Genomic DNA, 144,179 nt, shown 5'->3' with positions numbered 1-144,179 from the left:
ACCCCAACCAAACCAAATCATTTATACATTGATCACTCTGTTTTTGAACCTGAGTTCACATCGTACTGTAGACACTAGCTACATGACCTGGACAAATCGCTTCATCTCTGTTTACCTCAGTTTCCTTAGCTATAAAATGAGTATAACAATAGCATCTACTTCCTGACCATTGTGAGGAACAAGTGAGATAATAATTGTACAGCACTTTCCAGGGCTTGGCACATAAGTAAGCAATATAAAAGTTAATATTATTTACCAAGTTCTATCAGTTCCAAATCCATTATAGTTCTTGTAAACCTCCTTTTCACCCCACTCATACAGGATTCAACCCTCCATAATAGGCAGCTAAGTGATATGATGGAATCAGGAGGACCCAAGCTTGAATCTGCCTCAGATACTGACTGGATGTGTGACCTAGGGCATGACACTTCACCTGTCTGTGCCTTACCTATAAAAAAAAAGGATAATAAAGACACCCACCTCATAGAGTTGGAAGGATAAAATGAGAAAACAAACTTTAAGTGCTTAATATTGCTGCTACTATTATTATCTAGCAACAACTTACTTTTCTAATTTATTAAATTTCCATTTCTTGACTATTTCAGCCTCAGTCCCAGCTCTATTCCTTTGCTCATACTGTTCCTCATCCCTAGCCTGTCTTCCTTCTTTCCTCCTGTCTGTCTACCCAACTCCTCACTATCCATCACCTGACTCCTAGGTCAAGTTCTGTCCCTTGTTCACTTTGTGACCTTGGCAAACTTGCTTCTTCCTATGAGAGAGAAGTTGAATATAGGTTCTAAGGTTTTTTCCAACACTCGAATAATCTATGTTCTAGTTCCAAGTGCCTGTTAAGTTCTAACATTTTATATTCTTTATTTAACTCAGGTATTCTATATTCCATGCTCAAAGACCCTTTCAACTTTAATGACTTCTCTGAATGGAGGAAACTTGCTTCTTTTGTGTCAGAGTTCTGAGAATTTGATATCTGAATGTCTCACACACACACACACACACACACAAACACATCCCTCAGGAAAAATCAGGGAAGATGAGCCAGGATAGGGAAATGGCCCATTAAAAAAAAAGCTATTTCCCGAAAACCGTTCAAGTTTCTTGGCTTATTTTACATTTTTTGACAGAGATCATGGGGATCATAATTACAGGGTTTCTATTACATGGCAACACGGAAATGGAATTAAAATGCCAAATGAGTTGCTGGGAATTAAATGTCAAATGAGTTGCTGGAAATTAAATATGTAAACAGAAACAAATGGACATTTCTATGGTCTTTTGCCTGCTACTGATGAGGTTTCACAAACATCACCACCCCCTTGACCCCCAGAGTCTAAAGGGACTTCACCCAGCTTCAATTCATTTATGTCTTTCCAGGTTTTTCATTTTTTTTCCTTTCCTTTTTAGCAAAGAAAAGAGCAATATTAATTTCTAAAGAGAAATGAATGGAACCCAGTCAAGAGATATATAAATCTTTCAGTCTTCAGAAAATATTAACCTGCTAAACTCTGGGTCATGTGTCCATGGGTGGATGGATGAACTTTTCTATAGGCAAAGTCATAGAATCTCAGGAGCCATAGGAAGTATCTAGCCCAATATCCTCCTTTTATAGATGGGGACATGCCTACCCAAAGAAGAGAAAGAACTTCTATAATATCACATCCTGAATTAATGACAAAATCAGAACTAGTCCCCAGACTTTTTGTAGGATTTATAGGACCATTGTACAATGCAATTAGAATAAAATAAACCTGACTCATGTAAACTTAAAAATCAAAACATCAACTTCATGTCTCTAGCTTCTAACCCAATGTCCAATCTACTACACCATGTTATCTTTCTCATCCTAGAAGTAGTCACATATATAATAACCTATGAGGGGTGCCAGAAAGTCTATTCATTGCCTTAAAAGACCCAACTGTCACCAATGCTAACAGAATTCCTTTGGGTAAGATATGCCTCTCTCAAGATTGTGGTGGGTCTACCCCTCCCAAATTGATTTTATTTTTACTAGTTTAAAGCGGCCGTTCTGGGCCTCATTTCTTTCTTACCTAGCCTTAAACACTGAATGAGCACAGCCTTGGTCAGAAAAAGAGTGTTCAAGACCCAAGCTTAAAAAAGCTAAGGTCTCCCACTACATCCAGGATGTCTAATCCAAATTGTACCTGAAAATAATCAACAGTATTAATAATAACAGTTCTAATAAAGATTACATGTGATCTCATTTGAGCCTCATACAACCTTGTGAGTAAGTGCTATTATTCTTGTTTTACAGATGAAAAACTGAGAAACAGAGAAGTTAAAGAGACTTGCTCAGGGTCAGTGCTTGGGGCAAAATTTGAGTACAGTTATTCCTAACTCCAAATCTAGGACTCGACTTACTGAGCCACCAAGCTAAGAAGAGTCAGGAATAACCAGAAGGTTCACTGTTGGGGTGAACTGGAGGATAGTACAACCATCTAAAAATTCCATGAAGTTAGCAGGAAGATTGTGAGGCTTTGGGGGAGCTCAATGATAACGCAATTTGACTCATAAGAAAACCTTAGTAGGAATGAATTTATTGGAAGTTTTACTCTTTGACAGTAGGAACCTCAGGCAAGATAGGGGTAGGTACTAAGAGCCCAAAGTCATCAAAATCAAACTTGGCCAACTTTCCTAGATGCCTGATAGATAATATAATCTAGTAGTTCTTAAACTTTACTCTTAATACCCCTTCTACTGTTTGGTTTTTTTTTTTAGCTTTTTGCAAGGCAAATGGGGTTAAGTGGCTTGCCCAAGGCCACACAGCTAAGTAATTATTAAGTGTCTGAGACCGGATTTGAACCCAGGTACTCCTGACTCCAAGGCCGGTGCTCTATCCACTATGCCACCTAGCAGCCCCATACCTCTTATACTCTTAAAAATTATTGTGAACACCAAAGAACTTTTGTTTATAAGGGTTACAGAAATTATGTTCATCATGCTTAAAATGAAAACATCTTAATTATGAAAATAGTTTTGACTTTGTGAATGGGAAGTAAAGCAAGAACTTCCAACTTCCATAAGCTTCCTTTTTTTAAAAAAAAATCTTTCTTCTCAGTCTCATGCCAGTTCAAGCACCTGTGTAGCTTTGATCCTTGTATAAAAATATTTATAGCAACTCTTTATGTGTTGGCAAAGAATTGGAAATTGAGGAGTTACCCATCAGTTGAGAAATAGCTGGAAAAAATTATGGTATATGAATATAATGGAATACATTTCTATAAGAAATGATGAGCAGGTAACTTTCAGAAAAGCCTGGAAAAACATAAATGAATTTGAAGCTGGGTGAAGTTGACAGAACCAGGAAAATTGTGCACAGTAACAGCAATATTGTCTGAGGATCAATTATGACAGACTTAGCTATTCTCAGCAATACAGTGATCAAAGACAATTGTGATAGACTTATGATTAAACGATGTCATCTACATCCAGAGAAAGAACTATGGAGTCTAAATGCAGATCAAAACATACTATTTTCACTTTTTTTAAAAAAAATTTTTTTCTTTCTCATAGTTGTACTTTTGTTCTGATTCTTCTTTCACAGCATGACCAACACGGAAATTTGTTTAACATGATTGTACATATATAACCTATATTTGATTATTTGATGTCTTGGGGAGGGGGGGTGGGAAGGAAAAAGATGAAAAGGAAAGGAAAAAAATTGAAACTCAAAATTTTACAAAACTAAATGTTGGAAATTATCTTTACATGTAGTTGGAAAAAATAAAATACTATTAAGATCACATAAATAGACTTCTAAGGATGATTTTATAAGATCCTAGGTGAATGACACAGAGTTGTGATAGGATTTAAAAGAATTTTCAGTCTTACATATCTGATGCTTAGTGACATGAGTAGAAAAAGTAGAATATTGTATACATTAACAGCAATATTATAAGATGATCAACTATGATGAATGTAGCTCCTTTCAGCAGTTCCGTGATCAAGAACAATTCTAAGAGACTTAGAAAATGCCATCAATATCCAGAGAAAAAGCTATAAAGTCTGAATGCAGACCAAAACATATTATTTTCATTTTTTAAAATTTATTTTATGTTTTTCTTTCTTTCTCATGATTTTTTCCCCTTTTAGTTCTGATTCTTCTTTCACAACATGAGTAATATGAAAATATGTTAAACATGATTATACAAGTATAACCTATCAGATTACTCACTGTCATGGGGGGGAGGAGGGAAGGGAAGGTGGTAGAAAAACATGGAACTCAAAAGCTTACACAAGGATAAATATTAAAAACTATCTTTGCATGTAATTAGAAAAAATAAAATATTATTCAAAAAAATTTTAAAGAACTTTCAGATCATAACTCAGATAAAACTTTAAACTGAAAGGGTTTGAGTAGCATATGAAGAAAAAGCAGTTCAAAAGACATATTTTTAAATGCTTTTGAATTCTTTTGAATAGCTGCCTAACAATGGTTGACAGGTCAGTGGCATGAAAGAGCAAAAGTTGGCCCATGGGGCTATAAGCTAAAGAGCTGGCAGACCACTTTCCCTATGGGGATAAAACAGTAATGCAGCTGATGACCAGCAGGTGTCAGAAGAGAGCAAAGGTAGCTCAATGGAGAAACCCAGTCACATCTTCAGAGGACTTTTTTGGGTAGTTCAGTAGAATCAGACATCATTGTCCTGAACACATGTATTCCTTAGCAGTAGATGTTCCAAGCTATGACATATTTAACTAAGATTTCTTCCAGCTCTGACAGCTTACATTCTATGTTTTAAGGGTCCTCCCACTCCCTGGAAATTTAAGTTCTTTTAAAAATTACTAGCCTATAATTGATATCATATTGCTTGACTTCTAAGTGGGTGGGAGAGGGGAAGGAGAGTATGTGTAATTTAAAATTTTAAAAGCAAAGAATGTTTAAAATAAATAAATAAATAAGTTGAATTTTATTTGCATTTTAAAATGTCTTATTGATATTTTTGTTTTAACATCACTTGCAATTACAAATATTTCAACTTATGCCTTGTTGCTCCCTTCCCCCCCAGTTCCTTCAAACAAAAACAAAAATATAGAAAAGAAAGAAAAAAAGTCAAAATGTATATGGCTTTCCTGGTTCTACTCTCTGTTTTGCATCTGTTCATATATCTCTCTCCATACTTCTCTATATTCTCTAGATTAATCTTTTTTTATAATATAGTAATATTCCATTTCATTCCCATACCACAATTTGTTTATCTTCTCCAAATAAATGGGCATATATTTTGGGGGCAGTTCTTTGCTCTTATCCACAAAAAAAAAATCTGTTGTAAATGTCTTAATAGACATGTGATCTTTCTCTTCTGTCTGATTTTCTGTTAAAAGCTCTATTCTCTAAAGTCTCTTCCTGCTTAGACCAGCTGTAATATTCAGAGCAACCATATGACTGCTTTGTATACATTAATTAGAATAATGGTCTGTTTTGGGGAATCTTGGGAGACAGACAGGGGTGAGGAAGGCAGGAAGTCCACTACAGAAGGCAGGCAGACTGATGCCGATGGTCAATGTCTTTCTGGCTCTCAGGTCTTTCCCAGCAGCTGGGCCACCACATCGCTCTAGGAGCCAAAGTGAGCTCATTCCCACTCCCAGCAGTGGTTCTTCTGGCTGAAGCATGGAAAAGGCCATTGCAGGATTAGAAGAGAAAGAAAGAAAGACAAACAGACAGACATATAGAAAGGAAGCATCCTGATTAGGCCAGAGCCTCCTACTTTTCATACAGCTGCACCAAGGGCTGAATAAACAATTAAAATGGTCCCTGACCCCTTAGTACTTTTCACAAACTCTCCCAGAGGTTGAGAATATAAAGTTTCCTATCCTCCACCTTTATCCTAAAAAACCAGGAAACATGCCCAAGCCTGAATTTGTTTTCCCTAAGGAGACACACCCACTCTCAACAAACGCCCTGCAGTCCCCTTTACTGGGTCTATTCTTTCATTTGTCCTCACTGCATGTCTGTGGACTGGGGAGGGAGCAGCTGTCATCATCCCCACTTTACAGATAAAAAAAAGAAATCTAGACCCAGAGACCACAGAATCAGAAACTGATTCTCTAATGCTTAAGGTCAGTGAGAAGGTGGGTCAGGATGAACTAAGATTAGCCTGGATCCAACTCTACCTCTGATGCTTACTAGTTGAAGGATCCTGGGTCCAAGTCACTTAACCCCTCTGGACCTTAGTTCCCTCATCTCTAAAATGGGGCCAATGAGGTTGTATCAGAGAGCCTCTGTAGTGGCAGGAGCCTATGAAATATGGAGATTGGGGGGGGGGCACAGCTTCTTGTCTAATACACCAATTGTCTCTGGCAACACAGACTTGAGACCTATATTTCAGGCCTGTGAGATTCTTGGGGGCCAGAATGGACCCTCAGCTTTCTGCATATTCCATGGATGTCTACAAACAGTTTTGCCCAATGTAGGAGTGCAATGCATCATAGTCAAAATTCAGCAGCTTCTAGTTCTTCCCTGAACTCAGCCTTCCATCTCTTGCTCTGACACTTTTCACAAGCTATTTCCCATCCCTATTACACCCTTTGTCTTCCCCTCCCTCATCTCCACCTCTCAGAAATCAAAATTAAGCCAAGGGTGAGGCAAGTTTTGGCTTCACCTCCAGGGACAGGCTGCCTGGATTCCTGGGATGACCCTTTCCCCCCACCCTCTACCCCTGCAAAGAACTGTGATCCATACTCCACACAAGACCCAAGGAGTGGTATAGAATATGTCTTTTAATGCAATGTGCAATGCATTAAAGGGTGGTGTTGTTCAGTCACAGAGTCTGATTTTTCATGATCCTATGGACCATAATACCACCAGACCTTCTGACCTGAGAGGTTCATTTTCTGACATCATCTCCTTTAGCATTTTAATACTGTTCATGGGGTTTTCTTGGCAAACATCCTGGAGTGGTTCGCCCTTTCCTTCTCCATTGTATCAGCTTTTTTTCAGAACTCTCTACTGTTCCTCTTAAGGAACCCTGAATGGCATAGCTCATAATTTCATTGAGCTACGCAAGCCCTTCTGCCATGACAAGGCAGTGGTCCATTAAACAACATTCTTATTCTATTATTCTAGTTCATTATTTGTTGCACAATTCACCTTCCAACAGCACTTCAATTTAATTCAGCATTACTTCATCAGTTAATATTACTTAGCATGGCCTAGATGCTGGGGATGCAAAGAGAAAGACAAGATCATTCTGGTTTCCAAGGAACTTCCATCTCCTGACTTGATATAACATGTAAACAAATAAGAAAACACAAGGTAATTTCAGGAGGGAGACAAACACCAATATTTGGGGCAGAGGCAGGGGAGTGAGGGGTGAGAATGGGAGGTTTCCCATAGGAGGTGGCCTAAATTGAGGATTAAAGGAAGTGAGGTACCCCAAGAGGTGTCTGATAAAGAGGAGGTATATTCCAAGCAATGGAGAGAGCCTGCATAAATACATGGGGGGAGAGAGAGAGAGAGAGAGAGAGAGAGAGAGAGAGAGAATGATGCCAGGACATAGGGTACAAGACTGGTAAAGTAATGTCTACAAGGGTAAGTGTGACATATATAACCTATATCAAATTGCTTACTGTTTCAGGAAGGGGGGGAGGGGAGGAGGGAGAAAATTTGCAAGCTTTTTTAACGAATATTTAAAATTATTTTTACATGTAATTGGGAAAAAATATTATTTAAAAAATTATTTAAAAAATAAAATTAAAAAGGTAAGTGAGACCCAGAAGCCAAAGGGACATACATTTGAGACTAAGGAGTTCAAATTTTATCCTAGAAGTAATAGGGAACCATTGATGATTTTTTTGACCAGGGGAATAGCAAGGTGAGATCTTTATCTTTTTTTTTTTTTTGCAAGGCAAATGGGGTTAAGTGGCTTGCCCAAGGCCACACAGCTAGTTAATTATTAAGTGTCTGAGACCGGATTTGAACCTAGGTACTCCTGACTCCAAGGCCGGTGCTTTATCCACTATGCCACCTAGCCACCCCGAGATCTTTATCTTAAGGAATATAGATAATATTGTAGATAATGGATTGGAGAGAGAAAAAGTTTGGAAGCAAAGTGACCAGCTAGGAAATTACTATAATACTCTAGAAATAGAGGGTTAAAAGGAGAGCAATAGTGGAAAATGAAAAAGAACAAACAAATGCAAGAGATGATAGAGATAGAATGTTTAGGATTTGGTCACTGATTGGAGTAAGACAGGGATTGGAAATGGAAGAGAAAAATTAAGGTTGTCAATCTGGACCTAAAGTATGATGGTGCCCCCAATAGAAATCAGAACATTTGGAGAAGGAGTGGAGATTTAAAGCAGTTAATTGGTGATGTGGAATTGGAGTTCAGGAGAATATTGGGTCAAATGTACAAATTTGGAAGCAATCTGTATAAAGGTGATAAATAAACCCAAGGAAGTTAATGAAACTATGAGGAGGGGAGAGGAGAGGAGAAGAGAGAATATAGAACAGAAGCTTGGAGAATACTCAAGCATAATTTATAGGAGGCTTTGTTAATTCAATAAAGGAGAGCCAAGAGAAAGTTGAGTCATAGACACCAAGAATACTGAGAATCTAGGAACTGGTGGTCAATCAATTAATTAGTGTCTCTTAAGTACCTATCCCAGATTAAGAATTAGGACTCTAAAGACCAAGAAAAACAGTTCCTAATCTCAAAGAGTTTATTCTCTATACACAATAAGACTTCTAAGCAATTCACCCCGCCCCTACTCCCCATCTGTATTAACATACCTGGAATCCATTGTCATGGGCCAGCTGCTATTCCCACAATCTCTAGAGGCATTTTGCAGTTATTCATTACTGATAGTTTAGCCTACAAGCCCCCACAGGTGTGCTTTCCCTAAAGAGTCAGACAGTAGACATATTCTTAGCAAAAGTATTACAAAGATGACAAAGAAAAACAGTAGCTACAAAACATTTCCACCTAGAAACCTGGGACGCTTTCTCCTATAAATGCATATAGCACCCAGAGGAAGAGTGATCATAAATGCAGAGTGAAGTGTTAAGGAGGTATACCTGGAGGGAAAATATGTGCCAAGGCAACTCACAGCCCTGGAACTTCCAAGTCCTGGAAGTTCTTTAATCCCCATCGTGTAATCCTCTCTTGATTGCCAGGGCTAGCTTTCTTGAACCTGTAGCTAGCTAGCTCTCTTTTTTTGCTGCCAGAGGTTCTGCTTCTTGAAGCTGCTTTCTCTCTCTCTCTCTCTCTCTCTCTCCAGTGACTACCTCTCTGCATTAGGAACTATTTAGAGTGAGTATATACTGCCCAAAGAAGAAAAAGAGAATAAGCATTAATATAGTTCCTACTATGTTCCAGACATTGCAAGTTCTTTTTAGAAATATTTCCTCATTTAATATTCACAACAACTCCACAAGGTAGATGCTATTGTTATTCTCATTTTTCAGCTGAAGAAACTAAGACAGAGATTATTTTTAAAGTGACCACCCAAGATCACAGAACTACCATGTGTCTGAGGGTGGATTTGAATTTCTTGATTCCATCCTAGAGCTTTAAATACTTTGCCACTAGTTATCCCACTAGATATAAAGTCGAGTAGCTCTCTTCCAAAACCATATGGCTGAGGGAGGGAGAAAAAGAAATCCCTTTCTAGTCCCTCTCCCTCTCTGCTAGAGGGGAAAGGACCTTTCAATCTTTGAATTACTGGATGATTTAACCTTTTAAAATTATAGACCCAAGAGGCATATTTGATTCTCAACCAATTACTACAAGTTTCCTGTGTGTTGTTAGTTACCTCCTTCCAATGGTCTAGGACCTATTATCTGTTTCCTCCCCCCGCCCAGTGAATAAAGGAAACTTTTCATAACTTGCTGTGGTGTCAAAGGAAAAATACTTAATAGTTCCTTTACATATGTATCTAGCTATATATTAAATATATTATGCACTTATATAGTAATATAGTATACTAAATTATATATGATATAAGTATATATAATATCTACTATGTGTTATAATATATCAATATATTGTGTGTATATTAAATATAATATATTTATACATACTCTGTATGTATATACATAGACAGAAAAGACAAAGAAATCTTAAAGGAGAAAGCACTAGCATGTGGCAGGGGGACGAGGACGGAGGAAAAAGGGACCTGAAAAGACCTATGTAAAAGGCAGCACTTGAGCTAAGTTTTAAAATAAAGCTAGGATCCCAAGAATCCCAATCTGCAGAGGTCAGCAAAAGCATCAAAGAGAAATTTAGTTGTTAGTGAGAAATGAGGAAACTGAGATGATAAGTGTAGAGGAGGAGAATTTTCCAAGATTTTTCCTATAAAAGAGGAAGACTTATAAGATGATAGTTTGGAGAAATGAGAAGATAAAATGAAGGTTTTTCAAGGATGGGAGAAATCTAAAGGTTTTTATAGCTGTTAAAGGAATCAGTAAGGAAGATATGAAGAAATGACTAGGGAGCAAGCTCCCAGCAGGGCCAGAAAGGGATGGGATCAAGTACTCCAGCAGAGAAGGTGGCCTGGCAAAGAGAAAAGCCCCATGATCCTCAGAAAGTGTTGTAAAAAGAAGAAAGAATGATGCACAATAGTTAAGAGATTTAAGGTCTACAATAGAGGATAAGAGGGAAATCATAGATGTCAACCTAATTTTCTCAGTAAAATAAGGGACAGAGTCTTCTGCTGAGAGAAACTGAAATGGCCTCTGTGCAGAGTATGACAAAGTCAACCAAGAACTTCTTTGCATCAGGGAGATTAGATAATATTTTCCACCTTAGGAAAATGTGGAAAAGGAGGTGAAAAAAAGGAGTGAAAAAGGAAAATGATAGATTTAGCCATAGATGGGATTTAGTAAGGTTTAAGTAGCAAAAGAACAAAGGAGCAATGGGGCATCAATAAGTAACCATGAGTTCAGGGTTGGGGCTGAGTGGAAAAGGTAGAGGATAAGAGTCTTGATGTCATAGACAGAGTGTGTTGGAAAAGGAGAAGTTATCATGTGATGGAATCAGAAAGACAATCAAGAGACAGCTAGGAGATGCAGTGGATAGAGCACCAGTCCTGAAGTCAGGTGGACCTGAGTTCAAATCCAGACTCAGATACTTTAAATTACCTAGGTGTGTGACTGTGGGCAAGTCACTTAACCCCACAGCCTTCCAAAAACCAAAAAAAAAAAAAGACAAGACAAAAGGAAGGAAGGAAGGAAGGAAGGAAGGAAGGAAGGAAGGAAGGAAGGAAGGAAGGCAGAAGCAACGAAGGAAAGAGGAAAGGAAGAATGGAAGGGAAAAAGGAAGGAAGAGAATATCTATTAAATGCTCCCTATGTGCTAGTTCCTGTGCTAAGAATTTGACAAATATTTCATTTGATCCTCACAGCAACCCTAAGAGGTGGATGCCAGAATTAAGACAAAAAGGTTAAATGACTTGCCCAAGTTCACAATGTTAGATTTGAATTCTGGTCTTCTTGACTTCAGTCCCAGCCCTCCATCCTGGCTGGAAATGGCAATGATGAATGGGTGGAGAGGGAAGAACTAAAAAAAAATAAGAACACACAGTACCAAAGAGGGTGGGTCAAGATACAGTGTCTCCCAGAGGAATCCCAGTTTCCATTAGCACCAGAAAATAGAGTGTGGGATAACAGTTCTAGGAAGAAAGAGAGTTTATTCACCATTGAGCATTGAGCCGGGTTCTTGAGGACACAGCAGAAGGGGAGGGGGGGTAAGGGAGAGACAAAACCAGAAAGAGTAGCAAGGTAGGGCTGCGAGTGATGGAGACAAGAACAGAGGGAGAGGTAGCAGGAGGGAGACAACATTCTTGTCTCAGCAGATGTCAGCCCTGAATCACAAGGCAAAGAAAAGCAGGAGGGGAATTTGTCTGCTGAGGCATAGGGGAAGAGTCAGCCTGTCTACCCCACAGATTCCTGACCACATCATCAGTGTGAGGATGGGGTTGCCAACTTCCACATCTGGTTGCTTCAGAGGCAAGGGGATCTACAGGCAGAGGCAGCAGGTGGAAGTAACCCCGGACTTCTGACTGAGGGTTTCAATAGAGTGATGGTCTTCTGTGAGTCCTTCCTCTGGAATGAACTCACTCTTAGAGACTTGTTTCATCATTCTGCAATGATGGGAACTAAGACTCATCTGGGAGATAGCCAGCATGTGGGACAAGCCCTCAGTTCTCAGTCTCTGAGCCCCCAGAAGTGCAGACCTTCGGCTATCACTGAGTCACTGAAGACTGTGGTTTCATTTCCAGAGTGGCTCTCTAGACAGACAGAGACTCCCTGAGTGAAGCTCACACTAAGAGGATCGGAGATCTAAGGAGCTGGATGGGAACCTCAAAAACAACCCCCTCATCTTATAGGTGAGGAAATTGAAGCCCAGGGAAATCAAGGCAGACAGGGGGTGCAGCAGATGGAGAACTGGACCTGAAGTCCAAATCCAACTTCAGTCTCTCAGTAGCTAGGAGACCCTGGACAAATCACTAAACCTCTGTCTGCTTCAGTTTATTTTTTAATAAAATGGCAATAATATCACAGAACCTACCTCCCAAAGGAGCTGTGAAGATTAAAGAAGATAATATTTATAAATAGCACACCTTAAAAGAATTATATACATGCTGCTTATTAGGAGTAGTAAAGGACTGCCCAAGAGTATCTGGGAATCAAGCAACAGGTATGGGATATGAACTGAGGTCATGGGATATGAACTGAAGTTGTCTGATTGGCACACCAGTGAGCTTTCTCTACAGCCCCATTTGTGGTCGGTCTTTGGTTGTTCTGAGACCATGACAGTGACAGATAGTGATTGGGCCCTGGGGGATGGGCAGAATTCACTCTGCATCTCAAGGGTCCACTCTGCATCTCAAGGGTCCTTGGATGCTCTTAGGCTCAGGATGTCCTAGGGATGCTAGTTCCTATCACTGAAGGCTCTCTAGGGATTAAGGGTCTCCAAGGTTTCTGTTCTGTAAAGGGTGAGTTCCTGTTTGAGCAGACTCTCTACCAGACTCTCTACCAAGTTTCCCTGAATAGTAGCAGGGCAGGAGTATTTACACACACACACACACACACACACACACACACACACACATATATAGAGTTGTATCAGGAAATAAAAAGTACAGTTGGATCAGTACATATGAATATATAATGCTCATGAGTAAATATATCAGAATATATAATGTACAGTTGTATCAAAATATATGAATATATAATGTTCATTAGCATATAAATATGTATTACTCATAGTGTATATACAGACATATGAGAATATACATATATACACATAGAAGAATACATAGCTGTATTGCTATTTGTAAAGCATTTTTATGACTGTATAATACTCCTGAGCATATAAATAAATATACAATTCTCTGGGGTATATATCTATATGAGAATATACATACAAATATATTCATGAATTAATTTGTTGTTGTTTTATTGTTGATTTGGCTTCAGATGTGTCTGACTCTTTCAGACCCCATTTGGGGTTTTCTTGGCAAAGATACTGGAATAACTTGTCATTTTCTTCTCCAGCTCATTTTGGAGGCCTTACAGAAACTAAGGCAAACAGGATTAAAGTGACTTCCTTGGCCAGAGTCACACAGCTAGTAAGTACCTGAGGCCAGATTTGAACTCAGGAAGTTGAATCTTTGTGACTCCAAGTCCACTATCCATCATGCCCCCTAGCTGCCTATATCCAGCCTCCCATACACATCTATGTGCATATGTATGCAATCATACACATATGCCTACACATGTTCATCTCATGCCTATACATGGATGTATTTATAGATATGCCTACATATACATCTGCATCTATATTAAACACATGCATGCAGGCATGTATACATAGTATCTATAACTTTTCTGGTCTCTAATAAATGCTTTTGGAATTTTAAATTAAGTCAAGTCATTCAATATTAGAAATAAAAAGGGTTCATGGGTTCATGGGCAGAAGTTTATTTGATAAAGAGATACATGAACTTGAAAAATAAAATGAATTGCTATTGAGTTAACTAACAGAAACAAGTTATGATCTCCTGAATAACAAGAGTTGCCTGTCCATTGGACTGAACCAAGAACCTCATCTATCTTCATGACCAAATATGGTTTCAGGGGAAGGGTCCTAAATTACTTAGTGATTGACCTGTTTTTAACAACAGAAAGGTCTGCTGTCTTCCTGGACCTTGTATCTGAGGTATGACTGAGAACCTTCCCAAATTCATCAAATCTGATGACAACTACCCACTTCTGGTGGAAAAATGATATTTCCAGAAGGAAATGAGAAAAAAAATGTACTAGGGATTATGTAGTCCTGGATAAGAAACTTAAGAGTGTTGAGGACACAGGTGGTGTTTTCATCATTGCTACTGATTGAAGAAAAGTCAGAAAAGAAAGTCAAAGGCAGATGTGGGGATGTGTAGGAGATGCTGGCACAGAAGATGGTGGCTGAAAACAGGATTTGGATTTCTGGACCACAGTGCAAAATCTAGGAATGATGATTTCTTGGCTGGGGATGGCAGGCACCTAATCAGGGACTGGTAAAAATATATTTGTTGGAAGTCTTGTGAATCTAATCAAAAGGTCTTTAAATTTAAGAGGGAAAGAGAAGGAAGAAAATTGCTTACATATGTCTGCCAAGTTTAGATACCATAGAGACCAGAAATGACAATATAAGAAAGAGAATAGCAGCAAAGAAGCCTAAAAATTCATCATAGACAAAATCCGAGGAGAAAATCAATGACAAAACCCATGACTTCAAATGTTTACAAACAAAAACACAAAAGCATGAGAAGTAAAAAAGATAAACTAGAAGCTGTAACATAAGAAGATAAATCAATAAATCATAGGCGTTATCTGTAGAGCTGAAAAGTACACTGGAATTCACCTAGTCCAAAACCCTTTCATTTTAGAGATGAGGAAACTGAGACTCAAATTAGTGACTTCCCCAAGGTCATATAGATAATAAATATCTACTCCTTCTTCCTCTCACTGAGACACAGTGAGATAAGACTCAAGACTGGAAAATGGTTGATGAAAGACGACCTTATTCAAACGAAAACAATCTAGAGGAAAGGGAGAAGATTGAAAAGAGATATGAGGATGCATTTCCTTCCCTTCAATTGCAGAAGTGAAGGACTATGGGAATATTGCATATACTGTCAAATGTACATATTCTGATTAATTTTGTTGAACTAATTTTTATCTCTTTCTTTTTTAAGTCTTTGTTACAAGGGATGACTCACTGGGTAGGAAAGGGGGTATAGAAACAATTAGAAATGAACATTATGCAAAAAGCAAACAAAATAGAGCTCCTCTCAATAAATTCAGGTCATTAGGCCTAGAGGAACTATAGCCAAGAGTTCTGAAAGCACTCATTATTGGGATACTGAGGCACTGCCAGAGATCTTTGAAAATTCATGGAAGAGAGACCAAAAAAGTTTGGAGAAAGGGTAAATATACTGATTAAAAAAGGGGGGGCAGCTAGGTGGCACAGTGGATAGAGCATCGGCCCTGGAGTCAGGAGTCCCTGAGTTCAAATCTGGTCTCAGACATTTAATAATTACCTAGCTGTGTGGCCTTGGGCAAGGCTCTTACATATATACATATATATATATATAAAGGAAAGTGATGAAATTTGTTCATTATAGATCAGTTCTCTTGACTTCAAAACCTGACCAAATTCTAAGCTATATTATCAAAGGGATGGTTTGTTAACACTCCAAAATAGAAGTAGTGCTGACTAAGAGCCAACATGGCTTCATCAATAACACATCAGCTTAGACATAGGATAACTAGATTTCAGTGCAGTATTTAACAGGCTCTCATTCTATTCTCGTGGCTAGAATGGAGGTATATGGGCTAAATGATGATTCTAGACAGTGGATTTTGAAATGGTTAAATGAAGTAAGAACATGGCCCATTATACCTAACCAATCCAAGTTTCACATTTCCATTCCAGCCATCTTCTCAAATTCTGCCAGTTCACCCACTGACAGTTGGGTCAGTGTATGTAAACTCTTCTACTTCTTGCTCTGAGAACAGAAATCAAATCTTAACTGCCATTGCTCTTTGAAAGGATCAACATTCACTCACCATACTAGTGACCCCAAACCAAAATATACCTCCTTGGTCATCACTCCTCCTATTACAAGGGTTCTTAAACTAGGATCCAATTGTCAGCAAATTAATAAGGGTCAGTTAATTTTGTTAACATTAGTTCCTTAGTTTCCTTTATAATTTTATTTGTTATGCCCTTAGAAACATTATTCTGGGAGAAGGTCCATAGGTTTCATCAGACAAAGCCAGAAGACACAAAAAGGTAAAGAACTCCCTTCTTACTAGAATGTAAGTTCCTTGATGCTGATGAAGAAAGCAAAACCAAGAGAACATTGTACACATTAACAACATTGTGAGTTGATCATCTTTGATGGATGAAACTCTTCTCAGCAGTACAGAGAAGTAGGACAACCCTGGGACAATGCCATCCAGATAAAGAAAACAAACAAAAAAACCCTACAGAATCTGAATAAACAATATATTCATTTTTAAAACATCTCTCTTATGCTTTTCCTTCCTATCCCATAGTTTTATTTCTTTTTCCTTAGTCTTAATTCCTCATACAAAAACTACTAATATGTAAACATGTTAAGCACAAATGTGTATGTACAATGTTCACTAGATTATTCACTGCTGATGGGGGGGTAAGAAGATAGTGTGGATGGAAATTATGTAACTTATAAATATGCATGTGGATGAATGTTGAAAAACTTTCATAACATGTAACTGGAAAAATAAAATAAAATATCAATTAGAAAAAAGAAAGAATGTAAGCTCCTTGAAACCAGGGACTGTCTCACTTCTGTATTTGTAGCCTTAGTATGTAGCAAGTACTTTAAAAATGCATTCAGTCATTCATAGATGAAGAGCTGGAAGGGACTTCTCATTTTAAACATCATCATTGACAGAGCAAGGACCAGAACTTCAGCTCTCCTCACATCAAGATCAGGTCAAACTGTCATTCTTGAGTGTTTTATTCAGCTCTTCCCTGATACCCCATAGAAGGGTTTTGGAAAAGACATTTCACCAGAGGAGAAATATATGGAGAACTCTTCCCCCAAAGGAAGCCATGGTTTCTGTGTTAGGCCCTCTCTTTGGGGGAAGTTGCTCCATAGGTGCTACTAAACTTGGGAACTTTGTTCCCAGTCCAGGGTCCCCCACCCCAGGCTACACAATGAGCCTTCAAAGGGACCAGGATGGATGGGGAAGAGGTAGTGGGGGGTGGGGGGGGCAGACTGAGAGCAATGAAGGCTGGAAGGGAGAGCAATGCCAGGAGAGGGGGAGAGGGCTGGGGAGGCCGGAGACCAGGCAACCTCAGAGAAATCCTCTTTTGTTTGCCTGCTGTCCCGCTGCTGCTGCCCCAGCAGCTGAGGGGTCTGGGCTCAATGAATGAAGGAGCTAGGGAATGATTGGAGACGGGCAGCTTAGGAGCCCACTGAGTCTCAGGAGCTGACAGACGGCTGTCAGCCTTCCCATGAGCTGCTTGCCATTCCCAGAGGAATTGCAGGCATCAATCAAAGCCCTGGGCTTCTGCCTCTTTACCATGCCATTTAAGACACAGAATACACTTGCTCTTCTCTCTTCCCCTGTCTCTCCGTCTTTCTGTCTCTCTGTCTTTATCAGTCAATCAAAGAGCTCAGAATAGCTCCAGCCCTGATGAACTTGGGATAAGAATAGAGAAGTTTTCACATTGTGCATGTTTTCCCCCCACGCTGTGAATCTTCTTGTGAAAGGAGGGGTGCAGGGGGGGCATAAAGGTGGAGCCTTTTTGGAGGCTTCTCCAAGCTGGAGCTCTGAAAGGCCCCGCCACCCCCTGCAGGCACTCTCACCATCCCTGGGGGAGCCAGGGCCTCAGAAGCAAGAGGGGATGTTCACGCCCCATGCTCCCCCTGCCTGTCCAGTGCCTTCAAGGTCCTGATCCCCTCCTCTGCATCTTCATCTTCCTTCCCTGTCTCTGTCTCTTCTCCTTCTTCATCCTCTTCTTTGCTCTCTTCCTTATCACTCTTTCTTCTCTTTCTTCAGCCTCCCATGGTCTCTTCCTCTTTCTTCTCTCTCCTTTTCCTCTTTTGAAGGAAATTGCCTCTCCTCCTGCTTCTCTTCTTCTCTCTTCCCTCCTTCTGATTCTTTTTTCCTTCTTTCTTCCTTGTTTTCTCCCTCCCACCCTTCCTGCCTGCCTGCCTTCCTGACTTTCTTCTTCTTGCTTTCCTTTCTCCTTCTTTCCTACCCAAGCAGGGATTTCCCAAAACAATAGGAATAGCAGGGCCAGGACTAGGCTAGCAGGAAAATAGGGGCAATCCTTTCAACCTCTCCTCAAATACCAGTTAATGATGATGATGATGATGATGATGATGATGATGATGATGATGATGATGATGATGATAACCCCTGTAACAAATATACATAGACAAGCAAAACAGATTCCTGAAGACTTCCATCCATCCTTCCTTCTTTCCTTCCTTCCTTCCTTCCTTCCTTCCTTCCTTCCTTCCTTCCTTCCTTCCTTCCTTCATCCCTCTTAGCCTGAGAGCTTTGGTTAGGATCAGGGCCCTGATCCTGGTCCTTTGATCAGACCTATAAACCAGATGGTATCCATGTCCCCAACCCTGTCCCAAAAGCAAGATTAACAAAACTGTTTTCTGTTTCTACCATGGCCTCTTTGATTTACTGCATTGGGGCACAGGTATACCTCTGCCTGCCTAGACAGGGTCAGCTGAAGTTTGGGGGAATCAGTCTAGGAACTCAGGGAAAGGTGGAAGAGCAAAGCATTGCTTGGGTCATGCTGCTCCCTTCAGAAGGGTTTCACAGAAGGAGAGGGACCCAAAGATCCTTCAAAAGCAAAACAGAGAGACATAAAGGGCAAGTACCTTGGGGACTGGAATGGCAGTGTCCCATCCCTCCTACACAAGCAGGGATTTTCCACAACAATAGGAACAGCAGGGCTGGGACTAGGCCAAAAGGAAACTAGGAGCAATTCCATCTGCCTCTCTTCAGTTGATGATGATGATGATGATGATGATGATGATGATGATGATGATGATGATGATAACCTTTGTAGCCCTATGCATAGTCAAGCAAAACAGATTCCTGCATTGGTCATATCCAAAAAAGATTTCATCTTCTGCCTCCCCCAAAGTCTGTCATCTCTTTATCAGAGGGGTCTCTCCTATTCTTGACCAAGATCCCAACCCTATGCTTTATCAGGCACTGCATTCACTGTTATGATCTGGCATTTGATTCTTTTTTTTTTAAACTGCATTCTTTCCTCCTTGAATATGAATCTTGTCTCCCTGACCAGACTGAGCTCCCAGAGAGTGAGGTACAGTTCTGTTCCTCCTCAGGGGTCTCCTCCAAACCACAATCACCCTGAGGGCAGAGTCAGGTTCCTGTCTTGGACCCCATGATAATGAATGTTTCTAAGCTTGCTCTGCCTTCCAGGATATCATCCTGGTAGGTCTTTTAGACCCTTAAATCTGAAAATCTGAATCTTATTTCCATAAAATGACAACGCCTTCCCCCATGTCACCCTCAGCCAATAGAAAAGCAGATTTATCACCTAGAACCAGTAGCTCCCTTTTTCTCAGAATCCTAACTGCCTCTCTATGAGACTTTCCAGTTAGGACAGCTCCCAGCTGGACTGATCTTTGGAGGCTGCCCAATACCTTTCCCCTCCTTGTCACAGTCCCAGGAAAATAGTGTGGATTTGCTTAATTCTTTCCGGTTTAGGGTCAATAGGTTTCTCCAGAATAATCCTAAATCCAAGAACTCCCACAGGCCATGGAAGGTGATCATTCTTCCTTCAAAAAAGTAAAATAAAATAAAATAAAATCTGTCACTCTTACTTCCCCACTCTAACTGAGCAACTAAAAAATAAAACTCACATAATAAATATTCTTATAGACCAACATTAGCCATGTCCAAAAACATGTCCCTTCCTTCATTTTAAGTTCATCATCTCCCAGGGAGGAAGTGAGTGATATGTTTCATCTTTAGTCTTTTGGGATTTGTGATATATAATTTACTTTATCCAAGTTTAAATATCTTTCAAAATTGTTACTTTTGCTTGTTTGTTTTATTTTCTATATTTTGTTTATATTTGTCTATATTTATATTTTGTATATAGATTCCAGGTCTTGCATGCCTCACTCTGCATCAGTTTGTACTGGGCTTCCTGGTTTCATCTGAAACAATTTGTTTCAATCATTTCTTAACTGTGCACAGATATATATGGAAGGTAAATCACTTCCACTAGAGAGTGCAAATGGGGTCATGAAAAGGCAGACATGATTGAACCAGAACAACAAATCAGAAGTTTGTTTTGGACTTAGCATCTTGAGGATTGAGAACTCCCAATGAGGACTTCTTGTCCTGAACCCTGAGGATTTTCTGGAGGCACTGTGGGACCTTTTCTGAGGCTCTGCTATTCCATTTCATCTGTTGGTTGAACGTAAGCCCCCAACTGATCTGATCTCCCCAGATCTGGATGCTCCCAACATCACCTCTTAGTCACAAAATGGCAGCACTGAAGGGTTACATTGAGAAATTATGAAGCCCTTCTCACTGGTCCTACTACCTGCTCTCTATAGTTGGTCTCCCTACTTCCAGTCTTCCCCCATTCTAATCCATCATTCAGAGTGAGGGCAGGGTCATTTTCCTTTCCTTTGGTCTCCTCCATGATATTGAGGTATTTTATTCAGTTTACTCAAAGGGACTCAGGCTAGTAGGTCCTTTAGACCTTAAAATCAGAGCACCTTTGCACAGTTAACAATATTATGTAGAGGGAGCGGCTAGGTAGTGCAGTGTAGCACCAGCCCTGGAGTCGGGAGGACCTGAGTTCAAATCTGACCTCAGACACTTAATAATTACCTAGCTGTGTGATCTTGGGCAAGCCACTTAACCCCATTTGCCTTGCAAAAATCTTAAAAAAAAAAAGAAGAAAGAAAAATACTCTATAGGACCTTCAATTTAGAACTTGTAGAAACCTTCAGGCTCATAGAGTCCAGCCTAGTCATTTTCTATATCAGGAAACTGAGACCTAAAGAGACATGACTTGCCCAAGGTTATACAAGGAATAAGGATCAAACAAGGATTCCAACTCAGATCTAAAGACTTGATAACAAATCTGTGGCTCTTTCTACTATCCCACTTTTTGACCATGTCACTCTCTGCTCAAAAGATATCAAGAGCTCCCCACGTTCACCAAGCAAGTCTAAATATGAGGGCTAGTGTCAGATGAGGTATCAAATGAGTTAATAATTATAAAGCATTCCATACTTAGTAAGTGAGGTTCTCTCTTTGAAGCATTCCCTCTCTCTGTTATGTAACTTTGCTACCTGGAGAAACTGAGACTGAGACTGGGGGATCAACTGAGCTATAGAAGTGCTTAAGTCAATTGGGCGTCATTGCTAAGACCAGTGTCATGGAGTGAACCTCCAAGGTCACCAGGTGGCCTGGGTCAGAAAAATGAAGGTTAAAGCTCCCATCCCTACTAGTGTTGGAATAAGCCTGTGAGAATGAATGATATACTTCCCCAGCAAGAAAGGGAGACAATCTCAAAAGAGTAAGTATAAAAATAAAAATAAAAAAATTCATTTAATTTCTCAATGTTTCCAGGAAATGATTGCAAAACTTTTTAAAATCTATATTTTGATGATTATATTTCAATATAATTGATTCTTTGAAAATTCCATGTATTTGGGGTGGCTGGGTGGCACAGTGGAGATAAAGTACCCGCCCTGGAGTCAGGAGTACCTGAGTTCAAATCTGGCCTCAGACATTTAATAATTACCTAGCTGTGTGGCCTTGGGCAAGCCACTTCACCCCATTGCCTTGCAAAAACCTAAACAAAAAAGAAATTCCATGTATTTTTGTTAATGAATTTAAGAGAGGAGAGGAAAATCTAAAGATTTTACCAGATCATCAAAGAGATCCATGATACAGTAAAAGGGTAAGAATTCCTGTCTAGGAGTTACTGAGGAGTTGGCCAGGCTGCACTGGGGTAGGGAGTTTCCTATAGCAATGAAATCAAAGGTTTGAATTTTTTTTAAAATGTGTAAAGCAGGGGCGGCTAGGTGGTGCAGAGGATAGAGCACCGGCCTTGGAGTCAGGAGTACCTGGGTTCAAATCCGACCTCAGACACTTAATAATTACCTAGTCCTGTGGCCTTGGGCAAGCCGCTTAACCCCATTGTCTTGAAAAAATCTAAAAAGAAAAATGTGTAAAGCAGTAGGTCAAACTCAAATAGAACCAGATCTCTACAGACCATAGATTGACGTAGAAACCCACAAATCAACCTCATCTATGTTATATTGTATTTTTATTTATCTTACTACACATTTCCCAACTACATTTGAATCTGGTTGAGATGCACTGGGGCATTTTTTGCAAGCTGCATCTTGTGGTCTGTAGGGAAGGTGTTTAAAGTTTCTGGTATAAAACCGAAAACAGCATAGCCTCTGCCCTCCTAGAAGTAACCAGCTTCTAAGGGAGCCAAGACAAGATGTACTGGATACCAATGTGCATGTACAAGGGCAAGGGGGAGAGAGAGAGAGAAAGAGAGAGAGAGAGAGAGAGAGAGAGAGAGAGAGAGAGAGAGATTTGGTCAGGGAAGGGCTTATGGAGGTTCCCACAGAAGAACTTAAGTTGAACCTTAAAGGAAGATGAATTTGATAAGAAGATGATGGCATCAGAGGACATCAGGGGACATGTAAAGTTCAGGCAATGGGACTACTATGATAACCTTCAGGCAATAGAGAACCAAAGATTGTTCTTGACCAGGAGAGTGAGATGGTCAGATATCTATAGCTGAGGGAGATTATCCTGACAGCTATATGGAATATGGGTAGAAGAGGAAAAATGGGAGACAAGACAACTACTTCAGGTTTAGACAAAGAGAGTGATAGCATGAATGGAAAGAAGGGGATGGATGTCAGAGATACATTACCAATGAAGAATAAACAATTTGACTGAATGTTTTGGCAGGAGAGGAGAAACAAAAGCCACTTGAAGAACTTTGCAAACTGGCAATGTCAACTGATAGAAATAATCAATATTGGAGGGACTATGGGGAAAAAAGGTTCACATAAGCTAAGAAAGTGGCTAAAATATGCCCATACTCTTTGACTCAGAGAGGTCAATGATAGACTTATACCCTTAAACGAGTTGAAAATGAAGGAGTGACTCCATATATATCAAATATTCTTAGTAGCACATTTTGTAGTGAGAAAATAGATGTCCACTGACTAAGGAATGGCTAAACAAATTGTATTATATGAATGTAATGGATTATAACTGAATCATAACAATAAACATGAAAAATTTTATAAAGCTTAGAGGACTTATATGATCTGATACAGAGTAAACTGAACCAGAATGATGTATATAATGTCCATGAAAAGAACAATAACAACAAAAAATCAAAGCTAAGCAGGATGAAGCTTAGCTCTGAAGAAAAGTCAAAAAATTTGACCCTTATCCCACCCCACTTTTTTTTTTTGGTATAGGTGAGGGTCTAAGGGTGTGGAACACAATATACACTGTCACACTTGGTTGAGGTGCTGGCTAGAGTTACTGAACTGCTTTTTTCATTCTTTTTTTTCTTTATTACAAATGATGGCTTGTTGGGAGGGAGAGCTATATTCGAAGGTAATATATATATATATATTTATATATAATATATATATGTAAAACAAAAATATCCATTAAAATGTTTAAAAGAAAACAAAAATGACTAAAGTTTTGCATGTGGGGTGATGAAGATGGTGGCAATCAACAGAATGAAAGGTATTAAGGGTAGAGGAAATAGAGTGTTCAGTTTTGTACATGTTGGATTTGAGATGTTAATTAGTCAGGAAGAGATATCTTGAAGAAATTAGTGATACAGGACTAAAAAAAAAACAAGGAAATAACTGGGGGGGGGGTGAGGATAAAGACTGAAGGATCATCTCCACGAGGATAATTTGTCCCATGGAAGTAGGTAAAACGACCAAGAAAGAGAGTATGACTCACACTGCTCGCCTTCACATACACACACTAGCCATATGAAGTAGACAAGGCAGATGTGTTTTTTGACAGATGAAGAAACTGAGGCTCATCAATGTTGTGACCTGTCCAAGGCTTAGTCTAACTACAGGCTCAAAGCTCTATTACCGACAGATAGTGACTTTTAACAGAGAGGAACAATAGGTTGTCCAAGGTAATGCACTAAACCAATAGTATGGCCAGGATACCTCCCTCAGGTCTTATGACTCTTAATGGGGGGGGGGGGGGCTCTTGACATTGCTGTCCTTAGACCAAGGTTGAGGAGTAGCAATCCCAGGGAATACTAGAACTTTTTTCCCGTTAGGAAACATGGGGCCCCAGGGGTTCAGGACCCTAGTAGAGGTCAGAGGCCAAGAAGACCCATTGTGTCCTTATTGTTCAGAAGTGCCCTTCAGTAGGCCCTCTCAACCACAGCTGGCATGCTGAGCCAGCGTGAGAAACAGGAGAATCCTAGAGGACGTTGTGATCTCGAAACCCACACGCCTAGAAACTGAGATGATCATGTCAGCATCTCCTAGAAGAGGGGCGGATCTGGATGCTGCAGCATGAGGACATGAGCGGAAGGCAGGGCTTGCTCAAGATAAAAACCCCAAACCTCACTTGATGAAACTGAGAACAGCTCTGCTAGAAGGAGGGTTCCCACCAGGTGGCTAGTAACCGAAAAGCCGGGGCCTCGGGGCCCCCAGAACCAGATCAACAACAATAAAAAAGAACAACACTTCCCTTTGACAAAGCATATTAAAGGTTCACAGAATACTTTTTTTTCTCACAGTAACACTACAAGGAAGATGATGAGGAAATGGAAGATCCGAGAGCTGTGAAGTGACTTACCCATGGTGTCACATCAATCAGAAAAGACTGAACCACGATTCAGCCCCAAGTGACCCAAGCCCAAGGTTTACCAAGGAGGTGTTTTTCCACAAGATCCTCAATGAATTAATTCACTACAATTTTCACTCCTCAGAATTCCCTAAGTATTTTTCATATTTCTTGTAGCCCCTATTATGTCCCACCTAATATTTTATAGTGATGTGGCCATTTCCACCCCAAACACCCACTCCCCTCTGATGTACCATGAGACCCTTCCTCTCTAAGGAAGAAGCAGTCTCTCTCCTTGTCAAGGCAAAACCCTCCACTGGCACCCCTGAGTTCCCTCCCTCCTTCTCCTTTAGAAGTGTCCTCCTCAATTTGTCTCCCTCTTCTGTTACATTTGTCTCTATCTTCTGGTTCCTTCCCCATGACAATTAAATGGGGAGAATGAAGTAAGAATGTACATAGCTCCTCCTGTACATCAGGGACTCTTATCACTATATAATCAACATCATCATCATCACCAATGATAATAGTTACCAATGACAACAGTAATACTAGCAGGCATTTATATAACTCCTACTATGTTCTGGATACCGTACTAAACATTTTAGAGCTATTACCAAATATGATTCTCATAACAAGCCTGAGAGGTAGGTACTATTAACTGTTCAATGATAATAAAAATTGGCATTTACACAGTTGCTACTATGCAACTGATAGTGTGCTAGGGTTTTACAACTATTGACTCATTTGATCCTCACACCAATGCTAGGAGATGGATGCTTTTTTAAAAATCTTCTTTAAAGAGTTGAGGAAACTGAGGCAAAAAGAAGTGAAGTGGGCTTGCCCAGGGTTACACAACTAGTAAGTGAGGCTGGATTTGAACTGAGGTCATCCTGCCTCAGGAAAGTTCAATGCTTCATGCACTACTATTCCTTCTATTTATATAAGTACATTTATAAGAGCAAAAATGAGAGGATTTGGAACTAATCAGTTGTGAGGACAAGCTTCCTTAAAAAATAAACAAAATCAAACAAAAACTTACCTCTTCAAGCAACTGTCTAAACTTTAATCTGTCAATTCCTAGAAAAAGTTGCCTACACTCATTGCTTCTCCTTCCTCTTCTTCCCATCACTTTTCAGCCCTTAGCTGTGTGGCTTCCCATCCATTCCACCACCAGAATGAAGCTCTTCTCTCAAAGTCTGCCATTGAGCTCTTAGCTTCTAAATTTTAAATTCCCATCCTCTTTGACCTCTCAGCTCCTTTTTTGAGGCACTGGTTGTCTTCTTGAATACTCTCTCTTTGTCCCTTTGTTTTTTATGATCCTGCTCCTCTGACTTCTCCATTTTTTTTGATGTGCTAGCATCCATCTCCCTCTTTTGGGTGTCTTCCAAGAAGTCTTGACCTTTCACTTTTCTCTCTTCTCTTAATCCAAACTCTCTATTTCTTGATTCCACTACTCCTGTTGGTTCAATGACCATCTCATATAGAGCAGATTTATATATTCAACCCTAACTTCTTTCATGAGCTTGGTCTTCTACCTACCAAATGGGTCTTTTTTGGATGCCCCCCCCCCCGAACTTCAAATGCAACATATTCAGAAGTGTAACTTTCCATCTTACCCTTATACTTGTCTCTTTTCCAAACTCAATCAATCAGTCAATAAACATTTATTAAGCACTATGTTCTACTCACTATGCCAAGCAATGAGAATACAAAGGAAGGCAAATTCATGGTAGCTGCCCTTACAGAACTTACATTCTATGAGAGAGGAGAGACAACATATACAATTATAAACCATGGAAAATAACTTCTGAGGGAAAGCACTTATCCTCAAGAGGGGCCAGGGATGAACTGCTTTTTTCATTCTTTTTTCTTTATTACAAATGATGGCTTGTTGGGAGGGAGAGCTATATTCGAAGGTAATATATATATATATAATATATATATGTAAAACAAAAATATCCATTAAAATGTTTAAAAGAAAACAAAATGACTAAAGTTTTGCATGTGGGTGATGAAGATGGTGGCAATCAACAGAATGAAAGGTATTAAGGGTAGAGGAAATAGAGTGTTCAGTTTTGTACATGTTGGATTTGAGATGTTAATTAGTCAGGAAGAGATATCTTGAAGAAATTAGTGATACAGGACTAAAAAAAAAACAAGGAAATAACTGGGGGGGGGGTGAGGATAAAGACTGAAGGATCATCTCCACGAGGATAATTTGTCCCATGGAAGTAGGTAAAACGACCAAGAAAGAGAGTATGACTCACACTGCTCGCCTTCACATACACACACTAGCCATATGAAGTAGACAAGGCAGATGTGTTTTTGACAGATGAAGAAACTGAGGCTCATCAATGTTGTGACCTGTCCAAGGCTTAGTCTAACTACAGGCTCAAAGCTCTATTACCACAGATAGTGACTTTTAACAGAGAGGAACAATAGGTTGTCCAAGGTAATGCACTAAACCAATAGTATGGCCAGGACACCCCCTCAGGTCTTATGACTCTTAACGGGGGGGGGGGGGGGGGGGGGGGGGGGGGCTCTTGACATTGCTGTCCTTAGACCGAGGTTGAGGAGTAGCAATCCCAGGGAATACTAGAACTTTTTCCCGTTAGGAAACATGGGGCCCAGGGGTTCAGGACCCTAGTAGAGGTCAGAGGCCAAGAAGACCCATTGTGTCCTTATTGTTCAGAGTGCCCTTCAGTAGCCCTCTCAACCACAGCTGGCATGCTGAGCCAGCGTGAGAAACAGGAGAATCCTAGAGGACGTTGTGATCTCGAAACCACACGCCTAGAAACTGAGATGATCATGTCAGCATCTCCTAGAAGAGGGGCGGATCTGGATGCTGCAGCATGAGGACATGAGCGGAAGGCAGGGCTTGCTCAAGATAAAAACCCCAAACCTCACTTGATGAAACTGAGAACAGCTCTGCTAGAAGGAGGGTTCCCACCAGGTGGCTAGTAACCGAAAAGCCGGGGCCTCGGGGCCCCCAGAACCAGATCAACAACAATAAAAAAGAACAACACTTCCCTTTGACAAAGCATATTAAAGGTTCACAGAATACTTTTTTTTCTCACAGTAACACTACAAGGAAGATGATGAGGAAATGGAAGATCCGAGAGCTGTGAAGTGACTTACCCATGGTGTCACATCAATCAGAAAAGACTGAACCACGATTCAGCCCCAAGTGACCCAAGCCCAAGGTTTACCAAGGAGGTGTTTTTCCACAAGACCCTCAATGAATTAATTCACTACAATTTTCACTCCTCAGAATTCCCTAAGTATTTTTCATATTTCTTGTAGCCCCTATTATGTCCCACCTAATATTTTATAGTGATGTGGCCATTTCCACCCCAAACACCCACCCCTCTGATGTACCATGAGACCCTTCCTCTCTAAGGAAGAAGCAGTCTCTCTCCTTGTCAAGGCAAAACCCTCCACTGGCACCCCTGAGTTCCCTCCCTCCTTCTCCTTTAGAAGTGTCCTCCTCAATTTGTCTCCCTCTTCTGTTACATTTGTCTCTATCTTCTGGTTCCTTCCCCATGACAATTAAATGGGGAGAATGAAGTAAGAATGTACATAGCTCCTCCTGTACATCAGGGACTCTTATCACTATATAATCAACATCATCATCATCACCAATGATAATAGTTACCAATGACAACAGTAATACTAGCAGGCATTTATATAACTCCTACTATGTTCTGGATACCGTACTAAACATTTTAGAGCTATTACCAAATATGATTCTCATAACAAGCCTGAGAGGTAGGTACTATTAACTGTTCAATGATAATAAAAATTGGCATTTACACAAGTTGCTACTATGCAACTGATAGTGTGCTAGGGTTTTACAACTATTGACTCATTTGATCCTCACACCAATGCTAGGAGATGGATGCTTTTTTAAAAATCTTCTTTAAAGAGTTGAGGAAACTGAGGCAAAAAGAAGTGAAGTGGCTTGCCCAGGGTTACACAACTAGTAAGTGAGGCTGGATTTGAACTGAGGTCATCCTGCCTCAGGAAAGTTCAATGCTTCATGCACTACTATTCCTTCTATTTATATAAGTACATTTATAAGAGCAAAAATGAGAGGATTTGGAACTAATCAGTTGTGAGGACAAGCTTCCTTAAAAATAAACAAAATCAAACAAAAACTACCTCTTCAAGCAACTGTCTAAACTTTAATCTGTCAATTCCTAGAAAAAGTTGCCTACACTCATTGCTTCTCCTTCCTCTTCTTTCCATCACTTTTCAGCCCTTAGCTGTGTGGCTTCCCATCCATTCCACCACCAGAATGAAGCTCTTCTCTCAAAGTCTGCCATTGAGCTCTTAGCTTCTAAATTTTAAATTCCCATCCTCTTTGACCTCTCAGCTCCTTTTTTGAGGCACTGGTTGTCTTCTTGAATACTCTCTCTTTGTCCCTTTGTTTTTTATGATCCTGCTCCTCTGACTTCTCCATTTTTTTTGATGTGCTAGCATCCATCTCCCTCTTTTGGGTGTCTTCCAAGAAGTCTTGACCTTTCACTTTCTCTCTTCTCTTAATCCAAACTCTCTATTTCTTGATTCCACTACTCCTGTTGGTTCAATGACCATCTCATATAGAGCAGATTTATATATTCAACCCTAACTTCTTTCATGAGCTTGGTCTTCTACCTACCAAATGGGTCTTTTTTGGATGCCCCCCCCCCGAACTTCAAATGCAACATATTCAGAAGTGTAATTTTCCATCTTACCCTTATACTTGTCTCTTTTCCAAACTCAATCAATCAGTCAATAAACATTTATTAAGCACTATGTTCTACTCACTATGCCAAGCAATGAGAATACAAAGGAAGGCAAATTCATGGTAGCTGCCCTTACAGAACTTACATTCTATGAGAGAGGAGAGACAACATATACAATTATAAACCATGGAAAATAACTTCTGAGGGAAAGCACTTATCCTCAAGAGGGGCCAGGGAAAAGGTGCAGAACATGAAATTTGAGATGCATCTCAAAGAACACAAGGAAAACCAGAAGGTAGACCTGAGGAGGGTGAACATTTCAAGACCTAAGGTTTGGTCAGCTAGTGAAAAGGCATGTATATGGGAGACTCACATGTACAAGGAAAGTCAGTGTTGCTGGATCATGAAATAGGTGGTGGTGCAATGGATAGGTCACTGCATCTGGAATGAAGAAGACCTGAATTCAAATTCAGCCTCAGAGATTTACTAACTACGCAAGTTATTTAAGCTCAGTTTCTTTAATTGCAAAATGAGATCTAACCATTTTAAACCTGTCTTTCAGAATTGCTGTGAGGATAAAATGAAATCCCATTTGTAAAAAATCCCTTAGCATAGCTCTCAACACACAGTAGACACTGTGCTTATCACCTTCCTTTCAAAGAATACTAGAAGGAGAGTAAAACTGGAAATAGAGGAAGATTTGTGGCAGAGAGGTAGAAGGAATTATGAGTTCTATTTTGGATATATTGAGTTTGAGATGCCTAAGATCTCCAGAAGTCTACATATGAATAGAGATGATCATAGAAACAACAGGAGTAGATGGATCAACCAATGGAGAGTTTGGATTAAGAGAAGAGAGAAAGTGAAAGATCAAGCCTTCTCAGATGATACTCAGTATAAAGAGGGAGATGGATGCTAAGACATCAAAATGGGAGCAGAGGTGCTAATGGAATTCTGGAGAGAGCTTAGGGCTGGCTCTTCAAATCATCTACATTGTGATAACTGAACTCATAGGACCTAAGATAACCAATTGAGTGAGACACTAGAGAGGGAGATAATAATTAGTCCTAGAATAATCTCAGAGGATAATCATGGGAAACGTGAGCTGGGTGAAGATCCAGCTGAAAAGTAGACAAACCAAAATAGGATTTATGAGTAATATAATATAAAAAAGGATTAGAGAGAGCAGTGTCATGAAAATCTAGAGAAAATACCCAAGGGAAGAGGGCAATCTAGCATCAGAGGCTGCCAAGAATTCAAGATTTGACAAAAGACCATTAGATTTGGCAATGAAGAGTTCATTGGTGATTCTAGGAGAGGGAAGTTTCTGTGGAATGATGAGAGGTCAACAATAGGGCTTGGAGAAGGCAAAAATGAGAGGATCTGGAACTAATCAGTTGTGAGGGCAAGAGAGGAATCAAGGATTATACTAAGAGGAACCTGAGATATTAGATATGTGCCTTTAACAGAAATAGGAAAGTTTGGAAGAGAAGTGGACTTAGGAGAGAAAGATGATGTCATTAGAACTCATCCACTCCTATTCTTCTTGAACTACTCACTCTTTCATAGTAAAAAAAAAAAAAAATGAAAAGGGAAGAACAGATGGGGGAGGAAGGAAAGTTTACTCCCAGACACAGGGATGGCAGTTGATGGGTGTCTGCTGCAGGCTCAAGGCGAAGGGGAAAGATACGGGGAGATGGAAGGATGTTGGGGAGAAAGGTTGCAAGGTAACTTGTCTCCCATAGTTGGCGCAGGTGTAAATTATAACTGCCACTAAGAGCCATCATCCATAACCTTCAGAGTCAGAAGTGGAAGGGGAATGGAGTTGGGGAATCTTTCAAGAATAGACTAAGATTCAATGCATTTTCCCACCTTCCTGATCACACTGCTCAGCGGTCAAGTCATGGCCCCCAACTTTGGAGACCACTATCCTAGAATACATTCTCTGTATCTATTTGCCTCTATCATATTTTTACATTTTATGTATGGGGGTTGGGGAAGAGTATCCAGTCATGCCCTCTTTAGACAATATAAACTCCCTGAGGGAGTCATTTAAAAAATATTCCAGCAATATATCTTAAAGATGGAGTCAAGGCAACAAGCATTGATTCAATGGTTTCTATATGCTAAGCTATAGACCATGAATGTCTATTTAACTGAATTGTCTGGTCACCTTCCCACCTCCCAGCTGCTCTTGGGGCTCTGTGACTGTGGAGGACCTCCAAAGGCTTTTTTTTGTAGGCAGGTGGCATCCTCAGGTGCAAAAATGACCTAGATGGGGCTTCTGTGAAGTCACCCAAAGTTGCCGAGCTCTGGGCTGGGGAACCCAGCTGGCTTCCGGTTTCAGGGATGATTTTTACAGAAATATCGTGAGGTTTCCAGTAACAGGCGATAGAGAAGCAAGGTGATAGTTGTTTTCATTTCTAATTATAATGTGTGATCCTTCCGAGTTAGAGAACTAGTAAAAGAGAACCAGGTTTCTTAATGAACTAGTCTTGGAACAAACAAATGGATTTTGGGCAGCATTTTAAATCAGGGCTCCTGCTTTTGAATACCAAACAAAACTCCTTCTTAGCTCATATAAGCTCATTTATATTTTCTTGTGCTGGTACTAATGGTGATCTACATCTAAAGCTTCATTCAGTGTCATTTATACTAAGCTTTGATTGTAAGCAAAGATCCATGTTAGGGTCAGCCTTATGATTATTTCAATTGACATTTTTTAAATGTGGGCTAAGGGGATACAAGAACCAAAAAAAAAAAAAAAAAGTCACTCTGCCCTCAAACAGCCTACATTCTACTATGACCAATGAGTCAAATACTGTGTTAGTCCTTAAGCCATGTGTTAGGGATATATCAGTAATACCTGCCATCCAGAAGCTTACATCCTATTGACATTCTATGAATAAAGGATTGCTGACTGTGCCTAATTAATTTGTGCCAAAGGATTGACAATTTTTCCAAAGTGCCATCCCCTGGAGAGCTGTCATTTTGAACTGCCTACTTCTCCATCCAGATAAAATTAAAAAAAAAAAATTTAAATGACAAGTCAGCCAAGTGCTCTCTTTGGATTTCTCTCATGCATTTGGATTATGGTTGTATACTTTGTTTCCTCTGCTCCAGATTGTAAATATCTGGTGTGCAGAGACTGTGACAATTTTTTTTTTTTGCCTTTGTATTTTTGGTATGTGCATTCCTTACAGGAGGGGGCTTAATAATTGTTCATTTGGATTGTTGAGAGAGGAGGACTAAAGTTCTTCAACAAAAGATTTTCCAGGGAAAGTTCTCAGAGCTATTCAAAAACCTTCCCAGCAACCTTCCCAAGGGAGAGCTGTCATGGATGGCCTGGAAACAAAGGTGTGGGATTGTCATGGATGGGATTTTCATGACTTGGATGAAGGCTGGGTTCCTTGTAGTTCTAAGTCAATGAATAAGAGTTTTGTCTCTTTTTTTAGCACCATTTTTCGGCGAGTTAACATGTAAATTGCTTTTCAAACTTGAAAATTATATATATATATATATATATATATATATATATATGTATGTATATTTATAAATGCTAGCTATTGTCATTTATCAATGAGAGGAGGGAAAGGAAGGAAAAATTAAAACTTGTTAATTGAAAAAATTAAAAATAAAAATTATAATCTATTATCATTTTTGCAAAGTTAGCCAGAGAGTTGAGGTTAGTAGCATAATTACATAGATATATAGACAGTATGAAGCTCTATGTTCATCCATATCTCTTTCAAACCTCTATGACTACACCTCCCCTATGCACTTACCAAATTGTTTATTTATTAACCAAGCCAACACTGCATTAAGCAAAAAACAACTACAAACAATATTTTCAGGATAAATTGAAGATATTCAGTAAAGAGAAGGCACTAGGGTATAAGGGAGATTGGGAAAGACTTCTCATAGAAAATGGGATTTTGGTTGGACCTTAAAAGAAGCTAACAGGAGGCAGAAATGAGGGAGAGAATTTCAGGCATGGGAGAGAACTAGGGAAATGTCCCAAATAATTAAAGACAATTCTAAAAGACCTGTGAAGGTAAAGGTCATCCACAACTAGGTAAAGAACTATGGAATCTGAATGCAGATCAAAGAAAACTATTTTCAACTTTTAAAAGTGTTGGGGTTTTTTTTTTATGCTTTATCCTTCTGTTTCTCCCCCCCCCCCTTTATTCTGATTCCTTCACAACATGACTAATATAGAAATATGTATAATACAATTTTACATAGATCAGATGATTTGCTATCTTAGGGTAAAGGAGAGAGAAGGGTGAGAGGGGAAAAAAACTTTACAAAAATGAATGCTGAGGGGTGGCTAGGTGGCGCAGTGGATGGAACACCAGCCCTAGAGTCAGGACTAGGGTACTCAGGTACCTGAGTTCAAATCCAGCCTTAGACACTTAATAATTACCTAGCTGTGTAACCTTTGGCAAGCCACTTAACCCCATTTGCCTTGCAAAATCCTAAAAAAAATTAATGTTGAAATCTATATTAAATATAATTGAAAAAATAAATTTAATTTTTTTAAAGTGTTCAAAATAGGGAGATTGGGTATCTTGTGTGATTAACACCAAAGGTGACAATGTCACCAGATAGGGAGATATAAATAAGATTAAGAAGACTGGAAAGGTTGGGAGTGGTAGGAAGAGGTACAGGTTATATAGAGGGCTTTGAATTGAGAGGATTTTATATTTGATCCTGGAGGAGCCACTGGAGTTTTACTGAGCTGGCAGTTGATATGGTCAGGACTTTGCTTTAGGAAAATCATTTTGGCATCAGTTTTTTGTTTCTTTTTCTCCTCCATTCAAGGGAAAAGAGATGAAATGAGTGCCATTTTGTCCATAAAGTTCCATTTCCATTGGAACTCTTCTTGGATGGAATTGGAGTAGGGAAAGATTTGGGCAGGTCAGCCCATTAGCAGGCTATTACAAATAGCTGAGGTGTGGTTTGAGGCCTGCACTCTGGAAGTGGCAGAGGAGAAAAGGGGGAATCTTCAAGAGATTTTCAAGACTGGATAGGGAGTAGTGGTGTTGAGAGTAAGGAATTGAGGATGACACCGAGGTTGAAAGCATGAGTCACTGGATTTTAAATATTCCATGCAAATAGAAGGTATAGAAAAGTACTCTTGGAATCCCTAGCCTTGAGGTTGCTAGCAAATTGAAGCAAATAACTAGATACTGTCTGGAATACATTGGAATGAAAAACATGAAAATGTGTCACTCTCAAAAATGTATACAAGCTGATCATTAAGCTTTACCATAGTACTTTAAAGTTTACAGTTAGAATCTCATTTAGGTCTCCCCATAACCCAGTGAAAATAGGGATTACAATTGTTCTCCTCATAGTTCACCTAAGGAAACAAAGTTCAAAGAAATTAGTCAGACAGCTAGTGTTAAAGAGGATGGATTAGAACCCAAACAGATTCAACAATGCACTCCCAGTTCCTTGTGGGTATCATCTGTAAAGTTTACATAGTGCTTCCACTATATCCTTATAATGGCACCAGGTGGAACTGAGACCAATAAACAGAAACTATTGGGAGGTTGAGTCAATTTATAATGAATGAATGATAGATATCTAACAATTGGAGATGGTCAACAATAGGCTTTCATTCAGGTGCTATGGCAGAATACAAAAAATGCTAGACTTGGAGTTGGCTTAGATTTAGGGGGGTTCAGATCTGATACCTACATAACTCTGAGATTAGTTTCTCTCTCTAGGCTTCAGTTTCTTCTCTTGTAAAATGAAGAGGGCTGAATTAAACTGCCCCCAAGAACCAGCAAGAATCTTCCTTCTGTTAACCTTTGACCAGGTCCCTTACCAGCTGTAAAGCTATGATCCTATAACCTATTAAGTTTGTAAAGTGGGATCATGCACTGAGGGGGTGGATGAGGAGATCACTGAGGTCTCTTTCCAACTCTAGAATGAGGTGGGGATAAAGTAAGCACAAGAAGGATTCTAAAAGAAATGGAACTTTATGGATAAAATGGTACTCATTTCATCTCTTTTCCCTTGAATGGAATGAATTCCCTTGAACATAGAATAAACAAACTGAAACTGTAGGTTGAGGTTCTTATGGATCCTTTTCCAGAATATTTTAAGTTCATAATTGAAAAGAAATGCTAAATTTCAGTTTGAGAATAGTGAAATTAACTTTTTTAACCATTCAAGTTCACAGACCCTCTGAAATATATCAACAGACCCCTGCTTAAGGACCCAGTTATATTTACTGCTGGTTTCCTATAACTTCCAGGGGAGATTATACTCCTAAAAGTGCTAAAATCAAGTGTTTTATCTGCAAGCAAGATTAAATAAACTAAAATATTCATTGATTTAATCAAATCAAGTCCAAAAATCAATTAACCAGGAAAAGCCAGGAGAATTAATGAAGTGAGCTCAGGGCAATATTCACCCATCAGGTAGATGAATGAAAGGTGGGTTAGAAACCAGGCCTTTATGCATAGTAGGATGAAGTGCCATGAGAGGTGAAACAGCTTAACTGAGGGGTGGGAGTAGGTGAGGTGAGCTCCTAGAGTCAAACTTTTATCTGACATCATCTTCCCTTAAAAAGCTGAGTTCTTCAATTGGTGAAGCTTCTGCCCAATAGGTAAGCTTTCTGATTTTCATCCATTAGCAGATACAAAGTATCTGGTTCTAGTCTATCTTGCTAAAATCCTGGCGCATGAATAAGTGCTTTTCTTCTTCAAAACAGGAAGTCTTACGTGGTAAAACTGAATCAAAAATTAAGTCACAAATACTTCTGACCTTCTCACCCATTAACACCACCAAGGCCTCTCAATCAGGTTAAAAACCACTTTTAAAGAGAAAGGATACTTATCACCTTTACAATATTTTCATCCTTGGCCAAGTTAATATAAGTGTGTCAATGATGCCACTTCGTATTTTCTTTTGATAACCAAGAAAAAATTTCTAGAGATTAATGGTTCGTATTCCCCCACGAACTGTCACCACCCTCACAAACCCTGTTCCCCTCCTTCCATCAGTACACCCAATTTCATAGTCTGAGGAGACTTTTTGGCTTGAGGGCTGCCCCTGTAATAAATGTGAAAATAAAAATACATTCTTTGTTCTTGGGCAGAACAAAGCCCAGGCAGGGTCAAGGAATCATCCGGGACTTTTAAAAGAAGTAACATTTAAACCAAATTAATAAGCAGAAAGCCACATATGCAAAGCAAAATGTCTTTTATTGAATTCAAGGACTAGGTTCTGTCTAGTACTGCTCGAGGGATCACCTCCTGGGGAACTGATCGTTGCATTACAAAGCCCCTGTCTAAAAGTTCAAGTGCTCTTTGTCATACATTCTTCTGAAGCACAGAAAACATAATATTGACCACCAAGCTGGGAAGCTCCTTGAATTTTTAACCCGCCTGAATGAGCATGGCTTCAGGCTAGAAAAGATTCAAGTAGTGAAAGAAAGCCGGGGAAATATTAAATCTGTAAGGTCACAGCTACATTTTGACCAAAAAGTCTGAAAAGTAGGGGGAAAAATATTTGTCTTGTTTCAAAAGGTTTTGTAACCACTTGCGTAACGATGGACAAGTACTTCTGACCAAGTGTCAGAACCAGAGACTTGAAGAGTTCTGATCACCAGATACCAGATGTTGTTACCAATGACATTACACAACTCAGTTTTTCCCAGTAAGCATTTGCACAAAAGGAACGATACCCGCACTGGAATTACTGTAGGCAGAATGACTTTAATAAAATGCCCTTCAGAAAATTCATTTCAAAATAGAGAAGCTTTCTCCACAACTGTAAAAGCCATAAAAATGCAAAATATTTTTGTTAGGAAAATTTTAATCAAAATTACTCCTTAATGTTCAAAATAACATTTAACCTATTTTTTTCTGTCCATATACTGATTAACAGACTATAAACAGATGATATCACTTCGTTTCCCATTCCCCCCACCTGAATTTTTTTTTTGGCTTTTTTGTTTTTGTTTTTTTTAAACACAGCCCCCTGAATGGCCACTATAGACGTTTGGGATACGGATTACACATGGCAAAGGCAATCCACTATCACTGGAAATTTAGGAGAACTCACTGATTCTAACCCCCCAACTCTAGCACTGACTCAGTTGTTTTCGATTTGCTCTAAATCGAGGTCCCCACAGTCCAGAGGAAATATGCCCTCCTCCGTGCTCTCACAATCACTGGGGTCTTCATCACTTTCACATCCTGCAGCTGCTTTCGTACAATCCCTTGTGCTGAAGCCAATTTGGCATGGTCTGTGATGTCGAACTTCATCCAGCTGCTCTTTCACTGGACTGGAACCAGGGGTGATGATGCTCATGAGGTCATTTGAGTCACATGGGGAGGACACAATTGTCTTCATTTGGGTATCATCTTCATCATCATCTTCATAATCAAGGGAGCAAAGACTTTTTGAATTTTTTAGAGTCTGCAACAAAACAAAATACAAAAATTGAAATGTTTTGCTGCACATATAGAACAACAGGTGGCTAGTTAGTTTCTTGACATGTCATATTTTTTCCACTGAAACAGTGCTCAGTAATGTACAATGGGGGCTGGTTTAAGTGAGTTTTCAGTTTTCTTATTCATGTTTCCACAAGTTCACATCTTAAAAGTGCTCTGAATAGCCAATCTTGTTATTTACCCTTTTTTTACATTTCTTAAGATTTTAGATTTAGAAATAAAAGGAAAGATTTTCCAATCCAATTAAGCTTTTTTTTTCAGATGAGGAAAACAAACTCACACAATTGACACTATAAGCCTGATATCACATATATGCTAAGTAGCAGAGACAGATTTGAACCTAAGTCCTCTGATTCAAAATACATCAAGCTGCTGCTGTAAGAATAAAGAGACTAAGGGTGGCTAGGCGGCATAGTGGATAAAACACCAGCCCTGGAGTCAGGAGTACCTGGGTTCAAATCCGGTCTCAGACACTTAATAATTACCTAGCTGTGTGGCCTTGGGCAAGCCACTTAACCCCATTTGCCTTGCAAAAAAAAAAAAAAACCTAAAAAAATGAATAAAGAGACTACAAGAAGGCTCTACTTGGAAACCAGGGAAACAAAATGAGAAAAATGTGTTTATTTTAGAAGTATATTCCCTCCAAACCACAATTCCTCAACAAAGGGCTTGGTTCCTAGAATATAAAGATTCCCCTCTGGATATAAAATATCTCATCCTGATAGAAAATATGTAATCAGGGTGAGTTACTATAAGAACATCAAGTGCCCTAATGTATAATGACATTTCCCCACATCAAAGATCAAGTCACTGTTATTGTCAGATAAAATTCTATTTCTCAAAATGTAGATCAAATCCAATTTAAGTCAATAGGATGGAGTCCATAAAATGTCCTCTGCTTTTTTCATCCACATTTTCTTGTCACAAAATTGGGACATCTCCAAAGGGAATGCATCCCTCATTCAAATATGGCAAACAAGACTGGAAATTTTACATTTTCTCTTTAAGTTCATGAAGTTACATATTAAGGACCCAACTTTTACCCTTTCCTTTTCCAACTCTAAAATAATCAGATAATAAGCTTGTTTTACATTTAAGCTTGCATCTTGACCAGTAGTTAAGACATTCCTGTAAGGTGCACAAACAATATACATAGGATTTAAAATGAATATGTATAGGTGAGACCCAAATATTGTTTAGCTTATATATATACATGTATACATATATATATATAAATTGTCTTAAGAGAGGAAAAAATTATTTTCTGTAGGTTTTAATTTATCATTTCTCTTAATTAAATAATTATGTCTTTTACTATAACTCTGTAGATTCACAAGATGTTGTTGGGCTCAACCTTTTCTGCATGCATGTATCTAGCTGACAGATGGTACCAATGACAACTGCTGAGATGGCATTGTAACCTGCACCAGATCAACAGATTGCAATTGGGCAGTTTAAGCACCACAAACAGCAGGCTTCTTAATGACTTCCAGTTTATGTAATTGATAGAAGGTGTTCTTGTAATAGTTACCATGTCATTAATGCTTGTAAAGCAAAAATTAAACACAGCTAAAAATTCACTAAAAACTCTAATATAGAACTAAGGATCCAAAGCTTCCAGAAAGACCTGAAAAATAAATTACTTCCTCTTCATGTTGGTTTTATTTATTGAATTTAAACATTTAAGATCTTGTCTGATAGAAGCTGATAGGTTTTTCTTCTCCCTGCAATATGCTTATATGGATCAACAAAGAACATACATTTCTTTCCTTTGAACCACAGAATCACAATTCAACTAACATTATTCAGGACCCACTAAGCTAGGCCCTGAGTATACAAAAAGAAAATGAGATACTCTCACACCTCAAGGAGCTTACATTCTCCAATATTAGAGCTGGAGTTTCTTAGTATAATCTTTCTCTTATTAAGGAACAGAGAAATAAATGTGGAACCTAGAGAGATAATAAATGGCAAGCCCACATAGCAAAGAAGGGCAGCTCCCTATGTGCACATAAATAGACAAGTTTAAAACTAAAATTTATTATAGGTAAATTTATGAGTCTCTAAATTACTAAGTCAATTTGAATAACTTTACTCCCTGGAGATTACTTATAAACATCCTTTAGAAATGTGCTTAATGTGGAAAATGGTGGGTTAGCTACCCTGCACTCTGGCTGCACAACTAGTTCTCTGACCACCCACTTTCCCAAGCTACTCAAGACTAAATATGGATGGACTCTCTGAAGTTCAATCACACTCACCCAAACAGGGAAGGCAAGAGTAGCATGTTCAAGACTAGACTAGACCCTATGAGAATCCAAGAAGAGCTGTGGTTACAATAATGCAGTCAACATATGTCTTTGTGTACTAAGATAAGGAGAAAAACCCCAACAAGATTCCAAAAAGAATGGGGTGGTAAAATGGCTGAATATTTGATTTTCTACTGGAAATAAGAATAGTGAGAGAAAAAGAAAATATCCCTAAAGCCTCATTTTCCAATCAAACAAGTCAGGCTCACATTTAATTGAAAACAAAATAATGTTCAAGTGTTCTACCAAACTTGTGGCTCAGAAATTCACAATGAAATCACTGTATGACCCCCGGTGGCCAGAGAAACCCCCACAACCCTCCATCCCTACCCCACAAAAATTCCATGGGTACATTTGCCACACCACAGAAATTCTTAATCACATACTGTACACTATAAAACATAGATTATCTGCTGGTCTCCAACATCATCAAGAAGCTTTTGTTATGTTTTATTTCTTTTGAGAGAAACCCATCAAGGATAAAGTCACAGAAGCTCAACAAAGAGGACATTAACCTTACAAAGATCTATATATGAAAAATGAAAAGTGGCATTTTGTTGAAGTCAATTTTCACTATTATACTTATTTTCATTTAAAAAAAGTTAAAATCTAGAAGTCCCACATAGCCATTAAACAAATGTCGGGGCAGAACATTTCAAGGAAAAATGAAAACTGGTCAAGGACTATCAGATTTATCACCAAATAGATGAAGAATCTGGTACTATGCCTGGGAAAGGCAAATGAGATTTTTTTTTGCATTTAAGGACAAGTGTGGTTCCAGTTCTCAAGAGGAAGTGAGAAAGGTGTAAGAATTCTGACAGTGACTCTTGCTCAATCTACACAAAAGAAAGTCAGTCTGGCTTCCTTTCAGAACATTTTCATGGTTGTTAAATGGAAAAGTAAACTTTAGTAATCAGTATACTAAAGAGAGAAATGCTGATATAAATAGCTCCAATTAAAATTTTCTTTGGACTAAATACATTTCTCCTCCCAGAAAACAAAACTCACACTTTAGAATCTAACCTTATGTTTCCCCATCTCATGACACTCAATGAAAAAATATTCATAGTTAAGTTTCCTGAAAATTCTGGTTAGTGAATAAAAGTCAGAGGTTAATAGCTGCAAATATGTAACTATATCGACTTCTTGTATAGATATTCATCTATGTAAGATACATATTTCTATATCTATAGATAACTATAGCTATAAATTATACTTTTTGATTAACAAAATTTTGAACATTTTTTCTCAGGGAGGGTACTTTTTAGAGCACCTCATGATGCTAGAAGAAAGGAAAATTAAACCTATGGCTAACAATTACTCAAACTCTAATGTAATTCTTGGTATCTTGAAGGTTTTTTTCTTTCCTTTTTTTTGTGGGGGGACAGGGTAAGGTGGTGGTGGTGGTGACAGAAAAAAACATATCCCAAATGCCAAAATAAAACAAACACAGGGAAAAATCTGAATTGTATTCCAGCTGACTCTTTTGGTGGGAGGACAGCATTGTCTTTCTTGAATAAATAAAGGCTCCTAATAAATCTTCATATTATGTCAAGACACAATGAACCTGAAGATCTAAGTGCAGTTTAATTATACTCACTTCCTGCTTTAATTTGGCACAGATTCCTTCTGGTGCTCCAATCACTACTAACAAAGAAATTAATTACCATCTTAAAGAACGATTCTTTTTTTTTTTGCTGGCCCTGTTACAATATCCTAATTAATTCATAGTATCATTCTTTATTTAAGCCTATGAATGCTTTATTCATATCCTCAAATACCCTGAAACAGACTACTTCAATGTAGTTATATTTCTATAATTAAATGTCAAGTTCAAAGCAAAGGAATAAATAGGTACCTGGACATTTAAAATAGTTTGGGGAAATTAGCTATTCCCCCCCTTCCCCCCAAGGATTCAAACTTCAAATAAGGAAAATAAAAAATAAGTCCTCACACTACTATTGCACTTCAAGATCACACAAATCAATGCCTCCCACTAAATTCCCCATTTCCCAACATCAAATGACAGAGACTCTGCCTGTAAAATGGGAAACCATTCCATCTACCTTTTTCTGACACTTTCCAGAATGGAAAAACTGTTAGTTAATGAAACTTGGAATAAAACCCAGAGGCTTGCCTAGTAGGTGGATCACAATTGATCTGAGGGTTGAATTTCTTGTATCCAGGAAATCCTAAGGCAGACAAATCATGATGGTGCTCATGTATGGGGCAGAATGTGAAAGATAAAAAGTAGAGATGAAATGTCTGAAAGGGAAAGAGGGCGCAAGCAAGCTGTCTGCAGAAGCTGCCTAATTCTTCTCTCTACTTCCACCACACATTTTATTCCAACTGCTCCAGAGATGTAACAGTAGATCCCATCAGGAACAGTGAGAGAACCTTTTCTTTGTCTCAAGGGCCCAGACCCATTCACCAAATCAAACCAAAAACACCTTTCTCAGGAGTATAAGAAAAAAAGCATTTTCCCTTACATAAAGGGGAAAACTTTTTAATACTAGGGAACATAAAGTCTCATTTAATATTAAAACACGTCTCCCACTCCCAAACATTCAGTTTTTTAGTTCCCTATTAAGAACAATGAAAGGAGGAAGACTGGTAGGGAAATGGGATGGGCAAAAGTGAGAAGAAAAAAATGAAAAATTAAAGATAGGAAAGAGGATGGGGGGGGGGGCACAAGAAAGGGAGGAGGAGGAGGCAGAGGCACAGGGAAGAGCTAGGCCAAATCAGACACAGGAGTGTGTCATGGTTTTGAAATGGAAATGAGAAGATAAACTATCTTTTGTCACACAGTTAATCTAGGGTCATTTCACTACTCTTTCAAATAGGAATATGAGCCACTTAAATGAAAAACAAATTCACAGTCCCCAGTCTAACTAAAATCTTAGAAATCACTAGAAATATCAGTTATATTCTCTTTTGGTAACTGTATAGTTTCCTTGCTTAACCTAAATCCGTCATTAGGGGCAGCTAGGTGGATAAAGCACTGGCCCTGGGGTCAGCAGTACCTGGGTTCAAATCCGGTCTCAGACACTTAATAATTACCTAGCTGTGTGGCCTTGGGCAAGCCACTTAACCCCATTGCCTTGTAAAAGAAAAAAAAATCTGTCATTAAATTCATCCAAACTTCCTATGTTTCCCTGTGCAGAATACTAAACATCAATAGGATCAGTTCCTAATCTCTACTCACTAGGTATTTAAGTTTCAAGGAAGAGATGAGATGAATAGTTCCTGCTAATATCAATTATTTTGAAAATATATTATAAAATATATCATTTCTGAATATATGCCTTTCCCTTTCCCCTATTCAAAAGCCATCCCTTGTAGAGAAAAATCAGTTTGAAAGAAACTAAGCAGGACATCACACCAAAATGAACATGTATGTGATGTGGCATTCTCATAGCCACTCCATCTCTGCAAAGAAGGTATCTCCATCTCAACTTAGGAGTTCAAGCTTCAACATCTCAATTTTATGGTGTGATCTGTTTGCTTTTGAAGTCTCTTTATTACCACAAAAAGTATTGCTCTTAATAATAACCTCTGCTTGCCCTAGACCTCAGAGGATGTCGAATCTGCCCATCCCTGTCAAAGAAGCGTTCTCTCATCTCTATCCATAGAAACTTAGGAAAGCTCTCCAACCTTTCTGCTGGATCATACTGTCTATGCTGGCTGGGCTTTGGTTGAGCTCTTTCAATCCTTTTCTCCCCTCCCACAAACTCTTCTTCCTTCCCCATTGTTTGCTTTTTTCTTTTTTAGTTGTTTTTTTTTTCCCATGGTCACACAGCTAGGTAATTATTAAGTGTCTGAGTCTGAATTTGAACTCAGGTCCTCCAGGGTCAGTGCTCTATCCACTGCACTACCTAGTGCTCACTCCCTCCATTGTTTTCTAAATTCAGCCCAGACCATGTCCCACTTCCAAGCTTTCCCAGACCAGTCTAGTCTTCTCTTGGGGTACATGGAACATAAAGTAGTAGCATTTGAGCACTGGATCTTTCAAGTGGGCTCATCTTACCTCTCCAGGGAGACTAAGCTTGAAACCAGGTCCTAAGTGGTACAGACTCTTGGTGTGTGGAGGGAAAGTCAGGACCTGAATTCCAATCACATCTTTGCCATTTACTAGCAATGTGACCTTGGCCAAGCCATTTAACTTTGTTAGGTCTCAATTTCTCTCAAGATAGCTTTATTTTTAATTGAATGTTTTACTAAAAACTGCCCATCAATACAAACATCTGAACTTGCTTAATAACAATTACATTTCACAGTATTAATTTGCAAGCACAGAGATGTATCATAATGAGACAGTATGGCATTTGTATTGGAGTTGGCTTTGACCCCAGGAAGACAAGGGTTCATGTCCCATTTCTGATATAAACTAGCTGTGGGACCCTAACTCAATCTCTCCATCAACCCAAGACTCTTAAGAGTCAAGAAGAGGTGGCAATCTACATCAATGAAAGGAGTTTCTTTCTCTTGAAAATTTCCTTTATCAAAAAATCACAGGCCCAGTCCCCATCCCTAATTGTTATTATAATGTTTTTCCATTTAATCCCTCTAGGATCTTACTGGATTCCAAGTCCATTCATTTTCATTCACTGATCCTTATTTGTCCCAATTAATGTAGCTTCTTTGCAGAGTTTCATAAAAGTCCTTCCAAATTTATTGACATTTTTCATATGGGCTCACTTAATTATAAAATCCTCTTAACAACTGATGTACCTCAATCTACTTCAACTATTCCCCCCATTTGTTAAATGTTTATTATCATTAACATTTTTTTTTGAAATTATGTTGCTATGAAAATCTCTGAACAGCTCTTTTTTTGTGTTTTTGGGAACACTTGAGGCTATATTTCCCAACAACAGAAATATTGGCTCAAAGACAATGATTTTATTTTATAACTTACAATATTGTTTTTTATTTGGATGACATGAGCTCTAAGATCCCTTCCAACTCTAAATCCTATGATCCCTACAAATTAAATACCCCAGAGGATCATTCTATGTCTCCTTATGTCTTCATTTTAAATAGTGACAATAAAAACCCTTCAATGGATTTAATGATGAATTACTGAACTAAAGTATTTAGGTCCTTGAGAGTGGGAAGAGGAATGGCCTTGAAGTCAGAGAATCTGGGTTCAAGTCCCACCTCTCACACTTATTCCTTCACTTAAAATCTCTGGGACTTGGTTTCCAATATCTGCAAGAGAGGAAGGATAGCCTCCAATTTCTCTTCTAGATCTATGTTCCACTCATGCTATCATGTCTTAGCTCAGGTGTTATCTTTCTCCAAGGAGACTTGCTACTTCTACATGTAGACATGAGAGATTTGTCAACAATAACAACAATAAAAATTAGCCATGATCACCATTCACTAAGTGCCAAATATTTCACATAATAAATGGTTTTGATTTAATGATTCTTTCAAGTTCTGCTCATAGGCAAAAAGATTAACAAAGCAAGTAGAAAGTCACTGAAGCCCAAGGGATATTATAATTTTCATGAAGTCATTACAATTTAATTATAATTTCGAAACAGAGAAGTGGTGATGGTAGCTATAATTAAGAAAGTTCATTCCTATACATCAAAACTGCTCTGACTTGGAGGCCCAGAACTTGAGAGCAGGAAGGGGCCCCCAAGATCTTGTGATAGTAACCATCTCATTGTAATGGTAAAGAAAATTAGTGTGTAGAGTTCATAGCAGAACTGGGGCTAAAGCCCTACCTTTTGATTCTCAGGCCAGACTTTTTCTATCACACCATCATGGCTGAGTCCTATTTTAGAGAAGAGGCAGCAGAAGTGATGATGAATGAGTCTGGGGAAATAAATTCAACAGATCTAACAAATGGTTACTTAAATTACCAAGTAGCCTCAGAAATGGATGAAATGAGAGACTACAAATTATTATTTAAAATTTTAACATGTATTTTAATAGGGTTTCATAAATGTTTTCTAAAACTATGGTGTTAATTAAACTCTGATTACTTTTTTAAGTTAATCTCTAGTTCTACACAGTAATTCTTTAAATAAGTCTATAAATGTGAGCAATTATTAACAATATTAACCCACTTTCAATAATCTGGAAAGTAATAGCTTGTTTTTTGCCACCTAAATTCAAAAATAATTACACAGAACATGCTTATTGATATAAGCAAGACAAGGAAAGTCAGAATAAATCCACTCTGCATTTTCATACCTGAAGTGAAATATTAAAAAAAAATCCTAATATCATTAAGGTGGATTAGAGAATATAACTTGATAAATTTCTTTGCATTCTTACATATGAAGTATTTTTTAAAAGTTAACAAAAAGTTGTTGATAGAAAGTGTATTTGAAAAACAAAAAAAATTCAGATTTCAAAATTTGATTTTTTTCAGTTTAGTACTAAAAATATATTTAAGTCCATAGATACTTTATCCCAACCATAAGATCATAACACTATGTACTATTCAGTTACGGTAATCTGTTCATTTTAAGACTATTTGCCTTATGAATTTATGCATTTTCTCCATAACTTATATTTTTTTCCTTTTTTTTTTGCTAAACACAACTCTCAAATAATCAGTAAACAAATCAACAGGTTTTTTTTTTGGTTTAATAGAAAATGACTGCTTTAATACTTTATAATGTCTTAAAACAACTTTAAACTGTTTTAATGTGGCCTTTCTTTCCCCACCCCCACCCTGACTCAAGGCCACTGCACACCCTTCCCCCTCATCATAAGGACACATCTGGTCTTATACCCATGACAGCTGGTTATATTCTGTCATCTACAGACTGAATCCTCAAAAATAGGACAGAATGAAAGGAACAGGAGAAGTGTCTTTCAAAATTAAAACTTCAACTTTTCCATCTGTTTTGAAACCTATGCTTGGGTGAATTTGTAGAGAAATAAATCTTTCATTATGTGAACATATTGAACCACACCACAGTCAGTGAAGTAGCCAGGTCACCAGATAATGGAAAGGCTTATTTCAGAAAGAAATGTTTGCATTTATTAAGCTTTGATACAGTGAGTTCTATCAACCAAGAATATCATCTAAAGACCAGCTGTTATCCTGAAGTGTCTGTAATGATTAACATACTGATTATAAGGCCAATTCCCTTGAAGAGGAGCAAGATAAAATGCTTGAGAAAGGGGGGATTAAAGAGGGAAGGAGAACATATATAGGAGAAAAATGTATTTATTGGTATTTTGCTCAACTTCAAATTTACATGATAAGATGGTGCTACAAAGTTTTAAAAAATATAACAGAAACACCTGTCTTGATTATTACAAAACTGACTCAACTTGTTTATTAAAAATTACTTAAAAGTCAGAGATATGCTCTTCCCTACCATTTCTAACTCAAGAACAAAGGGTTATTTCTCTAATCATTACGATGGTATTAGCTATGGGTTTCAATGAGGTGAAATCTTACTTAAGTTTATTTTTTTGTTCTTTTTAACATAAGGAGACCAATGACTATCTTCATCTACAAGTATCCCATAAGAAATAACATAATCTATAGCTTTTTGAACTAACAGAAATCACTAAGTCTCCACTGGTCAGAATAAGCTTTACACTTACAGAAGGATGAGGAAGCTGATATATCTTTCATCCCAGTTGTGGGGGCCCTGTCAGATAACATGTGCATGAGGAGTTGGAAATGAAAAAGTACCTTCAGGAGGGAGCCCTACCCACTATACTAAACTGTACCATATGCCAATGGTTTGTATGCAGTACACATTCAATATTTATTTAATTAAATAAAAGATGTCCTACTATTTCCTCATTTATTTTGGGCTTCATGGACCCTTCAAGGAGTCAGAATTCCCTGTCTTGGGCTTGAATGTCAGTTTAGATAATTACTACCTACAGAAACTTGGGCAAGTCACTCTTCGCCTTGAGGTATCAGTCTCCTGGGTAAAATAAGGGCATCAGAGGAGATCCCTTTCAGCTCTGAATCCTCTGATTCTGTCAAAGATCCTCACATGCAAAGGATGGGTTGCCCTTCTGAAGTAGGGAGACTTTCTCTGATACCTGTCTCAAGCAGAGTCTTTCATTTTTATTTCAACAAATACAGCTAACATTGACCTCACTATTTTTCTAAGTCTCTGCATATTCTGGATTTTAGACTTGCTGACACAATTCTTACAGATTGGTATCCTCTTCTTTGAGTCGAATACCTTTCCTTACACCTTTTGTATGTGACCTTTTTAAGGTCTGAGCTGATCTGTTTAATCATTTAATCAGATTTTATTTCTTCTTAGATCAGCTGTAAAATAAGAACAGCAATGGGGGAAGGGACAGAGGGAAGAAGGTAATTTGGGGGCATAAAACATTTCAAGGAGAATAGAGAACCAATTTGGGTGACAGGCAATACCAGGGACTAAGAGCTGGGGATGGGGTGGAGTGAAGTTTAGAGGAGCCTCAGACCTGTCCTACACCCAGGAAAGGTGAAGAAACTCTTCCTTTATCCACTGTCTTCTATTCCTAGAATTAAGACACTTGCTACTGGAACTAATAAGTCAGTTACATTATGGACAAAACTTGGGCAAACTTGGGAATCTTACCACCTATCTTTTCTGTAGGGGAATGTGTTCTGAGGCCTAAACAACTAAGCAGAAATTTGTTTTTTTCTTAACATGTATATTTCTCTTTATAGTAACCTTTTTTTTTGGGGGGGGGGTTGCAAGGCAAATGGGGTTAAGTGGCTTGCCCAAGGCCACACAGCTAGGTAATTATTAAGTGTCTGAGACCGGATTTGAACCCAGGTACTCCTGACTCCAAGGCCGGTGCTTTATCCACTACGCCACCTAGCCGCCCCGAGTAACCTTTACTTTAGAACAGTGTTAAATATTAACTTCCCTCTTCAACAAGCCCCTAAAAGTTTATTAAAACAGCTGTCAGTTTTCAGAGAACATAACTGACTTAAAAAACACATGCAATTTATGTTTCTAGGCAGATTAACTTGTGGTAACAAAAATTTATCTTATAATATAAAGTTTCATAATCTTGCAAGAGTAAATCTTCAAACTTAACATTCCTTCAAAGCCAGGCAATGGTCAGCACAAGTAAGGTTACCCTTCCCAATACCATTCTAATATTGGCACCACTGATTGAATGGGGACTAACCAAATTTTAACAAAACACACTCTGAAGCTGGAAAAGACTGTGGGATGGAGCTTTTAGCACAAATTTCTCATTTTACAGACCAAGCAACATAAAAAAAACCACACACACAAATTCATTCTGATAAATTTGCATTATACTGATCTTGAATGTTTCTTATTGGAATGTCTTATAATCAAAGAATGGAAGGGATACAAAGCTGGGGAACTCCCGAGAAAAACATAAGCTTCAGCAGGTTCTATTCAGACAGAAAGACTACAAGCGTAAGTAGTGTTAGCTCCAGGTGGGGCTTGGCTAAATATGAGGAGTGTCATCACCAGAAGGTTGGCATCCATCCATCCTTCCTTCCATCTAATCCATCCATCCATCCATCCATCCATCCATCCATCCATCCATCCATCCATCCACCCATCCATCCTTCCTTCCAACCCTCCATCCATATAGTTATTTATCTGCCATAGTGATTCATGAAGACTATTTCTGTTAACAACTTTCATTGATTTAAATACAATAGAACAAAATACAGACTGAATTCTAAGTCAACAAACTACACTTCCTTTGAGGATTCCATATTGCAAGCCCCCCCCCCCCCCCCATTCAATCCTGGCAAGAGTTTCCAGGCAGATATGTTCAAAGTGGAAAATCACCAGGAGGTGACCCAGCTAAGGTCAAACAAACTCTTGGCCTTCTGGTTTCAGTTCTCACACTATAAAAAAGTGTCCTTCCCCCCCCCCACCCCAACCCCCATCATTGCCATGCTTTTCATTTTTCACAATTTTTGTGTTTTCTGTTGATGATTTTCTTATTTAAAATCCAATCAATCAAATGAAATGGTCCCCAAGCATTCCTCAGCACAAGAATACTGTAGGGGACCCAGGTAGGCTTACTTCAGGCACATCTAGAAAGAGAAATAAGAAATTCAGCCATCTGTAGGTAAAGTTGTTCAGGAAAATGCTTAAGTAGATGCTGTGAATAAAAGTTCAAAGAAACCTAACCCTGGATTTTCCTGAAGAAGCACTCACTGGTTCAGTATTCACTAGTTCGGGTTAATGGTGACTTTGCTGAACAAAACTACCATAAATAGTAAGAATCAAGGTACTAATATGTACAAGATTCTATGATATTTAATACAGTAACTATAAGGTAGAGATTTGATCTACCAAAAAAGTATAATGAAATTATTAAATTGTCTAAAAAACAAACTATTTTATTATCACTCAAGAATTCTAGAAATACCCACTGGTAAACAATACAAATGATAAACCATGTTCTAAATCACAACTTAAATTCCCTTAGAACACGCTAAGACTTTTTTTTTAAACCCAGTTCATGTTACACTAGGAAAACAATGACTGCTTTTCTTTTTAAAGGTTCTAAAATTCTTTAAGACTCAATGTCTCAGGGAGGATAGGTGGCGCAGTGGATAAAGCACCAGCCTTGGAGTCAGGAGTACCTGGGTACAAATGCGGGTCTCAGACACTTAGTAATTACCTAGCTGTGTGGCTTTGGGCAAACCACTTAAGCCCATTTGCCTTACAAAAACCTAAACAAAAAAAAAAGGTCTTGGAGAAGATGGAGAAGATGAAGATAGCCTTCACAGGGAAGACCTCCTATTGAAGGAGGGTGGCATCTGATGTGAGTTTCGAAGAAAACCAAAGATTCTAAATAGGTCTGGAGAGATAGCATGCAAGAAGATTCAGAGCAGACTGGTTGAAGAAGTGGGAGGGCCAAGGATAAGGGACAGGGGTCTGCCACATCTGCTTCCTGCCTATAGAAGTCGTTAGCATCTTTGAACCTCAGCTTTCATATGGCAAAAAATATTATAGGAATCTGTGTGAGTCTCAAACAGGATTATTACAGAGTGATAAATAAATATGAAGTATATTCTAACAAACTGGGAATCTTCACTGGGCCTTGGAGGTGACCATTGAATCCAAGGAAGAGAAGAGCAGCTACAGAGTCCCATTGGATGACCTGGGGACAGAAAACATGCCTGTCTCTCAAGGGCCAATCTATTGAAGGGTGACCAGACTCACAATTATTAAGCACCTAATATATTCAAGGTTCTGAGTTGGGTACTGACTAGCAAAGACAAAAACAAAAGGAAACAAAAATAAACCACTTAGCATTGTTGTTAAGTGAATGGAGGAAGTCATGCTCACACATGAATCATGACTCAATGGAAGACCAAAAGAGAGCAAGGGCTCCTGGAAGGCTTAATCTGGAACCCCGGCGGCACCCAGTTATCTGGTCTTTAGGAGATGCAGCTTCCCTGTCTCTAAGACAGGAAAAGCTACTGTTTGATTAAGTGATACTTAAACGTCAGCAATTTGAGGGGGAAAAAAATGGGCTTTTGCTGGTTAGTATGCATTAAATTTCTTCTTAAAATGCTAATTAAATATTTATTGATTACCCAGACAACAACTTTCCCTTCTGTCTTCACACCTCTTAAGGCCCATCATCCCCACCCCCAAGCCAGAAATGCACTCCCCTTCCTTACTCTAGCTTCCTTCCCAAGGTTTAGTTCCCCACTGAGGCTTATCTTAATCTCTCTCTCCTGCTATTAATATTTGCTCTCTCCAGAAACTACTTTGGATTTATGGATTTATTTACCTAGGTAACTGCTGAATGCTCCTAGCAGAAAATAAAGACCCGGAGAGGGAAGAATTGTTTTATTTACTTACATACTTCTTTATTTATTTGTCTGTCTGGGGAAAATAGGGAAGAAAGGAGATCTTTGTGTCCTATGTATCTTAGCACAGATGTGGACTTTGTCAACCAATAAGACCACAAGTGCTTATTCTTAAGTAGGAATAAATAAGGACAGAACCATCTTTTAAGTATTCACTTCCCTTGATATGTTAGAATTTTAGTCATGTCAACTGAAATGCTTTTTTAATATCTAAAAATATAGTTTTGTGTCACTCAGCACAAATATGTCAAATTACTTTTCTGAACAAATCAACATTGAATATCTCACACACATATTTAGTAAGTTTTCTCTGTTTTGGTGACAATATAAAACATTCATGCCATAAGCGAACATTTGGAACAACCCTTAGTCATGTTCATGGGAACTGTCATTCTTCACTATCCATTTTAGCTCATCAGTTCCACTTCAGGTAGGATTTACTGACTCCAAATCCAAAGTCTCTTCTTTCCCTCCACTTCTCTCAGAAGCAAATGTACTTTAGGTTTTTTTTTTTTTATCAATGATTACTTGTTCTAGTTTGATATAGTCTCTCTGACCCAAATCCCTCCCCCTTCAATCGATGCTTTCCACTAATTGAAACCTTAGGGACAAGACTCACTTTGTTTGACAAAAAATTGCAAGTTTCTCTGCAACTCCTACCTCAAATATTTTGAAAACTGAGTCCAATTTATAAAAATGAATCATTCCCCAATTGAGAAATGATCAAATGATATGATCAGGAAGTTCTCAGAAGAAATAAAAGTTATCTATAATCATGAAAAAATGCTCTAAGTCACTATTGATTAGAGAAATGCACATTAAAACAACTTTGATGTACCACCTCATATCTATAAGACTGGACAATGACAGAAAAGGAAAATGGTCCATGTTGGTGAGGAAGTGGGAAAATTGGGACACTAATGAACTAACCATTGGTGGAGCTATTGGACCACAATGGTCCAACCATTCTGGAAAACAATATGAAACTATGCTCAGAGGGCTAAAAAGCTGTGCAAAACCCTTTGACTCAGCAATATCAGTATCTCAAAATAATAAACAGAAAAGGAAAAAGAGCAATATGTACAAAATATTTATAGCAGCTCTTTTTGTGATGGCAAAGAACTGGAAATTAAGAGAATGCCCATCAATTAGGGAATGGCTGAACAAGTTCTTGCATATGATTGTGATTGAGTATTATTATTATAAGTAAAGAGTATGGTGGTTGCAGAAAATCTGCACAGATTTATAAGAAGTGATGCAAAGTGACTAGAAGCAAGAAAACATTGCACTTGGTAACACTAATATTATATGCTGATCAACTATGAATGACTTGGCAATTCTGTTTAATACAAAACAATTTCAAAAGACCCATGAGGAAAAAAAATGCTATTTCCCTCCAGAATCAGAAATGATGGGAGTCTGAGTGCAGATCCAAGCATAATTTCTTTCACTTTGTCTTTCTTTGGGGGGGGGGGGGCTGTTGCCCACTAGCTAATATGGAAACGTACTTTGCATGATTTCACATGTATAACTGACACGACTTATCACTTGCCTTCTCAATCAGTGCAGGGAGGAGTAGAAGTAGTTGTAGAATTCAGAGCTGAATTTTTTTAAAGTGAATTTTTAAAATAAACACTAAATTAACAATAACCAAAAGACAGAATCATTGTCCTGAAGAAAAGGTCTGATCCTGTCACTTCCCTGCTCAATAAGCTTCAAAGGTTCCCTATTGACTTTATAATAAAATGCAAAGTTCTCAGCATTTCAAGTCCTACCTTTTAAGACTTATTCTATATTATCCCCCCCATTCATGCATTCTGTCCCCGAGCCAAGAGGACTTACTTTTTTTCAACACACACTCCCTTATCTGATCCCAATCTTCTGAATTCACTATTTTCTCTGGCTGTCTTTGCCTCTTCCACCTCTAAAATTAGCTTGTACAAACTGTCTCTTATTAGCTGTGTATAACTTTTATAGGCACGCTGATTATTTCCTCTGACAAACTAAAGGCTCTCTGAGGCAGGGGCCCTGTTTCCTCAGCATCTTGTAGTCAATAGGTGCTTAATAGATGCTTGCTGACTTATTGCCCAGAACCATCCAAATGTGATATCTTTAGTAATGGCAAAGAAGCACAATTATCTCTTTTTTGCTTTGTTTTAAAGAATGGGTAAAAAGGGTCATGCTCAAAAGAGAGATTTGATCACCAGAGAAAAGCACAATTTGGACAAATTGAAGTTCCTGTGCATGTGGGAAGAGGTGGTAATAAATGACTAGCTAACATTTTCCAAAATGGGAAAGTCCAACTTTGTAAATGAGACGGGCATCACCAGCTAACTTGTTCCACTTTGCTAAATGTCAGACATCTGTTTTGCTTTTATCACACCTATGTACCAGTATCTGTTTAACAGAAACTGGTCTGTACAACGCGAATCTAGTAGAAAGACAAGTGACAATTAAATTGATTCAGCTGCGCAGTAAAAAAAAAGTTAAACATCAGATTCTTATAACCTCAGGTTTTTAAAACCACAATCATAGAACTAAATGAATGGAGACATCAAAATCAAGCAGCACAAACTAAGCTTGCTTTTAACTTTGACAGAATTCTCTGCCAATAAGGCTTTAATTTCAGGGTGTAAAAGCCTTGGGTGCACCCCTTCCTTCTCTGGGGTCTTCCTGAACCATAGCACTTTTAACACCACCACCCTTTGGGAAACCTCCTTCCTTGGTGGTCATTCTAAGAGGGCTATAGAAGCACTACTAGATCTAATAGAAACACTGCCTCTACTAATCTGGGGGGGGGGGGAGGAAGTGTCCAAGTCTGTCCAGCGGCCGCAAGTACCCTTGGGGGTTATTAGACAACCCATTTCCACAAAGTCAAAAATCTGATCTGGTCATCCTTAATTATTCCAACAGTGAGTGTCACCACAGCTAGACAACCCACCAAAAAGTTGAAATAAACCTGGAATTTGATAGGAAGCTTTCCAGTCTCATCAGCATGTAGCAGAGAGGAAAAGACATACATGGATCTTAAGGGGGTAGGGAGGAAGAGGAGGGAAGCCAGAGAAATGGCCTCAAAGAGAATTTTTTTTTCCTCTTCTTACTTGTCCTAGGGGCCTGAACTCTTCAGAGCCCTCCAGCATCAGAGCACAGGGGAGCCTGCCACCCCGAGGCTCACTTCATTAAATGACATTTTGAGCCTAATTTCACATTGTGATCCCCTCTGCTGAAGCAGGGAAGCAAAGCACCAGATGCTGTCGGGGCACCACCTTCAAGCCCCCATTCAGAACTAAGTAGCCCCAGCCTGTTCTCTCCTGTCAAAGGACAAAGTACGGGCTTGTCTTCAGCCCACTTCGGATGCTTGATTATCATCTCCTAGCCCAGCCTACAGCTATCGCCTTTCCTTCTTCCCAAGCCTGCTGGAATTTGAACTTTAAATGGATGTCCTCCTTGGTAACAATAGATAAAAAGGAGGCCTTTGATTGTTCATGCGTTGCTGAAAAGAAAAGGCCCAAGATTCATCCTGGCTGAGACCTAGCAGGATCTCATCAAGCACTGCTCTCATTCCATTCCAATGGGACGCTTTAGCCTGTAGCTACTCATTCAAGCTCACTGTGTCTATGTTTCCATTTCAAAAGGGATGAATTCCTCAGGTTTCCCGTTAAGAAATGAAATGTTGATCCTGTGAATGAAGGGCAACACCAAACTTGGAATGAGGCCAAGAGACTCTATAACACACTGCAGTTTGGAGTTAATTCAATACTTATTGATTGCTGGCAGGATTTATAACCGCATTATTCATAAGGGGAGGGGGGGAGAAGCTGGGCAATAGGGCTCAATAAAAAAGGAGTTTGGGACATCTTTTGGTATTTCCTGCCTTTCCAAGGTACCAGATCTTTGTTCAACTTCTCAAGTATCAGCCTAAAACTTTTAGAGGAAACAGTTTTAGTTCTTTGTTCATGCAGTGGATGAGGTCAAACACAGCCCAATCAAGGTGAGTGGATATCCTAGTATTCTTTTTCCAAATCCCATCATCTTTTGATGCTAAAATAAATCTACCTGATAGAAAAGTGTCCATCTGAAGAGATTGCAAATATGCAAAGTCTTCCGTTACAAACTTGAACAGAATTTAATAACCTTTTCACAAAGGGCAATACATTTCATACAAAGAATGTTACTCTGTGGAAAGTAACAAATGCTCATTAACAAGGCTAAGCCATCTGAAAAATGCTCACACTCCCTGGCAATGTTTTTCTGGGAGATAGTTGCCAAGTTTCAACCTCATTAAACCCATAGATATTTTGTAACCAGTCCATTCTGCCAGGCCCTCCCGCCACCGTGAGGGAGAAGAGGATGAAAGGGAGGAGCAGCTGCTCTGAGCACCTCGGCTCCCCAGAGGAGCCTTCAAGGAGCAGCTGCCACCCAGGCCAAGGGCTCCCAAAGCCCACCAAATTAACTCTTCAAACTCACATTGATATTCTGCTCTTAGCGTGGGACCCACCACTGGTGGCCTCCTCGGCATGACAAGAGGGATAAGCCTGAAGGGCTGGCCAGTTTCTTGAATTCTGATTCAAGTCATGCTTCGGATACCTGCATACTGATTAAGTTCTCAGAAACGCCCCGGTGGCAGAAGGACATTCATCTCGCCTCCTAGGCCAGATCCAGGTTCCCTTTATAATCACAAATGCAGCCAGACATAATCTGGAGGGGCTTATTCTCTGGTAAGAAGCCTTTTTTTTAACTTTTTTTTTTACAACTGTGTGCAAAAATTCATATATTCTGGTAGTTTTTACTAAAAATTTTTAATTAGATTTGCTTAGGTAATTGAAAATACCAAGAATGTAAACGTCTATAGACACACACATACACACACACACACACACACACACAAAATGTTCCTAAATGTATAGAACTCAGTACTTGACACCTGCAGAAGGTCTTTCTCAGAGTTATCAAAGCTCAATCTCTGATACATCCACTTAAGGAAGTTCAGCTCTATTACCCCCCCCCCAAATTCTTTGAAGGTTTAAGAGTACATTTTGAAACATTCAATCCTCCTCAGAAATTATTCTATAGATACTGGCCAGAGAGGTATGAATGAAAAGTGTCTGCCCTTTTACCACTAGTTCCGGTCACTTGAGTGGTCTCATGTCAAATGAAAAGATGGTCCTACTTTTCTCACCTCAAAAAGATGGGGAGTTCAGCATTGTAACACAGGCAAAACCAATACAATATTGGTCTTCTTTTGCTGTTGCTCTTGTCAACCTCAAAATGCAAATTGGAGCATCATCATTTGAAGGTGTTATGTGTTTATTAAAAAAATTATAATAGAATTCTTTAAAATAGCAAATTCCTCATGTATTTGTATATTCACAAATCTTGAGATAAAGGTGCCTAAAGGATAAAGGCAGATGTTTTCACCTTTATCAAAATTTAAAAATCACTATGTTAAACAGTTAAAATAGGGTGAATTCCTGCTAAGATTTAAATTACATGTTCACATAAAGTAAGCAGTCACACAAGTTATTTAAAGAAACTCAAAAAGGCAGGAGACATTTCTAAGATACTGACTCCTGAGCCAGTATTATATAGCGCCATTTCAGGTCCAAAGTTCCCTAGGTTCTATGAAATACTATTTGATTTCCCATTTCAAATAAGATTCTCTTTCTGCCCTACTAGACCCTAGACTAGAATGTAGTGGGACAGGTATGGCCATAAGGAATTAAAATCAAGAGTTCAGTCTGACAGGCTGATATCATTCAGCTCCTAGTGCCTTAGAAGGCATTTAATACATGTCTGTTAAAAGGAATTGCAAGATAATAGAAGTCAAGTGGGTCAGGTCCATGTTCTAAGAAGGCAAGGTTGATTGTGGCAGGGAGAAGAAAGCAGATAGCCCAGAGGCCCTGGAAGGCAAGGGTCAAGTCTAGGAAGATTAGCTAAGGCAGGGATCAGAAACTTAGACTGAAGATATGGAAAGCTAGGGGCCAGGGAACAAAGCCAGAGAAGCGTCTGGGCAACCAACAATGGGGAGATAGGTGAGGAGTTGAATAACAGGCACAGGATCCCCAGCATTAGAATAGAACTTGAAACTGAGCCAACAACTTTGAAAGGCAGGGGATACTCCTCGATAACCTGTTCAGGGCCAACACTGGTCTCAGAGTGTAGATGGAGGTCAAGAGACCAGGCTCCAGCAGAGAAAAAGAAGGGGGTAGGGGACAGCAGACACCACTACTGACAAATCCACTCTCAGCTATTCCCTCTATCTCCAATAGGCACCTCCAGTCCTGCCCCTCTGAATGTTTATTAAACAAATTCTTTTTGGGGTCCCAGATGACCACAAAAAATCTGTACCCCCTACCCAACTCTTTCACTTTAAATGATAAATCTCTCAAGTCACCCAGGCTTTACAGTACCCAGAGGGCAGAATGCTGATTTGTAAGTCTACATTCTGGCTCAACAACTTGCTACCCCATGGGACTGGTGGGTCCCCATCTATTTTCCTCTACTAAAAATTGAAAAAATTGTACTATCTCTTCTGTCTCAAATTCCAAGGTCCTTCTCTATCTCAAGTCCTGTGCACTAGATCTCCTTATTGTGGCTTCTATGTGTGCTCCTTTTGCCTTCTAATAGCTAACAACATCCTTTGGCTCCTACCCATTCATCAAGTCCCAGTTCAAAGCACCATCCTATCACAAGCCAAATCTCCTGCCTTCTTCAGTTCTGATAACATTAATTCTATGAAATCACTCACTTGGCACTTAATAAAATAAAGTTCTATATTCTTGTAGAATTTTTCATACACAATTATCTTCCCAACCAAAATGTAAAAAGTTACATGTAAGGATGGCATATCTTCTTTTATATAGTTGATGTATATGTGTATTTGTATATACATATACATGTATAGATGTAATATCCCTATAGTATAATAATGTTTACAGAAGTAAAAGGAAAAAATGAGGTTTAATAGCTATGTGGTTCAAACATTCATTCAAATAGTCATTTCAAACAGATATCCAAATTACTATTTTCTAATAAACCAACTAGTCTAATGGACATTTAAGAAAAGTGACATTTAGGCAGTATTTAGAAGAGCTCCCAGGTACAGTTAGCTATCTATTAAATAGAAACTACTTACATTTGTTTTTGACCTTTAACCAAATTACTTATTACAAACAGGAAATAAGTGCTCAATCCACCTCTCCCCCTGTGAAGGGCTAACTTTTCAGCTCTAAGTTTGCATTCCTAAATTTGCAGGACTGTGGTTTTGAAAAACAAATGGAGAGTTGGGAGGGAAAGCAGGAGGGACCCAGCAGGAGGCTGTGAAGGCTGAGAAGCAGGCGCATCTGAGAACATCTGCATCAACCACTTGCAAAGATGGCTAATTATGAGGCTGGGCACACAGCACTTCAATCCAGGCTGAGCCCTGTATCACAAGCTGGAGTTTAAAGTGAGGTCACCTATTTTGATTCATTCAGTGTTTAGCTACTCCTAATTAAGTTGTGTGCCAGCATTCATTAATGCAGCAACTGATATTAGACACTGGCTAGCTGACAACTTATGAATGGCCTTGCAGACATTCAATGTGTACATCAGGGCATCGTATACCATTATTTTGCACCTGCCGTGGTCTAGAAATTTTAAAGCATTCCCATTTAAGGCCAACACTTGCATGAGCCTGCAACTGATTTGGAAATACAAACAAAGCTTTAGGAAGGAACAGGGAATCTAGTGTTCCTATCATCAGAAGACAAGCATTGCAGTTCTTCAAAGCAATGCAAGAACTGTTAGACCACAAGACACCTGTGATAAATGGGTGGTTATAAAACATTTTCTAATACTCTGGCAATGTGGCTAGAAGACTCATTCTTTTAATATAGCACACACAGTAATGTCAAATAGAGGCCTACTACATTTTTAAAGCCTATTTACTGACTTCCTTTACTGTCACCCATCCTCTCTACCCCAATCAATTTTCTCTCTCTCAAGAAAAAAAAAAATGTGTAAATACATACACACCTATTTATGTAAAAACACTGCAAATGTGTGTCTTCCCCTCTGCAGGGGTGGGTCATGCTATTACTCTGCGGGGGGGGGGGGGGTGTTACTGATAGAAAATTTAAAAAGATATTCAGGCAGTCAAAGTCATTTCCTTCATGGTACCAACAAAGTATAAGCTCCTTAAAAAATAAGGTCTTCAATAGCATCAAAATGGAGAACAGTTATATCAAGCCAATTACAGCCTAAATCTTATGAATTCATACACACACACACACACACACACACACACAGATAAAATACAAATCATTTTTGATACAAATTGATGCAAAGTAATCTGAAACTTTTTCCTCAACATCTTAACTGGAGGATTTTTAAAAAGTTCCCATAAAAGTACGTTTTTCTTACTCCTCTCAACTTTTAAGCCCATTTATAGTTTTCTTCAACTATCTTTGTCCCCACTACACTTTATAGGCAGATTATACATTATAGAATGGATGCTGGCAAAGCATACTTTATTTTCCCAATGGTTACCATTCTAAAGTCAGAACTACACTTCCACTAAGGAAGTTCCAGATAGCTGGGCTAAAAACATTTAATGGAAAAGAAATCAAGTGGCTATTTAGTACCATGAGATACACAACAAGATTTGCCTCTAGAATATCATACACAATTCAATATTCTTTTTTTTTTGAAGTTTTTGCAAGGCAATGGGGTTAAGTGGCTTGCCCAAGGCCACACAAACTAGGAAATTATTAAGTGCTGGAGGCCAAATTTGAACCCAGGTCCTCCTGACTCCAAGGCCACTGCTCTATCCACTGTACCACCTAGCCGCCCCCACAAATCAATATTCTGACCATTAACTACTTTATCCTTCTTTCCCCTTCTCCACTAAAAGAATTCTATTTTCAGGAGGCATTCTGTATATTGTACAGGAATACAAGTGCAAAAATACCCTCAAGAAAATTCTATTCCAGCAGAGAGACCACCTGTGCACAGATCCAAGAACAATATATGTGAGGTAAATAGAAAGCAATTTGAGAAGAAGAGAACACTAGTAACTAAGGGGAATCAAAAAAGGCCTTATGAGCAAGACTGCACTTGAGCTAACACTAAAGGGAGCTAAGGATTCCAAGAGGTGGAGCCTGGGGGGGGGGGGGGGGGGAGTCTAAGCATCCAGAGATGGGAAAGAAGATGTTTTGTATGAGAAAAAGCAAGGTCAGTTTGGGTGGAATGGGGACCTTGCAAGATATAGTAAAATTTAATTTCCCAGGAAAAAAAAACAGACAGGGAAGCGAATTTAAATGACAAAAAGAAGAGAGTGTATTTCACCCCCCAGGCAATGGAGAGCCACAGGATGTTACAGGTGGAAAACGATAATTTTAGGAATATCACTGTGGCAGTTCTGTGGAGAATGAATTGGAGAAAGGGAAACACTGGATACATGGAGATCAATTAGGAAGCTATTGCCATAGTTCAGATAAGAGGTAATGAGATTGTGGTTGTGGAGGGAGAGGGGAAGAAAGGGAACAAATGTTATAATGTGGAAACAAATCCACAAGAATTAATTTTAAGTTTTAAAAGAGCAAGAGATTACACTTCAACTAAAAACTCTTTGAAGTCTAAATTGAAAATTATATAAATTGTATTAGTTTCCTACTTATATAATTATAAAGAACTTTTACACTGAAATTTTTGAGCAAGTCAATGACTTTATTTCTCCTTCGACTTCTGTCTGCTAAGTGAAGAAACTGTAAAAATCTTCGGACTCTACATATAATAAATCAAAAATATTGATTCTTCCCCCCCCCACCCCCTGCAATACAAAAGTAAGATAATTTTCAACCTAGGGGTAGTCTTATAAAAAGAAAAGGTTATCTTCTATCCTTTCTGGCACATGACCAACACATCATCATCATCATCATCATCATCATCATCATCATCATCATCATCATCATCAACAACAACCTTTTTCAAAGTTAACGAAATTACTAAAGCTAACGGAAGCTAATAGCTGCAGTGCCAATGACATGACCTTCCACTTTATGAGGGACACAAAATTCATTATTTAACTCATCAGCTAGTGAATAAAATTAAGGAATATTCAGTCTATGTGGCAATTATTTCCTCCAATACAAAGTATGCCAAGTTTCACTGGAATCTAGAAAACTTCTCTTTTGTTTTCCTTTAATACTTAAATAAAACATATAGAAGGGCTACAATGGCAGTTTTGGGAAGAGTTATCAATCAGAATCTCCAGACAGCCACATAGTGAATAAAGAAATATTATCATTATTATAACAATGTAAGCAGTTATTCATTTTATTTATATTGTTCTCTTTCAAAACTTATCTTTGCAGGCTAAAAACCTTTTCAAATTTCAGTGTGGATCTATAAAATCACATATTAGTTTTCTTCTGATGGCCCTCTGACCTTTTCAGTCTTTTATCAAGTTCATTTCCTACACAAGAGAGTATAAACTGACCCTCTCCTTCCCTAATGATGAGTTTGAAAGACTGAATAAATGCGGTATTGTACAAACCACATTTTATTTTACATGGAGGTCCATTAAAAATGTCATACTGAAATAAAACTTTCTCCTTTAATTGTGCATAACTGAAATAAACACAACTCACAGGGGCTTTTCCAAGGATCCGTCTTTCTTCAACAAGAAAAAGAATTAGGATTATCCTCCTGGGAACCAGCAAGAAAGATTAAATTTGTTCTTTAAAAATAATTACTGTTCCAAAAGAATAATTTGCAAAAATTAAAAGTCATAGAAATTTCCAGAAGAATACTATTTTTAACTTTTGCAAATAAAGTGTGACTATTAAATGAGGTGCAATAAAAGCTTATTCAAAAAATCTGGTCCAGGTTCATTCTTGAATTCCATAGTGTGAGCTAGCAGGCAACAGGGTGTAAGAGAGAACAATGGACTCAGAGACAGAAGACAAAAATCTCCCCTTCTTAGGCAAAGCTTATCCTCCAGGAAAAAAAAGGAAGGCTCTGTATGTACAAGATGATCTCTATGGTCCCTTCTAATTTTAAATCCTACAATTAATTATACAAAGTTAGTATTCTTTTCCACTGTAAATAAGTGATTGAACTTGATCTCTTCAGGTACAAGCCTGGCTTTTAAAATCAAGGTAGAAAGGATAATTAAATAAGTTGGCCCTCAAATAAAGAACTTCCAATTTATTTCTCAAAATACAGGAGAAATCTCTCAGAGAAATGGACTGCAAATTTTTATGAAAGTATTATTTAAAATTCTGAAAATGGGGGCAAAAGGATTTAAATGGAAAGAATGATTTCACTGTATATAGTGTCACTACAATGATCCACACAGAGTGACTGTAAAAACTAGAAATTAAGCAGAAGCTTTTTTTCAGTGCCAAGTGGTAATGAAAAAAAAGTTCAGTGAAAACAGGGTAAAAATAAATTAATCAAATTTTAAAAACTTTTACTTAAGTACAAAATTAACTGACAAATAGGATCCATTACATTTGTCATTCAATTTAAATTTAGAAAAAGCTTTTAAAACTGTCCCTAAAACAAACAGATTACCACCTCACAGACCCCACCCCCTTCAAATTTTGTTGGAGGAACTGTTTTGGTTCTTAAATATAATTGTCATGGCAACCAATTTAATTTCCATGATCCTGATGTATGGTTTTAGTTATAGTAACAGATATCTTATTTCACCTGTTAGTTAATGGAAATATTCATACTGGTCACTGACTGGCGAACCAAAGCTAAGACATACTCTGTTGGTCTATGAAGTGAGGCAAGGCCCCAACACTCCTCCTGGAGTTCTACCTATGTATGTACTGTGCAGACAGACAGCAACCCCTCTGGCTGGCAGAGCTCAGTGTTCAACTTCCAAAGACTAGGGCAACAACACGAAGACCTCTGGAATACAACCACATCCTTAACAACCACCAGCCACTCAGTTGTTACCCAAACCTTAGGCTAGCCAAAAGCACTTTGTGGGAAATGTATAATTTAAAACAAAAGTCCTACTAAAAAGACAAAACTAATTACCTAAATTGATCATTTTATTCAGCATGTCAAAACAACTGCCTACTCTACGATTTTCCTTTCATAAACCAAATCAGTTTGCCAAAGCAAAATACCTCATTCTACAATTCCTGCTCTAAATTGCAGTCCCCTGCTAATCATCATTTCTGTGCTTCTCTGCTAAACAAATTTCAAATTTAACTTCTATATTCCAGATAATGTGTAATAGCGCTATGGTGTTTTTTCTGTTTTGCTTTGTTTTTAGTTTGCTTAGAAGACTGAAGCACCAGCTGAGCCCATGTGGGATCTGGCAGGCAGGCATTCTGGGAAACCAAGTCTTAGTTCAGTGTCACATTTAAAGACCTGGTTCTGTTGATGGCAATGAACAACAGGCTCATTTGTTCTTTATATACTGAGAGACATAAATGGCACACTAAGGGGAGCCAAGCAGATCTGGCAAGGGAATATACTCAATCTAAAAGACACCCAAAATACAAGTTTTGCCTAGAAATTTACTTTTAAATTCAGAGAGAATACTAACAGTGACAGAAACTAGATTACTTTGACATACTAGTTATTTTGAGGCAATGCCATCTGTCTTCATTATTTTAAGTTTCAAATAATGAAATTATAAACATCAATAATAATCACTTTCCAGAAATAGCTCCTGAAATGAAAACTTGGGCATTATAGATTCATGACAATGATAACATTAAATAAATCAAACAGAGATCAAGAATGAGGAATAATTAGGTTCTTTTTTAAAAAATCCACTTCCATTCTAAATTACTTTCATTGCCTCATTCTTAAATAGTCATTTCAGATGAAATATCTAATACCTATTGCTTGCAACGAACTATATTAACACTGACTGGAATTGCTAAAGGAGTCTACAGGATTGTAATGAGCAAAGGACCCTAAAGACAAGATGGGCACAGTTTATGTAAATGAATAATAAAATTTACTTTAAAAAACCCACTAGATAATAGATTCAACCACTTACCTAGTTATGGGGAAGTCAAATCCATGATATTAATTTCTAATATCTTTTTCAACTCTAAAATTTTAACATTTTACCAAAAATAAGTTACATTAGAAGCACAATTTTTGGTCTTTAGAAATCAAGAGCTGGTTAAAAATCAACAAGCATTTATTGCCCTTCAATCATGTGCCAGATACTAAAATAGGCACTAGAAAGAAAAAAAACAGATGAATGATCCTTGCCCTCAAGGAAAGATCAGGAAATTCAGGAAATATACAAAATAAATACAAAGTGATAGGAGAATAATTGCATGAGCAGAGATGTGCAGGTAAATTTGTCTGAAGGTAGGGAGGGAAGAGAAGGGAGAGAAGCTAAAAAATGGTAGCTTGAAGGGGAAGGTAGGGTCTAGTAAAGTATTTTTAAGGATGGGGAAGACTTAGCCATGTCTGAAGGTTCTTTGTGGTGAATAATAGAGGTATTGATTTGTGTTTATTAAATGTGTGTAGTGGTTTATGACTTCAAAGTCTTTAACTTATATTATCTTATTTGACCTGATATAAATTCTGTTTTAGAGATGGTGAAACTGAGGCTTGGAAAGGTCATATTGAGGCTAAGGTCATATGGTTTATTAGGGTCTAAGCCAAGATTCAAATCATAGCAGGATGAGGATGACTCCATATCCAGTATTTTCCCAATTTCATTAGACTGATTCTCTAAATAAATAAAAATTATCTTTTGTTAGAAGGACTAACTTTGGGAATTTAAACTGAGAAAGATAAAAATGGGTTGTCATTAGTATTCATTAGGCTCACAATAGAAAGTATCAATGATTTTGTCAAAATCTAATGATGTCTTTGAAAAAGAAATTTGAAAAACTAGAATAAATAACTTTAATAAAATTCAGAGCTCTCCATTTGAATGACAATTTTTTTCAGCTTCCTAATGAAGACATCTGTCCACATACTGCCCTATTCAAAAACCTTCCAGGATCTTTCTCTTCTACCTATGGGCTAAAATAAACTCTAGCCTAGGTCTTCTGCAATGAAATTCCAAATTGCCTTAGCAGTCTTATTTCACCACACTCCATCCCCATTACAAATTCTAGCTTCAGGCCAAATGGGTCCATGAGTTGTCCCTCCATCTTATCCTGTCCTCTTCATGCACTTGTATGGACCATCTCAACCTCTTAAATCCTCTCTATAACTTTTTCCTATCAACTAACTGAAATCCTTCTGTTTCATTTAAGGACCACTTAACTCCTTCTAACCACTCCAATGTCCACTTTAGATCTCTCTTTTTGTCCTCATTAGTCTATATATTTTATGGTAATAATTCATGTCTGTCACGATGCTGGAACAGGGTTGTAAGTCAGAGATGAATTAAGCTCCAACATGGGACTTGGTCATCCATCCTGGTCAAGTTTACTCAAGGCTAAGAAAAATACCTCAGAGAACAGATTCAAGAACAGCAAAGGTAGCAAATTAAAGGATCTAAACAACAACAAAGTCTACAGAATACTAGATTGGGATGACAAAAAGTTACTCAGCACATAACTACTCTTTTTTTCTGTTTTTTTGTTTTTGTTTTTCTTTGCTGGGGCAAAATCATACCCAAAGCATAATACCTGCTCTGGAGAATGCTGGATTAGAGGCATTAGGTCATGAGTAAAGCACTGGACTAGGATTCAGAAAGACATGATTTCAAATCCAACCTCTGATATTTACTACCTGTGTGACTCTGAGTAAATCACTTAACATCTGTTTGCCTCATGTTTCTCAGCTGTAAAGTGGCATCTATCTCCCAAGATTGAGGCAAGGACCAAATGAAATACAGAATTTTTAAAGTGCTTTGTACAGCAATAGGCACATAGTAGGCCCTACATAAATGTTACCTTACTATTATTATTATTATTGTTTTGTTTATTTTGTTTTTGTGAGGCAATGGGGTTAAGTAACTTGCTCAAGGTCACATAGCTAGTAAGTATCAAATGTCTGAGGCCAGATTTGAACTCAGTTCCTCCTGACTGTAGGGCTAGTGCTCTATCTATTGTGCTACCTAACTGCTCCCATACACACATACTCTTAGAGGAACACTTTGGAATCTCTGCTCCATCACAATCTAAGAAGCTCATAATTGGGAAAACCTCATCTTCCCAACAAGATCCCATCAGCTTTGGTTACTCTCCCTCTCTCTCATCCCCATCCCCATCCCCCTCTGTTCTTCTGATTGGAGGGTGAAGCCATGATTGTCAAAGCTCTGTATAAGGAGGCTCAGCTCAGAACATCTCAAGTCTCTCCTGGCTGCACTACTCTAGGGCTTCTTCAGTATTTTCCCCCATGTCCCACTATCAGGTACTTTTCCCCAGACTCCTTCTCTTTGTCTCCCTCCAGTGTTCTTAGTGACCCTTTGAGACTCATTAAAAAGTCAAGGTAATTTGCAACAATTGTATGAAGTAAGTCACTAGAAAGGAAGAAGAGAGTTGTGTGTTTTCTCAGCTTTAAAAGTCTAAGCAATAAATAGGTCCTGACAGTATATAAAAGGTAAGAATGAAAATGAGAGGGAGAGGGAGAGAAGGGGAAAAAAAGGAAAAGGAGATGGGGGGGGAGACAAAAAGAATAAAGAGGAGGAAAAAGAGAAGGAAGAGAAGGAAAGGGGAAGGTGGAAGAGAAGAATTAACCTGCATTCTGGTGCACTGAGAAAAAGTATCCTGAATTTATTTATTCTAATTTATGAAGAAGTAAAAATTGGAGAACTAATATTGAGAAAGGCAAATCTTAAGAGACACCTGAGTACTTCTGCATCAATCTATAGAATTGAAACACTAACAATATAGTGGGAAAGGTGTTGATTGCATAATACATGTTGGTCTGGGTACTCTCATTTTAAGCAGAAGCAACAACATCATTAACAAGCAATAGATAAAAGTTGCAATACAAGCAATAGAAAAATGTACAATAGAAGAGTGGAACCAAGAGTAAACATTGGCAGAATGGCAATTTCAAATGGAAAAAAGTTTGAAAAAAACAGAGTGGGACCTAAAACTAAAACCAAGGAATGGAGTCAAGTAATAAAAACCCATGCTTCAGCCTTCACTGGTACTAAGTCATTTAGATGTCCTAAAAATGCTATGACCTACATGGGGGAATTCTATAGTAACCCCAAGTTATTTCCCCTCTACTTTGAGAATTCAAACCCAGTGAAGGGTTTTTAGTCTGTACCTTCTTTATTGATCCCTGGGGGAGATGTGAGGGGGAAAAAAAGGAAAATTTTCCTAATTATCTATTGACTTAGGCATGAGTCTTTCTCCATTATCTGTTGTGTGATAAATTTGTTCTCTGTTCCATGACTACTCAGCTTATGTGACAAGAAAATTAAAGACAACTAAATGAAAGCAAAATGGGCTAATTCTAGGATTTCCATAAAAAATCTTAGATGGAAGCAAACCTGCCCCCCCCTTTACCACCAACCCCATTACCCAAATACATAAAAAGTCCAAGGATTAATGATCCTAGTCAGCATCAACACATCACTTCAGTTCTCAATTAGAGGGCGTATATAATTATAAGTAAAACATTTTCTTCAACCTAAACAAAAATAAAAAAATTTAACTTTTTCTGGAAAAAGCTCTTATGAATAACATTTTATGGACTAATCATAGAAACATTAAGGAAAAAGTTTTCTCCAAATGCTAAAAATGTTTAACATTAAGAAGCTGACTAAAACAATATATATGCTACATATGCTAAGACTTTAAGAGTGACAGGAAGCCATCTAAGAAAGCCATTTATAGTTACAAATGAAATTTCATATACCGTAAAATAGCACTACTTTCTCCACAGCTCTTAGATTCCTCTAAAACTAATTCTATGAAAGGTCTAAGATGAGATACTATTGCTGAGGGAACTCAAAATATTGGGAAATGTGGATTTTTCTCCTGAAATGACCGATATTACCTAAGACTTAAAAAAAAACCCACAACTCTTTAGGATCTTAGAAACAGCCAGTAACGACAATCTACAGAAAGAATGGAATATATACCTAATAACCTAATTTGAGAAGCCCTATGAGAGGCATAATAATTAAGAAAATTAGGATCAAATCCAGGAAGAGACTGGCCCCAGGTCACTGAAGTCCATATTCAGATGTCATGTGACCACAGAATCTCCATTTTGTTAGGGACCCCTTCCCACAAATATTAGGAGAAATAATGTGCTTTCTTCCCAAGGAGGGTCAGAGCAGTCTGTACTTCTAAAAATATAATAAATATGACTTGTATCATGAAATTTATAGAGTATCTTTCAACTTGAAGGATCCTAGGACTTCCCTGAAATGTTATGACACAGCATGCTTAAAGATGTAAATGAATAATAATACAACTTAGAACCTCAGGAATGTTAATTAACTGATGTGGCATGTGAACATAAAGACTTGACCTAGGGGCAGCTAGGTGGCACAGTGGATAGAGCACCAGCCCTGGAGTCAGGAGGACCTGAGTTCAAATCTGAACTCAGCCACTTAATAATGACCTAGCTGTGTGGCCTTGGGCAAGCCACTTAATCCCATTTGCCTTGCAAAAAGACTTGACCTAAATGGTACCTGAACTCAATATTACGAAGTGCCAATTAAAAAGTAAAATTAACACTACTAGGGAGATTCTTCTCTAAGAAAGATATCATGGAATAGTGGAAAGAACAATGAACTAAACTCCTAAAGGCCTGGATTTTAATGCCAGTTCCCACAAAATATTAACCATGTGATTTTAAACAAATTGATTAACTTTTTAAGCTTTTGTCATTTTTTAATCATTTACAAATAAGAAAAGAAAAAGACCATTCCTAGTAATCATACAATGTTATTTTTCAGGCTCCAATGAGAGAAAAATATGGGTTAAATACCCTCAAACAATGACTGTTAATTAGATATCCACCTACCCCAACCCACAGTAGCTATACATATTTTCTTTTATCTTTTCTCATTGTGCAGACCCTGACCAGCTGTGTGACCCTGGGTAAATCACTTAACTCTGTCTTAGTTTCCTCACTGTAAAATGAGCTGGAGAAGGAAATGGCAATTCAGTACAGTATTTTTACCAAGAAAACTCCAAATGGAGTCACAGCAAGTTAGATACAACTGGGAAAAAAAAGACTCAACAACAAAGTGAATAGAGAGCTGGCTTCTCAGTCAAAAAAAATTCGGATTTAATTGCTCTGTCATGTAATGATTGCATGACATAATCACTGGGCAACTAAATTAATTCTCAGTGCCCCAGGAAACCCTCTTAAGATTAGAAATTGGAGAAATAAAGCTAATTATAAAACAAGCAGTTCCCTATACAAATGAGATGATAAATCTGGTTCTCCCCTTCACCCTCATTCCTTATTTTTTTTAAAAAAAGTGATGACATCAAATTAGCTAAAAAGAAAGAGAAATGAAAATGACAAATCCTGGAGAAGGCTGTGGCAAAACAGTCTTTCTAATGCACTGTTGCTGAAGCTAAACTGGCCCAGCTACCATGAAAAGCAATTTGTAACCATGTTCAAAAGGCTATTAAACTATGCAAACATTTTGACCTAACAATATTGCTACTACATCTTTATTCCAAAAAAAATCAAAGAAAGAGAAAAAGGACCTGTATAAAAATATTTATAGCAAAAAAAGGGACAGTTTCAGAGAAACCTGGGAAGACTTGTATGAATTGATGCAAAATGAAGTGAGTAGAACCATGAGGATAATTTTCATAACAACAATATTATAAAGACTAACAACTTCTGAAAGAATCAGGAACTCTGATCAACATGACTAACCACAATTCCAAAGGATTAAAGATGAAACAAAGTACCCACCCAAGATAAGGAGGCATAGACTTACAGATAGATAGATAGACAGACAGACAGACACACACACACACACACACACAAAGACAGAAGTTAGAAGGGGTTTGTTTTCCTTGCTTTTTCAATTGGAGGTGAGTTGGGGAGGAAAGGCAGAGGAGTAGGTTAAGAGAGACTGCAGGCAAAATAAAAACAAAATAAAACTGAATTTTTTGAAAACTTATTACCTATATCTATATGGATCACTTCACCTTCCTAGCTCCAGTTTCTCATCTGTAAAGTGAGGAAAAAGAAAGAGCTCTTTCTGTCTTATCACTTGTATTTCCCATGGGATCTAGCACAATGCATAGCATAGAAGACACTTAATAAAATTTTTGATGAATGGCCAGATACTGGTGAAATTTTAGAGGTTATGAAACTATAAAATACTGTAAATATTGAAAATGTATAAAAATTGGAAAAAATATTGTAATTATTAAATTATACATTACCTCATGGCTAAATGTTGAACAGAATTGAATTAGTGCAATAATTTCTCTCATCTTTTTTGTGTCAAGGAGTTAGAAAGCACACTGAACACATCTTCAGCTGCTGAAGGCTTGGCACTTTGATTTTAACCTGGCTTTAATTTGTTTAAATACTTCTGTGATTTCACAAAGACCTGAATTCCCATTTAACATTGAGGAATCCAGCTCAGCAAACATACTTTGATGAATGAACATTAATATTCTTATGTCCTTTAGGCTAAAACATAAATTTTTTTTCCTTCACTTCCAAAATCAGTTAGTATTTATTTTTAGCCATTAAGACCTACCTTTACTATAGATTTAATGACTCAATAAATTCTAAATAAACATACAAATAACTATAGCAATAAAGAATTTCTCTGAAATCAGTTAAGAGAATATACTAATCAGATGTCTTACAACAACATTTGAATGTCTACTCCGATAAGTATAAGGCAAGGAGTCTTTTTTACTTTCCTTTTGAGATAGGGATGGAGGGGAGAGGAGTGATAATATAAGAATTTTCTGTACAATCCTGACATTTTCTCTTCTAAAATTCTACTATAAAACAGTATTAAGGAACAGAAAAATAAAATGGATGGAAAAATAAAAACTAAGCAGAATTCCCTATAAAAAGTATAACCTTACCCTCAATCTTGACTCCCAACATACCAGTCAGTCTAAAGTCCTAGAATAGAAATAGGTATGCTCCTTGCCAAAGAAGCAGAAAATCACCAAAAAGTCATAGATTCCCGAAGAGTCTTCCTGTTCTATATATATTTACTGCCCCTCAACAGAGCTGACCTTAGGAATTCTTAGTTTAACAATAGTGAAAAAAAGTAATTTATGTGACTTGCTTAACATTTACATGTAGTTGCCATCAGCATAACATTAACATATATGATTAAATGTGTCAAATTAACATTGTTTTAAGTTATATTTAATCACAAAACCAAACTGTTCATAGATCTGATCTCACTAAGATTTTATCCATTAAAACATTTTTTTTAAATGAAAGGGAATACAGCAGCAAAACACAAATACAGCAAAGCAAACATACAAGAAAAAGCTAGCAATGCTTTGTAAATTTATTTTCAAAGTGAAAATCCCAACAAATTCCAATAAAATTTTCTATTACTTTTAACCTCAAATATTCTATAGTTGTTTGAAGATACTTTCAGGGAAGCCTAAAGCTTTTCTCCTAATTGGGTCAAAATGTCTACTTCTCTCACATCAATTCCTATGGTATCCCAATCATTTTGGTGAAGAAAAGTTCCTTTCATCTTCAGTCCAGCTGGATACTGAATGTCCCCACAGAAAGCGGGAGAGCTGAGGACCCTGGCAGCTGTTCTCCTGACTGCTGAAAAGAAAGGCTCCAACACTCCCACCTTCCCACTCATAAGGGGCGATTGCTTTTCTTGCACTTTTATAGTAAATCATCCAAGAAATATTTACTAGGCACCCACTATGTGCAAAGACCCTGTACTCAATACTGTGAGAAATGCAAAGACCAACAAAATGTTACAGTGAAGCTGAGTTTTTCAACTGATGGAAAAATATGAATAAACAGTTCTCCAAAGAATTGCAAACTACTAAAGGTTAAATGAAAGAATGCTACAAATCAATAATACTAAAAGGACTGCAAACAAAAATGAGTGAGTTTTTAATCTCACACCCAACAAAACTGGCAAAGTTGACAAAAGATGGACATCAGTATTGGTGGTTACAGAATGGGGGCCTGACCATTCTGGAAAGAAATTCAGATGTATGTGAAGAAAAAGTGACTAGAGTGTCTATCTCCTCTGATCTAGAGTCTCTCTTGCTAGACAAACAATTCAAGGAGGTCATTAATAAAAAGAAGGGTGTCATAAGCAGTCAAATTTTATAACACAAAACTAGAGACAAAATAGATTCCCACTGACCAAGGACTAGATAATCAAATTGTGATATGTGAATGAAATTCTTACTAGGTCACAAGAATGATAAATATAAAGTAACATGGATAGGTTTATATGAACTGATGCAGAACAAAATAAACAGAATCAGGAAAACGACAATGACAACAATATAAAAGAACAATAGCAGCACAGCCAAAATTGAACACTATGAAAACATAATTACTAAACTTGCTCCTTAAAGAAGGATAAAAGAAGACATACTTGCTTCTTTGCATAATGGGGAGACCAATGCAAGTGGTTTACATTGCATACAACATTCAATTTTGGATTTATTATATTTGCTGAACTTTTTGCTCCTTCCTTTTATAAAAAATAATTTATTAATTTTGAGAAGAGATGGGGAGGTAATAATGGGAAAGATAGGTAATATTAAAGCAAAAAAACTCGTTAAAGTAAATAACTACAAAAAACTGAAATGTTTTACTTTAAGAGATATTTAATAAAACAAAAAACCCAACAAGTGAAAAGTCATATGATTCCATTCCTCTAAATAATAAACTAATAATTGTATTTATTATCACACATAGTGTTCAGCAGACAGTGGCTACTGAAGTTAAGTCATTAACTAAACGAAGTATTTTAAATAAATACATTTCTACGAGTATGTATAGAGATAAAAAGACAGGAAAAAATATCACTGGCATTTAACCCACATCTAATGTATAGTCTAATCCAAAATAATCATAATTACTCTCATCCCCAAATGGACACAGAACTACAAGAACTACACATATGACTCAAAAACGTCCTGAAGAAAACAGCTGGACAAGCAAACTGCCTAAAATCCTTAAATGTACCTAAGTGGTACAAAGATAACTATAATTCAGGAATCCATATTCATGAATATATGGGTCAAAGTGAAGGAAGGAAGGAAGGGAGGAAGGGAGGAAGGGAGGGAGGGAAGGAGGACGGGCGGGAGGGAAGAAAGGAGAGAGGGAGAGGGAGAGGGAGAGGGAGAGGGAGAGGGAGAGGGAGAGGGAGAGGGAGGGAGGGAGAGAGAGAGAGAGAGAGAGAGAGAGAGAACAGCTTCCTTTGAACTTCCAAACCACCATAATTAACATCATTACCCTTGTAAAGAATATCTAAGATTGTGTAGAAACTGGAAATTTCAGCAACTGGCAGAGAAAATTTGACTATTTCTTCTTTTAAATGAGCCCCAAACAGGAACCTATGAACCATTAGTATTAATCACAAACGAATCATATTGGAGAATCATAGAAGTAGGAGTCATTCCTATTCTGGCTTCACAGAATCAGTAACAAAAACAAGTTCTCTTCAATGATCCCCAGACCCATTATATTCACATTCTGAAATGTTGCAATTTCAGATAGGGTATGGATAAGAATGAAAGAAAAAAATTAGCTATTCTTGGTTCAATAAAATAAAATCAATTAATCCAAAAGATACTACAGGATAAAATAGGAAGTGTGATACAAATCACTACCCTGATGGTTGGTTAATGAAGCTTCTAATTCAAATTTCTTTGTTTAATGTCCTTTAGTTCCTGTCTCCTTCAGAAAAAAAAAATTAACATCCATAATGGGTTTTTTCCTTTTCCTTTTTTAGGTTTTTGCAAGGCAATGGGGTTAAGTGACTTGCCCAAGGTTACACAACTACATAATTATTAAGTGTCTGAGGACTGATTTGAACTCAGATCCTCCTCAATCCAAGGCCAGTGCTCTATTTACTGTGCCACCTAGCTGCCCCCATAAGGTATTTATTAAGAAAGAAAATACAGGCAAGTTTTATTTAATTGTATAATTTCTTCACTCAAATGTCTAAATAGGTACCTGGTAGTTGAATCAAAAGGAAGAATATATAAAATTTGGCTATCTTCTTTTGCTGAGGTATGGAAGTTTTGCATGTTTTCAGAATGAGTGACTGGTCTTGACAAAACCAGTAACTACTACGTTATCAGTTCAGTAATTAGAATGTATTTAATATTACTTAAAAGATCTATTCTTGAGTACTCTAGTTTAGCTCCATGAGCAATCTTTCAGAAAACAATCTAAGAATATCTGTATTACAAATGACTAAGGAAATTGACTCAAAATTTTTCTAAATAATTAAAATATTTTGTTGTACAATTCAGGTTAATGGTTTTAAAGCATAGGAATGACAAAATTTACCTGGAAAAGACAACTAGGTTAATACTTTATATTTATATAGTATTTTAAGGTTAGCAAAGCACATTTTCATATATTAACTCAATAATGTTATATACCATTTTACAAATGAGGAACCTGAAATTAACAAAAGCATACTCACTGGTAATATCAAATCTACTATGACCTGTTTTCAAGTCTTAAAACACCTATACTTCCTCCATTTGCAAACTATCATTTAAATAAACCAAACAAAACAAAACTGAATTAACAAAAAATTAAACAGTTTCGATACCTAGGGCATGACATGTCATACAAATTCAAATGAATTTCTTTTTAAAGTACAATGCCGTCATGATCTCATTTAAAGAGAAAAACCACCAACTTTTGTTTTACATTTCAAATTTAGGAGACGGGGAAGTGTGTAGGCCATTAAAAAAATACATGAATTTCAAAAATAGCCTTTTTTCAACATCAACATACCAAACTTCCTCTATTTTAAGAAGGCAAAGAGAAAAAGACAAAGGAAAGAAATATTCATCTGTTGTATCACAGAGATCTAAATTTGGGAAGGTCCTTAGGAATTACCTGGTCACTTTCATCATTTTGCTGATGGGAAATCTGAGACTGGGAAGATTAAGCAACTTGTCCAAGGTTACAGAGATAGTTAATAAACATGACACATAGAATTAAAACTCAGGTCTTCAGATTCCAAATGGAATACTTAAGCAACCACACATGGATACTAGCAGAATTAATATTCCAAAGAATTCACTCAAAGTAAGTTTTGAAGTATCCTACTAAGAGTTTGTTTCTGCAGCAACTTTATAGAGATTATCTCATTTGCAACTGTATCAGTATTATGTTGCTCATATTTGAAAATGAAATTAATTGACAATAAGCAAAACTGAACATTCACTGACAGAAGATGTAGGCTTTTGATATTATAATGTGATAATATCAGGTGAATAGCTAATATAACATCATAAAAGTCAATGAATTTCAAAGGTCAAGGAAATATATAGCATGAATGACTTTTATTCATTTGCCTACAAATGATTTTTGCCTAAACTTTAGAATGCCAAGTAGAATTAAATTAAGTACTATACCTCTCATTCAGGCTACTGACATCTGAAATGGATCATCTGGCTACATGGATAGATGGACAGATAGATAGATGTTAACATTCTTTTTTGTTTTGAATTCCCTTCCTCCCTCCAGTCCTCTTCCACCCTTCTGAGAAGGCAAGTAATATGGTATTAATTATACACATGATATCACATAACATGTTATTATATAAGATAAGCAAAATTTGTCAAAACTGTAAACACCCTTCTCGTACTATCAAATTCAAGGGCATGAGGTAAATATACCAACTTGGAAAAAACAGTGAAACACTTTCAGTTGCCCCACAACTCAGAACTACAAGTCAGTCAACAAACAAACTGAAGATGAAATAAAAAAGGTTATCTATATCCTGATTTAACTTTGCATCAGAAGAAAGACTGTAAAACCCACATCTTATCCAGTAGTTCATTAGGGTCTTATCTTGTTATAATTATATAAAATAAAATTAATTATAACCAATCTACAAATACTTCTTAAGCACTCAACATGGGCCAGAAGGATACAAAGATAAAGCAAAACAGCCCCTGGCCTCAAGAAGCTCACATCCAAAGTGGAGAACATATACCTACAGTTATTTATACAAAATGCAAAATAGCTACAAGATAGTCTTAGAGAAGAAAGTTAATAGCAACTGAGAGGGACATGAAGGGGGGAAACCTGGAAAGCCCTGTTTCTAAATAAAATTGTGCTTCAGATGAGTCTTGAAGAGACCAGGGAAACCAAGATGGAGATTAGAAGGAGGAACAACAGCACACAAGCCATGGAAGAAATGGGAGAAAAACATAATGTGAAAGAAACAAATACAACAGCAAGGCTACACCATCAATGAATGGAGGGGAGGAATATTTAAGAAGACTGAAAAGGGAAGAGCTTTCTCTTTTTTTGGGGGGGGGCGAGGCAATGGGGTTAAGTGACTTGCCCAAGGTCACACAGCTAGGTCCTCCTGACTCCAGGGATAGTGCTCTATACACTGTGTCACTTAGCTGCCTCCAGGGAAGAGATTTCTAAACCAGATCCAAAAGGTTTTTATAGAAACACTGAAATTTATTGGAGATGGAGGACTATGAAACTTGTACTTTAGGAAAATCTCTTGGTGGGTATGAGGAAGACAAACTTGTGCTCAGGGAGATTTAAAGCAAAGACAATGATCAAAAGGCTGATACAACACCTCAAATAAAAGAGGACAAGGGCCTGAACCAAGAAGGTAGAGGTGAAGAGAGAGAAATCTCACAGAGACTAGAATGACATCTGATCTGACAGTGTGATGCAGGAAAATAAGAAGTTGAGGATGACATTGAGGATGCAAAAATGAGTGGCTTACATTCCCCAATTGACAAATGGTCAAAGGAAATGCAAAGGCAATTTACAGCTGAGGAAATCAAAGCAATCCATAGTCATATGAAAAATTGCTCCAAATCATTACTTATTAAAAGAAATGCAAAATTAAGGCATCTCTGAGATACCACCTCACACCTCTCAGATTGACCAATATGACCAGAAAGGATAATGATCAATGCTGGAAGGGATGCAGGAAACAGGTGGTTTTAACTAATGAAATTTTTATATTCAAGTTTTTAACAAAAACCATTGTTGGGCAGCTAGGTGGCACAGTGGATAGAGCACCAGCCTTGAAGTCAGAAAGACCTGAGTTCAAATCTGGCCTTAATATTTACCTGGCTGTGTAACCTTGGGCAAATTACTTAACCCCACTGCCTTACAAAAACAAAAAACAAAAATCCACTGTCAAGTCCAGGTGAACAATGTATTACATTGTTGGTGGAGCTGAGAACTCATCCAGCCTTTCTGGAGAGCAATTTGGGATTATGCCCAAAGAGCAACAAAAATGTGCATACCCTTTGATCCAGCAATACCACTACTGGGTCTATACCCTGAAGAGATGATAAAAAAGGATAAAAACATCACTTGTACAAAAATATTTATAGCAGCCCTGTTTGTAGTAGCAAAGAATTAGAAACTGGGTGAATGTCCTTCAATTGGAGAATGGCTAAACAAACTGTGGTATATGTATGTCATGGAACCCTATTGTTCTATTAGAAACCAGGAGGGATGGGAATTCAGGGAAGCCTGGAGGGATTTGCATGAACTGATGCTGAGTGAGATGAGCAGAACCAGAAAAACATTGTACACCTTAACAGCAACATGGGGATGATGATCAACCCTGATGGACTTGCTCATCCCTTCAGTGCAACAACCAGGGACAATTTTGAGCTATCTGCAACGGAGAATACCATCTGTATCCAGAGAAAGAATTATGGACTTTGAACAAAGACTATTACCATCAAATTAGGGGGAAAAAAGCATTATACTATTATGTAATTTTACTATCTCATACTTTATTTTCCTTCCTTAAGGATATGATTTCTCTGTCATCACATTCAACTGAGATCAATGTATAACATGGAACCAATGCAAATACTAACAGAATGCCTTCTGTGGGTGGGGGGAGGGAAATAAGAATGGGGAAAAATTGTAAAACTCAAAATAAATAAAATCTTTCCTTAAAAAAAAGTGAGTGGCTTAGAAGACTGATGGTAACAGAAAGGTCAGGAAGAAAAGTGAGTGGGGGGAAAGAAAAGGATTTCTGTTTTAGACATGCTAAGTCTGAGATGCCTATCTGCAGTTCAAAATGTTCAGGAGCCAGTTGGTGAAGCAGGACTAGAGCTCAGAACAAAAACCAGAGCTGGGTGTAATCTGCATGGTGACAAACTCATGGGGAAATGTTAAGTCTCTCAACTTAAGAGACTTTGGAGAGGAAAAAAAGGCTACAGGATAAATTTGGATGTATGCCCCAGCAAAAATGTGAAAGGAGGAGAGCCAAGAAAGAGGTGAAACGCCAAAGAGGAGACTATTGTGAAAGAAAAGGTGATTTTTGTCAGATGTTGTAGAAAAGCCAAGAAGGATGAGGACTGAGAAAAAAGATCTTTAAAGTTTGTACTTAAAAGAGTCATTTCAGGGGCAGCTAGGTGGTGCAGTGGATAGAGCATCAGCCCTGGAGTCAGAAGGACCTGACTTCAAATCCAACCTCATACACATAATAATTACTTAGCTGTGTGACCTTGGGAAAGTCACTTAACCCCATTGCCTTGCAAAAACTAAAAAAAAAAAGGAAAAGAGTTATTTCAGTTGAATGAGGAAGAAGAAAGCCATATCACAGAGTTTAGAATAGAGTGAGAGGAGAACTGGAGGCACAAAGAGAAAAACAGATTTGCAATGGAGATAGAGGACAATTAAGCAGTGGTTGTTAGCGTCTAATGGGGGAATTTTAAGTATGGAGGGGACTTGGGCATGTCTGTAGACAGCAGGAAAAGAACCAGTACAAGATTGAAGGTAGGGGATGGAAAAAGTATGAAGGCAGCAATATGATTATAATGGCAGAAAAAAGGAAAGGATGAAATCAAATTTTTTGGTAGATGGGGTTCCCTTTGGCAATGAGAAGGGGGTCCCCTCTTCATCAAATTGTAATGTAGAGGAAATTAGGCAGGATCTCAGAAATACAGGAGATTAAAAAAGGGGAGAGATTTCATGGTGAATGACCTCAATTTTCCTTATTAAAACAAAAAAAAACCCTCCTAAATTGAGAAGTTGAGGAAAGAGAGTACCATGGCACATTTGAAACAAGAAGAGAAGGCTTGGAACATTCACTGAGAGAAGTGCATGAAGAATTAGGAAAGAATAAAAAAATTGCCTTGCTGCTTAATTGAAATGAAATAATATTGCTAGTGGACCCACAGTCAGGACCTCTGTATAACTTCTAGTTTCCTTGGAGAAGACCTGAAGAGGTGAGATAGAAGCAGATAATGGGAATAATCAGGGATTAGGGTTTAACAAGGTATTGAGCAGTAACAGGGCAAGGGCAAGTGGATTTGAAGGTGAGAGTCATTTTATTCTTTATATTTATGCTGAACATAGTAAGAGAACAGGAAGGGGGAGGGGGGAGAAGAGACACTGTAAGCCCCACCAATCAAGAAAAAAGAAAAGAATTTTAAAAAGATTTGTTCAGAGATTGAGCACTTAGCCTGGCAGAGTGCACAGCCACCTTGAAGATAGGTAGAACCAAATTCAAGTCTTTCTCTTAAGTCAATCATCTTCTGAAAGAGAACTCAAATGAAAACTATCAAGAATGTTACAGCCAAATATCAGAACTCTCAAGTCAAGGAGGAAATACTGCAAGTAGTCAGAAAGAAATCATTCAAATACTATGGAGCCACAGCTAAGATCAAACAAGATTCAGTAGCTACCAACATAAAGGAATGGAGAAATTTAGAATGATATTCCAGAAGGCAATGGAGCTAAGATTACAACCAAGAATAACTGACCCAATAAAACTGAATATAATCCTATGGGGGGGGGGGGGGGAGATGAACATTTAATGAATTACAGGACTTTCTTGTTGAAAAAACCATCAGAAGTGAATAGAAAATCTGACCTTCAAACAAGACTCCAGAAGAAAAAACTAGTCAATATGACTGGACTCAATAAAGTTATACTATTGACATTCCTATATGGTAAGAAGATACATGTAAGTCCCTAAAACTTTATCATTAGAGCAGTTAAACAGAGTTTAGACAGAGGATGTGGCAGTATAGGAGAAAAAGATTAATTCTGATTTGGAACCAAAAGAAGATTCCAGGGTTTGAATCCCGAGGTACTTTTCATGTGATTTGGGAGGATTCATTTGCCTGCAGCAGTCCTAAATTGTCTCATCTGTAAAATGTGGAGGTTGGACCCAATCCTCTCTCTGGTCCCTAAGCAGTTCTAAATCCCAGGACCCTGTGATTCTTGTTCCTCCCCCCCACCCCTTACATCAGACTCTTTAAGAATTATGCAAAGAGTGAGCTTTGGGAAGCACCAAACTTTCCCTCTTCCTTTCCTCTAAAATTTTAAATCCAGTCTACCACAAAGCAGGTTTTTATTATCTACATGGGGTTTTATTATCATTTTCAAGCAGATACACACATATACAAGGATACTTTCTAGTTTTGTTCTGTTACATACTGACCAAAATGTTTTTCCAGAAGAGGATAGCACAATTCAAGCAAATTTTCATTTCCAAAATGTTTCTTTAATCCTATATAGTTGTTTATTTCCTAGAAACAAATAGCTCTTAAGAGAAGACTATAAAAACATTTCCTTCAGGAAAGAGAATTATTAACTGAAACAATGTATTTTAAGAATAAAGTAACAAGCACTTTTGACTAAGTTAGTCACTTGATACTATGTTTTCTTGAGTTCTACAGAAGAGGCCCAATGCCCTAACAGAGAAAAACCTCAATACTGAATGAACACCACAACAAAAACAAGAATTAAAAAATATCAATAGCAATAGCTAAAAGTTATATATAGCACTCTGAGGTTTAGAAAGCATATAATATACTAGAGAACATGAGCAATAATATCTCATTTGGTCCCCACAGCAACCCTACGAGGTAGACATTATTATTTTGTTGTTGTTCCCATTTTATAGATAAGGAACCTGAGGTGGTGACTTATCTAGGATCACAGAGATAATAAATATCTGAGCCAGATTTTGAGTTCAAGTCTTTGTGACCTCAAGTTCAGTGCTCTGTCCATTTTATTAAAAAATAATTTGCAAGTTCCAGAAAGAGGCCAACTTATTGAACGGCAGCAATTCACTGGAAGAAAATTCTGGTGAGAAAATTTATAGGACAACCCATTCAAATATATTTTCTTGATAGTTCAATGCTTTACAGCATAGCAATCAATTAATATGACTTTATTAAATTACCTACTATGTAAGAGGCCCCATGCTAGTTGCTGGGGCTGCTAAACCAAGTTTCTGCCTTCAAGGACTTTTTGAGAGATGGAACTAAAAGGACACAAGAGGCACTTATGTCTGTACAAGGTACCTGAGAAGGGAGAATAGTAGCAGTTGAAGGGAGTGGGGATGATGGAAGAAATACTCATCCAGAGCAGAACCAGAAGAATATCATACTGCCTAATAGCAACATGGGGGTGGTGATTAACGTTATGGACTTGCTCATTCCATCAGTGCAATAATCAGGGACAATTTTGGAGTATCTGCAACAGAGAATACTATCTATATCCAAAGAAAGAACTGTGGAGTTTAAACAAAGATCAAAGACCCTAACCCTAACCCTTCAATTTTTTTAAGAAATAGATTGTCTTATGTTCTACATAACTTTCCATTGCTAATATTTTATTTTTCCTTCAAGGATGTTTTTTTCTCTCAACACATTCAATTTTGATCAATGCATAGCATGGAAACAATGTAAAGATTATCAGATTGCCTTCTATGGGGGGCAGGGGAGAGGAAGGTAGGAGAAAAAAAAGGGTAAAATTCAAAACCTTACCAAAAAATGATAGGTAGAAACTTATTTTGTATATAATTGGAAAAATATATAATTTTTTTAAAAGGCTCATCTAGAAGGTAGTAGGAGGCAGCAGGAATGTCCCCCAAGAATAGGGAAAAAGGAATAGCAAAAAAGCCCAGGTAGATGGACCCAAGAGTAAGGGCAAGGGAATTCTCAGTATCAAGGTTAGAAGTCTTGCTGAAGCCAGCCCTTCAGGAGGCTTTGAAAGTCCAACAGGACAGTTTAAATCTGATCCTCAAGGTAATAAGGAACCACAAGAAATGATATTCTATTTATGGCATGGAGAAGGTGAGAGAAAGAATTAGAACCACTAGATTACAACCACAGAACAATTCCAAATCCACACTTGTCTTTAATAATCTGCTAAGATTCTAGCTTGCCTCTAGAGAAAATGCACCTCCCACCTTTCCTTTGCAAAGGTAGGTGAGGAGAGTACAAATCACTGCACATACACTTAAACTCAGTAGTTTAGCTGTCCTAAAATGTCTTTCCCGACCCCCTCTTATATTTATTGTGTTCCAAGGAGGCAGCTCTCAGATCAAGAGGTGGGCAGGACACATTTGGAAATTGTAGCTATTGCAAAAATCAATTGGTTTAAATTACCAAATTTCATTAAACTACCAAATTCCAAATCAATAATTATTCCTGTCAAGAAATCACAATTTTACAAAGTACAGTCGAAGAATGGGTTCATAGCATTACATTTGCTCCTAAAATTTACAGGGAAAGAGATTTAACATCTCCCTCCCCAATCAATCCATAAACCTCTATTAAACACCTCCTGGAACCCGATACTATAGCAGGATCAAACGATGCAAAGGCAAAAAAAAAAGCAATTGTCTCCACTACTAATGATATTCCATGGGGTAAACTGCATAAAATGTACATAACAAGGTCACTGAGGAGAAAGGTGGCAAGTGCAGAAGGATTCAGAAAAGTCCAGTGACCTCCCAAGTCACAGTAGATGGAGGAGTTGGGATTAGAGCTCAAAACCTTGTGAGGGGTGGGGCTGCACTCTCCCCCAAGTCTCAATATCACCAGAAAGAGCCTTCCATGGTTCCCTCAATCTCACATGTAAAGATGGGGTTTTCTCCCCACATTAGCAAGATTAACTTTATTAAAAAGGAAACCAAGTACCAAAGGCAGTTTGTTGCTTTGCAAATGAACTACATAAATTTCATCCTTCCACAAACACAGATATAATATTGATTATGATGGAATGTTATTGTGATATAAGAAATGACAAAAGGGAATGGTTTCAGAAAAACCTGGTAAAAGCAAAGTGAGAACTAGGAGAACATTGTATAAATATTGTAATGATGATCAACTGTGAAAGACTTAGCTACTCTAATCAATACAAGGATCCAAGACAATTCCAAAGGACCATGATGAAAAATGTTCTTCACCTTCAAGAGAGAAAACTGATGAATTCAGTAAAGATTGAAGCACACTTTCATAAACTTTGTTTTTCTAGGGGCTTTTGCGTGTTTCTTTTGCAATGTGGCTAATATTTTACATGACTTTACCTGTAGAATTGATATGTCACTTTCCTTCTTAAATTAAGAGGTGAGAGAGGAAAAGAATTTGGAACTCAAAATTTAAAAGAAAAAATTAGTTTTGTTGTACACCCTAACAGCAACATGGGGGTGAAGGTCAAACTCAATGAACTTGCTCACTACAACAGTACAACAATCAGGCACAATTTTGGAGTATATGCGAAGAAGAATATCATCTGTATGCAGAAAAAGAATTGTGGAGTTTGAACAAAGACGAAAGACTATTACTTTTAATTTTTTAAAAATCCCATTATCTTATGTAATTTTGTTATCTCTTATACTTAATTTTTCTTCCTTCAGGATATGATTTCTCTCTCATCAGATTCAACTTAGATCAATGTATACCATGGAAACAATGTAAAGACTAACAGAATGCCTTCTGTTGGGGGGGAGCAAGAGTAGGGAGAAAATTGTAAAACTCAAAATAAATAAAATCTTTCTTTTAGTTAAAAAAATAAAGTTTTTTATATGTAATTAGTAAATATTTGATGAAATTAAAATATATTAAAAATAAATGGACATACATATATAATAATAGTATAACATTCAACTGGACAAAATATCAAGAAAGTCTTGAATAAGGCATTCACTTTCCTAGAAGCCCACAAGCTGTAGGTGATTTGTTTGGATCAGAGATAGAGAATATCTGTGGTTTTTAAAAGCACATTTGCAACCCTTCTGGTTATTTTGAGAGATACTCAATTATCTGATTTTTTTTCCATAAGAGTCACTGCCAATTATGCAATGTGACATTACATCTCTAAGCTAAATAGGAGACTTCAATTTGGGATGAATAAATGTCCTACCCTACTATAGGAGTTCACTCTTGCTGTCAGAATATAGATCTCATTTTTCTGTGGATGTCAATGAAAGAATGCAATTTTGTTAAAGTGAATATGCTTTTAGCCATGCCTATTTATTGGTCAGGGACCTAGCGACAGGAAATCTACCTTGTGAAATTTCAAAATGTTATCCTTGGGAAGGGCATCTCAAGTCTAATGCCAACTCATTTTTACAAGACCAGGAAAAAAGGCCTGTCCAAGGATCTATCACTGCTATGAACAGCATGGAATAACAAGAAGAAAACAAGTCAGGAAGGAGGTGCTCAGACGAGGTCATGTATGCCCTGTTGGTATCATCATCATCATCACTACTGGTACACAGGTCTGATTTTGAGCAACCACTTCAGGGTTTGTTTGGGTTTTTTTTGCAAGGCAAATGGGGTTAAGTGACTTGAGGCCAGATTTGAACTCAGATACTCCTAACTCCAGGGCTGATGCTCTATCCACTGCATCATCTAGCCGCCCCTGAGCTACTTTAAACCTCAGTTCCATGCTTCCACTCACACATGGCTCATGTCTATCAGGAGTTGGGCCAGTCTCAAGATCTTGCAGCCCACTGTCAGGAGAGCCAGCTCTACCAACCATTCTGATTTCTTCTCTTCAGGCCTATATTATCAATTATCTATTATCAATTCAATTTTTAAAAAATTATTCAAGTGCTATTGTGCAAAACATTATGCTCCATGATGGGGATGCATCCCCTACCCTCAAGAAGCAAAGAAAACTTGAAACCAACTCCACACAGCTTCTTTCCAAACTGATAGTTAAGGCTATCAGAAGGCACCTGAACTGGAGAAATCTTCACTAAAGTAACCATTGGGGCTTGCTGGTTTTCTTGAAGGACAAATGGAAAAATTAAATTGTAACTTAGCTGAGTCCCACCTCCCTAAAGAATTTTTGCCTCTCATGTGAGCATTCATCTCATTTTGGGGGTCTGGCCACACTAATTTCTAAAAAACTTCATCATTCAACTCATCCACACCCATTTTTGCTAATACTTCTTTACAAACACTATTGTAAAACCTGGGCCTTAATCCTGATTCTGCCCTGAACCACAAACCAGCCATCTTCCTGGATTTTGGAAATATTTCACAGTTTCCTCATTTGAAAAATAGCCCATATTTTCCTATAACTTACTTCCAACATCTCACAGAAGAGATGCTGCTGCCATTTAGGAACACATTTCAGATGCAGCTGTCACTGGGGGCAGGCACTATATATCAGTGTCACTTTTCCTCTAAAAAAGATTGACCTATGTCTTATTTTGGTTTGAGGATTTTCTTGAATTATTAATTATTTTGTAAGAGTGGGAAGGAAATGAAGTTGGTTTTTTCATGTTAAAAGATGAAAAACTGCTTTTAAAAAGCCACAAGTGAAAGTGTATTACACTAAACTAAGATGGCAGCTTCATTTCCCCAAATACAACAACATGGAGATTGAACATTCATGTTCAGTTCACCCTGGCATCCTTAGGACAACCCAGCACGGCAGAAAATGCACCTGACTTTGGAAGGCAGAGACTTGGTAGGTTCAGATTCTGGCTATGGCACTTAGTACCTCTCTAGGGTCCCCATTTTCTCCTCTATAAAATGATGGGGTTAGATTTAATGACCTTAAAAAAAGTTTCCTTCAACTCTCAATCTTCAATCCTACAACACCTTCCTTATTCCAATGACCATACATCACAACTGAAAAGAGATCTATTCAAATGTCTGCTGAGACTCTAAGTCCACTTTTCAATATTTGGCTATTCCCTTCCTCCTTCCCTAACATAGAGGAAAGCTCCACTGTTATGGTGGCAGGAAGGTGGAAAACAAAATGACTGGCCTGTCATAGCAAACTACTGCCTTTCTTGCTAACCATGATTTTTTGGCATCCAATTACAATAACAGGCCCTAAAGTCAGGAGGGCCTGAGTTCAAAATTCTAAACTGGAAGAGGTCTTCTTAGTCCCTTGTCCAAACTCCAGTCTTTTACAGATTAGGAAAGAGCCTTAAGCTCAGGTGACCATCTAATGGAGATAGGAGTCAAAGGCTGATCTTTAGGCTCCAGTTCCAATGTTCTTTCCACTATATCACAGCTGTCTCCTTATTTACTTTGAAAGAGGCCATTTTAGCAATTTCAAAAAATAAACCTAACTCCAGAATAATGAAGGATATTCAAAAGAAGGTACAATTTCCAAGGAAAATATCAAAGTGCTCTGAGTTATGGTAGCATCACTGAAATAAGCAGTCCTCTAAGAAGGCTTCTTGGAAGGGGACAATCATCATTTAGATGTATAATTACTGGTTACTTGTTTTAGAAAATTACATCTCCCATGCTACCCAGATGGATTATCATTTGTTCTTCAAGGCCCCCCATTCTCCCCTCTCAAAGTCCTCTCTTTCAACAATCCACCCATCCACAAATGTCTGAGTACATGCTATCTGCCTGCACTGTGCTGCTTTTCCTCATGGTTCAATTTTATTCCTTTCTTCTCTTCTATCTTTCTCTAAACAGCTTCTTTAGGAACACAAAAGAGCTGCTCAGGAGCCTCTTACACTGTTCTAACAGTGTAAGGTGGGCTGTTCTAACACTCTGTGAGATCCCACTGGAGAAAGGTACTCTGAAAAATTCAATTTTATGCCACAGATGTGAGAAAGGGACAAGAAATCATCTCCCTTTATAACTATTTCCCTTGCCAAAATGACTGACTAAGTTATGAGGTCACTCCTCTGACACAAACCAGAATTGCCTAAGTAATAAAATCTATTTAAAGTCTGGCACAGGTATGTTTAAAAAAACAAAAAACAAAACTGCATTATTAACATGTGAACTCAAACTATTGGGTACTGGGTATACATACAATGCCTGAAAGTCAAGCCCCAGGAGTGCATTTTAAATTTCATTCCTAAGACACCTTTTGAGGACCCACCCCCATCAAATGTAGACAGGGTGAAATGTCCACTCCATCAAAATCTATGAGTAGGGCAGCTAGATGGTGCAGTGGATAAAACACCCACTTTGGAGTCAAGAGGACCCAAATTCAAATCTAGTCTCAGACACTTTACTTAGCTGTGTAATCTTGGGCAAGTCACTTAACCTCATTGTCTTGCAAATATAATTTTAAAAAATCTATTAGTTAAGAAGGGTCATAGCAAGGAAAGAGCTCAAGTACACTCTTCAAAGGAAATGGCATGGATAGCTACATGGTGCAATGGATAGAGCACTGATCCTGGAGTCAGGAGAACCTGAGTTCAAACCTGGATCAGACACTCAATTATCTAGCTGTGTGACCTTGGGAGAGTCACTTAACCCCATTGCTTTAAATAGTATGCTTTGGTGTCACCATGCTGTGAGGATCCCAAATTTTATATATTCTTTCTTTTGATCCAACTAGCAGGCTCCTATTCAGACATTTGGGTGAAGAAATTGTAGAATTAAATGAAACTTGACTATGCTGCCTTTCTCATTCAAAACATTATGGATTGGGGTGGCTAGGTGGCACAGTGCACTGGCCCTGTAGTCAGAAATACCTGAGTTCAAAACTGGCCTCAGACACTTAATAATTACCTAGCTGTGTGGCTTTGAGCAAGTCACTTAACCCCATTGCTTTGCAAAAAAAACTAAACAAAAACAAAACATTATGGATCTTAATTTTTCTTTCTGTTGGAGATAGGAACCTGTGAGGACCCTGGTCTTTCGACAGCACTTTTAAACAAACATACTCATTACTAACACAAGAAATTCTGGGGCACCTCTTCCCTTACTCAAAGAAAAATTAGTAATGTCCTCTAAGCCTAGAATGGTATCATTAAATAATTTATGAATTCAGTTCTTTCAAGATTGCTAAGGGTCCTAGATTCAAATCCTGACTTGGACACTAAAGTACCTGTGTTATTTGATTTCCTTGTATCTCATTTGACAATCCTCATAGTGGGGAAACTAAAGCTCATCAGGGTCAAATGAATTGCCCATGATCACATAGTATACCTCAGGTTTGGAATTCAAGTTTTTCATTCTTTTCACAACTCCAAAAGGTACAGCACTGACAACATTATCAACTCTCATGGTTTTTCAAGTTCTCATCTAAAATTCCAGGTCATAAGTACCATCATAATCAGCAGTCAGTGGTAATTAAATTTTACTATAATTTAAAGCAGACATTAAAGAAATTATACAAAATATGTTACTTCACACATAAATGAACAGTGACAAGCACCTTTGACCACTAAGTTCAAAACACAGAAAATTCATGGCTCATTGAAAATTATTTCAGGCTATTTATGTTGCCCACAAACTAAATTTAAGAATTGTCCAAAGATTTGTGATCTGAACAAATATTTTAAACAGATTGAAAAATATATCTTACAACAGGAACTTTTAAAAATTTGGACAACATATTAATTTTAATGCTATTATTTCTACTCCAATTCCAACTTACTAACAATCATACAATCTCCCTGACTGACAACTGAAATGAAGTGCCCCTGGGTGACAACAAATGACACCTTTCTTCAAGCTTCTAGTTTACTGAAAAAGAGAAGTCTCTAGTGACCTTGCCCACTAGCAACCACAGAATTTGAAAAGAGGATGAAAAACAAACTCAATTTATCCACAGATAACATCACTGTAGGGGCAGGAAACCCCATAGCTCAATTGAAGTTATCACCAAAGAAAGAAGCTCTCCTGGCAGGAAAAAAAGCCCTAAGAATTCACCACCAACAAACAAGCAGCAGGGACAGCTAAGTGGTGCAGTGGATAGAGCATAGGCCCTGGAGTCAGAAGGGCCTGACAAAATCTGGCCTCAGATACTTAATAATTACCTAGCTGTGTGACCTTGGGCAAGTCACTTAACCCCAGTACCTTAAATAAAAATTTTTAATAAAAGAGCAAACAAACTCAACAGTTGCACTGATTTAACTCAATATAATATTTACTGGTCTTTCCTATGTGTAAAACACTGGGGATTTAACAAGAAAACAGAACAAAACCTGTCCTGAAGAAGTTCACCCTGACCAATTACAACTGCTTCCAGTCCTTTTCCAGAAGTGGACTCCCTTCTCAAAATTACCTCTCTGTGATTGAAATTTTTACTGAAATAACTGACTTCCCTTCTAGAACCAAAAATCCCAGGAAGGCCGAGTCTGTGCCTTGTCTGCCATGTATTCAATCCTCAGAGCATTTTGTATATAGAAGATACCTAATAAATAGGGAATGAATAAACTGGTACAAAATAAGCCTGTCAGCAGTGATTTATCCCAATCCATTAAGACACCAGGTTACAGTATCATGCCGAAATACTAACAGGGAGACCTTGCACATTTAAATGACAAGGACCTCTGCAAATTAACACTGACCCATACCGAGCTTTTGACCTAGATACTGCTTAATTAAAGTACTATAGGGAGAAAGGAATGGGTTTCCAAAAGCCTTCCAAACCATCATGGCATAAGGATCTCTTAGGGTCAAAATCTCCAAGGCATCAACTTTTATAAGTCTCTGAGTACCACTTTACAAATGAGTTCTCCTATTGTGTTTTAATTTTCAAATATTCTAATTGGTTCCAGATCCTAGTTAATTATTTGCACTAGAAATTCAGAATACAACCAGAGGATAGGGAGAAGGAAAACACCTTCAACTATAAAAGGCAGAACTCTCCCTTCACCATTATTGCATTAGAGAAATGTAAAATTTGATAACTAACATGAGATCAGCAGTAGAGTTGATAGATTTTTCCTCTCTACATTTGATTCCCAAAAGGAACATTTGGAATTCAAACACAAAAAAATTCATACAAACACACACACATACACAAATGCACATTTATAGTTTTCAAAGTGTTTACCTCTTCATGATCCAGGCATCTCAGTTTTTCTTTTCTCTAAGAGGGGTTTGAAAAGGGGAGGGAAGGGGAGAAGAGTTGAATGAGAGTAAGCACTCACTTCATCATCCAAAGTCAAGCACAAGGACTTACTGTACATTACATAGTTTGGATGGTTTGGATGAAGTACTGTGAGAAATCTCTAGAGGGAAGGATTACTTTCAGGACAGAAAGATCTACCTATACTGGGTCCTAAAGGGAGGGGATTTCAAGAGGTAGTGTGAAAGTAGGAGGTAAGAAGTAAAGTGTTTATTTCAGAAACCTGAGATTACATGGGCAATAGGTATGAAGAGAGGAGAAGGCAAGACAGGAAGGTGGGGCGGGGGGGGGGGGGGGGAAGTGAAGTGATAAGTAGTCCTATTTGACAGCAATGAAAAGTACTTTAAAAAGAGGAGTGTGAGAAAGAGCCAGAAAGGCAGGTTGGAACCAAAGAGCAGAGAGCCTTGAATGCCAGGATACGGCAGTCATACTTGATATCACAGACAGAAAACCCATGACAATTTCTGAGCCAAGCAGAAATGCAGTTCACACTGTACATTATTAGAAAGATTACTCAGGCAGTAAACAGAGGGTAGATCTGAGAGGGGAAAGAAAAACTAAGAGTTCCCATAAAAGATAGAAGGAAATAGCAAAGTAGAAGTAGTGGTAACAAGATATTTTAGAGGAATCAAAAAGACTTGGAACTAGATTGAATGGGGACAGTTAGGGCCAGACGAGACAAAAAAGACTACAGTTGGAGTATGGATGATCTAGGAGTTGGTGGTCCTGTCACAGAAATGAAGATATTAGTACTATGAGAAATAAGGAATAGAGCAAAGATAGCAATGTCATAAAAATTCAGACATATTTTAATGTTTTAATGAAACCACTGTAAGTCAGAAGAGCTTAGACAAGCTATGATTATAATTCAAATACTACATAATAACCAGTAAGTAAGTTATTTTTTTTAAAAGGAGCAAAGCAATAAATAAGTGTAAGGTAAGAAAGACCATGACTTTCAATTCTTTGATTTAAAGGAAAAATCATGCTTGTAAATCTAATTCTTTAGGCTTTAATAAAGATTTCAATTTTTACCAATAGCCTTTGTCTTTCGTGCCAAGATGGGTCAATTTTATATTCAAATCACCTTAATTACTGTTTGAAAATAAGATTTAAAAATTATCCTTCATTTGGAAGACCAGTTTTGTAATACTATTTGATCAAGAAATATTGATACTTAGGATGAAGCTATTCTTTGCTTAATGAAAAGACAAATGTAAATAGGAAAACTTTGGCAAGACAGTAAAAAACTACATTATCTGAAACATTACCAACTGGAAAGCATGACTGAAGGAAAGTACTAGAAAATAAAACTGGGAATATAGGTAGAAGCAGAGTATAAAAGGCAATAAATGCTAAGTTAAGAAATTTGCATCTTATGCTCTAGAGTCTAGACAATGAGGAGCTAGAAAACTTTGTGGTTAGGGAAGGAGTCTGAAAATTAATTTGGCAGTCTTGTGAAAAGACAAGCTAGAAGTAGAAACAACAGGTCAGGGATTACAAGAGGCCAAGACAGGGCTAGAACTCAGGTGATGATGGGGTTAAGAGGAAAGCTAGGGATCAATCTCAAACAAGTGTGAGGTAAAAATGAAGAGAATTTGGTAAACTTAAATGGACTGGTAAGATTAGATAAAAGACAAATCAAGATATTCTGAGCTTGGATGAAACTGGGAAGACAACAACAGCAAAAACAGGGAAGCTAGACATCAAGTCAGTTTGGTTTGGGGCAGCTAAATGTGAGCTACTAGTATGGAGGAGGGGAGTCAGCCACTGTGCTAAGCAGTTGGGTCCTCACAACAACCCTGGAAAACAGGTGCTATTTTTAACCCCCATTTTATAGATGAGGATGCAGCAAAAAAGAGTGGAAACAACTTGCCCATTGTCACTCAGATCTAGCAGGCAGCTAGGAATACAGGGCTAAAGCTCAGGTAAGAAGTCAGAATCACTGGGAGTCATATGCATAGAGAAGATAATTAAAGCCACGGGGCTAGATGAGGTTACCAAAGGAAAGAGTCGTTTCTATAAAAAGCTCATAGGATTTAAATAGAAGGAGGCCCTTAGAGAGCATTTAAGTTCATCCCCCACCTACCCCCCCTTTACAAGATGAGAAAACTGAGGCCCAGAGACGAAGCCATCAAATGCCTTCATGTCCATAAAGCATTGGGCAAAGCTCCAAGTACTTTATCCATCCTAGTAATTAGTAAGTGATTTGCCGGCTGATCAGCAGGCCAAGAATCTACATTCAGGTCACGACTCCAGAGCCAAAGTTCTTTCCATCACCCCAGAGTCTTAATCGGGAACAAGTCTCATAACCCTTGTCCATGAGAAAACCAGATCCTCACTGCATCACTAAGAGGACCATTTCCATGAATGCACCTGTATGGACCCCTGGACTTCAATGAAGGTTTTGTGGGAAGGCATTGTCTATCTCTCTACCTTGACATTTGAGTTATGAGGAAATTTTGATCAAGAAGGATTTCAGTATTTGACACAGGCTCAAGATTGTTCTCTAAAGTCTGGGACACTCTGACTTTTGTATTCCTCACAACCTTCTCATCACCTTACACATTTTTTATGCAGGAATGAGAAATCTTTGGGTTTCAAAAAGCTGTCCAAGAACAGCAAAGTGCCAGGAATACAATCTTCAAAGCAGTTCAAACAAATACTTTCTTCTAAGGACTAATACATAAGGCATTACCTTAAAGTATCAAAATCAAATGTCCTTGGATTATAAGGTCACAACTCCAGAGCTAGAAGACCCCTGGGAGTCACCTCATCTAAGCCTCACATTAAGGAAACTAAGTCCTAAAAGAGGGCATTCTATGGTCAAAAAGCAACCAAGTAGGCCTGGACCCCAGGTCCAAGATAATGGTCTTCCATTTAAAACAAAAAAACCTCCACTAACTTGGGAATCAGTTGACATTGAATTGAGTTCAGACACTTCCTCTGTAATCTCACCTCTCAATTTCAGTTTCCTCATCTGTAAACTAGGAAAACTAAAAGTACCTACTTCTCAGAGGTTTTGTGAGGATCAAACGAGAGAATACATATAAAGTGCCTTGTAAAGCTTTTATAAATAATAAATAAATGTGAACCATTGTTATTATTAAAAACTATATTACAAGGGTCTCATTCATTTATACAAAAATATATTTTTAAAATTAGCATATATTCAAAAGTTACTTGAGATTAATGGTATCAATTACCATTACCAACTACACCAACCAATCACAGGAAACTTTCTTCTAAAATTAGCTATTGGCGCAGTTTTTGATCCACTGGAACTCAGCTAAGGGGATACATATTTGGTGGCAGTCCAGAGAAGCCAGACTAGAGAATACTATAAATGGGAGCACATGAGATACATATTATGTTTCTTATTTTTAGAACTATGATTTTTCTATATTTCTGCAAGTTTTCTATACAAGAGTATGGTATCATATGGGGAAAATGTGAAGGAAATTAAGCAATAAGGAAATTCAATCTCTTCAGAATTCTGGACATTTAGTATGATAAAGTATAAACGGCACTGTAGATTGAGGTGCTGTGAATGCAACCTTATTTTATTATTAGCTTTCTTGTTTAACAAAGTTGAATTTTACTATAATTACCATGTTGCTTTTTTACCACAGAACCACAATAAAAATCTGTATAAATCACACAGCAGGGCATTGCACCAAACGTCTAAGTCCTGTCTATAAGACACTGCCCCAAAATAGTAACAGTGTTTGCTTTCTGAAATTACTGTCCACAAATGACTGCTCTCGACAATCCCATTTAAGGAGTCATGCAGCTGATCACAGAACAGTCTGAAGAGTTCCCAAAATGTCTTGACTTACAGAATTCAACAAACCTTGATGAGGCACAAAGCAAAGTTAGAACAGAATCCTAGGGTCTTCTTAGGCAATATGCTAATGATGCACTGACTGACAAAGAGAACCTCGTTTTACTCAAACATCTATGAATTTTCTTGGGTACCCAAGTCCAGCCAAACCAGAATTCTTTGTTAATCTCCCAATTACTACCTGCATGGAAAGAAAAAAATAACAGAGCAATGGGGTAGAAGGGAACAAGAAGCAACAGGATCTAGTAGGAAATAATGTACTTGTCCAGTTTTCTTTTCCTCTGAAAAATCCTACGTCTTTCTCTCTGGACCATGGCAACAGCCCTTTCATTAAGGAATGTCCCTCTCTCAGCCTGCTCTAACCTCCCCAACACAGGCCCCTTAGGCCCCTACTTATGCCAGGGCTATTCTCTATTTCTATTTCCAAAGGAGAATGAGTCCAAAGTCAGGCAGGTAGATAGTGTAAAGTATCTTTTTTTTTTTTTTGCTATTTTTTTACGCAGAATCATAGAATATCAGAACTAAAAAGCAACTTTGTGCCTGTTCTTTTTAAATCACAATCTTTCAGGAAATAATTTATTTTTGTATTTGGTACACTTAAACACTTCTTGCTCAATTTAGCATAAAATAGGAATCAAAAAATTACTTGAGCTGAAAAGCATCATGGATGCCTCAGCAATTCAGTCCATTAGACATTGGCCAAATATTTCAATATACCTATTTAATCTCCTACACTTGGTTATCCAGTCTAGACATCAGGGTTTCCAATAACAATTCATCGTTTGCTCCTTTTGCATAACTGATACTGAAGCCGTCACAATTAAGTTGGTGTGGACTACAGGGCTCTTTTACTCATTTTCATCTTTGGGAGAACAGGATCTTTCTGAATTGAAATGTTAGATACTTGATCCCCACCTAAATTTAGCTTCACAGGATTTTTCTAACAATGTCATTAACATTTTTAATTTGCTAAAGCAAAAGAAATCATCTATAATGCTAGCTAGATGGTGCACACACTAGTCTTGCCCATCAACACAATCCACAATGACTGTGTGGAGAAGGCACAAATAAAGGATGAAAACTAAGATAACTACAAGTATGTGGTCACTTGAGAAGCTAGGAAGTCCCATGAAGGTCTGTCGGGCAGAGCCAGGTCTGAACATCCTGTCTAGTCTTTCGACTCCAAATCCCTTACTACAACCTGTTTAACTATATATGTGAATTACTTGCAGGAAGCAAGGCTGAGGAAGAAATTAAGAGACAATCTCACCCATTAACATATGTACTATAAAGAGCTATTTGTGCTACAGAAGATACCTGTCTTCCAAGGAAAGAACAGCATCTGCAAACAATTCAGATGTTTCATTTTATGGAAGTTTAAATACTTAATATTAACATTTTATTAACATCTTTATAATCTGACTAAAACCTGTCTTTTTATTTAAGCTTTTACAAGCACGAATCACATTTTCTGGCTAATTATCAATTAAAAAACATTTATTTGAATTAGTCTACTAAATTCAAGCACTGGATAAGTGCTAAAGATCCAATAACAAAAATAAAAGTCTCTGTCCTCAAGAAACTTATATTCTAATAAATGTATAGCTGCATATAAATGTGTATGTAGTTAGATATTTATAAGGCATATGTAAAGATTTGGGTATTAACATAAACTATGTTTACATATTTTTTGATATCTATGTGTGCCCATGCATAAGCAAGGTGGTTTTGTGAAGGAGGAAATTAACAGCTGAGCTGAATCAAAGGAACCAGGATGTCCAAGCTAGAGATGAGAAGAGGGAGGATTCCAAGCATGGGAACATCCAGGGCAAAGGCCTGTAGGCGAGAGATGGTGCCTCAAGGATGAGAGCCAACAAGAGTGCTAATAGCACTACAAGTGGAAATACGTCAAGTTGTGAAGGGCTTTGAAATGTCCAACAGAGCAATTTGGACAGGGTGTCCCGGAAGTCTTAGAGCAATTTTAAGCTGTAATCACTTCAAAAATACTACAAACTTATCAAGAAAGGTTTTAAAAAAATTTTAATGGGTATGTTTCCCTAAAACTCAATATAGACACCAGCCATCTTTTGCCCTATATCTCTCTTAGGTTGATTTCTTCACCCTTTTTGGTAAAAACTTCTAGCAGCTGCTGTTCATCAAGGGGAGGACTGAGTTTGTCCTTCATTTTCAAAGACTACCACAATATCAGGGAGGTGATGCCATGACAAGCAAGAGAACTGGATTAGAGTGAGGGGATGCTATGCTAGGTCATCGGCCTCACTTTCTCCTCCAAAGCCATCTGGGTCCAGTGGCCAGATATGAATCAGGACAACTGGAGATGCCCTGGAGGTGAGGCAATCAGGATTAAGTGACTTGCCCAAAGTCACACAGCTACTAAGAGTGAAGCATCTGAGATGTGGCTGTTGGAAGTGGCCAAGACTCTACAAAGTGATGGCCAGAAATTAGTGCATACATGATGCAGAGTGCAGTAATCTTGTTAAAATATACTTTTGTTAATTCAAAATGCAATAAGTATAGAAAATTAATTATTCAAACTTTCTATTCTAGTTCTTATGCCCCTAGCCAAATCTCCTTAGTATCACTATCCCTCACCCTGCCCGCCACCCTGTTGTGCAGCATGTCCTCATCTCCGACTTTCAGAATCCTCTTCCTGCAAAGCTGGACTCAGGCACCATCTCCTCAGTGAAATCTTTTCTGATTCCCACTTGTCAGGGCTGCCTTCCTCATGACACTTCCTCTGTGATTTATCCATGTCAGTGTTTCATTCTCCACCCCACCCCCCCAGGAGAATGTAGGTTTTGTGAGGACTGGGGCTACTTCATATGTCTTTATATGTGCCTACTTCTTTGCATATAGTAGACAATTGATCAATATCTCATGGACTGTTTAATTATTTGCTAGTCAACTTGCTCCTTTCCCATTTAAGATAAACAGTCATGTAACTAGACAAAACTACAAAGCAATGTTGAGAACATGAGCATTCTTGGTACAACTTTTCTCCTCCTCAGATAAACTCTTGGAGAATACCATGAACTAATATACTCAAAACTTATCTGGAGATTCAACATTATCTTCTGAATAATAATACATTTAGTATAAAACTCTGAGTTTTGGTTAAGTATTTTTTGGTGGGGGGAATCTAAGTTCAACAGTTGGTATTAAAGACAGCATGTCATTTTCCAAAGGTTTTTTCTTTACCATAAATTAAATATTCCCTATTACCACTGTTGTGGTCTAAGAAGCAATTGAGAGATTCTCTCTGAGCTTTAAGGCCACTGTACCTTTGTTTGACAAAAACGAGAAAAATTTTAAGAAAGAATTTGAACAATTCAAACTTAAAATGATATTTTTCTAGGAAAAAATAAAATCAGAATGCTCTATTTTAAATTAATTCCTTGATTTCAACAGGTAGAATACAAATCCTTTATACTTAATTATAGCCAATCAATGGCACATTCAGTACAATCCAAATAGAGCAACAACAATTTGAGATAAGTGTGCCTTCCTCAGCAGTAAAAATGTGATTAGAGAGGTTTGGTCCAAAGACTTTCAATATAATCTTATTTACTTACAAAGATAATGAAAACTATTTCAAAATAATTTTAATCTTGTTTAGTTTAGGATCCCTTCTTTTTCAACAATTTCCTCTTATAACCAAGTATTAAAACAACACACATAAAAAGATCTCCTAGCAGCATAATAGCATAAATTAAATGTGGGCCCAAAGACTTAGTGGTTTGAATTCAGGCACGAGATAGCAGCAAACGTTGTGTTTTTAGTTTATTAAAGGTTGGAAGAGGCACTATGGTGTAGTAGAGGGTCAGATTTGGAGTCAGGAAGATGTGGGTTCAAGTGCTGACTTTGACATTTGCTACAAATTCATTTCTGGGTCCCAAGTGACTATCTGAAGATTATAAATTGCAGATGAGCTAATCTGCTTTGGCAGAAATAGCTTCCTGGTGGTTCCTTAATCTTCCAAAGATCCAGACTCTCCAAAACATGTATTCCTACTAAATGATCTTAAGGACTGAACTTGGTGAAGGAACAGAATGAAGCCTCCCACCTTATCTTTCAATATTTCAGGGGGACATGTGTGAGAGAAGGGGATGCTAACAACTCCTTGTAATCAGATTGCAAAACCTTACTTAGATCTATCAGTAAACAATCACTCCTTGTGAACCCCCTGAAATGAAAGTATTCCCACATCTGTGTCCACTAAACACTTGAACTACAACAGAAAGATCTGCTTCAGAAGAGCAAGATCAAATGGACAACTCAAAGAATAGACCCTCCAAAGTTTTGCACCCCAAGATCTAAGTTGCATAGTCCACCTAAAGAACTCGCCCTCTGTCACCCTCTGTTGAGGCAAAATGACACCCTACATTACAAGTCCTACTGAACAAAGTAAAAATCTCACCCGTGTCATTTTAAAAAAGTCTAAAGATGGGCGATTCCACCGCACGTCTTCCTCTCGTCTGCGCTTTAGCCGGCTTTTCTTTTCGTTGTTCAGTACGCATGGCTGTGAGCGGCATCTCAACAAGCCTTGGCGCCGGCTAAGCTCTGGCGTGGATGTGGGAGTGCTATTAGCTGAAGGCAAGAGGTTCCCCACCTCGGGAATGTGCTCTTGGGAGAGAGAGAGGCGACGCCTAGGATTAAAATCACAAGGTCCAGCAGAATTCCAGCGGATACTGGAACTGGAGCTGCCCTCACTGCTGTCCACAAAGCCGCTGCTGGCTGAGGAGGGCCTGGGCACTGGAGACGTGTGGAAGCTGGTGACGGGGAACACGTTCTGGAGCGACAGGACACTCTGCGGCAGGCTGATGCTGGTGCTTCTCTGCAGGGTGGCGCTGCTGCCGCTGTTGCAGCGCTGCAAGGTGGCACTGCCGCCGCTGTTGCAGCGTCTCTTGGAGACGGGAGTCCAGACCTTGGAACTGCCAGGTTTCCATGGTGACCGGCAGCGAGCCAGCTCATCGGGCTCTGACAGAGATCGGCAGTGTCGCTTGGGAGGCGGGGCCAGTGGCTGCCCAGAGTTTTCATTCAGGTTGAGTTCACTGATCCATCCTGACACCATCGATGGGCTAGGGGCTTCCTTCTGCCACTGGAGACACATGTTTGCAGAACTAAATGGGCATGATGGGAAAGGGAAAGCTGAAACCTTGGTCACTTCAGTTCGGATGGGACATCCTCCATTTAACACTTTCCAAGGATTTTCTTCTACTGAAGGAAACAAGGAAAGACAGAGATCAGCAAGGAAGAGGGACAAGGGGAAAAAGTCAATTAGCAGGAAACAAGTGCAAAGATAACCCCGCAAAATGAATTCAACAACAGACCAAGATAAGGTCAGGCCTTAGGGCAGTAAAACTAAAAATTAAAAGCTTAGAGCAATCTAGGTTCTCTCTACATTCGTTTTCAGTTGTTCATTGGAATTCCTATTTTGAACTGAACTTAAATATATCAGCTACCCAAAAAAGTCATAATTACGTTTACATAGATAGAAGCAGCAATGAATTTGCAAAATTCTTCAGAAAAGACAAGTTAACCCATCTACATTTAATCACAATCTTTCAGAAGGTGACTTGGGCTTTTTATTAGCTTTAGCTATCAAGACAGCATTTTTCCTCCTAAAAATGCTAACACATATACATATGTTCCAAAATAAGTTATTTACTGTCTATTTAGGTCAGACTTCTAGTATTGATTAATCTGTTTTTAATAACTCCATGAAATGAAACTCTATTATTTTTTGATTACTCCAAATAAAAAAATATTTATTTCCTTCAAGTTGCATGAGATAGCTTAGATATTTTAATAGTCACAGATGATAGATCTGGAGCCATACCAAACCTCTTAAGTCAAATTCAGTTATTTTACAGAGGAGACTGAGGCCTAGAAAGCTAAGTGACCAGTCCAAGGTCACACAGACAATAATTCTCAAGAGCTGGGATTAAAACTCATATATTCTGACTCCAGTTCCATGGCTTTTTCTTCATAACTATGTGAGACTTTATTCAGATGCTCAATATCTTATCATAGGATACATATAATAAATGTCATTAAACGCTAGATAGGGTCTGCTGCTATTAATTCATCATCATTCATAAGGATATGAAAAGGCAACTTGTATTTTTTTTCCTCATAAAACAATTACCTTAAAGAAACTAAGACATCTAAAATATGTTCCATTTTTGTTCAATTTTACTAATATTTTACTATTATCCCAATTTTATTACTTTGCTTACAAGTCAAACATGCCTTTTCTTGATGATTAAAAACAATGTATACTTATTAACATTATAGTAGGCAACAATATTCTTTGCCATTCTTAAAGAAAGCTAAAACTTTTGATACAGATGAGTGCATTACCCTCCTAACATTATTATACCACATAATGTACTCAAAAGTAAAAATAATTCATTCATTTTTATTATGGTTTAGTTGTTTAAACAAAACTTTTACTTATTAGTGCTAGTATTTCTCATAACTATCAGACAAAGCTTTAAAAACTTCAGAAGTATCATCTGGCTTGGAGGCAGGTGCTGAGAGCAGAGAGACCAAACCTCAGACTCCATATCAAACTGCTTTTCCCATTACATTCAGCATAATCTGCAAGTGTTTTGCAACATTATAAAATGAGGTAAAAATAACTGACAAACCTGAGATAAAATTAAAAGGAAAACCCCTCTCATGTTAAACTAACAACTTAAACCAATTAGAGTCAAGAAGATGTCCCTTGTTCTCTAAATTAGGCAAAAATAAGTAACTTAAATACAGAGACATTCTCAGGTTATCTAAGAAAATATAATGGAAGCAAAATGTTTCTTTCATTCTCTGTGTGACACAAGGTGACAAAATGCGCTCCTTCTCCTGGAGCTCCATGTGACACCGTATAAAACAAGGTGAGTATTTCAACTACATCCAGCTAGTGTTCAGAGCAAGATTTTGCACAGTAAGATGTCCATTCCCTTCATTTAAAAATAAATCAAAATATATGCCTTTCCCAAGTATTTCCTTCATTCTTACCTCCTTTTAAATCGGATTTTAAAAACCCCCAAACAACCCCAGCACAACAAGTCTACTAAAGGGTACCCCTGCCACATGGGACAGAACATGAGCATGGAACCCAAAGATGCAAGTCATGCTGGTCATTTTCCTAACAGCTACCTTGAGAGCAAGTCTCCTATGGGGCTGGGGGTGTGAAGAAACTATCTGGATAGACCACAGGATAGGGAACAAAAACAGCTTTTACTATGCAAAGCAGATCACAAGCAGAAAACTAATAACCAACGATTGGCAGCATTGTCCGGAGCCGGCGGGCTCTGCAGCAGCAGGTCCCAGCCCCCATTTCACCTGATTTGCACCAGAAAGGCTGCCGAGCGCCCCAATTACCTCGGTGTCTCGCAGCCAGGGCTTTTGGAAGAACTTACCATTGATTTCGAAAGGGAACAAGCTGCCACTTTTGTTCAGCTCCTCAGATGAGTACTGAAATTAATCAGAGAAAGAAGTTTCAACACCACACAACTAGACATGGTGTGAACGAAAACGAGCACAAACCCAGAGTCAGAACACAGCTCAATCACTTAGATCTCAATTCTGTTTCTTACCAAATTATTTTGCTTCAAAATTTTAAAAGGAAAACTGGACCTCTTAGATCTCCATCTGGCTGACTCCTCAGAAGGATGAAGCTTACACTTCCCCTGTTAACTCTCTTCCCCCTTCTCCCCGCTTCTTCCCCTGTACTCAGACTACTCTCAGGGTTTCCACTGGCCTGCCCAGATCTGAGGGCTGAGGGGTGCAGTCTCCCATTAAGACTTCTGAAAGAACTCCAAAGTACCAACATATGGCTAACTCTAGAGTAAGAGAGTAGTTCAAATCTGAAATTTCACCGAAGTAGAACTCCAGGTAAGGAAATTCTCTCTAGCAACATCCATTAGAAACTGCTCTGATAGATGGGAATGACCCTTGGATATGCAGCCAGGATGGGGCAGGGGCAGAGGAACGAATACCCAATTTGGAATCCAAACCTAGGGTTCAAGTCCAGGCTCTGCCAGGCCAACTTAAACAACTCTGGGCCACTCGCCTCACCTGTCAATTTTCTCCTCAGGAAAATGAGGGGTGTGGATCTGATGAGATCCAATGACCCTTCCAGTTCTCCTAGACTATAAATCCTGCCTATCATTACTGTACTGCAAATCTGTAGTTAATTGAGATTTAGGAGTAAAATCTCAATTTTGAAAAATCCTAACCTTCATTTGTCAAAGATTAATGGATCTTAATTTTTACTTCTGTGCTTTAAAAAAAATAATTAAAATGTTAAGTTATATAAACTTATTAACCAAGTGTGCAATTGCTGCCTTTGAGATATCACTTAATAGCAAGTCTGAGATTAAAAATTCATAATGAATTCTACTTCCAATATACTCATAACTCTAAAAATTACTTAGCAGAATCAGAAATATCTACTAAGCTGTACGTAAATGCATCATACAGAGACTGTTACATCCAAGGGTTATCTACTGCTTTTCCCCTTTGATTACAAGTGCATCTTCAACAAAGCCTCCTTCAGACCTCAGGTATGTCTCCATATACCTCCAAGTATATCCCATCTGCCCAACTAAACTGTAACCTTAAGTTTTATGAATCAGAGTGTTTTCCTTAGACACTTCATAAATACATTTTAATGTTGTTGAATATCTAGCAGTCATCTTAATCATGAAACTACTTCTACAAATATAACATTGAGTTAACCAGTTTCAATTCATCTGTGGCCATGAGCTCAATGACAGTAGCAGAGGACAAAAAAGCACAGGGAAGGGTCAGATCATATAATGAGAGGTTGAAGAAACTGGGGATATTTGGCCTAGAAAAAAAGAAAACTGAAGAAGACACATAATAGGTATTCTAGATACTTAGCAGATAAATAGATCCTATTACACTTTCTTTATGCACACCTTTATGTGATGCATATACTCATTTCTTAAAAATATAGTAAAAAAGGAATTTTAATATCAATAGGTTTTTTCCACATAACATTTTGAACTCTCTCCTAGAATTCCTCCATGACTTCAAACTCAGTCTTTCCTATCAGTCTTGTGTCTGAAAAAAATTGACTTATTTTTTCAAGGCAGAAAAAGATATGATTAGTTTAACATATCTCCTCATTTACAAGCTTTTTTTTTTGGATCCTAGGTTTTGTTTTGGGTACATGTGTTTTATTATTATTAAACCAGAAAAAGTAGATAGTATTGTTTTAAGACTTCCCTTCAAGATACATGTTCAGTTTTTAAGTAAACATCCTTAAGCAATGAAAAATTTATACTATTTGCTAAATCGAAGTTCTGCCCATGTCAAGACCTTGAACTCTGAGGTTATAGCAAAATGCTTACTATAGTATTGTAAGAAATACTTGTGTAAATTAAGACTATCTGCTCCCAGACAAAACTTGCTAGAAATACTTTCAAGTATTTTTCAAGTTCATGAGCCATTAGAGATGGTTCTGTTTCATTTTCTTACCTGGATAAAGAAAAAAAGAGTTAAGTCTTTGCTAATAAACTGCTAAAGGTTTTGAGAATATAAGACTAAATAAAGATTCAGATCATAATAATAAATCAAGGATGAGAGGTGGTGATATGAACTAGTTAACTAAGAAAATGTTTCATTAAGATGAAGCTTCTCAGTTTTGTCCAATCATTGTTTTATGTACAAGACACTTTACACTTTCTTTACAAGGCAAATTCACTATAATCCCTGGCTCCTATTTAAGAATGGAGAAAAATGAAAACATTCTGTGGTAAAACAGAAATCTGGCAATTTAAACTTGGCTATATTCAATAAAAACAGATTGGGCTACTCATAGTAAAATAATTTCCGAGCTCCCTACTCTGGCACTGAAAGCCCATAAGCAAGTCATTTCACTTTCTTAACCTTCCATTTTCTCCTTGGCAAAATGAGGATAGAAAATGTTTCCATGCTACAGATTGTTCTTTGTTTGCTTGCCATTTTTATCTAAAATCAATTTCCTGAAGTTTTGAGGCTTCCTAAAAATGAATGGGGAGGCTGGAGGGTAGGAGGAGAGAAGAGAAGGTTGAACAGAATTCCTCAGGTTGATGTGTTTAAAATCTTCATTTTACTAAATACTAATAGCTACCAATATATTATGCCATGATCTGAAGTCAGACAAAAAATCATTTTCCTCTTATTCTACATACAGCAATCTTAGGGTAATTACAGACCGCTATTGCCTTAGTAAGTAGCATGCTAATTCACTGTAGGGCAAGTATCACTGTGCACACCAAAAGATCTGAGAGGCCAAGAGACATGTGTGGAGGCACCTCAGACACTCCACCAGCCATAAATCACCTATAATGTTGACCTGTGAAAACAAGAACCCCACTTACCACTACAAGCTATACCTCACCCTCCTCACAACCATCCTGGGAGGGAGCTAATGCTGTTCTGCTGCTAGTGTCAAGAATCAGGATTTGAACCTGAGGCACCTGAATCCACAGCAATCTCCTTCTCCTGCATAAACTGCCTGCCACTAAAAACAACAAAAAGTTGGGAAATTTTCTCAAGATTATACAATTTCAGGGCGGCTAGGTGGCGCAGTGGATAGAGCACTGGCCCTGGAGTCAGGAGTACCTGAGTTCAAATCTGGCCTTGGACACTTAATAATTACCTAGCTGTGTAGCCTTAGGCAAGTCACTTAACCCCATTGCCTTGCAAAAAAAAAAAAATCATACAATTTCAAACACTAACCCTTCCATACTTTCAGGAACGAGGCATGTTTTCACTGAAAGCGATATTTTACCAAATAGACAAAAGGTAATAGTTAAAAGGTAAACAAAGCCATAAAAGAAACACCCTCTCATCTTAAATATCTACAAATACATTGTGGTTACCATTAATCTTGATGGTCTTTTGGGCAAATCTTAAACATTCTCCAATGCACAATAATTATTAAACATTTACCAATCACTTCTTTGGCTCACCAGCCTTTGAGATAGGATGGTGAACTCTCAAGAATCCTGTCTCAAAGGAGAAACAAACTTTTTTGTAAATGAACTAGGAATATTTGAAAATGTTATTAAAGTATATGAACACTCTCATGACCTGGCACCTTCTACCATAAGAATAGCAAAGGAGGGGGCAGTTAGGTGGTACAGTGGATAGAGCACTGACCCTGAAATCAGAAAGACCTAAGTTCAAATCCAGCCTCAGACATTTAATACTTATATAGCCATGTGACCCTGTGCAAGTCACTTAACCCATTGCCTCAAAAAACAAACAAACAAAAAAAGAATAAGAAAAGAGGCAGAGAGGAAACTGGGATTGCACCAAAAGGGTACATCCACTTCCAAGAAATCTCTGATCCTTTGGAATCTGGTCAAAATTTACAGGAGCTTCTTGGCTGAAGGTCCAATATCAACCCTTTCCACTGACTTTCTTAAAAGCAACTATTACACCATCATCTGTCATGGAATTCACATAGCTCTGTACTGCACAGAAATTATAGCAAATCACATATAAACCCTGGTTCCACCGAAACTCAAGAGAGATCAATATAAAATTCTGGATTTGGGTACAAACAAATCAAGTCTGAAGGCCTGATTAGACAATAATTCTAAAAAAGATCTGGAGGTCTGAGTGGAATGCAAGCTCAAGGAGTCAAGCAGTGAGAGGGCAGCCAAAAAAAGTTACACTCTTGAGTTGTAATAAGGAAGGCCACTGCAGTTTGCATTCAGACATCTGGGCATCACAGTTTAAGGACAATGATAAAATTGGACAGCATCCAGATGATGAAGGACCTTGTCAAATAAGAGACTGTTGAAGGAAAAGGGAAAGCCTAGCCAAGAAGACCGTGAGAGCTGCAAACTCCCTCTCCTTGGCTCTACAACCACTTATTATCTAGAGAGGTCACTGTGAGGATTTCTCTCTGACATGGATAAGTTGGATAAGATGGTCTCTGCACAGAGCCTGCCCCCTCCAACTCTCAAATTCTGAGATTCCCTGAAGCACCATCCTAAGTTTACAGACCAGAAAGTAAAGTTTGCCCAAGATCACACAACTAAGAAACATCAAAGCTGGGACTTGATCCCAAGTATTTGACTCTAATTATGTCACTTCCACTAAATAACATGAACACATTCATATAGCTTTCGGATTTTTAAATTTTCTATGCAAAAAAAAAAAAGAAAAAAAAACCTAAAAAAAGAAAAAACCCTAAATTTTCTATGCAGAACTGAAGTTAAGTGGTTCATCAAGTATAAGACAAGTTAATTCTGAATCAGAAAAAAAGTTACACTCTATTATTATTGAACAGGAACTAACAAAGGTCATTTTATTCTTTTCTTTAGATAAGGCAAGAGTTCAAGTCTTAATAAATCCTGTGGCAATTTTCCTGCACTGATCAAAATTAAATCATACAAACACATTTATATCCCCCAGAGCTGGGCCAATTCAATCACTCTTTCTACTAGTGGTTTTAAAATGAAGTAGAGAAGAATGAACCAGAAGGAACAAATCAAAGCCTAAGCTTTAATTTTAGATCTATCCATTGATAAGCATTTGTTGAGTGCCTATGTGCTAAGTAAGCACTGTGCTGCTGAGGACCACAGATAAAAAGCAAAATGCTCCCTCTGCTCTCAAGAAGCTTAACATTTGCTCAGGAGAAATGATGGTACATGTAAGGTCATATAAAATAAGTATCTAGCTACTAAATAAATAAAAACTAATTTGGTGAGAAGTGGAGACAAGATTCAAGAAAACCTCATGTAGGAGGTAGTACTTGATCTGAGTCTTTAAGGACACGAAGGACATTAAGAAGCAGAGGTGAAGACAGAGGGTATAACAAACTTGGAGCAGTCTACAAAGCCAGGATAGAATTCACATGAAGATTAGCAAGAACGCCAGCTTAACTAGATCAGATTTTTTTTTATCATGACCATGAATTTCTTTTTTGAAATATTTTAATAATTATTTCAATATAAACTGTTTCTATTTAATCTTGTAAATTTTCTATGATGAACTTAAGAACACTTGCAATGAGGCTTGAGTTTCCCCAAGCTACCCAAGGGGCCCATTACACAGAAAAGAGAAAGGAGTCTTGAGCTAGCCAAAGAACAAATGAATAGGTCAGGTTCAAACTATGAAAAGTTTTAAAGGCCAAACAGAGAAGTTTCTATGTGACCCGAGAAGTAGTAGAGACACCAGAGTCACCAGAACTGGAGATTCAGGGTTAAGACAATGGGAAATACGGCCAAAAAAAACAAAAACAAAAAAAAAAACCCAATCCAACAAAGTCTCTAGAACCAATACTCAAACCATCACAATGATTTCAGCTGTATTCAACGTTTCATAAAGCTACATAGCTTTACCATAACACCCACACACACTGAACTCCAAAGTTTTTCCATACAAAAAAATCTGCTTCCTCCTCTCTGCAATACCTCTTGAGTCCCAACCCAAGACTTGGATGCAGGCTATCTTCTAACTACACTTTCTTCTGGTGACCTCCCCAGCACTAATGGGTTCAATGATCATTTACAGAACCCTAGTTTCTTTCCCAAGCTTCAGTCTCTCATCACTAAATGGCTAGTTGACATTTCAAAGCAAATTTCAAACCCTGAATTCAACATGTCCAAAATGGTTTTCATTCTCCTCCCTTCCAGATCCACAATCTCAAAATCACCCTCGACTTGCACTCGTCCTCACCAATACTTTCAAACAGCTGCCCAGGCTTGACATCTCCAGCTACACGATGTATCTCCTAATAAACTCCCTTTCTAGATTCAGAGGCAGGGGGGTTTGGATCCTGCCTGACACCTGCATCTCTCAAGGTCTCTATATGTTGCTGAGATCATCTGTCCCCCTCCCCTCCACCCTCATATGATCTGGACAGGTAGGATCACCCCCACACAGGGGCAGCAGCCTTTTTCTGACTGCACACAGTGACACAGGCTATGTTTGTTAAACCTTCCACTCAAGACCTGTCACATTAAGTGGATGCTTGAAAGTTTGTTGAATTAATCTAAATTTTAATGCCTGGCCCAAGCTACTCCAATATGTATCAGACCAAGTGTGGTCCATTAGGAATAGCTACAACTACAATCCTCTCAGTCTGGGTCTGAGCAGATCAACCTTGGTGTACATGGAGAACCTTCAAAAACAAACTCGATTCTCAAACTCCTTCCCATCTTATTCACTGATAGTGACCTTCCCTGAGCCCATTTTATTCAGGCAGGCTCCAAAGCATGCTGGCCACTGGCCAAACAAAGCTCAATTTCTACAAGCTGAAGAGACAAGCAGTGATGCTCATCTGATTAAGGACAGTGGCATCTAGCCTGTCAGATCCAGCTTTCTGTAGCATCGGCTCAAGATCTTGCAATGAACTCATCGAACGATGACAGGGGCAGCAGGGTCACTTCAGTGTTAATACACTGGACAAAGTATTCACAACCTCTAAATAGTCCCAAAAAGGAGTTTAAAATGTTGCAGCCACCATTCCCCAATACCAAAAAAAGGCCAATGGCAGATCTAGTCTTTACTGAACAATTACACACATCCCCTATTTCTCAGTACAGTATCCACATGCTGAAGAGGAGCAGGTCAATTATGCTTCTTTTTCCTTTTTTCTCATTTTTTTTATTTACTCCTTTAACATTGCAAAAAACACAGATAAAAGTCCCATCAAGCCTGTCTTAAAGAAAAATTCTAACACTGACAATGTACTTAAACTGCTGTAATCAGTCTTTTCAAAGATTAATTACACAAAGGTCTTCTGGCTCTAAGAACTGTTCAGCTTTTTGAAAGAGCATCTAGAGACATAGATCTTTCTCCTCCTCCTCCTTCTCTTCAACTCCACATTTCAAGCATAGTTCAAAATTATTTCTGAATCACGGTAAGCACGGATTCAAACAATAGCCTAACTGTGTTTGGTCATAAAAGGCAGGGGGCTGTGGATGTGGAATGACAAAGTAATAAGAATGGATTTTTTTCACATATACTAGAACTTCTCCATGCCAATGAACAGTGACCTTCAATGTGCTGCCCAGGGCCCGCCCCCTGGGAGGCTGCCATTGCTCCAACATATTTTTGGAGCTCTTCTTTTGGAACAGATCCGCAGAGCCAGTTTACAAGCCACCCAGAAAGACTGTAACCTTATTTTACAGTCACAAACTTGTATTTTAGGAAACTGCATTAAAAGAGTATCTTGCCATTGCTTGGTGATTCTCAATATTTCTGTTTTAATTTTTAAAAATGGCCCAACTATTAGTCACCTCTACCTATCTTACAAGGATTGTATAAAATATTATGGCACAAGTTGTTTCAACTGAAACTTGTAAGGTTTAATATTTTTCAATGGAACCACTTTGACTATCTTTTATACAAAACTCAAGACATCACAAAATCCTTTCATTGAAGTCCTAAGATAATCTAGCCCAATCCTTTTATTTTACAGATGAGGAAACTCAGGCTGAGATATGAAGTAACTTTTCTAAGGTCAAATCCATAGCTAATTAACAGGGGAGTCAGAACTAGAATATGAGCCAGGACTCCCAGGCCAGCAGCTCTTCTCCCAAGCCCTGCTACCTCTTTCTTCTTAATCATTTGCTGCACCACTCTCAAGTTTCCAAGGCAGAGTGTTGTCCCCATTCTATAAATGAGGAGAATGAAGCTCCGTCCAACTTTTCCAGACTAACTATGTCAGTCAGGTTCTTGACCCCAAATCCAGAGTCCACTGCAGTGAAGGGCTAAACAGTCCTTGTCCTCAGAGGAGAATCAGAAGCTCTCCTCAGAGGAGAATCAGAAGCTCTCCTCAGAAGAGAATCAGAAGCTCTCCTCAGAAAAGAGCTGAACTTTGTAAAGCTCAGTGTGTCATATTAACCAGCTTTTGCAGCCAAGGGCCCATCTTCTCCTGTGAGAATACACAATCTTAGAGAGGCTTCAGCGGTCACCAGTCAGAAAATCTTTCATCTAAAGCTGGAAAGGAGCTCAGAAGTCACTGAGTCCAAACCCCAACCCATCTTCTTCCACAAGTGACCATCCAGTCTCTTCTCAGAGACACCCCCCCTCACTCCCCACCCCAGTGCACTAGAAATTCCCCTCACAATATGACAGCTTTTTCTCCTTTGGACACATTTCACTATTACCATGTCAAACTTCTCAAAATGATGAATATAGCGTCAAAACAACCTCATCAAAGGTAAAAAGGACAATAAGTATTATAAACTTATATTGTTCAGGTTTTTCTAAAACTAAATTAGAGTCACTTTATAATATAGCTTCTGGGACTTTTCTCTCTCCCCATGACCATTGGGAGCACTGGATTTACAGGAGAAACAGAGCAAGCATGAGGATGGACAGATGGGCAGTTGCCACTGTCCTCTTTTTCCCTCAAACCACTGAAGGAACAACAAATTGGATGGGCTAGAGGGGAAGGGCTGTGTGAGACAGAAGACTGCTCTGTGCCCTGCCTGGTTGGTCTCACAGTATGGGGAACACCACCAGCAGGGCCACACAAGGGCATGCTATCACTGCCACCACAGTCCAATGGAGTCTGACTTCAAGCAGCTACTTCTCAATAGTATCTTTTGCCTTCCAGCCTTCCACTCCACCCCTATCCCAGGGGGCACCTAGTCCTTCATCTGGGCCACTAAATGAGAGAGGAAGAAGGGAGTTTAAAGACCTAAGTACTGATGTAGCATTCACTCCATGTTTTAACTAGATGCTGAATGCTTTCCAAATATAATCTCACTGGACTCTCACAGCTCTGTGGTAGGTCTTATTACTCCCATTTTCCAGATAAGGAAACTAAGGCACAGAAGTTCTGTGCCAAACCCAGGGTCACCCAGCAAGAAAGCATTTAAGGTTTTCCTAGGGCTCAGATCTTACTATAGGCCCTGTGCAGCACACACCCTTGTCCAGGTCTGGTCATTCCCAGTCCCACTCCCCATTCCCACTAGACTCCCTCTAATTTGAGGATAAGCTTCTGCAAAGCAGGGCCTGAGCCTTTTTCCACTGGGTCCTGTAGCTCTAGGCATGGAGCTCTGCCTCTGCTCACTAGGTAGACTCTTTAGCATAAACTATTACTAAAAATAGCCAAGATCCCAATTCCTATTCTGCAAGTGAAGGATGATACATCAGTTTTCTTCCCCTCTTTCTAGGACTTCTGGCATTACTTGAGTTGGGCAACTTAGAAGTCTAATGAGGGAAGTAATAAAAAACTGCACAGGCTAGAGGGGAGGGAGGAGGAGGATAGAGAAACCTCAACAAACTGGGAAGAACTTTGCTCCAGTCTGCAATGACACAGCACACATACTTAATAGAGGAACGCAGTATACTAGATGATCTCCAAATGATATATATTTGGCTTTGATATATAAATAATCCTAACATATATTGATCGATCTCTCCAATTATTTTTTTAAACTAAGGATGAAATTTCTTTGTGGTCCAAGAATGTGCTAGGTGGAAGAAAGAGGTCCATCTGGCTATTAAAAATTTTTAAACCTATAATTCACAAAATAGATTCTACTTGGAAAGAAAAAAAAACAATTAATGGTCCTTCTCTCGGTCTATAATCCTGAGGCTTAGAAAATCTCATACTTTGAGGCCTTTAATCCTAGTCAGTTTCAATGATCTCATTCTAATACCTTGAGAAAAGAAGACAAAAGATATCATTCTCCATGTTTCTTTTTCTAAGGGGAAAAAAAATGGAGTGTACAAATGTATGTGTACACACACACACACACACACACACACACACACACAAACACACCGTAAATACTTTAATAGCCTATATTAAACCAAAAGTATCACATTCTTCAATGAGTAATGATACAATCAAGATATAGTGAAAAGTTCAAATACAATTGTTGCTGAGATATGATAGCCACCAATATACCTTTCCTGCATTTGAAGGACCACAGCAGTGGAAAGGAGGAAGTTCTTTTACGCCCATCCAATATTCACATTTTGACATGACATCTGCCTGACAGGGTTAGATTTCTCCTTTCCACAGTTCCTTCTTCCCTCATATACTGGGCTTTACTGGACCTACTCTCTCACCTCAGATTCCTTCTCCTTCTCTGAGAATCAATTCTAAGTTTAACTGATTCAAATAGCACTGTTCTATAAAATGTACCATATAACATAAGAAAGACAGACAACAATGAACATTGAACAGGGTATTAAAACAAATCAGAAAAAAATAAGAAAAACCAAGGAAGGAGAAAAATAAGAAATAGATGACGCTTCAACTGAGCCTTAAAAGAAGAATCCTCAAGGTGAGGGGTGGGAAGGAGTATTCTGGCTTTGAGGGAACAGAAAGGAGGACAGTTTGGACCAATGTGAAATAAATCTTGAAAGGGGAGGCATCAAGCTAAGAAATCTGTATCTACCCTTAGAAGCATCAGGGAGTCCCTGGAGATCATTGAGATTGCTGAATGGGGAAACAAGAAGGCCAGACCTATGACTAGAAGGATGACTGGCAGTTAGAAAGGGAAGGTTGCCTATCTTTGAACTGGGAAAGAACTGCATTCAAATACTGATGGTTGTATGGTGACCATAGGCAAGTCATTTAATCTAAGTCTTAATTTTTTTCTTCTTTAAAATGACTATCTATACCCTGAAGAGATGATGAAAAAGGGTAAAAATTCTCACTTGAAAGTAGTCAACACTGAAAAATGAAATATTTAACTATTAAGAATATATATTGGGGGCGGCTAGGTGGCGTAGTAGATAGAGCACCAGCCGTGGAGTTCAGGTCCAGCCTCAGACACTTAATAATTACCTAGCTGTGTGGCCTTGGGCAAGCCACTTAACCCCTATTGCCTTGCAAAAAAACCCCTAAAAAATAAAATTTTTTTTCAATTAATTTTTGCATTTAATTATGGAGAACTAAAATAATTTGCATATTTCAAGTTGTTTCTAGAACAAAGGGATCTTTTTACCTCACTTAGAGAATAAAAGCAATCTGTCCTGGGAGAGAGACATGCAATCAATATCTAAGATCACCAAATGTTAAAACTCTAAGAGATTTTAGGAAATATCTGGACCAAACTATTTTTACTATTAAGGGAAGTGGGGGTTCAAAGGTTGAAGTGACTTAGTCTCTCAACTAATTAGTCTCTAAACTAATAACAAGCAGTAGCAAAGTCCAGACTTCAGAAATGGAAATCTACCAAAATCACCTGAGATGTTATACAGCATTGCTCCAATGATCTCAAACTGTATGCTACAGTTCCAAATGTCATCAGTCAACCAATAAGCTTTCATAAGTATCTATACTGTGGGCACTGGGTTAAGTTTGAGGAATACAAACACACTCTGCCTCTGAAGAACTCACAGTCTAAAAGGGAAGGGGAAGGAGGCATCATGAAAACACTATGCACAAACAAGATGCATTACGCATAAACTGGAGATAATCAAATGAGGGCAAACACTAGCATTTTAGATAGAGAAATAGTCAGAGAAGTGTAGCAGATACTTACCAGGTTAATATTGTATGTTTTACAGGTGAGATCATCCAAGCTCTGGTTCTGTAGCTTTTCTGTTATTAGTGTTACCATGGTAGGGGTCCCTTTTCCACTGCTCACACTGACAAGCATGGGTGCTCCTCTGTCTCCCACTTCACAAATCTTGGGCCATTGCTGGATCTATACTAGTCAGTCTCAAATCTCACACTTCCATTTTACAGATGAAGAGTTTACTCCAAAGATACTTTCAAGGGTTCATACCTAATTTTCTGTAAAGAGAAATGATCACATGCAACTATATGTCATCACCTTAGGTATTTAGTTATTATACATATTGATAAAATTCTCTTAAGCATCAATTTTTTTAGTTGTTTAACAAGCATCCTATAATCTAGTACTTTATTCTCTCATTTTTGATGGAGAAATTAAGCCATTAATTGAAAAAAGCTTAAATCAACAATTTAACATAGTAAGCAAATGGCATAAAGACCAGATTTAATTACTCAACCCACATAAACTACATAGCCTCACCTCTTACAAGATTTATTCCAATTCTACTATCCTTTACTATTTAAGATTTTTTTAGATTATAAATCAATGATATGACCCCTAAAAATAAAAATAAATTTCCTTCCAAGAAAGTTCATTCTGAAAATCACTAGATCAGCAACTATCTTCTTTTGAAAGATTCAAGGGAAAAGGTGTTTCATTAGCTCCCTTTTTACTTTTAGTTTTTTGCATTTTTCAAAGCCATCTACAATCCATGGTATCAGGAGGTGAGGTAGGACTTACATCCTCCAGTGTTCAATGTGGCATTATTTGCATCATAAAAGATTCTTAGTTTCTAAGAGTCTCAAAAGAGGTTTCCTTGCTAAAAAGCTAGTGAATAGAAGAATGTGAAACTCTTTCAATCAAAAGTTAAGACGTTAATATTTAGAAAAGTAAGCATTTTTCCATCTTTCAATTATCTTCCATAGTGGAAATGTAAACCATGATCCAAAAAAACAATAAAAACTTACTTTAAAAATTGGAAGAAAACAGAAAGGGTTGGCCTAATTCATGAATGTTTGGGGAAAACTGGTAATTTATAATATGCCATTAAATGAATACACCTGAGAATTAATTACTCAGATCTGACAGAGCTCTAAAAATGCAAATGTACATGATTTACTATGTAATGGTTTTACTATGTTTGTAAATATGTCTAATTTGGCAAAATGTTATATATATTTTTGTTCAATCAATTTCTTCTTTTATTTTCTTCCTGTAGTTTCCAGTTTGTATGTTAATGAGTTTTAATATATTTTCAGCACATTAGCCAACTATAATAAGTTAATTTTAAAACTACTGAGGATGTAAATGGTTAATTCCTCAAATAATCACCTAAAAATTTAAAACATTATATTTAACAAATATTAGATTCACAAGATAAATTTCTACATGGTAAATTTAAAAGAAAATACATTCCTAATTTGAGTTAGACAACTTTCAATAATCATAGCCAAAAGACCTTAAAATTAAATTCAAAATATACAAGTATGATTAATCTACCTATACCTTCAACTCTTTCCCCAAATCATTAAATACAATTTTAGAATAAACTTCCAAAAATGAATGGATTCCTTAAATTCTAGTGATCTATTTGTATCTATTTCTGTTTCAAAGACCATTCTATTTGAAATGTTGTTAGGAATGCTAACTTTCCAGAGTCATCTGCTCTAAAAAACAGAAAAAGACTTTGCCAGGATGAAGTTGGGTTTTTTTTTTGGTATTGCTATATAAATGTAAGCAAATTTTTAAAAACATTATCAATTTAATGAGTATTGTACCATCATGGATAAAGGTCCAGCCTTGGAATCAATCTGAAATTTCTAAATTTGCTTCTTCCTTCTGATACCTGTTAGCTGCACAGCCATGTACATAATCTCAGTGGCCCCAAACACCAAGTCCTGGACAAGCTAGCAATATGCTCAGGTGAAGGGAGTTTCCACACTGGGAACTCCCCTCCTGGATGATACTGATCTCAACAAAATGAGAAAAATTCAAAAAACAAATCTACTGTAAAAGGCAGCTGGGAGAGCTGCAGGGGGAAAAAAAGCAAAGGAACACAAAAAGATCAGAATTGCTATTCTAAGTACATGCTCAGAGGCAGTAATTCTGCAGTTCTAATTTGCCTGTGCAATCAAAAGAAAACAGAGGAATAAATAGATAATGAAATAAATGGACTTCCTTGTCTTAAAGAAATAAGACTATATACAGGTGCAGAATGTTGCATACACCATCCGAAACTGTGGTTGTCTTGGTATTTTGTAGTTGTTACTTGTAACAAGGGAAGATAGATCAGGAAATAACTGGTGCAAAATTCTTAAAAGGGGTGGAGGAGAAAGGGGGTAGGTGGGAATTTCTCACGAGTTTCCTATGAGGCTAGGCTGCAAAGGCATTCCAGATTCCATTCCTCAAAAAGTCTTAAGCATTCTGATCAAGTACAAGATCTGAAGGATCCAAGGTCAAAAATTCCAATCTTAAAGTTAAAAGGTTAAAAGATGTATCAAGATCAAAACTACTGAAGAAAAATTAATAAAACAAACAAAATGCCTGGTTCTCTTGTCCTGCCCTCAAGATCATCCTCAGATTCAGCCTACCAAAAATTATATTCATTTTTACTCTGTGAATTAAACCACTGGAAAACTGGAAGACAAATTTAAAGTCATGAAAAATCACACACTTTTTTCTCAATCTAGAAAATGTCCTTATACTCCACTCCTAACTGTGGTCTAGTTGAATGGTTTACAAATGATAAAATTCTGGAATTAGAAACCAGGTTCAGATGTCAACCCATTTACACCCCTTTTTTTTAGGTTTTACAAAGCAATGGGGTTAAGTGACTTGCCCAAGGTCACACAGCTAGGCCATTATTAAGTGTCTGAGGTCAGATTTGAACTCAGGTCCTCCTGACTCCAGGACCAGTGCTCTATTCACCATGCCACCTAGCTGCACCCCCATCTACACTCTTAAAAGCAAGAGGGGGACAAGTTGGGAGGCAAAAGAAGTAAAGAGTCAGAAAAAGGGCCACAGAAAACATCCCCCATCTTTAAAACAGGATAGTCTATCCTAACATTACTAGCATCCTTATGTTGTGACCAAAAATATTCATGTGAAAGATCTTTTTTAGAAACAAATGATAAAATTAATTTGTACAAAAGAAATTCTAACATCTCAGAGAATACCTCCACGTCACATGGTCAGTGTTCCCAGGTTCCTTTCTCTTGTGCTATATACCTCCATGTTCCATGAAAGCCCTTTCTTCCAGTGTAGGACAAGGCCAGGACTCCCAGACTCTTGATCAGAGGAGTTTTTGCCTGGCCCCTGGTAGTCTGGGGTCCTTTAGGAATTGTGCAAAGACTTAACAATTACTTTCAAGAAGAAAAAATGAGCTAAGACTCTATGGACATTTATGTATCGTCTTGTCTAGAGGCAAAGGGAAAGATGAGGTTACCTCAAGATCTTTCTCAGTCTTAAAATACAGAAATCAACAATAAAAATTATTTTTAAAAAAATTATTGGGGCAGTTAGGTGGCATAGTGGATAGAGCACTAGCCCTAGAATAAGGAGTACCTGAGTTCAAATCCGACCTCAGACACTTAATGATTACTTGGCTGTGTGGCCTTGGGCAAGCCACTTAACCCCATTGCCTTGCAAAAAAAAAACCCTAAAAAAAATTATCAAAAAAAAGTTTCTTAACATCTTATCCCAATTGCAGTTTCTCCAACATTGTCCACCATTCTCCCCCCAACCCAGTTTTTGAATAAATATGATCCTGTTTCAAAGACATGGCACTTTTAGCTTCCAATAATGTTTTAGCTACTGGGATTGATCAGAGATCCAAGTTCATGACTTTCCTGGTGTTCCCTACACAAAAAAGCAGAATCAGAAAATTCGGTTCCTCTTAAGGAGACTTCTTAAGGCCCATAAACTTCACAATCAGCATTTTTCTAAAGCAGGTGTTAATGAAATTTCAAAGTTTTCTATGAAATAGCTTTAAATACTCACAGAGAATGGGGGTACCTTGCAAAGAAGGCATCCACTTCCAAAAAGTAATTAACAAACCCATCAGGCCATTACTTTTGACTGTGTTCATACCCCCCAAAAACAATTATTTTTATATAACGTGTAATATAGGAACTGTTATCCCCACTGTGATATAAAAACTTCTGAAATTGTCAATGTACCAAAAAAGTTTGTATTTTATATTGCTAATGGTGATTTTACACATCCAACCTGACTGATGATCCCTTTCAACAGAGGATAATGAATATGTATGTAAAAAAATTAAAGAGAAAATAAGTCTATATGGTTAAAAAAAAGATTAAGAAAAACTGAATGACTAGACAAAACATGTGCACTAAAAAAATAAGTAACCCAAAACACCATAAGCAAAGATACTAATACAACTACTTAACTTTTCTTTCTAGTTTAAAAAAATCCCAAGTTTCATGAAGCTCTTACAGACAGACCTATCACTGGCCCTCAGGGAGAATAGTGTTTTGGAAGGAGCGCTCTCCTCACTTATCTCCATACTGCCTTACCCAAAGTCAGTGCTTGACCTGGCCACAAGATCTAGTCTGAATACATATTAATGTGGGTTCATATCCTAGACCCCACTTGTGGTAGGCAGGTATGAGCTCAAGACAAAGTCACTGAATGACCTTCTGTTTCCTGACCTATGAGATGGGGATGGACACCCTGCAACTCAATATAATATTCATTATACATTGTTAAGGTCACCTCCCTGAGCCAGGCCTGGAAATTCTTCTCACTCCAGGCATGGAATAAATGAAAGCCTCCATATGAATAAACCTTTTGCTTGAGAGGAAGGTCAGAATCTGACCTTCATTTATAAATCCAGGTGATTTACTGGTTCAAATATTACTCACTTAATATGACCTAAAATGGGTTCAATTTGCCACTTACTATGTGACTACTGTTGTCACTTTCCTCCTGAGCCTCAGTTTCCTTTGCTGTAAGATAGGGATGGAGATAGATTAGATGTCCTCTAAGACCAAGCCTATTTCTAAATCTGTGATCCTATGATCCCTAAGCTAAGGGTCCACTCCTTCCCTCACTGAAATGGGCAGACATGACAAAGTTTCTTAACATTTTATACCAAATGCAATGATATAAAGAAACAGTGGATAAGTCACATGGGGGGGAGTTACATTGTGTAGCCACTTGTCCAAAACCAAGTTGCTCAGCAAGCATCTGAGGCCACGGTTTGAGTTCAGGGCCTCACTGTCTAAGATTGATCCATTTGGGGTGGGGGAATAAATTTTATTTGTTTTTAGCAGTTAATTTATTTTTATTTATTTTAACAAAACTACAATAGACTTGTAAAAGTAAACATAACCCCCCCCACACAAATATAGAAAAACCTCAAGAAAAATAAAGCAAAAGAAAAAAGTGTACTTCAGTCTGTATTCAGATACCATCAGCTCTCTGGGATGGATTGCATTCTTTATCACAAGTCCATCAGAGAAGCTGCTTCAATATTTTTTCCCACAGTTGCTATAGCAAGCTGTATTTCCCTCCATCCTATTCCTCCCCACTCCCATTTATTCTATTCTCTCTCCTTTCACCCTGTCCCTCCTCAGAAGTATGTTGAATCTGCTGACTACCCTCTCCCACAATCTTCCCTTTCTTCTATCACCTACACCTCCCTCCTCTCCCCGTCCCCTTTTTCCCATCCCTTTCGCCTCCTTTTTTCCTCTAGGGTAAGATAGATTCCTATAGATTGGTACATTTTTATCAACTTCAGAAATTAAATTATCACCACATAATAATAACAATATACATTTCAGATAGCAAGGACTATGGGTCACCACACTGCCACTGTTCAGTCATTTCAAAGCACTGGAGTGCTTTGTCATTTCCTTCTGTAGCTCATTTTGCAGATGAGGATACTGAGGCAAACAGGGTGAAATGACTTGGCAAGAGTCATACAACTATTAAGTGTCTAAGGCTAGATATGAACTCAGGGCTTCCTGACTCCAGGCCAACTCCATCTACTATACCACCCTCAAACATTTATCAGAAATTAAATTATCACAGGATAAAAAGTGATAACCTACTGACAAATACAATAATATGTACACAGTAAAATCTAATGCAATAAGAACATTTCAAGTTTCTCCGGGCTATTTTCAAAAAAAATTCTTCCAATTTAGTGACAAGGTAATTCAAACATGGAAATTCTATGGAAAATATGCTTTTGGGTTCTCTAGGCAAAGAGAATAATAACTGAGTGCTTCAAAGGTACACCAAGATTTCAGAGCAACGATGTCTTGAGGAAAGCAGGATGGAGTACAAACGTGAATGGAAGTCATCATACCAGGAAGACAGTAATGGCACAACAAGTTTCAATATTTCAACATTACCTTTCAACACTAATTGATAACAGATGACAAGCTATACTAATTCTTTCAAAGCAGCAAAGAGTCTGCTTTGAAGAATTTAACTTTCTGGAATTTACTGCTATTGGAAATGGAGGTTTAGTTGGAACCTTAGAAGATGAAGCTACCCCCATCTTCAGGGACTTTGTTTTGTTCTTACCTAAAAACAATGAGGCTATTTGGAAGTAAGAAGAAAGAAAAAAATATTCTGCTCCTATTACATGCACATTTAAAGGCTACCTGTCCTACAGTGCCCACAAATGGGCAACTAAACCTCACCTCTCTCTGCCTGTTTTCCTTAAAGGCTGAGCCCATCTCCTATGTTGGTGCTGTTAGTCATTTCAATTGTGTTCAACTCTTCATGACCCCATTTTGGAGATTTTCCTAGCAAAATACTGGGGTGGTTTGCCATTAACTTCTACAGTTCATTTTATGGGAAACTGAGGTAATCAGTGTTTAGTGACATGTCCTGGCTCACACAGCTAATTAAGTGTCTGAGATCATATTTGAACTCAAGTTCTTCAGACTCCAGGGATATCCACTGAGCCACTTGGTTGCCCCAGATCCATTCTAATTCAAAAATTTCAAGTTGTCTTAAATACAACTATAAGTCTTACCAGGTCAAAGACAAAGAAATAAACAAAATCTTAGGATCATCTCTCATACCAAAATAGTTACCTTGGTATACATAACACCTCTAAAAATCTCTAAAAAAAAAAAAAAAAACCTTTCAACTCACTTTCCATTAACATGGAGAATGAAGAGCTCTGCATTCATTAATTCACTAAAGTGTATACAGTCCTTACTTTCATATAATAAGGGGACATAGTAACCTCCAATATCTCTAAAATATTACCTGAGTGCCAATAGAGATGTAAAAAAAACAAAATCACTGTTGTGCTAAATGAAACTGAGAGGGAAGTTGGCATGAGGTAGATCATCAGGGACAGTCAAGAGGCCTAAAGAGGTAGGGGCAGTGCACAGGGCCCTATGTGAGCAAAGGCAAAGAAAGCACAGGGAGCATATGGGAGACAGATCAGGGCCCTGTCTGGTCCCAGTGTGATGTGCATAGGAGTAATAAGAGAAAAATCAGTAATTACTAAGTTGAGTTTGGACTTGACCTCAGGTAATGAAGAGCAGCACTCTGTTGAGCTTATAAAAGAATGGATCAAAAGGATTGTGAAAGGGCAGAAACAGAAAAGGAGACTAGAGTCACAGGATCTGGGTGGCTGTCCCACCCAATGTGGTCTTGGGCAAGTCATTTCCCCTCATTAGGTTCTAGTTTCCTCATTTGTAAAAAGGGGATTATCTCTCCAGTTTGAAATCCCATTATTTGTAAGGTGGTTATTGCAATCTTATGATCACCAAAGTGATTAGGCTGTGGCCTGATTCCATGGAACCAATTCTCAAAGGCTACAAAGATGGGACACATTTCACTTTCTTTCCAATCCTGGTTCTTCTCCAATACAATCCTACTTTCCCTTATCCTCTTACACTCATCCCACTCTGTCCCTCCTTCTTCTGTGTAAGTTCTGAAGTTCTCCCTTTCTGAACCAGCACCAGATTTTCTATCTCTTCCCTTCAGCATATAATAACCATTTCCTAACCTAAAATAACTTTGTGGCTATAGGTGCCTCTCACCTTCCCCTCTTTTTTATTTAGAGTGGGACAGTGTCAGAGAAGATAAGCTTCATTAGCGATCTCAATACATTCCCTTTCCCCAAAATCCACCTGTTTTGAACTCTCCTACTACTATTGAAAGTTCCACCATCCTCCAGTGATCCAGGTTCAAAACCCCAGTATCATCTTCAACTCCTTACTCCCCATTTACATAACATATACAGTTGCCAAATCTCAGCTATCATCACAATATCATTTGCATCTGTTCCATTCTCTCGGTTTATGGAACCACCACCCTACTTCAGGTTTCTATCATCTCTCACTTTGACTACTGCAGTACCTCCTACCTAGGTGTCTCCCTGGCTCAAATCTCTCCCCTCTCCAAACTATTCTTCAATTAACTGACAAAGTGAAATCCAGGTCTCACCATATTATTTTCCTAACCAAACTGCAGTAGGTCCCTATTATCTCTAGGATCAAATATCTGATCTTTATCTCATCCTTTAAAATAGCTATTTCACTCAAGTTTTAGAACATGTATATAAAATTAGGACAGTAGTACACATATGACATTTATAAATAATTATATACATATTGTGCACTCAACACATTTTTCTTTTTTTTAAACTGAGAGGGGAACATGATCAAAAAGAAATTGGAGACCCCTGGTCTAAGCCTATATTAATATGGTAGCAACAGGCATGAAAAGGGGGAGAGATGTGAGAGACGCAACAAAATCTGACATGCATAATCTGAAAGATGATGATAAATGAAAAGTTAAGGGGAAGAAAAAGGTCACAGATAAGTCTGAGTTACAAAGAACACAACAAATAATGGAGTACAAAGTGAATGGTGGTGCCACACAAAGAAACAAATCAGAAGAAACTAGTTTAGAGGAGAGACAATGAGCTCTATTTGTGATATGTAGAATTAAGACAACATACAGAATGCCAGTGGATAATACTAAACACTTAAGCACTATAATATTCTCAATAACTTAGACTATTTAAAGGAAAATATAAACAATTCATCCCTAATAAAATTAAGAAGCTTCACTCTGAATACTAGCCACTGAAGTTCTATATCTGTTTTCCTTCAGAAAGGTTCCAAAATAGTAAAGAAAGGACTGCTAAGATCTGATCAAAAAACACCAGCTAGAACATGCAAAAATATATATGTACATGTTTAGAAGGAAAAAGGCAACGTGCTGGAACATATAGAAAATAGATTTCATTAGAGACAAATGAAATTCACTTTCCTATCCTTCAAACCTGTCTGTTCCTATTGCTGACTTTTCCATTTTATACTAGACTCTTCATTCATGCAAGATAAACTAGTATCCTTCTCTTTAAAAGGAGAGATTTAAGAATTGGATTTTTCCAATGAAGTTTCCAAGTTATTTTTCACCACATAATTTGTGGAGGAGCAGAAAAATAGAAGCCATAGTGGTGAGAAAATGGAACCAGGGGAGACTTGTAGAGTCCTAGCCTCTAAGAAATCACTGAATGACCTTGGTAGTTAGGCATTTCCCTTCTATGGGTTTTAGTTTCTTCATTTTTAAAAACTAGATAGGTGGAACACATTGTTTCTGTGATTAATTCGATACAACTGATATTTTTTAAGTGCCTACTACAAACAAATTGAGGATTCCAAAACAAAAAGGAAATTCTGACTCTTTAAGGAGTAGGAATGGATAGAACATGCACATTGCACCAGTAATTGGAGCACAGAGATAATATTCACAATTCAGACTACTAGGGAATACCAGCAATTATTGGGAAGACTCATAAAAGAAAAGGCACTTACTTAAACTAATTCTTGAACCTAAACATTTTTTACATATGAGGACAGCATCAGTTTACTAGTTTTTGCAATGATGGACAGGTGTAAAAGGAGAGTTTTGACACATTTCAAAGTCTTTACAATGTTGCTATTACATAATTGCTCTACTCATTTCATTTTTTGTGAATTTATAAAAACTCAACAAGTTGTTTATTTGTGTAAAGTTGTCACAAGAAACTTTCTTTTTTCAATGGCAAAGGGCTGAAGGGAGAGAGGACAAATTCTGGTTCATATTTTTAAAAACTTTAATAGAAACAGTAGCTGAATGAGTGGAGGTTAAAAAGGGTGAGCAGAGTTAAGAATGATTGAGTTTGGAAACCTCAATAACTGGGAAGATGGGGATGCCACTAACAGAAATAGCAAAGCTTAGGAAAGCAGTTCAGTTCCATTTTAATGATCTTACACTCTAGTCTAACTTAGTTTGCCTCTGCTTTGTCTAATCACCCACTTTTCTCCATCCATACAATTTAAATTGTTTTCTTTCATCTACTTAGAGCAGCCAATGCTGGAGAAGCCAACACACTCTAATATAACAAATGAATGTTTGTACAAAGGAGTTCCCAGCTCTATCATTTCTCTTGAAAGCACACTAATCACAAGCATATAGTTTTAGTCTATTTGTAACCCTAACTTGCTTCCAAGTCAAAACTGAATATCCATAATTTGTAAAAAAAAAACTAAAAAATTTTCAAATAAAATTAATATCAGGTTCAAAGAAAATAACATTTCTAAATTATTAAAATTATATAAAAATCAATTTCCTGGAAGGAAAGGAGGTCACAGGAACCTCTGTAGAATAACAGAAGTGCCTGGAATAACACTGAGAAGACACTAAGAATTCAATCAATCTGTTGGTTGAGAGACTGACTTACTCTAAATAAGATAGATGCTCATACTCTCTCAAAAAGCAAGAGAGCTGAGCCACAATCGAATGCAGATGCCCAAGTGACTCCTGTCCAAAACGAGAAGGGAAGGAAGAACATGTGTTCAAGGAACAGAAAGGAATCTAGATTATAGTTAGTAGGCAAGAAGTAAAACCAATAAAATTTTGTTTTTTTTAAACGGTGGGGGGGGGGGGCAGGAAGGTTAGTCAGGCAGCAATGTTCCAGATGAACTGGAGATGAAGGAAGAAACCAATTAGTGAGGTCCTTCCACAACTAAAGGAACCATAATATAGGCAGTTTCCTCAATAGTAAAGAAAGGACACCTTCTTCCCCTGAGGTGCCTAGTATATAGAAAATGCTTAATCAATGCTTCATCTCTTCCTCTCCATGAATACTGGTCTAAATTAAGAGTAGAGCAATGGGAATAAAAAAGAAGGGGCACATGGGAGAGGTACTGGAACATGGTGGCTCTGCCACCACTTCCCTGGTCACAGTCTTGCACATCTCTTCACAATTTCTTCCTCAGAAGAATATGGGGGCAGAACTAGATAGATGGCCTCCAGGAATCTCCTTGTGATCCATGATGCTATCACTGAACAACCATGCTCAGCAAGTTCAAAAATGGCAGCTGAAGACAACAGTAATAGGCAGGGAAATGAGGATCCCATTAACAGAAACTGAAGAGAGGAGATAAATATGAGTATATACAAAAATTCAAACATACATATTTGTAAATCACCTACTTGGGGAGACAACTGAAGCCACAGGAGCAGAAAAGGTCATCTAGGGAAGAATGCATTTAAAAAAACAAACAAATCCCTCCAGGGCACAACCTTGAAGAAGCCGCTTTTAAGTGGGAGGATAGTAAACCAGCAAGGGAAACAGAGAAGATTAAGACCCATGAGGGGAGTGTCACTAAAGTTAAAGAAGGTAGGCAGAAGGAAAGACATAGTCTGCAATGTCCAATACCAAATGGAGCAGCAATTCTGGAAATAAAATTATATGACCACTCTATAATTAACAGTCCTCTACAAAATACCATAGTAAGATACTGCTAAGTTTTTTCATTTTGCAATAGATCTAATACAGACCCATTAATTTTTATCCTCCAGAACATGGACAATTCTTGTCTTTAGGATTCTTATCATTAGAAAGCCAAGAAGTCAATATCAGAGACAGTTAAAATGAAGTTCTTTCAGTATTTAGCTTTGTTGACCCTTCTTCTACTGATCTAGTCCTTAGCTTTTTCCTACTCTCTATAAAAATAATCCTATGTAAGAAGTTATTCTATCTGGAGCGCCTTCAGACTTCTGCTAAGTGATCTGTGATCTCACACCAACCCTGGGAATTAGGCATTATTATCCTCATCTTACAGATGAGGAAACTAAGGCTGAAAGGTGTCTCTTTGCCCAGGGTTGCACCACTATTCTAAATCAAATTTGAACACAGGTCTCCCAGAATCCAAGTCCAGCATTCTAACTATTGAATTACCCAGGTGCCTTTCCCTCCTCTTTCCTAACTGGGCTGTAGATAAAGACCTCAGTTTGAAAGCAAATATTTCAGGAATAAATTTAAAGAGCCTCCATTTTAAAAATCCACTGAAATTGGAATTATTCAATTAAATAAAACTTGCAAGAAAAGAACAGATAATCAAAAGTAAAACTCCTCTTCCCATAAGAGCTCAGTGATATACATTTATGAAAATAATGACTAAATGCAATACATGTATTAAGTGCCGGGGCAGATAAAGTAATATGTAATATTCAATTTTTTTAGGTTTTTTTTTCCCAAGGCAAATGGGGTTAAGTGGCTTGCCCAAGGCCACACAGCTAGGTAAATTATTAAGTGTCTGAGACCGGATTTGAACCCAGGTACTCCTGATTCCAGGGCCAGTGCTTATCCACTGCACCACCTAGGTGCCCCTTGTAATATTCAATTTTAAGAACAAAGATTAAGTATTAAGGTTTTACTTTGTTCTAGGTACTATGCTAAGAGTTGGGAATGGAAAATACAATTAAAAAAAAAAACACCCAGACAGTTCCTACCCTCAAAGAGTTGACATTCTATTGGATAAAGACAACATTAAAGGTAGTTGGAAAAGAGGAAGAAGGTGGAAAAGGACTGTGTAACTAGAGACATGAGGCAGCTAAGAAGACCAACATTTGAACTGTGTATATCACAGATTTAGCCCTCCACACACACAAACACACACATATGCAGGTCTTACTTCTTTATCCTATACCAACTGCTTCCCCACCCTCTAAACTTTCCCCCCTCCTGTATACCAGCATCTCATGAGTAACATTAAAATCAATGTTGAAGGGGGGAGATCAGAGGGAAGGAGAAGGGCAATCTGGACCTCTGAGTTCAATTTTTGGAAGGAAACTCCTTCAATCAATAAAGACTGAAAATGTTGTATAATTTTTTTTCACTGCATAAATTGCCTGGGGCATTCAGAGATTAAGTGACTTACTGAGGGTCACATGGTACAAGGACACTTCCAACTGACAATCTTAGCTAAATTCCCCTTTCCATTTTGACCCTGAGGTAAGTCTCTCCACTAGAAAGTTGTCTCCTACAAATTAGAATAAAATTTTAAAGTATTTTCAACATAAGAGAACTCACTTCCTACAAGGAGAGGCAGGAAAACAGGAAGAGTCAGAAGTCTGCCATCAGAGGAAGTACACATTGGTAAAAGTATAAAACTGAAAAACATCTGAGCTAGGCCTGGAAAGATGGGATAGAGAAGAGTCAGGATGAGAAAACAAGCAAGTCACTCCAGGAGAAGGAAGTAGCAAAATGGACAAATAGCAAAGAGGATAGTTAAGTCAAATACTGGCTGAAGAAGCACATTTAGGTGGAGGGATGGCTCACAAGGTAGATTTATCAAGAACTTAAATCAATTCATCTGCATATTTAACTCCTTTTATACAATTAAGTGAAGAGTAAAACTCAAGGCTTTAGTAAACAGAGAAATTTAAAATATATTAGAAAAATCTAGTAGAGAATGCCTTAGTAGACAGTATGCTCCCTAAGGGAAGAGATGGTATCTTATCTAAAGTTTGCATTTTACCCCCCCCCAAAAAAAGTTTGTTCAACATAACTACCTCATTTCATAACTTCAAATATTCCTAAAATGTCTCTGACCCACAGCATGGCTTTAAGTTTAGATATAAGAGTTGGCTCTAAAAATGTTTTTAAACCTTCTTCCGAGAAGATGGCAAATTGCTCCACTAGAGCAGTTTCCTTCTCCTCTCTGATTCAGTGAGAAAAACACTAGATATGGACCAGAAGCTTCTGGCTTTCAATCCTACCTCTACCACTTCCCTATGTGACTGTTAAGAATAGGTCACTTGGCCTTTCTGTGCTTCAGTTCTTCTCATCTATAAAATAATGGAGGTGGTGAAAGTGACCTTTAAGATCCTTTCCAAATGAAAAAAATCTATAATCTGATGACTTTACATAGTTTCCACCAAATAGAAAGTTACAGATAGTATTCACTGCTACCTTTTAAAATTCTCTTGCCTGTTTTCTTCTCCAAATGAATAGTCTCCCTTTGAAGGTGAATAAAGCAGCTATGCAAATTAGTACCTGCACCATTACTCTGGTAGGCACAATTTTGGGATCAGAAACTCACTGTGTGGACCCTGGAGCAAGAACCTGACTTTTCCTTCCAACTCTCAAATTCTAACATATCATTTGCCCAAAGAGAAAGGAAAACATTTATTTAATTATCAAAGAAAACTGGAAATTTCCTCCTGGTTCCTCTCCTCTCCTCCTATCCCTTCCTCACCATCAAGCTATTCCTAGTCATTTCACTTTTGAAGCCTTCCATGAAACAAAGGAACAATAGGCAGCTGTTGAAGAAAATGGGTAAGTAACCTAAATAATAGACTCACAATGTATTGTAAGTGAAGTAGCCAAATACTCTGAACTACTTTAAAAAAAACTGAAGTTATTCAACTGTAGACCAAACAATTAACATTTACTAGCTATATAAAAATACTGACAATTTGGAATGTTAACATTTTAAAAGTAAACATCTAATGTTAATATTATCAAACAAGTAAATTCCATAAAGGCAGGGACTTTCAACTCTCTATCTTCTCTAGTACTTTGTTTCCAATGACAACTTCTGTGTGGCTGTTTTTCAAGATTAGCCAACCTCCTGTTTGGCCTTTTCATACTTGACAGTGACTATCACTGCCTAACAATATTCCATACAAGGTAGGTACTTTGTTGTTGAATAAGACTGGTGCAATTCAGCACCATTCTAGCTCTTCCCTACCTTCCTCATATGACATTTTAAAAAAACATATAGAAAGATTAACATTGTACTTTTTTCCCCCCCTCAGAATGGCCAAGGCCATTTTTTTAATTGGAAGAAGCAAAGCTCAGTGGATAAAATATTTAAAGTATCATCAAAATTCATATTTTAATTGGTTTTTCTTTAACTTTAGAAACATCTAAACTTAAAAAAAGTTTAAAATACAAAATGAGAGACTTTAAAATCTTTTTTTCTCAACAATTATTGCTTTGGCAGGAACAGAAACAACAAAAGCAGCAGTTCAGATTTACATTCTGTTTTGCAAAGCTCTTATTTACTGTAACCTCTCACTTGATACTCACAGCCCCCTATAAGGGTAGGAGACAACATCTGAAGTTAAAGCTTGCTGATCCTCAGTCTAGCACTCTAGCCAATAGTATATGAAATAATAAGTTTAACATCTGAACCTTTGTTGATTTTAAACTGCCTTGAGTCTTGCCTTAAAAAGTCATCTTCTCGAATTTAATATATTAATAAGTTTTTAAAAGGGTATAATTATACAGAAAGGAAAATGGATTAATATAGTTTAAACAATTCCTTAACTGACAAATGGTCAAAGGATATGAGAAGAGTCAATTTTCAGAAGAAATCAAAACTCTCAATAGTCATATAAAAAAATGCTTTAACTCACTAATAATTAGAGAAAATACAAATTAAAACAATTCCATTTCACCTTGTAGCCATCAGATTAACAAAGTTGACTCTCCCAAAAACCTAGAAAATGATAGATAAAGAGGTTTTGGTAAAACAGGTACATTAATACACTGCTGGTAGAATTGTGAACTGGCCCAGTTATTCTGGAAAGGAATTTGGAACTATGCTCAAAAAGCTGCAGAAACCCTTTAACCCAGTTAATACCACTCACTACTAGATCTACATCCCAAAAAGATTTTTTTAAAGGAAATGAGTATTCAAAAATATTTTCAGGAGTTCTTTTTTGAGAAGGCAAAGAATTGGAAAGAGAAGGGATGTCTATGAACTAGGGTATGGCTAAAGAAATTAGGGTATATGAAGGTGATGGAATATCATTGTACTGCAAGAAATGAAGAAGGGGGTGGTTTCTGAACAACCTGGGAAGATTTGTAAGAATTGATGCAGACTGAAATGAGCAGAAACAGGAGAAATATCTATACAACAATATTATAAAGACTTTTGAAAGAACTGAGAACTCTGTTCAACAGAAAGAACAATCACAAGTCCAGAGGATTCATGTTGAAACAATGTACTCACCTCCAGACAGAGAGGTAATAAAACTCAGGAGAGCTGATTTAAATTTGGGCAATGAGAGAAATTGTTTTATTTAACTATACAAGTTTATAATGGGTCATACTTTTTTCTTGCTTTCTCAATAAAGATAGGGGATGGAATTGAAAGGGGAGAGAGAATATGAAACTAAAAACAAAATAAAATTGAATTTTTAATAATTAGGTACCTAGGATATTGGATTAAACTCTCAATAAGTCACTAACTTACCTTCTGGAAACAATTCAAAACATGATCTCATCAGTTAAGTCACAAATCAACCTTAAGAGTAACCCCTAAAGTTATAGAATGAGGGTGAGATGTGCTTCCATCTTGTATCTACTATATGGACATATGTAAGAAGTACCCAGATTTTCCTGTTTTGACCAAACCTCAACTAATAGCAGGTATCTGAAAGTAATGAACTAACATCCTCTACTGTAGTTAAATTGTTATTTGACTTTTCAACTAGACCTGAGGTTCCTTGAGGCCATGTTTTTTTCATCTTCACAACCATCAAAAAGCTAATAACATAGCAAGAATTCATTTTATTTATTTTCTTGAAACCATGGATCTGAAACAATATGGGAACCATGTACTGATTACTGCTAAACATCTCTCCTATCATCCACTTCTTAGACCCCCAAATAAGTCACCATTACCACTGTTAGCAAACTTTAACATCTACTGTCTCTTTCAGTCCAAGGATATCTAAACACGTGTCAAGTATTATTAGGTGACATTATTTGGTCATTGAAATAAAGATCTAGAGTATCAGTAAAGAGAGTAAAATAATTAAAATAAACCTCATTAAAATAGATTGATGGTTCCCTGACAGTGGGGATTGTTGCATTTTTTTGCCTTTGTAACCTAGCCTTTAGCACACATTTCTAATAAATGTTTACTGACTGAATAAGATCAGACATAATCTTGATATATGAAAAACCAAATGATCCAGAAAAGGTTCAGAGGCCTTCTTGAGCATAATACAGGGGCTGAAGAATTTGGGGGGGAAAAACTCCAGTACACATAAAGCTCCATAGTAGTCCGAATTCCTGAAGTCAAGAGTTCATTTTCAGAGTCTTTTTGCTGTGATCCTGAGCAAGCCCCTGAACTGCTGCTAAGCCAGTTTCTGAGTCCTTAAGTGAAAATAATTTCTGTACCACGAACATTCTGTAAATCCCAGGGTGCCACAAAAATGTGGGAGATAATTCATACTTTACCAAGATGGCCATCACCTTGTTTAGGACACGTAAACCACATACATAGGCAGATGGACAGAGACCAAATGCATCATCAGTTGGAAATAAAAAATATGAAAGTAGTGGAGAGAAGCCAATTAAAATGGAAGCTATCTCTTAGGACTTCTGAATTACTGGCCCTTCATGAGGACAGTTCATGAAACAGAGAAAAGTCATCACAATGCCAGCAAACAGATGCAACAAGATGCCAATCAGGTAAATTTCATCCATCTTGTTCCAAAGTCTCCCTAATAATCATTTACAGGTTTCATTATTATTTTTAGACTTAAATAATGTTGCAAATCAAATTCATATGGGGAATAAAACTAGGTCTAGACTTTGTAGTAGCAGTTGCAGTTTCAAGACAAAGTTTCAACTTAAATATCAAACACAAGAATAAAGACCAGTTTTTGCCATGAACAAGTAGCTGATGAACACTGTCAAATTAAGGAAGTTACAAAGTTAGATTATCTTTATATCTACCCACCACCATCTACAAATCATCCTTCAATATTAAATAAAAACTTCAGACCAGGATTCTGAGGGTATAAAGACATCCCCCCAAAACTGTTTGAGTTTTTTTTTAACCTTACTCTGCTTAATCTTTTTCCATTAAAAACTGAAACTAATCATGCTAAAAAAGTAATGCTAAAATCTATTGAGATCTTCAGGGAAAAAATTAATTCTACATTAGAAATGAAGAAAAGAATACCCACCCCAAACACAGACAAGTTTAAAATGAGTATGCTTCTCAGTCAGAGTTTAGTAAGCACTACTTTTGTAGCATCGAAAACAAACTCAGGATGATCCTGGAGAGTAGTAGTTCAACCTTAACCATATTCTACAGATGACCAAAATGTGACCCAAGGGGGAAAAGTGACTTGCCCAAGGGGGAAAAGTGACTTGCCCAAGGTCTTTCTGCAAAAATCAGACTCAATGCTCTCTTATTCCTCGCCTAGATAATTTAAATGCCAACCCTTGTCTCTTATCACAGAATCACTTCCCAACACAGCAAAGTCAAGTCCACAAATATGGTAGCTGCCTTCAATGTGCTACTACAACCAAAAGGAAGGAAGTATGTTTCATGATCTTTCTCTAGAATCAAGAAAAGTAGAGGGGAGGGAGAAGCTAGTGGAGCATTGGATCCAGTATACCCCTGGAGTCAGGAGGACCTGAATTCAAACCTAACCTCAGACACTTAATAATTACCTAGTTGTGTGACCTTGGGTAAATCACTTAACCCCATTGCCCAGCAAAAAAAAAAAAGCATTTAATTTGAGTTCAAAATCTTCTAGTACAGTTTTCATTTATATCACAGGCATGTTTTTATATTTTGCTTGTGGCTCTGCTTTCTTCCCTGCTAAATCCATAAAAGTCTTCCCAGCTTTTTCTTTTTTATATATAGAAGTTCTTTTTTTAAGGTTGGTTTTTTTTTTTGGCAAGGCAATGGGGTTAAGTGGCTTGCCCAAGGCCACACAGCTAGGTAATTATTAAGTGTCTGAGGCCGGATTTGAACTCAGGTATTCCTGATTCCAGGGCCAGTACTCCATCCACTGCGCCAACTAGCTGGCCCCCTAGCGTTTTCTGAAATCCGTAAGATAACAATATACAGCACAATTTGTTCAGTCATTCTGCCCTCCATGGCAGTCAGAGGCAACTAGGGGCATGGCACATCTGGCCCTGAGTTCAAATCCTACTTCCTGCCTCCACACTAACCAGTTCTCTGTCCCAGGTAAAGTCACTTCACCTCTGCCTGCCTTAGTTTCTTCATATATAAATTGGGGATAAAACAGCACTGACTTGCCAGGAGGATTGTGAGAATGATCAGGCAGATTATTTGTAAAGCCTCTCTCGTACACAGTAACTGCTTAATAAATGTTTGCTTTCTTCCTTCTAAAGAGCTCCTACTCTGCTTCCTGTTTTTGTTTTGGGGTTGGTTTTTTTTTGCTACCCACAAAAAATATACTTTGAATACTTGGTATATGCAGAGTTGCACATGAACAGACTTCAGACTATATAGTAGCTCTCAAAACTCTCTGGTTTTTAGTATATTAGAACTATAGAAAAGATGAATTAAAAGAAGTCAGATCCAGTAAACCCCAGGACACAAGTCACTGAAAGAACTTCAAATTAGAAAAGAACTGCCCAGAAATGAGAAAGCAGTCAGGTAAAAAGCAGTTTCAGACAAGAATCTTAAACCATTTATCATAGTGGGTGAGCAACCTAAACATAAAAGGCCTTATTTAAAAAAAAAAGTTTTCTTTAACAACTACATTTAGAGGAAGACTTCATAACCAAACATGGAACAGCAGTGTTCATAAGACAAAATAGACAATTTTGATTTCAAAAGTTTTTTGACAAATTACAATTACAATAAAAAGCAATCAGAGTAAGACAAGCTGTTGAGTAAAGGGGGAAAATATCTTTGGATCAAATATCTATGAAAAAAGTCTGATATCCAAGAGTTAAGGGAAATTGGCAAAAATACATTAAAGACTAATCATCTTTCCCCAAGAAAGACAAAAAATATGTTAGTTTTTAAAAGAAGTGTAAGTAACAAATCAATTTGAGAAATGTAAATTAAAACCTACAGGCCCTAAACTGGCACAGGTGATCTAAAACTGTCTATTTCCACATTGGAGGTGCTACAGAAATCAGACACATTAAGACACTGTAGGTGAAGCTATTAGTTCAACCATTCTGGAAAATCATTTTAGAGATGAAACGACTATACCCCAAGAAGGTCAAAGATGGATAACAGAGAACACAGGCCATTCACTGGATCCCAACTTGGATCCACTCTGGGACTCTGCAGAGCAGTCAAAGACTGACTAAATTGGAAGACATTCCCATTTTATTACAATCCACTGGGGATATCCTTATACCTCCAGGCAGGATGAAGAGACAGTGGGCTGTCCTCAGAGCACACAGTCTGGGCACAGTCTGCCTCAGTGTGACTTGGTCAAGTCACTCACACAACTCTCAACTATGTTTCTTCCCTAAAGAGTTCCCTGGACCAGTGACATCACAAATCCTGTCCTTATGCCCTTCCACAAGCAATCTCTCTTCCTACCAATCTGGTCCACACCAGTTGCTCTCCCTTACCACAGCCTGATCCCTCTCCTAAAAGTCTTCTGGGAACAGCCCCGGGGGTCCTACCAGCCAAGGGCATTCTCCCTCTTGGAATTTTTTTTTTGTGTTCACTCAAGTTCCTTGAGAGCAGGGACCTTGATATCGTCATCTTGATCTTTGGATTACCAAAGCCAACATGTTTTGCATATTGTAGTTGTTTAATGTTAAAAATAATATGGCTTTAAAGGGAAAATGAATACTCTTTCTAAATTATTAGTCTGTCTTATCTTTTTTATTTTATTTTTTTATATTATATTTTATTATAAAAGATTCAAACTTATTACTCAGAAACTAATGAATTCAATGAATTTAAAAAAAAAAATCACAAAATTTTCTGAACATTTTCTTATAATCTGCTTTGTTAAAGGTTTTTGGCCTTCAAATAAGAAAAAAAGACCAAAACACACAAGATTACTTTTGACATCATTCTAATTCTGAATCTATAAAATTCTCTGTCTCTCACGGGGTTATAGGAGCTGGAAATAAAGAAATCATCTAATCTAACTCCTATATTTTAGATTTAAGAAGGTACTTAAGTTTACCTGCCCAAGGTTACCCAATAAGCAGCAGAGACCTGATTGAACATGGTGCTTCCACAAGCCAGTGAGCCAGCTAGTACACCCAGCTTCTTGGTGGTCCAATGGACACTATTTCCTTAATGCCACAAATGTTCAAATCTACCAACAATGTAATTATTAACTGGTAAGAGCTTCAGGGAAATAATGTTACAAATAGAAAAATACAAGTTTTCAGGAAATGTTAACTTCCTTAACATTTAAATTTTGAGCCCTTAAAGCTAAAATCCTCAAATATGATGATAATTCTGTATGGAGCCTTTCACTACACGGGTCAGCTTCAATACTGGTTCAAATTCAGAGGCCTCCCATTAATTTTCACTCTGGTCTGCTTGTGTGCTCCTACCAATGATTATCAGAAGAGAATGAGATAAAATTGGCACTAGTCTTGATTAAGTACGCAAGATGGCTAAATCTTAGACAAATGTATTTTTAAAACACTGTCACTGTTTTTCAAGTCATGACTGATGGACTTTTTTGTGACCCCAAGTGGGTGTTCTCAGCAAAAATACTGGAGTAGTTTGTCACTTCCTTCTCTAGCTCATGTTACAGATGAGGAAACTAAGGCAAACAATGTGAAGTGATTTTTTCCCTAAGGTCACAAAGCTATTAAGAGGCCAAATATGAATTCAGGTCTTCCTAATTTCAGGTCCTGTACTCTGCCCACTGCGCCACCTAGCTGCCCTACAAAACACTGATCTTGTCCAATAATTCACACCTTTTCCAATAATTGTAGAAATGAAATCTGAGTTTCAAATAGTCCATCAAATAGAAGCAACAGGTTAAAATAGACTGAGGGGAAAAAAAGTTTGCAAGAAATGAGAAAAATGAACGTGAAAACAGGAAAAGGGGAAAAAAATGCTCCATAAAACTTTCTAGGCTATATTTTCACCTTTTTATATAAGTGTGAAAGGAACTTGATTGATAAGCCAAAAAGCAAGGCAAAAAAGACTCAATTCTAATGATAATCAAGTTTTTGACAAATCTACCAATATAATCTCAGAGAAACAGTACTGTACTTTTAACTTTTGCACAGTCAGAATTCACTCTTCTCTCTCTACTAGAAGAGGCATTATGTTTGGCCACAGGCCATGTCAAAAGCTTCTAAATGCTTGGCAGATAGTTAAGTACTTGATCCTCTGAAAACCTTTCTTCTCTAGTCACTGAACTTGGTTAAAGTGTTAACCAAGATCATAAAATTAAACTCTTACCTGGCTCTTGATTTCTCCCACTTTTAGGACCTTCTTCATTTAAAGTCATTTTCCCTTAAAATCTTTAGGGAAGAGTCCTTTTGGAATAGACACTAAGGAAATTGTTTTTAACTCTTCTTAGTTTAGGTTGTGAAAAAAAATAAAACCAAAACATTTTATGTACGGAAAAATCAGGATATTTTTAAAAGGGCAGCAAGAATATTCTTCCATTTCTCTTACCTGAAACTACAAAAAAGTTTCTACACTAGAAATAAAGTCATACATTCAAAATGTTAACAATAATTTTTTTGAAGAAGAATTCTTGTAAGAACTGCATTTGAGGAAATTGCATTACTGCAGGAAATAAAGAAAAAAGACAATCTGTCCAAAGTATTTCTCATTTGTCTTTTGAAGTCTAATTTGGTAAATCCTGTATGGAAGCATAAGTGAAAACTTAGCACCTAAAAGTTAAAACTACAAAATATGAAACACAGAATAAGAGAGCTGGACATGAGAGTCTAACTACAAAAAAAAAAAATAAGAAATAGCAAAGCGTACCAATGCAACCTCTAAAAGTGGGAGAAAAAGAAGTTGTCTAGTAAATTATGTTAAATGCCACTGAAAGAGATAGTAATTTTTAAAAAATTAATGTCAGCTTTCAAAAAGGCATAATAAAATTTATTGCAGGAACAAAGATCAGGAGAGAAAAGTTTTAAGTACACGTGTTTATAAAGGGAATAATCTATCAAACCACAGGAGGTGGCAGTTCTGCCACCGTTATTGCTGTTAGCACAAAGGAATGCTTGGAGAAAAACAATGGCTGCCAGACTCCAAGGGAATTCCTATGAAAAAGAAAAAGATATGAAATAAGGTATATTAATCTTCCAAAAGAATGAATTATTTTCTAACACTCCCATGTTAAGCAACCCAACTTTCAGATAAACAACTGCTAAAATGTATGGAAGTTCTGGGCAAAACCCAAGACCAAGCATAGACCAAAGACAGAGTCCTTAAAGTGTTTTTGGTTAGGTGCTGATTGAACTGCTTTTGTTATATATTTACACATCTCAATTTAAACTACTCTAACCTGTAAAGTGAAGAAATTGAATAAATGTCTGTCAATTCTATTGGTCCCCAGACTTGAAGTTTATACAGAAATAAGTCCCAAGTAAGAAGTTTAATCAACCCACAGATCATTAAGGCAAGTCCAAGCAGAAGTCCTTTTTTTCTATAAAACATTTTCAGTCATTATGACTTGAGCTGTAAGAACAGAAAGAGGTAACTTATTTTAAGCCTGAAACTTTGCATCTATAGTATGCTTTAAAATTAAATGGCAAACTTATCCCACCAGCTATTATCCTTACATTTCAATTAACTTAACAAAAACAGAAGTGATAGAAAAGAAGAAAGTTGAAATCCAATGCAAGAACTCAAATTATTTTCTTTCACAAAAGTAAGTTCCTAGAATTTAACTGATTTCCCTTGCCTACCAAAGAGGCAAACTTCCAACTATCTGTTCACTTAAGAACTATTTAAAGCAAGGAGTCTTATTATTGAGTTATACAGGGAAAAATATTGCATTACCAATTCACTGTTACAGAATGATTGGAAATCCTTTTAAAAAAAAAAAAAAGAAAAGAAAAAGAATTGCCAGCCCTGTATGCTGAGAGCAACGTGAACAGCAATGACTGGAATTAACAGCTCTTAGTGGCTAACTTTAAAGTAGGTGTAGTGAACCGGAAAAGAGATTCAAGCAGCTGGCTCAACTCATCCCGAGGCCTACGACTTCATGTGCACATTAAAAATCTCTAATCTCTGATCTCCTCTGACTCATTCAGAACACTGGTCCCATCTCTGTTGTCACCCTCGAGTACCGTTATTACTATGCCAGCGACCTATTTTGAACCCTCTTCCAGCAGGATGGGAGAGATTAGCTCATTTACCTCACTTTCGGCCAAAACATTGAATTGAAAATTTCCTCTCTCTCTTCCTAGAAGTTTTAAAAGTGGCTAAAATGTGCAATGAAAAAAAAAAACCACGTTAATTTGAGTACTTTTTATTAAGCCAAAAAATAAAAAAAAAAGCATTTGCATTCTGATCCCATTTTTCTCGTTGGACTAGTTAAAAAAATTTTTTTTTTCTTCTTTCAAGGCCAAATATCGGAGGGTCCGGGCGTCTCTTTCCATGAGGCGGCTTTGATCATCGGGAAGTGGAGGGTTTCGGGCTGCTCCGCCACTTGGCCCTCTTTCCTCAAAGAGCCCCAAAGCCGTGCCCCCCGAAATCCCACCCCCGGCTCCCCCTGCCCCCCCCGGCCCCGGCCCCCCCACCCGCCTCCCTCGGGAGGGCAGAGGAGCCGCCCCGGCCCCGGAGCGGCAGGAAAGCCGGGGAGGGGAGAGAGAAAATGAAACTTAGCAGCGGTTCCGAGGGCGCGCCGGGCCGGGCCGGGCCGGGCCGGCCGGGCGGCGGATACCTGTGGCAGCGGGAGCGACCGGAGCAGCTTCTCGCGCGGAGCCTCGCCGAGCCGAGGGCAGGGGGCCGAGCCCCGGCGGCCGTCGGGGGCCCTGGGGCGCGGGCGCCGAGGATCCGCCGCCGCCGCCAGGCCCGGAGCTGCAGCCGCGCTGGCCGCCGGCGCCGCTGCACATGAACGACGACGCTCCCCCTCAGCGGCCGCGGGACAAAATAGACGGCGACGCCCCGCCCCCTCCGGCCGCCCTCATTGGCCGCCCCCCCTCGGCCTCCGCCGCTGCCATCGGCCCGTCGGGACCCGGCCGCGGCCCGCGGCCCCGCTTCCTTCTCCTCCTCCTGCCCTCCTCTTCTTCCTCCTCCTCCTCCTCCTCCTCTTCCTCCTCCTCCTCCTCCTCCCACCACTCCCGTCTCCGCTCCCCGCACGCAGGCCATCGGGGGGAAGGGGCGGAGCTCGAGGCCCCGCCCCCTCACCTTGTGACGTCGCGCCCGCCCCGCCCCCCCGGCAACGTGCGGGCGACGAGCCTTCCCCGCCGTGCGGCCCTGAGCGCGTGCGCGCGCCTCCGCCCCTCGTGGCCGCCCCGGGCCCTGCCCCTGTCTCCGCCCCCCCCGCGCGCCGGCTTCCTATCGCCGCGGCTCGCCCCGCCCCTCCGTGACGTCACGCGACTCCGCCCGCCCAGCACGCGCCCAAGTGGGCCCCGCCCCCCGGCCCCGCTCGGGAGGCCCCGCCCGCTGCGGAGGGGAAGAGGAGGAGGAGGAGGAAGGAGCGCGTGCCTAGCGGGGGCACGGGACACACACACAAAAACACACAAACACACAATCTTTATAATTTGAAATTTCATTTATTTTCGCAGCGAGGTTAGCATCTTGCATTCATAATTTGTTAACCATATTTCTAAATGAGCACATTTTGGCATGAGGAATTAGAATAAAGGGAAAGGGATCATTTTGATAAAGCCTTCAAGGGTTGCTTGCTCTTGAAGGTCAACCTCAGGGAAGCTTCTGGAAGGCAGGGACGGGTCTCCAGGCTCCTTGGTGCATCTTCAGCAGAAGCTTAATAAATGTTCCCTGAATTCATGTGATCTGCCCTCCCCCACCTCCAGCCTGGAGGGTCCCTGAGGCCAGCAGCCAGACCTTCCTGCACACGAGGTCAGGAGAGTGGAGGCATGGATGCCTCCCGAGGGTAGAAAAGGGCTTCTTTGTGACTCCAGCTCACTTAAAGTACGCCCTTAATAAGTGCTGTTTGAACCTAATCCTTTTTTTTTTTGTAATTTTTGCAAGGCAAATGGGGTTAAGTGATTTGCCCAAGGCCACACAGCTGGGAAATTATTAAGTGTCTGAGGTCGGATTTGAACTCCAGGGTCCTTGAATCCAAACATTTGCATTAAGCCGGCTTCTGGGCAGATTGGTCACGTGAGGTGGTTGTGGCATAATGATGACTGATAATGACTATGGAATATTACATCTAATCAAAGGCAACCTAGGATAGAGCCTAGAAAGCCAGTGTAGGAAGCAGTCTGCAATCCTGCTTCTTTCAGAGCCCCAATCGCTTCTCAAGGATTAAAAATGGCACTGTTCTATTAGAAACCAGGAGGGATGGGAATTCAGGGAAGCCTGGAAAGATTTACATGAACTGATGCTGAGTGAGATGAGCAGAACCAGAAAAACATGGTACACCCTAACAGCAACATGGGGGTGATGATCAATCTTGATGGACTTGTTCATTCCATCAGTGCAACTATCAGACATAATTTTGGGATATCTATGATGGAGAATACCATCTGTATCCAGAGAAAGAACTGGAGTTTGAACAAAGACCAAGGACTATTACCTTCAATTTGGGGCGTTTTCTTATTATGTAATTTTGCTATCTCTTTTTTATTTTTTCCTTTAATATATGATTTCTTTCTCATCACATTCAATTTAGATTATTGTATACCATGGAAACAATGTAAAGACTGACAGACTGTCTTCTGGGGGGGGGGAGTGGGAGGAGGGAACCAAGATTAGGGGGAAAATTGTAAAATTCAAAATAAAAAAAAGTTGCAGTGTTGAGAGTGGCTACATTAGTGCAGGTACTAAATCCCTGTCTGTACCCCTAATTCATGTAATCTATACCTATGAAGTCCCAGGTCCACATTAGAAGGACCCACTCCTCCCAGCACCCCTCAGGGAAAATATAGAGTTTTCTTATGGCATTGGAAGCCCTCCACAATCTGGCTCCAGCTGTATAGACTTTCCCTATTCTGTCGCTGGCTCACTTTGTTCCACCCCAACTGGTTCCCTTACATACTGCAACTACTCCTTTCTATGTTTCTCTGGCATCAGAGAACCTGAAGCCCTAGCAGGCTGTCCCTCATCACCTCCATATCCTGGAATCCAATCAAGACTCAATCCAAGAGCCAAATGCCACTGGAGGCCCTCTCCCCACCACCCACTTGTTGACACTTCCTTCAGTTGTTTGCATTTGCTTCTCTGGGGTCTCCCCCAGTAAAGTGAGCTCCTTAAGGTCTGAGGTTTTCATTGCTATGTTTGGAGGTCCGATACATGCTTAATAAAACACTGACTTGGCAAATCAGTTGAGAAGTGTGAGATATGATAAGGGAAGAGGTAATGCCTAACAGTGTACCTAGAGGAGCTGCCCTTGAAGGTGACTCCAAAAGGGGGCTCAGAGAAAGGGAAGGGAGCCCAGAGGTACTGTAGCAAAGAATACTATGAAATAAGGCAGGAGAGGAAGAATGGTGTTAGGATGATTCTTGAATAATAAAAGTTCATATTTTTACAACACTTTAAAGTTTGACTTGGGAGTTATCTGCTTTATGTAATTTGATCCCCACAACAACCCTGGGAGACATATTATCCTCATTTTACCATGAGGAAAACTGAGTCTAAAAGTAAAGTGTCTGGGCAGCTAGGTGGCGAAGGGGATAAAGCACCAGCCCTGCAGTCAGGAGTACCTGGGTTCAAATCCGGTCTCAGACACTTAATAATTACCTAGCTGTGTGGCCTTGGGCAAGCCACTTAACCCCATTGCCTAGCAAAAACCTAAAAAAAAAAAAAAAAAAAAAAAAGTAAAGTGCATACCTGAGTCAGGCCAAGTTAAAGAATTACTAGTAGTCAGTAGTTATTGAAGAGTTTTGAGCAAAGAAGAGGTATGGCCAGTCTAATATATGTATCTGATTATTTCCATAAGTTGTGTCTCCCCCTCAAACTCTGAGCTTCATTAGAACATAGGGCAGCATCTTTTTCAAAACTCTGTCTTTTCAGTGTCATGGCACAAGGATCCAGACCAGAGAGGTTAGAGAAATGGTGGTACCCTACCTGACAAAAAAAATAAAATAAATGAATCTCCTAGGGCAAAGGATTGAGGATCCCATGTGGTCTTGTGGAACTGTCACAGCTAGAGTGGATAGATGGTATAAACTACAAACACTTTACAGAAATCAAGGATTAGCAGAGTCAGGGGAAAGTCTTCTCTGTATGGAAGCAACCCTTGAGTCCTTTCTGCAAGATGTAGGATGTAAATTGATGCAGAAGGAGTTTGAGGGTGCCAGGTGAGGAAAAGAGCTTTAGATTGTCAGTTCATGTGTGTTTGTGGGTGTGCATATGTTTGTGCGTGTGTCTTGGCTTCCTTTGTGGCAGTATTGCCTATGAACCCCACTCAAATTCATGGGTTTTAATTAATTCATAATCAAAAGAAACGCTAAGTTTTATTTCATTGAGTCATCTAATTAAGGATTAAGTTATCTAATTAAATGGGAATCCCATCACTGTATCCATACAACAGAGAGCCTGCCAGGTACTCACTTTTGTTTTTGGGCAACTTTAATTATTTTTCTTATATTAAGTAAAAATATGTCTCAATATAACTGCCACCTATTACTTTTGGTTCTGTCCCTATGGTCCAAGTAGAATAGTTGAGTCAGTCAATGATGTGAATCAAAAACACCTGATGTCCCCAATTCAGTTCATATTGTTGTTCATTGTCCCATTTGCTTGTGTTTTCCCTTGTCTTGCCTCCCTGTCTTTGCTCATGCTACCTACCTCCTGTGTCTAGAAGGAACCCTCCATCCCTAGTTAAAACCCTTCTTTGCTTTCACATGTTGCCTCTTCCCTAAAAGTACTTCTGCCCCAACCCCCTTTCCCATCCTCTCCAGCTAGAAGTAATTCATCTTCCCTTCCCCTTCTGTTATCTTATTTTGACTGGACATCTTTGTACTTAGCACACCCTGTTTCATGTCATCCTTATCATACCTGCTGAACCCCCCGCCCCTTACTTGTTTGTGATCTTCTCGAGCACATTTCTGATTTCATGTCCATCCATAGTGGCAAGCACTGAGCCTGATCCATAACTTGAATACTTTCATTCTTCTGATTTCTCCTTCTAGGTGCTACTTCCACTGACACCAATCATAACCCAGTCTTCCCCTGTACCACTC

The 144,179-nt window shown here is 38.1% G+C and overlaps 1 protein-coding gene across 2 annotated transcripts; it reads right to left on the bottom strand.

Moving 5' to 3' along the window:
* Positions 1-34,182: 34,182 nt before the first annotated feature.
* On the bottom strand, positions 34,183-139,553 carry FAM53A (family with sequence similarity 53 member A). 2 transcript variants are annotated; one of them, XM_074229960.1, is made up of 5 exons: positions 139,221-139,553; positions 114,794-115,047; positions 102,728-102,782; positions 99,721-100,520; positions 34,186-38,081 (listed from the first exon to the last, which is right to left on the bottom strand). In XM_074229960.1, exons 2-5 carry the CDS (start codon positions 114,908-114,910, stop codon positions 37,755-37,757), a joined length of 1,299 nt encoding a protein of 432 aa, XP_074086061.1. In that variant the 5' UTR covers positions 114,911-115,047; positions 139,221-139,553; the 3' UTR covers positions 34,186-37,754. The 2 variants fall into 2 exon arrangements, with proteins under 2 accessions (XP_074086062.1, XP_074086061.1); XM_074229961.1 differs by lacking the exon at positions 139,221-139,553 and having other exon boundaries at positions 34,183-38,081; positions 99,721-100,517; positions 114,794-131,813.
* Positions 139,554-144,179: the final 4,626 nt, after the last annotated feature.

This window comes from Macrotis lagotis, chromosome 3, assembly GCF_037893015.1.
Source record: "Macrotis lagotis isolate mMagLag1 chromosome 3, bilby.v1.9.chrom.fasta, whole genome shotgun sequence".
Lineage (NCBI taxonomy): Eukaryota > Metazoa > Chordata > Mammalia > Peramelemorphia > Peramelidae > Macrotis > Macrotis lagotis.
The sequence above is the reverse complement of the archived record's forward strand: the minus strand, read 5'-3'. Positions and strand labels throughout refer to the sequence as shown.

Coding starts and splice junctions, on each gene's coding strand:
- FAM53A (XM_074229960.1), bottom strand. CDS start 114,910: ATGCTTGTCAGTGTGAGCAGTGGAAAAGGGACCCCTACCATGGTAACA. Junction 102,783..114,793: donor AAACATACAATATTAACCTG/GTAAGTATCTGC, acceptor GATTAATTTCAG/TACTCATCTGAGGAGCTGAA. Junction 38,082..99,720: donor ACTTTTTTAAAATGACACGG/GTGAGATTTTTA, acceptor GTTTTGTTGCAG/ACTCTAAAAAATTCAAAAAG.